This window comes from Anas acuta, chromosome 14 (assembly GCF_963932015.1).
Source record: "Anas acuta chromosome 14, bAnaAcu1.1, whole genome shotgun sequence".
NCBI lineage: Eukaryota > Metazoa > Chordata > Aves > Anseriformes > Anatidae > Anas > Anas acuta.
The window spans coordinates 3,036,206-3,145,128 of record NC_088992.1 but is presented as its reverse complement, the minus strand read 5'-3'; the positions used below and the strand labels follow the sequence as shown (position 1 = coordinate 3,145,128).

Here is a 108,923-nt window from a genome sequence, read left to right as displayed (position 1 = left end):
TGCTTATTTATAACTAAAGTCATCGCAGAAAAATGATGTTGTTGTTCTCTAGTCCCAGTGAATTCACAGGTCTACTTTAAGTAGAATTGGTCTCTCTTGTTCTCTCTTGTTTGTACTGTCAGCATATTTGGTTGTTACCAACCAAAGTCCAATATTTCTTTCGACTACAACATGCTCGGAGTTAGTGTAAATAATGTAATCAATAGTTATGGACTTAAAAGCCGTATTTAAAACAGCCTAATCCACTGGCTGTCAGTGGGGACGTGTCATTTATTTGCACTTAGATAAACCACTTTTGCACTAGTATTTCAGTGTGGAACTAAACATTTTCTGTTTTGAAATGTGAGTGCTCTAAATGTTCAAAAGCATAATTTATATAATAAACTGCAGAAGAAAAGCTAAAGAAGAAAGTGGTCTTCAACATGTTCTTAATGTGGTGTTTATTGTTATTATGTTATCACATGCCATGCTTGAAATGTAAGTATCAGGAATAGAAAATAAAATTCTGAGTTGGAATTTTAAGAAAAAGAGTTTTAAACAAGTAGTTCTTGACAAATTACATAAATCATAACCAGGAAGAAGTGTTCTGACACAGTGCACGTTCTAGTGCTGCGTTTGGGTTTCTTCAGCTGGGTGTAATAACCATTCAGCCTCTTCTTTGCTAGGATTTCTGTTTGGGTGTGCATGGAATCAAGTCCTCAACTCAGAAAACAGCATAAAAGGATGATGATTCCTCTCTTGCAGTTTTAAAATGAAATAGAAAGATGCAATTTTATGGGCAAATGGTATCTGCTTTAGAATTGGGCAAACCTCTAGGATTTGCACTGTTGGTTGGATGGTATTGAGTGGAGATTGCCCCTGAGCTTAGGTGCTTATCACCCTGTTTGCTTACATGCCTCTCATGTTTGACACAGCCCATGGGAGAGCATATTGTGTTCTGTCACAGAGAACTGTTCTCCAGTCCTAAGTGTGTGTTCTCCTTAGTTTACATTTTCCAAATTATTTCATACTTGTCTGCTTCTGAGCTAGAATTAGAAAATTGTGGTGATGAGCGGTTATGGTAAAATAATGATAAAAATGTGTCCCTTGCTTTTCTTGTGACCCCATTTCTTACGGCAGGTGTACCATCTGAGTAAGAAATTTGTAACGTTTTACACCCTTTGATGCATTTTTCATTCCAGGATCTCAAAACTTTCTACATGCTAATGCTGCATCACCATTCTGGTGATGCAGAGAGCTCTTGTCCTTGTTTAACCTGTGAAGAAAATCAGGTCCAGGGGGATTAATTCACACTTGGTCACGGTCTGCATAGAGAGCCCTCAGCCACCACCACCAGCAACCTGCAATGGAGCGATGCCTCAGCTAGTCCACACACCTTGTCCGAGAGAGAAGACAAAATACTTGATTCATGCTTGATCTTAGCAATTTCACTGTGCTCGAGTGCCCAAATGTAGTCCTGCTAACCACGGGTGTGCTGTGACAGGCTGCTGGTCAGGGAAGGAATCAGGCTGGTGCTTGAACTACTACATCCCAGCACGGAAGCTGAGCTATTGAGGAGAACCTCATCTTAGCACACCAAGAGGATCTGAAGCCGTTCAGATTTTGTAACGTGGGGGGGCTCTGAACAAAGGGAGTCAAAGGCTGACCCGGGCTGCCCGTGGGGTTGTGTGAGGATCTCTAAAAAAAAACACTCGGCAAAGCTCCACCCTGGCAACTAATGGCTGGGGACAGCTGTGCGATGAAGGAAGGGAAAAATTAGCTGAGTTGAAAGATGTCCTCTGGTCGGTGAGGAAAGAGGGAAAACAATTCTCTGGAGTGGGATTCCTGATGCTGCTCTGCCACAGCTTGTTTGTGGGCTGGTCCCAAGGCTCTATTTGGAAACGCTGGTGCTTATGAAAGCAAGGGGAGAAATCAGCGACTGGTGGGAGCTGTGTTTCCAATCAGCCCATGCATGCTGGCGGTAATGCTGGGGTTTCTCAGGATTATTTCTGAAATCCTTCCGGTATCCTGCAATTCAGCTTAGACACCATACAGGGTTTTGCAGAATAACTTCAAGTTGCTGATCCCTGGTGGGTGCGTTCCCCAAGGACCAGGCTGGGGGCACTTGCTTCGTGCACATGACTTCTGACCAGAGATAAGCAAAAGCGGCAAAATTTAGGACCAGATTGTAAGCTCTCTCGTGGCTGTTGGCATCTAGAGCTGGATTCTGAGTTCAGCCGAGATTGTTGGTTGCAGCCCAATGCCTGAACGCCATTTTCTCACTGCTTTCCTAGAGCAGGATCTTGGTTTAGGTTCAACTAAATTGGAACAGTAAAAGGAAGGCTCCTACATGTGCCAAGTAACTCTTCTATTCCTTGCTCTGTGTGTAGTATACAGAGATACAAAATATGTAAATATATGTGTATACATATATATACACATAAGGGATTTAAAATAAATCATTTCAAAATATTGTTAGTGAGATGCATTAGCATGAAATTGCAGAGGACTTTTAGTGAAGGCCTGTGCTAAGTAAAAAAAAAAAAAAAAAAAAAAATCAAAGGGAATTTTCAGTAGAGAAAATAAAAGCTTTTACTGGTGAATAAATAATTACAGGAGATAACTGTGGGAGAAGTTCAGACGTGCAGTTACAGCCGGGAAAGCAGCTGGAGATCTAGGTGCTGCCTGGTGAAACTGTATTTAGGCAGAACAGAAGGAGGCAGAGCTAATAGCACAGTTTGGCTTTTTTCAGAATTTATGCTTTGCTACTGGCATCTGAGAGGCTTTTAGAATTGGTGGAAAGGGGTATGGGTGTTTCTACCAAATGAGATGTTTACTTGAGTATTTTTCAGAAAATGTGTCCTATCTGCTGGCTCCCACTCAGGGCTCTGTCTGACAGCTGGCTCTCTGCTCAGCTCAGACAAACATCCCCAAAAGAAGGTACATTGAGTTGATGTCTGCACCTGAAAATTTGTCTGTGAAGAGAACTTGGTTTTGATGTATAGTTCTTTTATTTTACTCCTCCTCTAGTCCTGCCATCTGCTGTTACCACTTCTGCAATATCTTTTAGTTTCCTAATCTGTAGTTTGAATCGCCTCCTAAATTTAAAAAGGAATATGATTTTTTTTTTTCTTCCCCCAGGCTGCTGTGGGGAGAGTTTTCCTTTGTTAAGAATTTGATATTTTAAATCCCAGGGAAGAAATCTGTAAAGGGTACCTCTGCCAGCGAATAAATTCTGCTTTTATTTTTGTAGCTATTGTTAGACAGACTGCAAGAGAGAAACATGAAAGGATTTACTCATTTTATTTGCTGGTATTTTGGGAAAAACAAAAAGCTCCAGTCATCATGGCTGAAGTTCACTGAGGTCCTGCAAGTTTGTTTGACAGCGAGGAATGCGTAACAGATCCGCACGCATGTGACTGCTGGATGAATGCTATTTATGTCTCCGTAAACACGAAATCATGAAATAAGCTCCACAGCAGCCGTGCTCGTGAAGTCCCTGTCTGACCCGGTCAGCTATCGCTTTGGACTTACGCATCTTGGGGAGTACAAAGTGGACTGGAACTTCTTGCAGAACACCGTGCTGCTGCAAGGGGTTTGCTGAAGGGAAGTAGGTCAAGCAGGAAGGCACAGAAAGCACCCGGCGTGTTGCTGGATAAGACGGAAGGCGCTGTGAGATCCTGTAACAATTCCTTACGCACCGTGTGGACAGAAGAGCGTTTCACAAAAAGAGCAGCCGAAAATAAATAAATAAATAACTCACCACGTACATGCTTAATTTTTGTACGGCCCTGCTTTGAAACAGACTCTGTGGAACAGATGTGCAGCTGAGACTTCAGCCCTTGCTGCAAAATAATAATAAAAAGCGTGTGCATCTCCAGATTGCAAAAGAAGAGGGAAAAAAGGTGTGGGAGAAATCTCAGAATCACAGGAGGGGTTGGGTTGGAGCGGACCCCAAAGCCCCTCTGGTTCCAACCCCCTGGGCACTGCCAGGGCTGGGGCACCCACAGCTTCCCTGGGCAGCCTGTTCAGTGCCTCGTAGTAAAGAATTCTTTCTGTGTAACACTCTTTTGGTTTAACACGGTCACTCCTCGTCCTGTGGCCAGGCTCCCTGGTGTCACCACATCTCCTGGGGCCGCAGACCCATGGGGCAGGGCCGGGCCTGTGGCTGGGTGCACCCATGGCCTTCAGGGCCGGGCCAGGCCCAGCAAGTGCAGGCAGGTGGCAGGACACCAGCACCAGCCCTTGGGACGGGGTGAAAAAGTTCACAAAAAGGGAGAGCAAAAACACAGAGGAAAAAGGACCAGAAAGGTCCTGGATTAATGTCGTTCCTGGTTTTCTCACTTTGCAGAAGAGGCAGTTGAACTCTGGGCCTTCTGCACTCCAGGAGAGGTCAGCAGCAGAAAGCTGTGCCTGGCAAGGAGGTCTCAGTGTGAGCACACACAAAAAAACAACCCAAAGACACACACAAAGACAGCCCTGCAAAGCCCAAATCCAGGACCAAAATTCATCTCACCCCCAAAAAAAAAACGCAGCCATGCCAGCTGTACATAGCAGGGCAGCTGCCAGTCAGCAGGGAAGGCTTAGGGACTGCTGTGGAAATTTTGGCTAGAGCTGACTTTCAAAAGGCAGCACAGAAGAGTAGAAAGGCATGAAAAACTGAACTATGTAAAATTTCCCATCAACAGACTACTTGCTGTTAGAGAAAACCAGGAATTTAGGCCCTATTTTAAGCTCCTCATGGTGTGCAACCCAATTTTGGAGGCAATTAACTGAAATCATCATAGTCGTAGGGTTTGACATTCTTTTTATCCTTTGCACAGGTTTTCAAGTGATGTTCTTGTGCTTTTCTCTGCTGCAGACGTTACTGTTGGCGTCATGGTCTGCTCTCTGTGCCTTGTGCAATCCTCCTGCCCTTCAGATGGATCTCAGCCCAGCTGAATAATGGTGAGGGTTTGCTGGCAGTGCGCTGCCCGAGCTTGCAGCAACCTCTCCAAACGCCTCTCCTTCTGCCTTCAGTTGGCATTGCGGCTGAGAAGATCTGAGCCATGATTTATGCCCCATAGGAAACGTGCTGCGTGATATATTTAGGGTAAGGTGCTCAGTATTTTTCAGTCTTGACAATGTGGATTTAGAGCAAATAGTGCATCCAAACATTCAATTTTGCAAGGCCATTCCATACTTTCTTGTTTTATTGACGCTTATTCAGTAGCATAGGTACACAAAGAAAAGTGCAGAGGTCTCAGAAGAGCAGGATCCAGCCTTTCATTCCCACTTTTAGACTCTAAGGGTTTTGTTCTGCTCATGCTGAATTTGTCCATCCCTCCCATGCTGTTGCTGGCACCACATTTCCCAAGCAGGGGAAAATCATCTCAGGCCTCATCCACTGGGGCATCTTTCTGCTAAGCCTAGCTCCCGAGGGGAGTTCAGCCTGAACAGCTGCCAAATTATTTTGACTTGGATTTCAAAAAGTCGAGGGATGAAGCTATGATCTGTGTAAGAGCTTCAGCAAAGGGGGTAATTCAGATAACGTCCTCTTTTCCCCCAGAAATTCCAGTGAATTAGGTATGTCTTAGTAACAAGCAGTGGAGCTTTCTACTCAATGGAAGGCTGATTTCTGGAAGCTCGATAGTCCCGGGTATTTCAGGAGTAGCTTTCAGTTACTTGTCTCACCTTACCAGTTTTTGTATTTGTATTTAACCAGCAGACAGGCTGTCAATCAGGTGTTCTTTCTTCATAAAAGAAGATTACAAAAGCAAACAGAATGATCACCCCAGGTTCACCATTGGGAAGTGTGAACAAAACCAGGCTTAAACAGGGATGAGTCAACGCAGCGCTGAAGTGCCTACTTATTGGTAAATACAGCCTGGCTGCTGTTGGCTGCTTCGAAGCCCGCGTACCCTCCAGGGGGCTTGGGAACTGGTGATGCAAACTGATGAGTCACATTTTAGAACAATAGTTTCTTCATGCAAAATGACTCAGGATAAAAGAAAAACAGGTTTTTCAATGAGCCGAAGCCTGTGAAATTACAAAAAGGAATGGAATAGGGGGATATCTTGAGCCCCGTGTTGAAAGTATTAAACCTTTTCCTAAAGAGTAATACAGTGCTTACGGTGGGTGCCTCAGCCCACGGGTCAGACTATGCCTGCTTTGTGTTGGCTTTCTGCCTTCAGAGCTCACATGCAGGTAACCAGAGCAAAAATTGCTGAACACCAGTGTGCACGAGCATCACAATGTATGTAGCAGCACCTCATGCACCATTGGGCTGGGTTATTTCTTCTGTACCATGCTCCCTCTGCTCTGCTGCTTGCCCAGTTTAACGTGCAAGGTTGGTGTGGGGCTGTGTGTGTGGCTATGTCCCCAGCCTTCTTCCTCTGTCTTGATGGCCATACAGAGCAAATCCCCTCTTCCACGAACCAACAACACTACGAGGTGTGACACTGTAAAATAACAAGCTCTCTATATAACAGAAACCCCACTTCTTCTTGCAAGGGTGGAATATACTGACTCTGTGGGTTATGTGGCCCTACAAATGCCTCTTTTAGGTACTTTGTAGAGTTTTGTTACAGAAATGACCGCTTTTGCATTTGGAATGTAAATATATACAACTTTTAAAGGACTTAATTAAATCAGAAAAATTAGGTAATGGGGAAAATAAGCTGTGGTCTGTCGATAAAAGCACTGTAATCAGATTAATCAAGCAATTCTCCCCAGAAGGTTCATTGCCTTTCTTGTACTGCGTGCATTTACTTCCTGATAGCCTCCCTCAACCTCCTCCTTGCAAAGCACCTTGTTGTGCTGCTCCGAGCCAGGACAAAGCTCGGGTCTTCACTGGCAGAGCTGGCATTTCTCCAGTGTCACGGCCTTTTTTAAGTTAAAAATCTGGCATTTCAGCCCTGCGTGCTCACCTCTCCCTTTTTGGGCTGTTCTCATTGCTTTCCATCCATAGGTGGCAGCAGTCCTTAAAATCTTTAACCTTACAGCGTTTGTGGTTTGGTTTTTTTTTTTTTTTTTTTTGGATCTCGCTGAGAGAGTTGTGCAACGATTTCCTGAACTTTGGTGCGTGAAGCTGGTGCAAGAGGAACCATTTTCAAGGAACAAAACATCCTTCGCAGCCCGTCATTTAACTGCGCCATGGAGACAAACAGCTGAAAGTCAAACTTCAGCCTCTGGGCTGAATTCCCCTCCAAATTATTCCACTTCAGCTGCAGGAAGGTGTTTTAACTGTGCTTTAACTGCACCAGGTATTGTGCTCTGCCTGCCCGTTAGCTGATGGGCGTTGCTGGAGCAACGGTAATGGTTCTGAAACCAGTTAACATTCTTAATAATGTGCTTAAAAACCTATGTTTTACACAGTTTGCTTGCAGAAGGCAAAAAGATAATTTCCCATGATCTGTGGGAAGGGTGCCTGTGGAACTGCTGGGCAGGGGCAACCTGAGCCTGGGCTGGGGTCCCAGTCCCTGCAGTGCTCTGAGCAGCTTCATCCCAATATTCTGACCTCCGCACCTTGACATTCCCCAAGAGCAGAGCTCAGAAGTGACACACAACCACTCGTTTAGGGCGTTGAGCTTGCACTGCAGGCAGAATTACCCGTGCTTTGACACCTCTCCGAACCCAGCAGTGCCGAGCGGCGGCTTTTACAGAGGAACAGCTCCGATCAGCCTGCCCTTGACAGCTGCAGATGACAGGAAGATGAGGGCTTAATTATGATGTGATTAAGTTGACGTTATCATCTTATGTCTGCTTAGTGTCTAACACAAAATGAGCTGGTGATCTCGGTCTTGTTTGCGGCGACCTTTTATCAGGAGCCAGCAGCCAGGGGGACACGGACCAATGCTGGGGGCTGGGGAGGGAAGGGGATGGGAGCGGGGTCCTGCCCCACCAGGCTGGAGGCTTCTGCCACGTTCTGCTGCAATTTGTGATCTGAGATCTGTGTGCCGTGGGCTTTTGCCCTTTCACCACTCTGGGAGATTCACAGGGAGCAATTTTCATGTCAGAGGCACTGCAGAGCACTGCGCGAGCAGCAGTTTGTCACTGTCACAGCACAAAATGCTGCCGGTGAGGGACGCAGCAGCTCTGACATGCAGAGGCCACCCCCAGGTCCCCGGGGCTGCTCCTGCCAGGCCAGAGGCAGGGAGGTGCGGGAGCCCTCAGCCGTCCCCGCAGGAGGTTCCCAGCACCCATGAGCGCCAGCAAAAAGCAAAAAGAATTGCAAAACGTGACTGTTCAAACCACTGATGTAACCCCAGCTCCTTGGTAGCTCTCCAAAACCAGATTTCCCTGGAAGCAGAGCTCCGAGGGTGGTCCCTGCCTGTCAGCTTGGCCAGGAGGATGTTCAGGGACCCCACTGCCATGGCTGGGAAGGATGGGAGCCGCAGCCCACTGCGCTCCCCAGGTGCAATTGAATTTCTCAGCCTTAAATACTCTGAATACAAGTTGTGCCTAGAAGATCTAAGGCACAAAATTCCTTTCAGGTAAATGCAGATGCTGGCGCTGGTGGGATGCTCTGCCGTAAAGCCTGAAATGCTTCTACCCCTGCTGGTGGGGGCTGCCTACCCAGATGCTCTTTAACCCGCCAGCTTCACCACCGCTCAGCTTTTTGGTGGCCGTTGGTGCCGTTCTGCCTTCTTGTACTCTTTTTCTCTTAGCAAGAGAGGAGTAGGAAGCGTTATAACAGGTGTTAGGCTGTGTTTACGTTTTAAAGGCATTTCACAGTTCACATCTGCATTAGGAAAGCCTAAGTGGGGTGTCGCAGGCTATTGTGGTAAATTTACAGTTAAAGCACAGCACTCAGCATGAAACCCTTCTGCTCGGGTTCGGGCTGCGACTGCGTTATTCCCAGGCTCCATCTGTGCCTGGTGCCACAGCATGCTGAGTGCCTGCAATTACTTCCAGAAGGCGCTCAGCCTCCTTTCAAAGCACCCATTTCCTTCTGCCTGGGGCTGGCTGTGGCTTTCATCCAAAGAAAGCTGCTGGTGTGCTTCTGGAGGCGCGTGGCGTGGGGACACCGGGGTGAGCAGCCCCATGGGGCACGGCAGGGCCCGGCACAGGGCATCCCAGTGCTCCCAGCCCCGTGATGGTGACAGCAGTGGGGTTCCTGGAGCCCCGGTCCATCCGCTGGGTTACACCAGGTGAGGACAGGACCTGGCAGGCAGTGGGTGTGTGGACGTGCTGAGCGTGGCACCGCCATCACTCCAAAGCATTAACCTGAGCTGGTGCTCCAGTGCCTGGGGACTGAAGGGCAGAAAATCGCTTTGGGAAGCTGAGGGAGGGTGACTCCCTCTGAGATATTGGCTGGTCCCCTTTCATGGCTTGCAGCCGCCCAGCCCCTGGTGGGGACGGTGAGCTTGGGAGCCCTGAAGCAGCTTTTTTAGTCTATGGTCTCTGTTACCCTGAAGAACTGCGATTCCCTTGCGATCCCTGTCCTGAGGCCTCTGAGGAGGGCTCTGCCGGCGGCTCCCGCTTTGGTCCCGGCCTCTCCAGGGCCTTTTGGAGGAGCGTGGCTGAGCGGTGAGCACCCGCAGCCCTCAGCCTCCTGCCGCGTGTCCCTCGGCCGCTTTTCGCCTTCCAGAAGATGGCACCTGAGGACGGGAGTTGTGCACAGCGGGGCTGCGGCCTGCGGGGACGGGCAGCCAGCCCTCCGCCACCCAGCCCCGTGTCCCCCTCAGGCACTGACTGGGGACAAAACTGTGCTCTGAGCCCCGAGAGAACACTTTGGTCTCCCTGTAAACCCGAGTCTCATCTTTCTGACTGAAAAAACAGGGGATTTGACAACTCCCCAGGTGTTCAGCTGCCCCGCCTGTAGGCCTGGGGTGCCGCTGTGCCACCGACTGGACTTGAGAAGTCATAAAATAAATCAGTAACATCCTCACGCTGTTTTCATCTTTAAATTAAAGAGCACTGAGCATGAAGAGCAGGGGGAAACTGGTGGTCCTCAGCCCACAGCGATGCTGAGCAGCCTGGTGTGCCCTGGGGGTCCCTGCCCCTGTCCCATCCTAATCCCCAGCCCTGTCCCCATCCCTGTCCCTGTCCCTGTCCCCGTTCCCGCTGTCAGGACACAGGCAGAAGCTCAGCAGGGCCGTGCTGCCAGCCCAAAATCTGTGCAGGGAAGCTCTCCGGGAGCACAGCTCCTCTCCACAGCACCAGACCCAACACAAACCTCTTGGCGAGCTGCGTGTGGCTCGGGTGGAGGGGGGGAGATAAGCCCCGCTTTCCTTCCGAAGCCAGCTGGCCCAGATCAACCACAAAAAATAATAAAAAAAAATAATAAAAAAAAACAGCCTTCTGTACAGCAGCATCCTCTCGAGCAGGGCCGATGGCTGTCGAAAGCAGGGGGGGGAGGAAGGAAGCAGGGGGCCGGGCGCTGGCGGGGAGCTGAGCGCAGGGTTTGGCTCTCGGCAGCGTGTGGGCAGAGCGAGGGGATGCTGCGTCTGCGGAGATGACTCACGGCTGCGCGGGGAGGATGATGATGAGGATGCCATGGTTGCACGAGGAGGATGATGATGATGATGAGGATGCTCACGGTGCCGCCGAGCCATGCCTGCCCCTCCCGGCACCCCCCAGGAGAAGATGCTGAAAGTGGGGAGGTGGCAGCAGGGGGAGCAGCAAGGCACAGCACCACGGGGCTCCTGTCTCGGTTAGGAAGGGGAGGCCACGTTTCCTGCCTTGATAATTTGGGGACGTAATTGTGCATGCTGGAGCTGGGCACAGCATGTCCCTGGGGTGCTGAGCTGCACTGAGCTGCCACGGGGAATTTGGGCTAGGTTTCAGGAGCACAGCCAGGCATGAGTCCAGCTGGGTGCTGGCCTCGGAGGTGCTGCACTCTGGGGTTTTCCTCTGTCTTTAAATCTGATGGCGTCCCAAAACAAAAAGCAAATCCCCCCTGTGGAAGAGGCGAGCCCGGCAAGCCCAGGCTCAGGTCAGGCTCAGGAGCATCCCAAGAGGAGCCCAATGCACCATCACAAACCCCCGGGAGGCTCGGGGGGAGCTGGGCAGTGCCACCCCCAGCACGGGTGCCCCAGGTGTGGGGTTTCGGGTCCCCCCCCCCCAGTTTCGCTCTGACTGTCGGCTCGGGATGAGTCAAAAGCTCAGAGCGAAACCGAGAGGAAGGCGCTGCCTGCAGCGAGAGGGGAGCGCCCGGGGACAGCGTGGGGACAGCCCTGCTGCTGGTGCTGTGCCCCCGGGACACCGTCCTGGCTCCCCATGTCCCCTAGGGATGGCACAGAGGCACGAAGCAGAGGGAAGGTCTTGCCACAACCCAGTAGGAGCAGACAGGAGGCCGAGGTTTGGGTAATATCGGCCGAGTCCTGAGCCCGATGACACGGGGAATGCCACACGCGGTCACGCCGGAGCTGCGGTAACGATGCCTCATAGAAAACCACCCTCGGCCTCCGAGGACAGCGGCTTTCGGTTCAGAGCGAGCTCCGGCTCATGAGGAAATGAGAGCACAAGGTGCAAGGGCACGGCATGCAAATGTTTCCCACATCTCTCACTTCTGGGGCAGATTTCGGATGAATGCTTTTGGGCACACGGCAAAACCTCGCAGGCGCCCAGCCCCACACTCCCTAAGTTGCCAATCCCAGCAGGATCAGGACAGGGGGTGTTTGGGGGGGGGACACAGCACCCCCAGGGCAGATGGCAGCTTTTACATCCCTGCTCTGCCCCACACTGGGTCTGGAGTGTAGAAAACCCTGAGGAACAGGCACTCAGAGCCACCAGCGGGATCCTCCTGGATCAGAGACATTCCCATAGCTGCAGGCTTTCTCCTGGCTCTTCCTGGCTGCTCAACGATCAGCGAATTCCTCGCCTGTTCATCCCAGCTTTACGGCCCCTCAGATCCACGCAGGACCCAGCAGGCAAACCGCCCTCCCTGTGCACCGCTTCTCTCCGATCTGAGGAGGCCCTCCCGTCGCCACACACACAACCTGAAAATGCTTGATGAATTCACAAATGCAGAATGAATTCGCTGCCGCCAGCCCCGCTGTCTCATGGTGCCGTACTCCAGCAGACAGAAAACCCCAGATTCAGCCCTGGAAATCATCCAACACCTGATTTGTGAGGCTCCAAGCAGGGCGCAGGGGTTTGTGTTCCTCCAAGGGCCCAGCTGTGCCCGCTGGAGCATCCCCTGGGGCAGGGCCACTGAAGGACACCGACCTGCCCCCGTTAGGAAGCAGAGCGTTAGGCTGAGGTTTGGGTTTCATTCAGGAAATAAGCCAGCTCTTACACAGCCCATAAAAGCAGCAGAGCCCAAAATACTCCCTGCAGATGAGCCATCCCCTCCTGGTGGGAGTTTGGGATCAAAATCACCCAGAGCCGACCTTTTATTTTTTCTCCTAGTGACTGCTGTACTCATCACACGGGAAACGATCCCTTATCTTTTTTTTTTTTTTTTCCCCGTGTAAAACAATCCCAAACGCTCAGTGAATATTTGCCTGGTGCGAATCCCGTACGCCTGTTGACATTTTTCATCCTTCTGTTATTACAGATGCTGCAAAGGCAATAACCCTGAAATGTCACAGCTGCAGATTTGTATCACCCAGACGAGATGGTGTGCTTAAAGAAGGAGCCGCTCAACATCTAAATATTAGGCAAAAGACAACAAAATCTGCAGGCAGGGGAGCAATTCGGTGTATGGTGTCTGTGCATTTCACATCCCTGCTCGATTTGGGGAACTTTGAGGGCCCTGAGACAGACAAACTGACCTGACTTCACGGCAGGGTTTTGGGAAGTAGCAGGGCTCCACCTGGTCCACCTGGGCGAGGAAATCGTCCCTGCGGAGTTCAACCCTGGGCAAATACCAAATGCTCCGAAGAGATTGTCAGTTTACCCAAACCCACTCATGGATGGTGATGATAACCCCTCTCTGCCCTTCAGCTCTGTCCTGCCCGAGCTGAGGGTGTCTCCCCCAGGTAATTGATTGGGATGGGAAATATCACACCCAGCTCGGCTGGTGGGCTGCCGGGCTGCGTTTGCTGCCAGTCTGAGGGAGGCACGGCCACTTTTGGCATCCCCTCTGCTCCCAGAGCTTGCCTATTTTTAGTGCTTCTTCCTGCTGGTGTATTTATATGGGCCAGCTTTACAGCTGCAGGGCTCTGGGGAGACACCTGCGAGCTTCGGGCTGGAGAAGTGACCAAAGCCCTCCCGGCTCAGCACTCCCCGTGGTTCCCCTCGCACCCAGCCACGTCCCTCTGTGTCCCCACACCCTGCGATGGGCCAGAGAGGAGCAGCCCCCCTGGCTGCTTCCAGGCTTGATCTGTCTCTGGGAATGTGTGGCACGGGGCCCAGCATCCTCCCTGCTCTGCCTTATCCCCCAAACTCCGTCATCGTGAAGCCGGAGCCGCAGAATTTGCTGACTTCCCTCTTTCAGAAGTGCTTTATTGATCCTGCTGGCTTATTAAGGGCAGGAATTCATCCCCCGCCTGCTCGTCCCTGGGCGCAGCACGAGTGTTATTTGTGGTATCCCCTCCAACAAACACCTATTTTTAGCAGAGCATTCCTGGCAGGGCTGCGGGCACCTTGCTTTCTGCACGGCGAGCGCCCGGCTGGCTGGCAGCCTGAGGAGGGGACGGCTCTGTGGGGACCTGCCCTGGTGGCACTGCCACCCCTGCAGGCACAGCACCCCCCTGCTAATCACACTCCCAGGGGTTACCGCTCCAGATCTCACTTTTTGACCCGCCTGCCTCCCAGGAAAAACTCCACTTTATTGACCCAAGGATTTCAACCAGCTGCGGATGCCCGAGCTGCACCGGCAATATTTTAACCTCTGCGTTTTCTCCTGGAGCTCAGGATCAGCATGATAAAGTACCACTTAAAATAGAAGCACGCCCAGCCAGTTATTCTAATCTTTATTGCATCTGAACACACAGCAGCGACTCCTGTACAGGACCACCTCGGAGCCGCTGTGCTGGGCCAGATGTCCCGGCACTCGCGGGGCACAGCAGCACCGGCTGCCCCCCGGGACACATCCTGAGGGCAGCCGCAGCTCCTGAGCCCCGTTCTGGGGTCTGGGGTCCTCTTCTGAACCCCCCGTGCCTTGGTTGCCATTCGCTTTGTGCCCTGTGTGGCTGAGGTCTGGGAGCAGCCCCTCCTGGGAGCCCCCCGCTCCCTCCTGTGGGTGGGTGAGGGCACAGAGAAGCCGTGCTTAAACCGACCCCATCCTGGAGATTTGGGGCTTTTGCCTTGCAGGAGCAAGGAACGAGTTTGGGGAGCAGGGATTGGGATGAGCAAGAAGTCAGCCACCTCTGGGAGCTGCCGCAGCGGCGCGGAGAGCTTCTGAAACAGCAAATTCAGCCAGGGTCCTCCTTGGCTGCGATGGGATTTTTCCCTTGTTATGTGGCTTAGTCATAGGTTTGTTTATTTTTTTAGATTTTTTTTTTTATTATTATTATTATTCATCTGTTGCAATCACAGCAGACGCATAATTTCACAGCCGTACATGGAAATCCAAGACCAAGAAACTATTTTTAGAGCACAAAATGCCTCCCCTAAATGTATTAACTTCGGAAGAGTAAATATTAAACGCGCTCCTGTCACATGTGAGGCGTTTATGCTGGAGTACAGCACCAGCGGTTTTAATGGTTAGGGAAAATTATGTTATGCCACTAGCACTTAATCAAACACAATAAAAAGCGATCCTGCTGCAATTCTTTCAGGATAAGTCGAGGGGAAATTAATTCACTTTCCCATCCATTGCTGCTGATTTACTGACACTGGGGCATGTTCGCCCCATCAGTATTTACAGCAGCACTTGCAATCTTTAGGCAAAACATATAGGGGGTGGCCTCACATTTATTTTGTGGTTACACCGAGGTGGTTCTTGGCTTGCTCCCTGCTGGTCGCAGCACCCAGCCCTGGGGGGGGGTGAGGGTGCTGCAGCAGCCCTGGGATGCAGCAGGGGAAGGTGCCACGCTGAGGGGCACACACATGGGGGTGTTCATGGTGAAAGCAGGGCTTGGGGTGACATCCCCTTAACCCTGTAAGGCTGGGCAGCAGAAGGATGGTGTCCCTGCCCCGCTGGGTGCCTGGGTTTGGTGGTGGTGCCCTCAGGCTGGGCGTTTGCCCAAGGGAGGTGAGGGAGGGAATGAACGCAGGTGATGGTTTTATGGCCCTTAAAACTCCATGAGTCACGTTCATGCAGGATAGATAATAAATAAATAAATAAATAAATAAATAAATAAATAAATAAATAAATAAAATTGAAAACTGTGGAGTCATAAGCTCCACCATATGTGCCTGGGGGTTTTGGTGGGGGCCCAGGGCTCGGCGCAAGCCCCTCTTGGCATCTTGCAGGGCCACAGCACGGCTCAGCTGGCACCCAGCACCGCCGCTCCAGCTCCAAACCCTCCTGGTGATGAAGGGGACACGGACACCGGTCCTCAGGGAGGGAAACGGAGCTGAGTTGTCCCAATACGATTCCAGCAATCTGCCACTCAACGCCTGCAGCACCCACCCCAAGGCCCTGAAGGTGCTGTGCCACCACCGGCACCATCGGGTGGCTCTCAAAGAGCGGGGCCGTTGCGCACAGCAGAGCAGCGGGCTGGCCCCCGCCTCGCTTTATGAAATCGAGCTCTTTAATATCTCCTTGTGCAGAGCAGGTGAAAACTTATTACAGAAAGAGGATCCGGAACAGGAGCAGGGTTCACGCTGGTGCCTCGGGTGTGCGTCGCGGGTGCCGTGGCCGGCCGGCAGCTGGAGCTGGTGACTGGGAGCCTGGGGCAGCGCGAGCAAAGCAATCAAACCCTGCCTTGGCAATAAAGAGCTCTCGCAATAAACCCCTCTCTCGTCATTTCATTTAGGAGCGAAATACGAGGGCTCGGTAGTTGAAAGGCAGATTTCTCTTCCTCCTCCCCACACCCACCAGAAGACCCACCGTGGATTTAACGTTTCAGCACCGTCCCCATGCACCACAATCACTTTGACTGACCATTTCGGTAATAAACTGACCACAGGGCATCCTGTTAAGCTGGCCTCCTTCCCCTCAGCAGCCTGGGCGCTCAGTTTCAGGGACAATAACGTGCAGGACAGGGGCAGCAGCACCGAGCCAGCACTCTCGGACTCTGCTGGATCTGCCTGGCTTGATCGCGCTCGCTACAGACCACGCCGACACGCAGGCACACATAAAACACTGCTTTATTGACTGCATTTGCCAACACATTGAGGAATGCAAAGGTTTTTTGTTTTCTTTTTGTTTTTTGTTTGCTTTTTTTTTTTTCTCTTTCATAAGCAATGGGCCATGGTCCCAATGTGTATTAAAGCATACACTGTCTCTAAACAGGATGAAAATAATGGCAGACAGAGCTAGTCCAAGGCAACACAAATAGCATGCATAATACAGTCTCACACAGAACAAGTTTGATAACATTATATTGCTTTAAGGATTAACTAACATGGAAAATGTACAAAAAGGAGAAATAGGTTTTTGCATTAATGAAAAATACATTTTTTCTCTACAAAGGAATTTCTAATACAAGAAAATAAATATTGCAACATAAGCCAAAAATAATTTAAAATTGCTCTTTTCAATATATTTTCAATATTTCTCTTTTATATTAACAAATGGCACATCACGTTCTTTGAAACAAAGAAAACAGAAGGGTTTCTCCTCCTGCGACATTCATATCGTTTCCTGTAACTGATGTGGAGTGGGTCTGGTCTGTGTGGAATGGAGCAAACCGCGGGCATCTCCCTACCGAACAACCAGCGCCCGCCTGCCCTGGGGCGGCGAAAACCATGGAAGAGGTGCAAAAACCCAAGGGCTGTGGGGAAAGTCGGTGCGTGAGACGAGGACTGCCCTCAGCACCGTCCCCGGGGCGCTGGGTTTGGGTCGCTGAGGGGCTGCTCTCCGTGGCGGGGCTCGTGGTGCCGATGCTTTTAGCATCGCCCTCGGAGCCGCCTCGCCGAGGGGACGGGTGCTCTTACAGTGCAAATGTCGATTCCTGCAGTTTATACATCTTAAAAGACATTTCTCTAACAAAATAAACCATTATATTTTTTTTTTCTTTCTATTCATTTCAAAATACATTTACAGTATCATCAAAAATATCATCCTTGTGCATCGTCTCCCCCAGACGCTCAGCCCTGCGGCCCCCCCCGTCCCCCAGCCCCTCACCACGGCCCCTCTCCTGCCCCGGGTTTCTCCTGCCGAGCTCTCCCCACTCAGCTTTCCCCCCCTGACCTGATGGCAGACTATCCCACCTGCCCTTTTGGGATCATTTTGCGCAAACCGCTTTATTTTGGGGCACTGGGGCGGGTGCACAGCCCCGGCGGTGCCAGCCTGGTTGTTCTTTAGGGTCTCGCCCTTTTTGCTTTCCTGTACTGAGAAGACAAGGTAGTGCGGAAGCCGATGAGTGAAGCTGTGTACAGTGAAAGTTGTGGATTGCTTTTTTTTTTTTTTTAACCATAACTGAGTGAAGCACACGGAAGCAAGATTCATTAAAAGGCAGCATATTGATTATTGTTATGACTCTTATACTAGGATACTGTAGCTAAAGCTAGCAAGCCTGATAAGATAAACTAAGTCCTATTTACTGTATTTAACATTATCTGAACATACTGAGCCTTAATTAATGAGCAGATTTTCACTTCCAACCTCAATGGATTACGCTAATTTATAACAAAGGTGGTTCCTGTTCCGCTGATTTATTTTTTTATTTTTATTTTTATTTTTTTCCTGCTAATAGCTCGTGTGACGCTGTTCCCACGAGGAAGATGCTCTCCCAGGCACGTCCAGTCTCAGTTCCTCGAGTGCTGGGGTTACCCGGGGCTGGGTGCAGGCGCTCGGCACCCGCTGCCGTCCCCCCCGGCCGGGATTAGCTAGGCTGCACTTGGTTTACTTTGCTGCAATTTTACCGATAATAAGGACTTTTGAAGGCGGATAAAAGATGATCTACTCTAAAACACCAGGACAGTCGATTAGAGGAGTCTCAGAGTTTCAAAAGAAAGCTCACAGTGAAATGAGCAAAAAGCATTGGAAATCAAAACGGCAGGATGCGGTCTCAGGAGCAGCAGCATCCCTTCGAGCAAGCTTGGAACCTAATGCCGCAGCAGTGTGTTATGAGTGTGTCTTTAGTCCTTGGTTGCTAAATAACTTCCAATTTTCCATAGTGACAAGTTTCCGGTTTCTGGCTGTGCTGCTTGACTGTCAGAGTATTCTTTGGCATCCACAAAATTGTTTGACTGATCTGTTTGACAATTGTAAGGTTTCCTGTTTAAAGTGATGGGTTTAACCGGTTGCAGAAGTGTCCCAGGTTTGTGTGTTTTTTTTTTTTTTTAGTCTTTTTTTTTTTTAACATTTTTTTATTTTTAAAAAACAACAACAACAAAAGTTTCAGTGAATTCCTTTTTTTTTTTTGTTCCCTGAGCTCACACTGGGGTCACTCCAATAAAACACGTAGCACGACTTAACTGTGACCTTTGAAGCCAAAACCGAAGTAATGGTGCAATTAAGTGCAAACATGGAAATTCGCCTGACTTATAGGTAACATGGGCTTTTAAACAACATTTAAGGCTTATTGGGGACATTTTTATGCATTAAATTATTGTAATATTTATAATGTCAGCTTCTGTGAATCACCCTCCCACAAGGAGTCAACAGCTTGTAACCAGGATTTAAGGAATTAAAAAAAAAAAAAAAAAAAGAGGGGATGGGGAGGAATAAATTCACCATTTCCATTGTAGCGTTTCGTAGGAAAACCAAACGGTCAAGGCAAACACTCTCGTTCCCTCTCGCTGATGGTAGGTTTAGCCTCGGGGCCGAAGGCTTTGCTGTGTGCAGGGGGGGCTCGGCTGTGCAGCCCCAGCAGGGTGGGACCGCGCCAGCCCTCGGAGATCAGCGCTGGCAGAAAAACTTCGCCCGACCTCGCGGGGCTGCGGCAATCCCAGCCCCCCCCCCGGGATTTTTAAACGATTTTATTATTATTTTTTTCTCCTCCGTCCTTCCCCACACCTCCGTTTCGGCTTGCTAAACCAGAATCAATTAATTAACCTGAGTGAATCACTTCAGTTTTTCCAATGACCTCAGCGTGGCCGAGCAAGCCCCGGGATTTACAGCTGCTCCCGAGGGGCTGGGGAGAGGCGGGCACCTCCCGCCAGCCCCCTCCAGGGACAAATCCTGCTCCGCGGCCCCTGGACGGCTTCAGAGCAGAGGGGAAAAACCAATGACCGAGGTTTCTCTAAAAACAGAAACGTAACGTCGCTCTCGCCCACCCCGAGCGCTTTCCTCCAACAAGCTTTTTGTGCTTTTGTCGTGATTTATTTTAGCATCACTCGCTTTCCTCCCTCGTCGGTGCGCGCGCGCAGGGGTATTTCCTTCCCCGCTCAGCTCTGCGCACGCTCTCGGCCCCTGCCCTCGCCCCCTGATCCGGCCCAAGGGGAGATCTCTCTGCCCCTCTGGAATAATGCCCGATGCGCGCTCACCCCTGCAGAGCCCGGGGCCGCCGCAGCCCCCGGTGCCGCCGGACCCCTGCCCGCGCGCTGGCGTCCCCGGGAGCGGGGCGCGCCGGGAAGGGACAACTACTGTCACGGCAATCTACGTCGGTGAAGCTGAAGCTGTATCTCAGGCATAAAGAGAAGAGAAAAGACAACGGTGCCGAATTTCCAACTATATATACAGATTAAAAATCCCCCTTTCGCTGCGATACCAGGCGGAAATCGGACATGGCAGTTGTGACTGACTGGGTCGAGTCGGGCGGCGTTAGGATGCCAGGATGCTCATCCGCACGATCTCCTCGCCGCCCGCCTCCAGCTGGCCCCGCTGCGCCCTGCCGCCCCGCGGCTCCCCGTCCGAGTCGCTCATCTCGGCGTCGGAGAAGTAGCCGTCCGTCTCGGCCTCGAAACGGCGCAGGGGGGGCCCGCCAGCACCGTCGGGCTTGGGGGGCTGCGACCGCCGAGTCCCTCGGCTCTCCTTTGGTAATTTGAACCGCACGACGGTTTTCGGGCTACCTACGGGGTCAGGCACTTGAGCCGCGGGGCTGGGCTCGGGCTGAGCGCCATTCGCCGCCGCCTCCTCCTTGCTGACGCAGCCTCTCGCGCCCGACGGGACCTGCGGGTCATTCGTTTTGGGGACAGACCCCTTCTTCGCCGCCTTTTTTGTCTCGCCCGATCCCCTGCGGTCCGTGGGCAGCTTCGCCGCCCCTTTCTCTGACTTGCCAGGTCTGGAGTCGTGGGCGAAGGGCTTGGCGGCGTCATCCGACAGGTCGCTGGCGTGGTTAGTCCACCTCTCCGAGCCCTCTTGCTGGCTCCTGAAGACAGCACTCAGGCCGCTCTTGGGCAGCTTTTTCTTAGTGTTCGTTCTCGTTTTGCTTTTCACCTTCTTCGCAGCCTCGCTCTGCTTGAACGGGGACCTCAGGGAGTGGTCCATCATGAAGCTGAGCAAGGTCTCCTCGTCCTGCAGGAGCTCCTCGGAGAGGCCGGGGGTGCTGTCCTCGTGGTGGGCGTTGTTCAGGGACCACTCGCTCATGGCCATGTTCTCGGCAGTGATCTGCACCGACTGCGCCAGCCAGCTGTTGAAGAAGGTCCCGTCGATGGGGAAGGAAGTTGACAGGCCTGGGAAAACAAAAGTGGAGAACTGGCTGAGAAATCAGCAAGGGCCTCTCTTCCCTTTGACCGTGCGACCGGAGAGGTACAGACCTCAGCCAAACTCCCTGGCACTGGAGAAACTCAAAATGCCAAGCGTGAAGTGCCACGTGGGGAGCCAGGAGGGGTTTGGCTAATTTGAGACTCAGTGGGGTCACACCACACACAGCCACGTACCCTGGGGGCACACCACAGACCCTGTGATGCTCGCTGCTGTGCTCCACGGATCTGACCAGAGCATCTTTCTGCAGAGAAGCCCTGCCCAGAACCCAACCCAGTATGGTGGGACTGCACGCAGAGGCAGCAGGACAGACAGACACCAGTGTCCCCTCCCGAGGAGCCAGCAGAGGGTCCTGCACAGGGACAGGTCCCATCAGTCACCCATATATGTGCGAAGGGGGTGCGGAGGGAATGAAGCTCTGAGATCCCTCTCCAAACACCTGAAAGGTGTGAGAGCTGAAAGGGAGGAGCAGGCTGGGATTGAAAAAGCTGAAAAATGCCCTGGTCATTTTGTCTGAGAGCAACAACGAGCACTGTGGGCTGGGACGTGCCAAATAAGCAGAGCGAGGAGCAACACCAAAGGCACGGACCCACGTAAGCACGAGCAGTTTGGTCCCTGTGACAGGGACCCAGCACTACAGCTGGCTTTGAGGAGGGAGGAAGAACACGACTGGATTTTGATGCAAGGTGAGCACCAGCCCGGCAGCAGCACAGGACCGAGCAGCAGCAGGGGGACTGATGGCAGGCGTTTGCTGTTTGGTCACAGCTTTGCATCACCTCCCTTCCCTGGTTTAGCAGGCTGACAGAAGGGCAGTTTCTCTCAGAGACCCCATAGCCCCCCACCCATTTTGACAGAATTTGTCCCCCAAATTTCCCCCCTCCTCTGCTGGTGAGGTTGCAGCTGTAGGGGAAGAGCCACAGGCGGCAGAAGCACCCGCTGGAGCACGCAGGAGCGGAGCAGGGCAGCAGGGCCAGGCCACGTCTCCTCGCCCCGCAAAGAAATTCAAGAAATCCCTGCCTTGCAGCCACCCCCTGGGCTGACCCGCACACATCCAGCGGGGCTGACGGTGCTGGAGGTGCACATGAGCATCATGCACGGCCCCGTGCCCGAGTCACCATCAGCGCTGGGAAGGCGGCACAGAGACGCATGGGATTCGCCCTGCTCCACAGTGGGTAAGTCTGATTTTATCACCAGCAAGTGCAACCACAGCTTTTCTCCCAATTCTCCCAATCCGGGTGCAACCCCGAGGCTGTTTTGCACCCCTGCCCCTTCGGGTGTGTTTTACAGCCCTGCCACAGGCCGGGGCAGGGGCTGGGACTGCTGCGCACCGCGCTCAACGCCGCTCAAGGGCAGCCCTGCGCCCATAAAATCAGACTTACCCAGTTGTCCCAACACAGTTTCGTTGACTGATTTCCTTTTCTCGTTCTTCTCGGGACTATTTTTTCTACCATCTCTTCCTTTCCTTCTCGGGTCACTTTTCTTACCCTTTGTCTTCTTCCCAGTTTGTTCTGGCAATTTTTTAGAAAAAAAGGAAAACGCCGTGTGAGACGAGGCACCAGGGACCCTGCGGCGAGCAAGCTCCCCGCGGCACACCCCTGCAGGGATGAAGGCTGGGCTGTGTTTTGGCCAAACGCAGGTTAAAAATCTTTACAGGTTAAGAAAATGTGAATCCTGAAGCCTATATAAAAAAAAAAAAGGAGGCTTGGGCTGTGGATGTGCACTTGGCATGGCCAGGGGAGCAGGGCCACTGGAGGCAGAGGACTCGCTGGAAACTGCACCGAGACACCCTCCCGGACCAAATAACCCCAAACCCTGCTCAGAAACCTTCCAGGACTCAAGGAATAACCCCAAATCCTGCTCAGAAAGCCTCCAGGAGGACACTCCAAACCTGAGTGTCACAGAGCACCTGTGTACACCCCAGCCCGCTGCGGGAGGGATCGAGCTGCAAGGAGCTGGGTGGCAGCAACGGCACCGGCAGCATTTTGAGGCAGACCTTGATGTGATTTTACCTTTCACACTCGTACCATATAAAAACCAAAGATATAAAATTTAAGCGGTATATTGAACATAGCTAAACGCAGAAGGAAAGCTGAGCACTGCTGCCTGCGGAAGGCCAGGAATATAACTCCCAGCTATGCAGACGTTCAGCTGAAGATCAATATTTCCGAAATGGCCTCGAATTTCTACTGGATTTATTCCTCTTGGGTAAACAGGACAAATACATACCCTATAAAAGTACAGCTTGTATTGCCAAGCGAAATACTCCGAAGGTTTTTACTTACTCTGCTGGGCCATTCTCCCCCAGCAGTCCAGCTATTAATTTCTGGAGAGGAAAGGACGCTGCCCTCAAAGCAGAATTTGGGCAGCTGGTGGGACTGGCGCTGAGACGCGCAGGCTTTCACAGCCCGGCCAACAGCTTGAGCCCGCACAAGCTGTGCAACTACAGAGCGATGATTTTACGAATTTGATGCTGGTCCTGATGGAGAAAAGAAGGCGCGGGGCGAGCCGGGGAGGGCACCTGCACTGCACCTGCCTGCGCTGGATGCTCGGGGATTTGCAGCCCAGGAGCCCCGCAGGAGCAGAGGGCTCACCAGCAGAAGGAAAAGCAAAAGCCAAGCTGGTGTTTGCTCCTTTCCTGCCAAGTAACGGGAGAAACGCAGGCACATTTTTCACTTTGCTTGCAAAATAAAAATAACACTTTGTTTAGACAGCACAATGGGGCTAAAGAGAAGCACGACCATTACTTTCTGAGGAGGAACCTGTCAAAATCGCAGCCATGTTTCAAAGCCAGTGTTTACTTTCCACTTCATGCAAGAAAAACACGGGAGAGGGCGGTGGGTTCATTTTACATGAGCAGTTCTCACTGATTTGACTAAAAATCTCCTGCTGAAATCCTCATTTATCAGTGGGGAAAAATAAACCCCTCAGGTTTGGAGCTTTATGTGGGAGCCATTCCAGAAACAGCTGTGCCAAAACCACCTCTAGAGTAACCCCAACAGATTTTGGTCAGTCACTACCACTAATAGCAGCTGAAAACTGGCCTCACCCGGGCAAACTAACGCAGACTTCCCCCTTTCTCCAAGAAATTACAGGTGTGCACGGCAAGCCAGTGAGGAGCAGCGCAGAGGGATTGCTGCAGGGACCATTCCCCATTGAATTCAAACCACTGAGAGCTTTGTGATGATGCAGAGCCAGGCAGAGAGGTATCCAGAGGTTTGGTCCTGCGGGCTGCTCAGTATCTTTAGGTCTGAGTATTGCCACCTGGAATAAGGCTTAGCCAACATGGGGAGGCTGAGAGTACCCTGAGGGATGAGGGTCTGCAGTGCCGGGTGCTGCCCTGTGCCAGGAGGGGGGGATGTGCCACCCCACAGTGGGGCCAACAGAAAATAATCACCAAAATGCTCTTTTATCCATGGAAGGAGCAACCCCTGGGGGCCAAGGGATCAAGCTCCTGCACTTCCCACACCAGGGATGCTTCAGAGCATACAGCTAGTGGGCTAACGCGAACCTTTTGGGGTTACAAGAAAATACCATTCGCATCAAAACGCACAAAACAAAGCCTGCACACCAACCTGCCGCACAAACCACCCCGTAACCACAGCTCTGTCTCTGAAAAGTCACCTCCAGGCAGGACAAACTCCACGTAACCAGCACAGACATCCCCGTGTGCCAGGGGATGGTTTCAGGACACAGCATGTGGGCTCTCCAGCTAGTGACAAAAGCCAGGAATGCAATTTTCCATATTCCCAGGCTGTGCCCGTGATGCAGGTTCATTGTGGGAGCTGGTGGGTGAGCTGGGACCCAGCGGCCCCGGGGGATTTGGGCTCCTCACAGCACGCCTCGGGCCCCTGCGCCGCCCAGCTCCGGCCACGGAGAGGGATCTGCACAGGATCCAAGCCCCACACGTCTCAACACGCACACGTCTCGGCCTCCAGAACTTTAGTCAAAGGAAACTTTTGTAAAGGAAAGCTCAGCCCAGACAGTTCCTGAAGAAACCCCAAACATGTGATGGCTTCAAATGCAACTCCAAAGCCACAAACACAACAAGCGTCGGCAGAGCCTGCCAAAGCGCCAGATGCTGCTTCTGGAAAAACTGTTCTGCAGCCACGGTGCTTGGGTCCTGCCCTGCCACTGAAAAAAAGGAGGAGGGACGAGGAGCTGCGGGTTTGGGCACTGCTCGTTAAAGCAAAAAGAAAAAAAAAAAGGACAGAAGGAAAGTGACTTTATTTCGGTTCCTAAATAAAGAGGTGCCAGAGGCTGTGCATGAAGTTTGTGTGATGCACCCTGCAGGGAGAAAGAACTACAGGCCACCAGGGTTCGAGGAGGTAAAAACCATCCCGTCAGCAGCTTAACTTCAAAAAGGAGAGGGCAGAACAAAGCTCTGCTTGGCAGCACCCCCACGACACTGCCCAGGCTGTTTTAGCATCAGCATCTAGCCAAACGATTCCTCCGAGGGCTGCCCGTGGAGAGGGGGATCGGGACGGGGGTGAGGTGTGGGCATCAGAGGGCACTGACGGTGCCGGTGAGAACAAGGTCTTGCAGGTGGCACTGACCTGGGTAAAGGTCTTTCTCGATGAGCTTCATCTGGAGATGGAAGATCTGCTCCTGGAGTTTACAAATGGTGTGTTTCATTTTCTCCCGTCTCGTCACCATGTAGCAGAGGTTTCGAACCTACAGAAACACAAGGAACGGCGTTCGTTTAGGCAGGGCTTGAAGGAGGTGCCCCAAAGCTGTGCGGCTGCTTCTGCTCCCGGGGTTTCCATCCTCTCATCTCGGCCTCACCGGGGCTGCACCAGCTCCTGCCGGGGCTCCCCGGTTACAGCAGGGCCGTGGGAGAGGGCAGAAAGCACAGCAGCTGTGGCAGCAAATCTCTCAGATTTGAGATCAAATCTCTCAGACAGAGCCCTGCCAGTATTTGGGGGGCAGGAGGAGGTCTGGGGGCACCAGCCCCCAAGCTGCACCCATCTGTGGGGTGGGCACTACGAGTCCCCCGTGCAGGGGGTGCTCAGCAGGACCCCTGCCCCTCTGCTGCTGGCTTCTCCACAAGCTGGGGCTCCGGCCACCCTCCTGCAGGCCCCTTGGGGTGAGCTGTGCCCTGCGTGCGCCATCCCAGCACCCGGAGCACCCACACGTAGGGAGAGAAAAGCTCTTTTGTCGTTTTGTTTTGTTTTGTTTGTTTTTTTTCCCCAATCCCCTAGCTGTAAATACCGAGAAGCGAGCTACACGCTGTATATTTTACTACGTTCTCTTTTTCTTGTTGTTGTTCTGGATGGAAGAAAACATCCAACCGAAATTTCTTTAGGAGGAAAACAACTGCCTCTGGCAACCGGCGGATCAAAGCGTTCGGCGGTATTGCTTCCCTGCGATTTTATATTCCTGGAAGAAAACATCACTTGTGCTCTGCTTGGAGACTGCTGGTATTTACACACACTTAGACAGCTAAACACCACCCCGCGCTGCTTCCCCAAGCCAAGCTGAGATGCTGGTAGGAAAGCCTGGAAACCATAGAGCCGTTTGGTACAGCTCATTTGAACAACCAGCTACTGGGAAAAAAAAAAAAAAGAAAAAAAAGCTTTAAAAAAATACAGAAGAATCAAAGAGGGCCAAAGAGAAAAGTTGGAGGGACTGTGCTGGGATTCCCAGGGAACCGGGAGTTCCTATAGATTTAATTTGTGGGGTTTGGGATTAAGGGGTGGGTTAGGGATGGCAGAGGGCAGCGCAATCGCCCCGCATTCCTCCAAGCTGCTGCTATGGATCCTCCCTTGGAAGAAAAGCAAGTGAACAGATCTGCCAGGGAGGTGCTGGGCAGAGGCTGGACGCTGATGGGGAATAACCCTGCGAAGCCTGAAGGCAGCTCTGGAAAACTCGGGGACAGACGGGCAGAGCGATGGCAGTGATGTGTTCAGGGATGAAGGTCGATACTGCTGCAGAGGAGAGACTGAGAGCTTGAAATCCGGCTGCTTTCAAACAGAAGGCTCTCAGGTGAGGTAAAAATGGGCAGAGAGAAAGGAGACGGGATGGTGTCAGGATGGGATGAGCCGGAGCTGAGCTGGGGCGTGCTGTGAGCATCCCCCGAAGCTTCCCAGTGGGTTAAATTGTGTCACAAACCCACTGCAGCCTGGAGAGGGCTCAGGGAAAGCAGGGGGAGCATCTCTGCCCCGTTCGCTTCCCAGAGAGCTGCAAGTACCCTGCAGACCCTCATCCCTGCAGCATCCTGAGCCCCCCAGCAGCCCCCTTGTCCCTTCAGCACCCAGTCCTGCCCTGCAGCCTCCCGTCCCCCAGCTCAGGGCAGGCAGCACCTCCCTGCACAGCAGCAGTTTCCCTGCTTTCCTCCTCCCCTGCCCGCTCCCAACAACCTCCTGAGCCCTTCAGTAGCTTCTGCTCCCCTTTTTTTTGTCAGCTGGGTAGCACGGATTCACCCCACCAGCAGTAGCAGAAGGGGGAACAGGGCAGGGCTTGGGTTTTAAGCAGAGGAGGAAAGAAAACTCAGCCCCAGTGCCCCAGCTCTGCCCCCTAACAAAAGCACCACGCACCCCCATCCTCTCCCGGGCTCCTTTCTGCTGTCTCACTGCTCGCTGCACTTCTTCCCCTTGCTGCTTCTCGCCTCCTTCTCGCTCCTCCTCTTCTCCAGGCCGCCTCTGCCCCATCCCTGCTCCCTCCCCGTGCGCAGCCATGTCGGCAGGACCTCCCTCCAGCAGCGAGGGGACGCGATGCCGCCAGCAGCGCTCAGCCCCGTGGCTCCGGCACCCAGCCACTGCTGCTGCTGCTTCTTGTGCTGCTGCTGCTGCTTCTTGTGCTGCTGCTGCTGTTCCCCCTGCAAACCCTGCTGCTCCCTCCCCTGCAGCAGGATGCTGCAGCCCCAGCACAGCTCTGCCACCACCGGCATCTCCCCGCGGAGCTGCCCCAATTTTGGCCGCGCAGGGCAGGGTTTGCCCGGTCCTGCTGGCCCCGCTGTTTGCTCCTACCGTGCTCCTGTCTTTGTGGAGATGTGCTGCGCTCCCGTGCCTGGCTGCTGGGAAGCATCTGAGGGTGGTTTTGTGCTCTGAGGGCACTGACTCCTTGCTGAGGCTACAAAGAGCACGCTGAGCCCCTGCTCAGTGCATCCTCCCCGTCCTCCCGGCCCCTCCAATTGATGCTCCTCTCCCTGCACAGGCACCGGGCGAGCTCAGACCCCACAGACAATTGCTCCTTTTGATCTGGCAGCCGACTGCCACAGGCTGATTTCACCCGTGGCAGGGTTTCAGCAGCGCTGATCCGTGTGTGCTGAGCACAGCAGCGGACTGGCTGCTCCGTGCTTGTGCCATTTCATCCCGTTTCAAAGGGCGAGCCCAGGGACAAGCAGCGGGGAGAGGAGCAGAGCTCCAGATGAAGGGAAGCAATTGTTAGGGCAAGCCTGGGGCAGCAGGGAATGGGGCTCAGCCTGTCTATAGGCTCCAGGGCACATCAGAGCAGCCCTGACGGGGTGTATGGGCACGGCGTTAGGGGGAAAGCTGTACTCACCCTCTCCAGGTCTTGCCTGAGGTGCGTGAAGAGCTTCAAGCGTCGGTAGAGAACGTCCTGCTCCTGCTGAGCCAAGTTGTCCACCTCATCCGTTTTTGGTGTCAGCAGCGGTTTGTTGGAGTTGGCTTTCCTCTTCAGCTTCCAGTACTGATAGACGAAATCCACCAGCGATTCGCTCAGGTCGAGGTTCTCCGCCACCTCCGAAGGCTTCACCAGCTCGTAGAAGTCCTCCTCCAGCTGCTGGAGCTTCTGTTTCCGCAGCGTCACCTTCTCCAAGTCCAGCTGGGCCTGGTCGGGCTCTGTCCGTGCCTCCTCGGGCAGTTTGGTGGCCCCGGCGCTGTGCTCCAGGCAGAAGGACTTGAACTTCACTTCGTCGTTGTCCGCTAAAATAGTCCGCATGTCGAGGTTGTGGTCGAAGGCGCAGGTGACGTGGAACGCGGTGACGCAGGCGGGCATGGAGCACTGCGGGGACAGGGACAGGGCTGAGGGACAGGCACCCGCGGGGTGCCCCAAAACATTTACTGCTCGTGGCAGACTGGAGGTGCCACCCAGAGCATGCACACCCATGAAGCTGGACACCAAAAAGCCAAGCAGAAGAAGCCCAGGGCTCAGCAGACATCACCGGGCCCCTTCCCACCCTACCTGCGGCACCGTTCTGGGCCCGGTTATCTTCCCCCGACCCCAACAGGAGCTTCCAGCAGTTCTTCCACCAGCACACATCAGCAGCCCCAGGCAGCGGGCGGCTCAAAGCCTGCCAGCTGATTTATTTTGAGAGATCCCCACCCGTACTTCACCTGATCCCTTAACCTGCTCCACTCCTTTACCGCACCCGAAGCCAAAAGGCCATTTTTAATGAGCACAGGGGTGTCAAGGTGTGCTAGTGAATGTGCTTTGTCAGAAGCAGGCAATGCTCCTGGAGCACGGTGCCTTTTTCTTCTGGAAATTACACAGATCCTAATTAGCCCCATTAAAAATAAAAAAAAAAAGGAAAAGAAAAGGAGGGAGTTCACCATATACAGCACAGATACACTCTGTATGGTCACAAAATTAACTTTTAGGATGGCAGGACTGTTGTCAAACCTGCATCAGATGACACTTTTGACAATTTCCCTGACTTACCTGATGCTCCAGAGTTACCCAGACCCCACAGACGGCAGAACCCAGCCCGGTCTCCTACAGACAAAAGCCGCCTACAGCCAGCGGTGCCCGTACCCACCTCAGCATGTTCCCCTCCGTTCATTCACTGCTTTTTAATGGCTCAGTGTCAGGTAATTATTTCAGCCATAACCCATCCGAAATCAGTCTGTTCCAGCTCCTAACGTGCAGTTAAAGTGCCATAAAGAGACATTTTAAGGGGCCGATTGCTGCAGGCACCACATTTTGGTGATTGCTCTTGTGGGGCAGCAGGGCACAGCCCTGGCCCGGCCGAGCACGCCGAGGCTCCACCGCACTTCAATCCTCCAAAATAAAAAAACAAATGGTGGTAGCTGGGGAAAAGTTTGACCGCTTTTTGTTTGGTCCCGGCAGCCCCGAATCCGTTCTGCTGCGCCCTCACCGAGCGCCTGAACTTTTGACACGGCCGCTTTGCGAGATTTTCCCTCAACTTTGTTTACGAAGCCGCTGCTGCTGCTTATGAAAGCAGGAGCCTCGCGCTTGCTGCCGGGGCCAAGAAAAGCATTGGCAAGCGGTGTCCGAGTCCTCCGCTTCCACCGCCTGCTCCAAAGCCTCCGAAAGCAGCGGGGAGAGCGGGGCCAGCCCCCGAGCGGCACCAGCACAGCCCCAGGTGCTGGGCACCAAATCCCCCGGGCTGCTGGAGCCAGGGATGGGGCTCAGCATCCCCTGGACTGTCCTGCAAGCACCGCCTGCTCCAGCCCTGTCCAGCCACGCAGGCACGAAATGCAGGTGGTTTATTAACCCCTCTCCCTATTTAAACACACCCCGTTCGCTCCTAACTCCAGCCTGGAGCTGCTTGTGAAGGCACCGAGGGCTTTCAGAGCCCATATATCACGTGCTGGCTTTTAGCTAGGGGTGCTCTAAATCATCGGGGAGATCCCTTCGTGCTGCTGCGTGCATAAACACCTCCGAGGAAGGGGACAGCACCTCCAAGCTGCGGGGAGCCGAGCTGGGGACAGCCACGGGCCCTGCCCGAGCCACGGCAGCAGCAGCAGCGAGGATCAGAGCACCTCAGGAATAAAAGCAAAGTGAGCGCCACCCGGCCTGCATTCCTCCTCCGACAGATGGCAAGCAGCAGTTGTCAGAAACCGTGCCCGAAATGCAAATGGAAAATATCGAGGCAGCTCGGCTGATGGGAGCACCTGGTCAGAGGCAGCCACCCCAGGGCCTCGCAGGAGCCCACAGGAGAACCGAGGGCCCCATCCAGCCCCGATGGGCACAGCACAGCCCCGGTGTCCGCAGGGGGCAGGCAGGGCTCTGCCACACACCACAGAATGCTTCAAAAACGGGCGCACGAACCGCTGCAGGCCCCGAATCTGCTCCGCCATCGATGGTGCCACCTTGTCTCGCGGTGCCGTCCGCTCGAGGCCTTCAAAACGCGCTGCTCATCGGCCAGGCAGAGGCAAATCCATGCCCAAACCCGGTCCTGAGATGGCGAAAACTGCACCAGAGCTTGATGTGGGCTGCTAATGAGTCCTAAATGAGCGGGGAGAAGTGGCGGGATGGTTTTATTTGCCAGTGAAATTTGCACGCTGCTGCCCGTGAAGCCCAGCAGCTGTTTCAGCAGCTCACAGCGGTGCCGTGCAGCAGGCCGGGGGCTGAAGTGGAAGGAAGTGGCTACTCCAACAGAACGGCAAGGGAAATTTAGGAAGGAAAAACTAATTACCCGTGCTGAACCCCGGCCAAGCCATCATCCATGACACTTCTGCACCCGCACAAGAACTACCGGATGATTTTTAGTGACCGCAGCTGGTCTGGATCCCGGTGGTGCCTTTCAGCTGAGAGACGCAGCTCCAGCATCGCAAACGCCCTGGGAGGAAGCTCCTGTAGCAGGAGCCCATTGCTTTTCCCAGCGAGGAGGGCGCCGGGTCCTCCTCACCACGGGCACGTCGGGACTTGGGCTGCGCAGGAGCCGGCTCCTGGCACTCTCTGTTTCAGTTCAGCAATGCAAACAAGCAAATTCCTGCTGGATACTGAACGCTCTTTGGCACCTCCCGATGTCTGACCACAAGAACCACCATGAAGTCATTATTTCCCCTCGGAGGAGAAGGGAGAAGTGCACGTTCGGGGCTGTATCGCTGCTGCCCAGCACAAGGGAGCTCTGCCTTGATCACGGCGGCACCGGGTGACCACGGGTTCACAAAGACACAGGGGAAGCAGTGATGTGCAAGCAGCAATGCCAGGGACTTGGGGAGATGCAGGGAGCCCTTCATGGGTTTGCTTTGGTGGTCAAATCCGAATGGGGACAGATACCCTGACGCACAAAACCTTGGTGCCTGTGCAGAAACGCTTCGTATTTGTCTCTGCCCAAGTGACAGCTCCTCTGAAGCTCTGCTTGGTCCGTCAGCCAAGCCCGGCCACTGGGAAAAACCCGTCCTGGGAGCAGCAGCCGACCTTCCCCTGCCTGCGGGCACCTGGAGCATCAGCTCCTGCTGCCAAGAGCTAAGTGCTCTACCAGAAAACAACCCTCTCCTTTCAGAGCTGTGTCACGAACCTAAAACGCTGACAAAGGTGGTTAGATTACACCTGTATAAACAGGCACTAATCAGAACTATGCTCCATAAACATAAGCTCTCAAAACAGAGCTCTCTGCCTCCGATGGGGATGGAGCCTGTTTATTTATCTACGGGTGAGCTCGCTGATGCACTCCTTAAATCCTCAAACAAAGGCACTGCCTGCTTTTTTTTTTTTTTTTTTTTTCCTTTTCCCTTGAAGCAAAACCATCCTGAGAGCACTGGTGTGACAGTGGGGACATCCTCACGAAGGCTTACAAACTGCTAGCTGCTGGCACGCTGGACAATAAAGCTCCTGTTCCGTTTCAGGTGACCTTTAATGCAAATCCATTCAGTCCCAGGCACTGCACCGCTAACGTGTGATGCTGCTGCTGCGAGGATGAAGCCTTGGAGAAGCTGAATTCTCCTTGATGCTGCCAAGCCTGTTTGCCTCCTCTCCTTGCCCTTCCGTTCTTTGAAAGCAGTTGCTGCTATGACACAGTATCTCCATCTGGCAGGGTGAATAAGCAGATCCACCCAGAACCATCAAAAAAGAAGTGAGTCAACGCTGGGGATTTAAAGAAGTATTGCGAGGCTTCATTTCGAGCTAGGGGGATTGCTTTTAAAGAGCTCTCTTTAAAGCATGAAACCTGAGGCAGGCACATCAACAGCAGAGCCTTCAGCCCTGCTCCCGTCACCCTCCTGCCACCAGCCAGCTGCTCTGGTCCCAAATTTGCTGCCCCAAGCCCCCACCCCTGCAGCGCAGCTCCCAGCGCCGTGCAGGAGCTGCTTAGCTGGGATTGGTACCCGTCCAAAACTTTCTCCCAATTTTTCAAAGCTTAATGGCTATTCCATGCCCCCTCTGCATGCCAAGACTGCTTCCACGTCGGGGCTGCCAACGAAAGCAGAGGCACCGGCACCGCACAGCTGCAGATCCCCGTCTGGTCCCCAGGGACTGCCCAGGGCAGGGCGCAGCAGGGAATTTGCTGAGTGACCCAGCAAAGCTCCCCACGTGTTCCCTCACCACGTGTGCTGCGTTTTGACCCGGAGCTTCTGCTCCTGCTCCTTTTCATAGCCCCAAAAGCTCTCCCCTGCTTTGTCGCAGGCGAGTGCGCAGCGCCTTGCTTGTAGTCTCACATGCGAAAGCCTCGCCCCCTCGCCAGCAGGCTGCTGCCGGGGGAAGAGCAGGAAATCAGATGTCTGCGGTGGTTTGCTTAGGTGTGGCCAAACAGGAGAACATGTGGGAATGTAATATGCACTAAACGCTCTATTTTGCAAGCTGGTAGGCTTGGGGGGGCCGCCTGAACCTGGGGCTTCCTGATGGCCCCCTCACATCCAACCCCACCGGCTTGGGAAATGCTGGGGCTTTAAAATCTCCTGAGTGTTGCAGGTTCCTGGCAGCTATGCCAAGCCCTTCCACTGCAAGTTCCTGCCTTCAAACCAAGGTCGCCTGTAGTCCCGGTAATTAGTGTCACTACAGCAACATCGCTGTGTTATGCAAAGAAAGTTCATCTGGATTCCTGGCGCTCAGTGTGCGAAATGACTGCAAACACCACCTGATGTCTGACCGGGGCTCACGCTCCCTGTTAGGTCTGTTCCTGGGACTCAGAGCTGGAACACACCTCGGCTGGATCTCGTCCACCAACAGCTCGTGAATCTCTGGCGGCCACTGAAGGCACAGCCGCGGGGTCTGGGTTTCCTCGGGGCCGATTCACGTACCTGAATACAGGTCCCGGTGCACTCCTTGCAGAGGCTGCAGGACAGAGCCCATCTGTTTGCTGGGATGTGGGAGATCTTCGTAATGGGTTCCATTTTTTCAGGACATCCAATGCTAACCTGGGCACGAAAGAGAAGACAGAGTCAATACCTGTTACTGTCCCAAATCTGCTCCAGGAGATACTCCTGGCAGTCAGAATGAGGGCTGGGTTTGTATCTGTTGTTTTTCAGGTCACTTGCTATTTGGGAGAAAAACAAAAACACAAATATGGAGGAAATGGAAGGAAACGTTTATGCTGGTGTTTCCTCTGAACTGATGTTGCTGTGTATCTCAGACAGGCAGAGGCAATCTGCATTATCCTACCCAGGGACCCGTCGGTCCCATGGGTGCCCCTGAGCCCTGGCTGGGTGCTGAGGCCCCTCAGCACTGGGCTCTGAGGACGCTGGGGAACAGCACAATGCTCTGGCCTTTCTCTTGTACCCACCCGCCTGCCAATCTGAGCTTGTGTTTTCTCTTTCCTGCCCTTCTGGATGCTGGTAAGTCCTCACCTCCCCACTGTTCCTCTTTGCACTTCACACCACCGGAGGACAAGGCGACACCTGACAAATTGTTCCAACGTCACCTCTCCTTGGGGAGCACGGGCGCTCCCTGCGAGCAGGGCACCCTGCAGTCTCCTCCCTTAATGGGATGCAGCTTGGCTGCTAATTAAACCCACAGCCTGGTGGCCGACGGGCAGCGTGCCTCTGACCCCAGCAGGGCTCGGTGAGCCAAACTGCGACTGCAATTCAGATCACCCACGGATATTCCGGGCTCAGACCTGGCAGACGGCTCCGTGCCCGGTGTTTTTTCAAGAGGAGGCTGGAAAACACCTTACTTACTTCAGGTATCCATAAGGCACAGCTAACGTGGACCCATTTTGTCCCGCTGCGAGTGGGCTTCAGCGCTCCCCCTCTCTTGGGGCACAGCAGACACTTGGGCTGGACGCCGAGGGCGCAGGTGCGGCACAGCCAGCTGCCGATGGGGACCTTCAGGATGCCGTAGCACGCCTGCACAGACGGAGGGAAGTTGGTTAGTATGATCATCCCGGGCCGAGCATCCTCCTCCTGCAGCACAGAGGGACCTGCTCCTTCCCCTGGCCATTTTTAACTACCGCTGGCTTATTGCCGCGGCAGCTGGGCGTCTACTAACAGAAAGCAGACATGAAGCAGCTCTGCAATCAAAGCAGCCAGTTTAAATTCTTCCTTCCTTGCTACCTTCCTTATTGTCCCGCGGATACTCATGCCGTATCAATATGTCCTGGGCTTTAATTAAATGCTAAGTACACAAACGTGCTTCGTATCCTGCCAAGCAGCAGCAGCAGCGCCGGCACACGGGGGGAGCAAACGGGCAGCAATTAGCTGCAGAGAGGATTTAAGAGCAGCCCAAATGGGAGCAGCCTTGCCTCTTAAATGACCCATCATGTGTGGCACAGGGGGATGAATGCGCTGAGAAAACCTCGTGGGGAGATGAGGGCTGCGAAGCCGCAGCCCCACGATTGAGAAAGATGGCCACGCTGGTTAAAAACCCAGCACGGCCCAAAGGGGAAGCGAAAATAACTGCGTAAAGGTAAAAAGGGGAAACTGGGCAGTAATGAATATAAATCAGAAGGGAGGAGCATTAACGGATGGGTAAAGCCAAAGGACACGAGGACAGATCGATGGCCAAGAGAGTGGGAGGCAGAAGGGAACAAAAGGACTCTGACAATGCCCTGCTTGCCTGCGGAGCCACCAGACCTGCTGCGATAACGCAGAGCACAGACCAGCCACAGGGCTTAATAAAAACTTCTCTTCCCTACTTGGGGAAGAGCCAAATGATAAGCTGTGTCGTGTAGTGACGATGATAAAATACCTTCCACTTCAGCAGTAACTTACAACTGTATTAAACAGCTACCACTAAAACTAGACAGCCTGTAGCCGGCAGGTCCCCATAACTTTCACTTAAAGAGTTTTAAAAGAGCGGCAGACAACTGCTGCCTTGGCCACGAAACAGGGCTGCTGGAAGTCTCACAGCACCGAGTGTTGCTGAGAGCAGAGGAGAAGCTCGTGCCTGTGTCACTATTTTAGGAGGGGATGTAATTAGTTCTGCCTGTGGCGGCTCTGATGCCCGTCCAGAAGGCAGCACGCAGGCAGTGCCGATAGGGACCCTCACCACTCCACTGCGCTGGCTGCGAGCTCCTTCCCACACTTGTCAGCTCCACTTTTGGAAGTTTACTCTAAAAAAGAACAGCTTTTGGTCCCGCTGCTGCACTGTCACAGTGTTCCTGCCCGTGCTGGCAGGGATGGAGCAGAGGGGCACTGGGAGGTGTGTGAGCATGGGAAAAGTGCCTGCTCGGTCACCATGGCAAAAAAAAAGACTTCATAACATGACTTTAGCTTTCCCCGAACATAAACGGACTCCAAAAGCAGTGATTTCCAAGGGGAAAAGTCACTTTGTGAACAGATTACGGGGAAAATCAAGAATTAAAGGAGGTACTACGATTGCTGCAGGTCTACACGGTTGACAGAGGCTTAACTGTGTGATTCACAGCACCTCCAATCGGACAGATAAATCCTCCCTGCAACAGATTTCTACAAAACACCTGACCTGGTACCAGCCAAAACCAGCCTGCTGAGTATTCCTAGGAGAATAACACAGCAGACAGATCCCAAAACACAAGGGCCAGCAGGAACCATCCCCCGGTATGTATCCCTAGCAGAGTCTTGGCTCTGTTATTTACCCATGCTCTCTGTTATTTAACCCATTCAAATAAATAATATTTATTTATTATTTTTTTACTCTGGGCGGGATGCCCAAAGGCCGGGGAGGATGCAGAGCAGAGCTGTCGGGTCGGGACCTGTCGCGGGGAGGGCGCAGCCGTGGCCCCATACCAGGGAAGGGGAATTTGGGGAGGGCTGCGGGGCCGGGCTGGAGCTGGATCACTTCCACGCTCGACACAAGTGCGACATTTCCACCCTGAGAGCAATGAACCAGAGCAATTTAGCGGCGGGGGGGAGGATTCCTCCTCCCTGAAAATTTTTAAATGAAGGTTGCCCGTGTTTTCTACAAGATGCGCTTCGCCGGAATTAATTAATTGCAAGTCTCAGGGCTGGTGTTATGCAGATGAGATGATCGCGGCGATCCCTTCCAGCACCGTAACCCCAGCACGTGTGTCTGAGCGCAGCCCTTCTCATCTGAGGCTCTGAATTTGTGGCTTTGAGAGTAAAGAGATGGGATCCCTGACAGCTTACGGGCAGACAGTGGGCTTTGGACCTGACCGTGCTGCCCAAACCCAGGGGAAAATCTCCCGTTTCTTTCAGCAGCTGTTAAATCTAGAAACAAACACCCCAACCCCCCAAAAAACCATCCCCAAATCGCCCTGGTATTTTGTGGAATCTGATTCACTGATGGAAACCATTCAAAACACCCACCTCTCCCAACTATACATATCTCCAGCGCTCTCCCACCTCCAGGAAATGCTGATGGAAAAGCTGCCCAAAGGATGAGCAAATAGAGGAAAAAAAGGAAAGGAAAAAAAAAACTACCATAAAAAAACAAAGACTTTTCACAGAGAGGAGATGGAAGAGGAGCTCTGCTCCGGGCTCCCCAAGCCCTGGGGCTGATGCTGGCACCCGAGGGCCCTGTTCCTGCGCTCCCCACGGGAGCACACCCAGCAAAACCTCTCCATGGGACCCCACAGACAGGGATGCTCTGCACCGCCTGCCCAGCTCCTCCCGGTGAATGCTTCCCCTCTCGCAGTGCACACGGAGCCCACAGACACTGCTCCCTACTGCTGCTCTTCCCCATTCCCTCCAGCTCGAAGCGTTTACGCTCAGTTCTAAAAATAAAATATTTTCCTCCAGGCAGCGAAGTGAAATGAAACCCTGCGCTCACACGGCAGGGAGGCTGGGACAGGAGCCCTGTGATGTGGAGCTGGAAGGTCCTCCTGCCTGACATCATGCTGCAGTCAGTGCCGTGGAGGAGAGCCAGCGTGGCTCTGCGCCCGTGCTGCTCACCCCTGGGTGCTGAAGAGCCCACGGGCACAGCTTGGTGCAGGCAGGGAAAAAAAAAGCGCACGGATGGAAGGGGAGGCGTAAAGAAATCACAGGGATGAGGGGATAAGGAGCAGGGGGCACGCCGAGCTCGCAGGAAGCCCCGGGAGGTGTTTCTCAGCGTGCTGCTCACCTGGTGCACGCAGACGTTGCACTTGTCGCAGAACACCATCTCGTTGCCGTCCTCCCCCTCCGGCGAGCGGCACACGTCGCACACCACGTCCTCGTCGTACTCGATGCCCAGCCCCTCCTCCGTCTCGATGGCGATGTTCATGTTCTCGTAGCACATGGTCTCCAGCTCCTCCAGCACTCTCTCCAGGGTGATCTCGTCCAGCTCGGGCTTTTCTGCAAGGCACAAGGCAGAGAAGGACGGGGATGCATCGGAGCCTTCAGCTCGAACCAAAGCTCCGAATCCACGGCAGCGATAAGATTTGCGATTCGGAAAAGGTCCGCTCCTAACGCGGGCTACAGTTTATGTTTCATAGACAGTAACGAAATATCGCTGCTGGCTGAGAGGAACGAAAGCCATTCAGCTGAACCAATGCGGATAATTAGGTCTGACAGCTTAAATGTTCGAGGAGACAAGTTTTGCAGAGATGCTTTCCGCAGCGAGGGCTCAGACAAGCTCTGGTAACGCCAAGTCAATGCTTTAATTGTGGAGACTGTGAAAATTGACCCTTACAAGGCCAATTGAATGGAACTGTAAAACTGAAGCCAAAGGCTGGAGCTGAGGACAAACAAGAGGTTTTTCACCGCCTGGATCCGGCGGCACCAGGTCAGACCCGGGGCAGGGGCTCAGACCTGCTGTGCTGTGTTTTATTGCCCCCGTACCGGGACCTTTAGTGGAAACAAGTGAAAGCCGTGCAGCCCTCACACTTTGTGAATATTTATAACAAGGGCAGGGTGCTCCAGGCCCCCACAGGCAGCAAGGACGCCCTCGGCAGGGTTTGTGGCATCCTGTACCCAGCACAACGCCAGCACAGCGTCCAGCAGGGTCACACTGTGCCACCGCCACACATCACCGTCCTGTGACCTGCTACCCGTCTTCTTGTAAAGCTACAGGAGGCAATGTCTTGGTTACAGAGCAGGAAAGCAAGGCTTGAGGACGTAGTGGTGCCAGCAGGTATTAAGGGAGTGTTGGAGGAGCCTCGCTGGGCTCAGGGGCAGGCTCCTCTGTGGGATGAGGCCACGGAGCTGCTCCTTTCCCTGCTGGCCACCAACCCGCCAAAAAATCTCTGTCAAGGGGGAAAGAGACCCGCAGGCGAGAGCGGCAAGCAAGCACACCATTGTCTGCCTCTTTCAGATCTTCCCCAGTGTTTCGCCTTGGCAGGGTTTCCCTTGGCTTGACAAGTCTGTGCAGACATCTAGCCTGGCATTTCACGTGTCTGTGTCGGGGCTGAGATCCCATCTCGGGCAGGCAGCGCTGCTCCCTATCGCAGCCCTTTCAAGCGCCGGGGCTGCCGTGCTGCAACACGCCGAGCGGCCCGGCCGGGCCTGTTTTGGGAGCCACGAGGCCCAGCAGTGAGCGTGGAGCCCTGCGGAGCCCCCGACCCGCACACGGTGCCCTGGGCTCCTGGAGGAGCTGGAGAGGAGCGTGGAGCTGCACGCTCAGCCAGCGTTTCAAACCCTGTTCAAATCCCATCAAATCTACTATTTCATATCCCATTCCTTCCACATTTCAGGCTCTGGTGGAAAGCACAAACCCCACAGACACCAACCTGCCTCCTGCACAGCCCCCATCCCGCATCAGGTGCAGAGAAGCGGCCTTCAAGCGCATCGGACGCAGGGCAACGTTCGCCCCGCCGCTGCACGGAGGAGGATAGATCCCTGCCTCCTCCCGCTCACACGCTCTCACACTCCGTTTAGATGTAATTACATTAGGAATTCGTTTGCCAAGCGCCATTCAGGGTACCTCGGAGCTTATTGAATTGACAATTGCACTTGATGGGGATGAAGCGATTAATCGCTTATGAAACACTGAACAATGGGGCCTGAGGGTGAAGTTCTTTTTCCATCCGAGCTCCATTTATCTCCTTCTGCATCATATAAAGTTACCGCTATTAAACTCCATTCATAAAATTGTCATTTTTTTGGCTGAGAAAACACTGTCCGTATTGATTGTGGCTGGCCAAATGGCAAAAACAAGAAACACTTCACCAAAACATCACCCGTGCTGTACCCAACTGTGCCACCGTTACCTGCCCTGGGAGCGACGGGCAAAGACCCAGACTCAGACCTTGGCTACACCGATAACTCCAGCTGAAGAAGACCAAAGAACAAGCCCCAGGTCACAACCGTGTCCTTGAGACCAAACCCAGGGCTGTGGACTTGAAGGGCTGAGCAAGAGAAAGGCGTCTGCACTTGGCTAAGGTATGGCAGCGTCTTGTATAAAAGGGGGAGAGAAAACAAAGCTTTTTGGGGCTTCCACAGAAGAAGGGCAATGTCACTGCTGATTTCTCACAGTTTCTGATCAGGAGGGATGTGGCTGGAGGTGAGGATTTCACCTCTCACCGCTGTCGTGACGTGGAGCCATGCTCCCAGCAACAGCACAACAGAAGGCTCCGCGTCCCAGCGCCCCTTCCAGGAGCCTCCCAGGCCCTCCTGCCACCAACACTGACCCAGTAACCGTGACTGGTTTCTGTGTGGATCCCTGCAGAGCCCCTCTGTGCCCACCACAGGCCTCGTTTCATAGGAACAACTATAATGTGGGGACATGGCCGTGAAGCTCACCGAACCCAGCCCATAGGGGTTCAGTGCGGGTGGCAGGGGACACAGCAGGCTGCTGAAACGCACCCAACAGAGGTGGCACCTGGGGTGACAGAGGAAGACAAAACTCTTGGAAGGTATTTATGAAGCTGGGGCTCTCAGGCTATTGGCTATGAGGCCCAGAAGTGGGAATTGGCTCGTTATCCCCTTCCAAACCTCGGGGATGAGCCTCTTTTCATCCTCTCCCCCAGCAAGTGATGCTCCCTCCTGGCTCCTGCTGCCTCCTAGCTCCCTGGGGATCAGCATCAACCCCGGGAAGACACCAACCACCCTGGGACCACCTCCCCAAAGCCCACGGGGTGGCCCAGCACCCAGAGGAGCCTCCCTGGGATCCCTCCCTCGCCCCCGAGCAGGGCGCAGCCCGGCCCAGCCGAGCATCCCCAGGCACACTCCTGCACACGACGCCGTCCTCCGGTGTAATTATTCCTGCAGCACTGTAATTTATGTGGCATGAAGGAGCAATATTCTCCCGCTAAATGAATTCTCAGCTACTCTTTATCCCGGTTTGAGCCTACTCAGTGCAGGGAGAAAAAATAGCTGGAGAGCCACCTTTCACAAAACAGAGACCTATTTCTGACTAAACTGCACTCCACTGAAATCAATTTACTGAAACAATAAATCCTTTTAGCCTGTGGAGTATACCTGGAGATAAAACAGCTCATGAACAAACAATCATCAGGGCTGCAGGCTGGGCCATTAGTTGATTCACAAGCTATAAACCTCGGAGTCTATTTTTCTGGGGAAAAAAAAAAAAAAGAAAAAGTACAGGAGCAAAATTACCATTCCTTTTTAAAGAAAAATGAAGGGGAAAAAAGCACTTGTGAGGTGATGCTGGTCCGTCTCTTTGAAAAACTGAGAGCAAAAGGCTGCCAGGTCCTGCTCACCCAGGGACAGCCAGCGCCTTGCTGTCCTGAGCCCGCAGCCCCTGTCCACGGCACGTCAGGGAGATGTGGCAACCACGTTCATCTTTTATCAGTGTTATTTATAAACGGAGCCTTACCAGAAACTGGGACCAGCGAACCCAACAGCGGCATACAGCCTGCAGGAGCTGAACACAGGCAGTGAAACTTGCAGCTATTCTGTTACAAACCCAGCCTGCTAATGCGCTGAGATTTACAGGAACCAATTATCACCCTTTGTGCCACCCACCGCCATCAATTATTTCTCGAATTTCAGATGATGACAAAATGTTTTAGAAGCCACTTTCTGATCTGCCGTCTCCCTCCAGTGATGCTCCGCGCTGACAGCGCCGTCCTGGAGCGCTCCTGCTGAAAGCCTCCTCGCTGCAGCCAGCAGCGAACCCGCAGGAGCTCTGGGAGCTGCTGCAATCGCTGCCAGGGGCTGAGGGAGGCTGGCAGGGCTGGAAAAGGTGGCAGCAACACGCCTGGAGCTCGCCGTGCTGCTGCTGATCTCCAGCCCTGCTCCTCCGCCCCTCAGCGCTGCTGTGCTTCGAGCAGGAGTTAAATAACGTCAGGTTTCTTTCCAGAGGCTTGGGGGTGTTTTCACCTCTGCCCCACGGCCTGTGGAGCTGCTACCTGAAAATGTTTCTGGTTTTCCTTGCTTTATGATAACGTAAAGGCCAGGGCTGTTATCATATCTGGACCGTTGTGTGAGCCTGGGTTACAATTTGGTTGTCTTACCCCAAATGGTCCCCCCAGGAGCGCCCAAGGACAGCAGCAGCCAGGCGAATCCTTGTCCCTGACACCACCGGGGTGGCTGAGAACAGCCCCAAATCCACCCCCCGGGCACTGCTTTACCTCAGAGAGGTGCCTCTGGTGCACCCTGAACACCATCGGGAGCGATGTGTTGGTTTGGGGCAGCCTCCGGCCTCCTGGCTCCCCAGCCCATATATTTGGCTCTGCTCGGAGGAGCGGCGGCTTCCCCGGGGTTCCTGCACTGCCTCGGGTTTCTTCCGTGCCTACTTGACCAAGCTCACCTCCGCCGAGGGAGGTATGATCTAATTAGCACACAGACAGATCTCAAGTATGCGGTGATGAATTCCCCCTGGAGCTTCAAAAGCAATAAATGTGACCTTTGCATGTTCCTGCCATAAAATAACAGGAACACCTCCAGCTCCCAAGATAGAAACTGTGGTGGGCATATGTGAGCAGCATACACCATATGGATTAAGTCAAGGGAAGACTGAGAAGCTCGTATTCTGCCTTCAGCAAAATTGATTCCGGCACCGTTTTTAGCAATTTCTTTAGGATTTTCCGTGTGTTTTTATGAAGTGCCGATCACTGCAAAGGGATCGTTCAGCCCAGGCCTTTGAAGTCTGTCTAGCCCCACTCTTACAAGAGCTTTGGGTTTAGTGGAGATCGCCGAATACAGCATAAAATCTTAATTTAAAAAAAATGAAGACTTAATGGCACGGCTTCCCTCTGTGCTGCCGGGGGTGACATGTGCATAAATCTGCTCCGGGGTTTCGCTCAGACAACTTCAAGACCCACTCCTTTCACCGTCTCCTATCGCAGCAGCAACAGATAAAACATTTAGGCTTGCTTAAACATTGATTTCATCTCCAGCACTCGGAAGCCCTTCCAGCAGTGCCTCTCTCCCAGGCACAGCCCCCAGCTACTGCAACACGGCAGTGGGCAGGGGTGAAAGCCACTGCAAGCTTCACGCGGAGCAGCTCCTGCTTTTGGGAACGGGAGAGGCTGCCCACCTCACCCGGGGAGCAGCAGCAGGCTGCGGATCACCAGAGCTATCTGGAGCTTTATCTGATCCCGGTGATAAAATTCCGTCTCGGGGGTGACCTAAAAAGGACTGGAAAAGGCATGTGCTGTGTGCTAGGAGCCACGCGGAGCAGCACGGCTCGGGGTGAGCTAATAGGTGTTTTCCAGCTCTCCTCCCCACCGCCCCTCCAGAGCCAGTCAGAGATCACGCTCCTTCCCTGTCACCGAATATTTGGGGGATGACACACTGTGCCCAGGCACTGCCCAATGACAGCGGCTCAGCCCAACGCCCAGGAGGAATGTAAACTCCTGCTCCACGCCGGGAGATAACTTCGGACTGCTCCAGGAGGCCAGGCAGCCGTTCTCCAGTTAAGTCACGTTAATGATCTCGGAGATTAGCAGAGCTCGTTTGGAAATCTCAGCGTGTCGTTAACGGCGAGGGCTTCCGGGAGAAAGCGCTATTTATGGAGCACCTCCAGGCCAACCTGTGCGCGCTCGGGCTTCTGGATTATGTGCTGAAGGGCACAAGCCCCACGTCCCCGCCCTGTTGTGGACCAGAAGCACAGATCCGTCCCTGTACGATGCCGAGGAGGCTGAGGCTCCAGCCCAGCAAGGCCCAGGAGGTGCCCAGTGATGGATTTGCTGTTCTGACCGAGGGAGCTCAGTACAGAGCCCCGGCAGACCCACCTCCAACACCTCTCCTCTACGCACACCAAAACCCAGCAGCTATATTGACAGAAAAACGTGTCGCCTGGGCAAAAAAAAAAAAAAAAAATCAAAACCCACCAATACCTGTGTGAAACTGGTGAAAACCTGCAGAAAGTGCTCCGGAGCCAGCCCTGGTGGAGAGGTGGGGACACCAGGGGATGGGGAGAGCTCACTCGCTGCTGCGGGCTGCGGCGTTCGCAGTGGATTTCACACAGCCAACAGTTTTCCCAAGCTGCCAGCATATTTAAGGCTCAGACAGCAATTACAGCACTCTTTCAGCAACAGAAATGGACTGGAGAATCTGCTGATGGACAGCGAGCCTCCTTGCTGCAGTCCCCCGGGGTTTGTTCTTGCCATCTGCGGTGGGTTATTACAGAGGACTCGGGGGCTTCATCGGACACCGTGGTCCCATCCAGCCCGGTGCTGTACACCCCCCCCCAAAGGAAAGCTTACAGCCTGGTAAATGGCAGGGAGCTGCAGGAACTAAAATGCAGCTTGCTCAAAATCACAGAGGGCATCGGTGGCTGCTGCACGCCCCCAGGCACACGGTGCCGCCCTGCACCGAGCTGGGCACTGGTGGCTGGGATGGTGCTCAGGCTCCCCCCATAAATCCACCCTAAATCCAGCGCTGCTGCTGGCAGAGCCAAGAGCCTCTTGGTGCCACGGCTCGGTACCTGTGAGCAGGGGAAGGATGCGGCCGGCACACATCTGGCCCCCCGAGCATCGCCGCCTGCTTCCCCCCCATGCGGCGGCACCGGGCTCGGCTCAGCCTTCGAGCGATCAATCAGCGCGGAGGCTCCCCATCTGAAAACCATTTAAGGCCCTGCGTCTGTAAGTGAATACTTTGAAGAAATAATAAAGCGAGCCAAATTTAACCCGCCGGAGCCGGAGGAGCCAAATCTCTGCCCGCTTGCCTTTCTGGAGATGTATGAAGTTCGTGCAGGGGGGAAGTGGCTAGAAGTGAGGATTTCATCTCCGCAACCCCGAGCTCCATCCCCTCCAGCAGTGCACGATCCTGTCTGCTCCAGCACTCGCTGACGTGCTCTGTGCCACCCTCGAAGACCTTTGCAGCCAGGAGTAAGGCTCCGTGCAGGCACGTTTCAGCTTTCACTGCGCTCAAAATGCGAATGTTTTATCGCTCTGTCACTCGTACCTGTGCAGCAGCAACCCCACGGCAGCAGCCCTCCCCTACCAAGGACTGGAAAATCCCTCCACGGTCTGGCAGCACTGCACGCCCAAGTGCCTGTGCCAAGCTATCTGCCCAACAGACCATGCTAAGCAAAGCGCTGGGGGCCAAATTCCCAGCCCAGTTACCTGCACCCAGCACTAATGGATTTAAAAATGTGCGGTCATATAAGAGCTGGCAACATTATGCTGTGGTATTTAAAGACAGCCGGGAAGGGAGAGAAAACCCAGGAGCAGCACTTAAGAGAATCTGAGGTTTGGAGTGGGAAACCTCTCTTCTCTGGCTCCCCCTGTCCAGTTGCAGATCTGGCCAGCCCAAGGGGGACAAGCTGGGGTCGTGGTGCCCACCCTGACCAAACTGCTCTGTCCTACAGGGAGCACAAAGGTGACCACGGTCACCAACAGCCCAGCTGTGAGTGCCCTGGATCTGCAGGACCCTGTGCCACCTGCATGCTGCTCTGTCTGTTTTGCTCTGCTCTTCTCACCACGTCCCAAAGCCCCGAGGCAAGCAAGAGGCAATTCAACGCGCTCAAGACCCCGTGCAATCCGCGTAACCTCTTCTGGAGAGCCGGAACAGAGGTTGCTTCCTCAAGGCCTTTTCTGCCACACGATCACTTAAAAGTCCTCGTGCCCGCTCTGCAGGCAGCCCAGGCAGGAGGAGAAATGGCCGTGGTGCTTACCCATCTCCTTGAGCTCCATGTTGACCAGCTCCAACCAGCAGGCATCGAGCTCGTCCAGGTCGTAGCGGCTCACTCCCTGCAAGTACGTCCTCGTGGCTTCCGAAATCTCCGAGCCGGGCAGGCTGCTCGGTGAAACCGGCGAAGGCGAGTTCTCCAGCTGGGGAATGATCCTGGAAGGAAAGGAGAGGTTGAGAAAGAGCCACAGCTCCCAAAAGCCTCCCAAAAGCCTGGGGGTCTGTTTCGGCACTGACAGCCCGACTCGGGCAATGCGAGCGCCGCTCGAGGCAGGGGGGAGGCGAGGAGCTGCTGAAAATGGGAAGGGAAACAGCGGCGAGTGCCTGCAGAGCATCCACTGCTGGGTCTTAGAGAAGAGGAGGGGACCTCTGGGGTGTGTGAGGGGTCAGGGGCTGCTTCCCCCAGAGGGAAAATATTTCTCGCCGCTGGTAGTGGGGCTGTGCGGCTGCCGCGCACGAGAAGGGGAAGGGCTCGCTGCGTGCCAGGGTAAACAGGACACGGCACCAAAACAAACGGCTCGGGCTCAGCTTTTCGGGAACAGTTCTGATGCTGTCCAAGAGAAAAAAACATGTAAAAGCAGACAAATATCCACTCCTGACTTTGATAAATGCCTGTGGGTTCCCATGGGCTAGGAGTTTTCTGTCTGCTCCAGCTGCACAGCACCGCGATGGCGATGGCCACGAGGTCGGCACGGCCCCCAGCACCTCAAGGAGTGCCTCCACCTGCCTCAGCCTATTCCTCTCCCCAAATTGGTCCCCTACCACTAATCACTGCCGAAATCCAACAGGCAGGCTGTGAGGCCGTGGCTCGTTCTTTTCGGATGCCTTTCACTGCGAACGAGCAGGTTCCTGCTCCCCCGTGCTCGGCACAACCCTGCGGATCAAAGGCGCCCCCGGGACGCAGCAGCCGGGAGGCTTTGTGCCGGGCTCTCTGCGGGAACTCTCCGGCTTTTCAGGCCTTTCCCTTCACGCTGGGTGAAATTAAGCCATTTGTACACTTCACACAGCTCCTTTCTGCCATCCCACCCCGCACACATCGCCACCCGCCCGCTGGCAGCAGCCGCCCTCCCACGAGCTCCTGAGCCCACCGTGCCCGGCCTCTCCGACACCAGGATCTGCTTCCAGTCCCCTGCCCGCGATGGTGCAAGGAGCCGTGGCCGGGCTGGATGTTTCCAGCCTGGTTTCACCACCGGGAGCCACACGGAGAGCCTGTCCCTGCTCACACACCACAACAGCACCTGAACAACGAGGCTGTGGGACCGCCACTTGGCAAACCATAATAAAAATCCCCCTGAAGGGTCATCCCCCTTCTCCATCCATCATCCTTCCGAATTATTTCAATTATGAGTAACTTCCCTTTCCCCACAGCAGTTTTCCCACTACCGCTGACTGGCTGGGACACAACCAGGACACCTGGCAAGGAGAGCATCCCCCGACAGCCAGAGTGATGGCTTGGGGTGCTGCAACAGCACACGTGGGGACACAGGAAAATGTTGCAAAGGAACAAGCAGGAAAACAGGAGCACAGCAACGTGCTGCTCCACCTCGTCCCTTCCCGGTGGCTTCTGTGCCTGGAAACCCGGCTGGGCAAAGCCTGAGGGTCCGGCCCTCCTCCTGCACCCGCACAGCTTTTGGGGCTGGGGTCGTGGAGCTTTTCTGGCTGCTTGCTGCCTGACCCTCGGCAAAGCCATCAACCTCTTTTGCTTTACATTCCCCACCAGCAAATTGGAAATAAAGATATGCCTCAAGGCCCCGGGGACATCTCCAAACCTCAGCTCAGGATCTGAAAATAAGGCCGGGAAAACACATCTCTGAGTCCCCAGATTTTAAAATGAGCTGACTGTAATCTAGGACAGGGCTTGGGGATTCGGGAAAGCCTGTATTTAATGCAGACAGCAGTAATAACACTGAAACCAGGCGTGCTGCTATCGAGCTTCAGGACTCTCCTCCAAGGAGCTCCCAGCCCCCGAAAATACTCCAGGGCCCTTGGTGCCAGCAGAACTGAAACCCTCCCTCCGTGAGCCAGCTCCAGGTCAGTTTTGCAAAGCGCCAGGCCCTGGGCACACCAGGCACTGGCCTTACAGCCACCCTTGGGGCCAGCCCCACAGAGATTTCCACAGCGCAAAGGGAACTTTGGGCATCTCTGGGGGATTTTTCCAGTTCTTACGGAGTTTTGCTGCTTTGGCTTTTCATCTCCAGGCTCAGTTCAAAGAGGCTACCAGGCAAGAGTGCGCCCCAAGGTGCCCCAAACCACCTCTCACCCTAAATGAGAGGGTGGTGGCACAGAGAAACGGCTTCGTGTAGCAAGATGTGGCAGGAAACACCCCGACAAGGCAGGATCCTGAGGCTCAGAGAGGCTCGGCAGTGCGCAGGGGGTGTCGAGAGAAGAGAAAGCACCGAGCGTGACCCCTGGCTGGGAACGGGAAGCATCACGAGGCCGGGGTGACTCATAGCAGGCCCCAGGAATGCTCCACGCGCTCCAAAGTGGGAAGGTGGGCAGAGGACACACCATGCTGAAGCAGGAAACGAAAATGCTGGAGGAGCGAGGAGCACAGCCGCAGAGCTGACCGGCGCTGCACCGGCACCACGGCAGCTTTCAAACACCCCGAGCGGACAGCTCTGCGCTGGGCCCGGGGGTGTACCCAGGCAAAAAGCCCCCTTTACCGAGGTGAGATGGCAGAGATGAGAGTGGGACCCTTGCAGACCCCGCACAGCACCACCACGGGGACGCAGCTGCAGGAGAAGCCTCTTCTCGCCCGGCCAGAGCTGGTGTCCCAGGGTCACCCCCATTCAGCCAGCCAGAGGCATGGCTTTTCCGAAGGATCGGCATCAATCCGGAGCTTGTTTCAATGAGGGGTGAAAATTGGGATCGGGCTGAACAGCACAACAAGCCCGAGGCCACGAGGCTGCAAGCGAGCCTCAAGGGCACTCGAGGGAAAGGAGTAAGAGGACCCCAGCACTCCCGGGGAGCGCATCCATCCCAGGAGATGATGCGGTAATAAAACACACTCGGCGAATTCCCATGGCTCATCATCTCTGTAAACTGAATGCTTCAGCTGGCTGAAGGGAGAATGCTTTTTTTTTTTTTCCTACATTCTCCCTTTTAATATGCCAGATAGAAATAATAAACAATCCCGAGCAGCGTTGCGCTCTCGGAGCGCTCCGTTTTATCACAACGAAGGCTTTAGTCAGTCCTCTTCTTGCTACCTACATTCCAGTCTAAATTAGTCTGGTCCAGTGGCCATAAATAAATCAGCTTAGGAAAGTCAGTGGAAAGATAATTCTGCCAGCAACCTTCAGAGGATGCTGATACCGCTCTTACTGCCAGCTCTGCTCGCGGGGGAATTCTCCTGCGGCACACTCCAACTTCCAAAAGGCGCTCTGCGATTTAAAGGGACAATTTTCCTTCGCTGTTTATTAAAACAGCATCTCGCGGGCTCCTCAGGCCAGATGCCCAATCTTCTTACGGACTTAAGCTCACAGATTTTGTAAGCGCTGGCGCTGCTGAACGGCGGAGCGGGGCGTGAGAGGTTGGGGAAGGAGCCTGCTGGTGTCGGGGAGAGGGGCACAAGGGGTGAACAGCTCGTGGCAATGAGGGCTGGCACCACACACAGGGCTTTGGGATCCTCGGAGTACCCAGGACCGGTTTTTGCCCCTCTTTTCACCTGAAAATGGCACGGACCGGCTGGGAGAGCGGCTTCCCAGCATCTCCAGGAAGGAGGTGCTGGTGCCCACGGGTGGCTGTGCCCTCAGGAGATGATGCTGCAGGCACCACAGGCAATGGGATGGGAGGAAACCCAAAACCAGAGGGTAAAAGTGAAACCTGGGGCATGGAGCTGAAGCCCTGGAGGTGGCCAGTCCCATGGAGGAGCCGCTGTCCCCAGAACTTGTTGTTCCCAACCCACCACAGAATGTGTGCCCTGTTCTCAGCCGGCCCCACTGTGCCCAGAAAAATAAGGATTTGCAGGATTTCCTGCCTGGCTGCTGGAGCCAAAACCCCTCAAGAATTGGCAACCACCGCTGCAAACCCAAAATTGTGCCCGTGTACCAAACAGGGGCTGCGGGCACAGGATCAGCCCCGGGGGGCAGAGGTGGGGAGTGGGAACCCTCGGCTGCCACGGGCAGGCTCTGCTGGTGTCAGCTCCTGTAACAAGCATGGTCCTAGCAAAAAAAACTTGCTGCAGGTAACAACCCTTGCCTTGCACATCCACACTCAAGCACACAGCCCCATATAACCCCACAATTTGTCTCTGCTGCTGCTGCTGCGTGTGGTGGACCCACGGAGGTCCCAGCCCTGGGGTCCCCAGCTCACCGAATTTCCACCGCAGTGCAGGACTGCAACATTTTCCCTTTTCACTTGTCACCTCCCCTAAAAAGCTTATCCTTCCTTCTGCCTCGAGCAAACAGCTTGCTCCAACCCCCTCGGCACGGCAAAACGCTTGATGCAGCTCTGAATCTGGATTTGGCCCCGGGAAGACGTGCCAAGCTCCTCTACCACAACCCCCCACACCCAGAAGTCCCCCCCCGGCTGCACAAACACCGCTGTGGCCATCGCTCGGTGCCACCAAGGTCCCTTTGTGCTACCCTGGGTGCTCGGGAAGGGTTAATGCTGCTCGCAGCATCGTCCTGCCTCCGGGTACCAGCAGCCAGTGAGGGTGGCTGCAGCTGACGTAATGTGGCTGCGCACCATGCGCATCGCATGGGGTCCTGCACCAGGGCTGCCAGGGACCCCCCCGAGGTGCCAGGGACCCCCCTGATGTGCCAGGGACCCCCCCGAGGTGCCAGGGACGCCCCCGAGGTGCCAGGGACCCCGGTGTCCCCTGGCAGGGAGGTACCAGCCCGGCACGGTGCGGCTGCCCCCCCGCCATCCCTCCGGCTGCTGCTTTTCCCAGCTGAACTCCGGGCTCGCGGCGCTTTCCAGGCAGAGCCGATTCCAAACATCAGCCCTGAGAGCATTTGCAAGGGAAAATCCTCCGTTTTGGCTCCCTGGCCCCATCTGGGTCTGGCTGCCTGGGTTTGCAAATCCTCCCCCCAAGAACTCCATTTCATTACGAAGCACAAGGGGAGGGGTGGGGTGGGGTGGCCCCTCGCAGGCTGCGGGCAGGTTCGGAGGCTCGCAGAGAAATTTAGCTGGGGCTCCGAGCTGCAATTAACAGGTGCAATTAGAAAAACACCCCCTTGCCCCTTCTTCAGCTAAAGCCTCCTCCAGCAACAGCCTGTGAGCAGAGTGGGTCCTGCCAGGCCCCTGGAATAAAGCAGTCCTCTAAGGGGAAAGTGATTCACTCCTCTTTGATGTGTTAAAGAGAGGAAAACAAGTGAACGGGAGGCACTAAACAGCCATCTTGGTAAACCCGGGCAGCTTTTCCAATTTCCTTCCTGAGCTGTTTATCACCGTGTAAGAAGCCCGAAACCCCGCAGACCGGGCAGAGAGCAGCGTGGTGATGCTCCTGCCTTCCTCACGTTCATATTCCAGGCTGAACCTCGCCGAGACTCAGCTCAACAGATGAATTATTTAGGTCTCGGCTCCGAGTCGGTGCCCAGAAAATAATTCCTAAGCAGAGAGGCGGAGAGTGGCAGTAAACAAGTGCTGGGATGCAGCAGGAGAGCTGCAGAGCCCCGCACAGAGCTGTGGGACCCCCCAAAAAGCCCAGAGGTGGCATCTGGGCTGCGAGGAGAAGGTGCACGCTGCTTCTGGTTCACCTGGAGCATCCCTGCACCTCTTCCTCCTTCTCCTCCCCATCAGAGCCCAGGGCTGTGTGCCAGACGCAGCCACAGGTCACCGATGCTCTGCTCCATCCCATCCAGGTCCTGGAAGTCTTGGAATCACTGCTAGCAAAGGCAGGGACACTTGAGCGTGCGTCTTCTCGAGATAAAAAGGACCAAACCCGGTGCTTCTTCACGCAACTCCAGCCAAACTGCTAACGTTAAAGCATCTGGAGTTAATTAGCCTGGCCAGATAATGCTTCCACAATTATTTCAGCAATGCAAACAGCCCCACTTTGCTTTGGATCCACCTACTGCCGGAGAGCAGAGCCCTGCACCTGCCGTGGCTCCGAGCCCTGCAGGGCCACCAGCCCGGGGATCCTCGTGGCCACCCCTGCTCCTGCCGAGGGAGCTGAGCACCGGGGGCTCGCAGGGAAGGTGAGGGCACGGGGCTGAGCAGCACAGCGCCAGGAGGGATCCGTCTGCCGGCCCTTCCACCATCCACGCTGCTACCAAGCCACCCGTGCCCTGCTGCCTTTCCCAGAGCCTCTCCAAATGCACTGAAAAAACCCCAAAGCTCCCAGCTCCTCTCCAGTAGGACACCGGGGGCACGCTGCCTCCACTGCCTCAGCTCGCCTCAGAATTGCAAATTTCACCTAAATCCCATCCTGCAGCTCCCGACACAAACCCAGCTCAGCAGGACCTGACGGGGCGTTAGCAGCCCCCTGTGGGGCTGTGCGAGCTGACCAGCACTCAACCCTCTCCTTCCCAGCAGCAGCGTCACACAGGCAGCCCGCTGAGGTTTCATTACTGGGGAATTTGGGGCTTCTGTTTTGCTCTTCTCCACCAAGCAAGCGCCGCGGGCCAGCTCCTGAGCCCTGGGTCAGCCTGGCTGTCTCCATCCCCACCACGGCCACGGAGCCAGCCGGCCTTCCTCTCCCCACTCACATCCCCCAGGGCTTGTGGCCTCCACGTTCGGGCCCGGCGCAGATGGGGTTTGTGTTCCTTTTGATCAGACCCAAGCCTCAGATCTTGAAAGGGAAGCGTGCCTGGACTTCTGGAGCGGAGCACAGCCTCCAGACGGTCAGCCGCAGAGCGGGGCCGGGGGACCCGAGAAGGAGCCCTTTGTAAAATCGCCACCGGGCCGGCTGCGAGCCCTGAGCTCACACGATTTTCACCACGAGCCGGAGGGGATGAAAAAAAAAAAAAAAAGAGAAGGAAAAAAAAAAAGAGAAGGCAGCTGATGTTAAAACAACAGCGCTGCTCCAAGAGCTACACAAACCGCTGCAGCATCCCGCCTGCCCCTTCTGCAGCAAAGCCCAAGGGAAGCTGCCGATGAGTCAACAGCCAGCCCGCCTCGGCGGCCGAGGGAAGGAGGGAAGGAGGGAAGGAGGGAAGGAGGGAAGGAGGGAAGGAAGCCTGGCCTCAGCCCGGCCTGGAGCTGCAGAACACCGTGTGCTGGTTGCTGCAGCGCCGGGAGCAACGCTGCCGCCGCCACGAGTCCTCCCCGTGCTGGGCAGCCACAGGGGGAGATGTCCAGGAGGCACCCATGGGGCTGCACTGCCAGGGTCGGGTTAATCAATCCCTTTGCTGGAGTCGCTCCCTTTATCCCCTGGGGTTTCTGGAAGGTGCCCACAGCCCCGTTGGGATCAGCGGGGGCTGAGGGGAGCGGAGGGCAGGGTTGTGCCCCCATCCCACAGGCGCTGCCGGGCACCGCTTGGCTTTGCGCCCCGCAGTGCGCTCCGGCTCAGCAGCACCAATATTTTGGCACAAGCTCGCAGCAGCCCGCTCGTCTCTGGGATGCTCCCTGCGAGCTGACCCTTTGGGTGCCTCCTGCTCCCTTCTGCCGTGGAGCAGCACCGTCCTTGGAGCCGTCACGGAGCCAGGACACGAAGGGCACCGCACGACGCCAGCAGCCCTGCAGTTCCTCCTGGAGATGCTGGGGCAGCTCCGTGGGGCCAACAGGCAGCAGCTCCACGCACAGCCAGCCGTGCCCCTACACCACGCAGCGCTGCCAGGGCTTGCTGGGGTCCTGGGGGAGCAGAGGGGACGCAGGGGGACATTGGAGAGGCGAAGGGGACTGTGCCGAGTGCTCCTCTGATGTGGCAGCCGCTCCCCAGCAGGGCTCTGCCCTCGCCCCGCTCGTGTGCGCACAGGTTGCGCCTTCCTGTTGCCCCAGCACTCCCTGTTTTCTGTTCAAACAGGGCCACAGCGATGACACAAGTACGGCTCCGCGACGCCAAGAATATCTGGGAGCCCTGCCAGCGAGAAGCAGCCTTCCTGCTCGTCCTCCTGCTGTGTGCACATTCACAGGAAACAGAAACCTACGGCACAGACCGAGGGGGCTTAACGCGAGCTCCAAGAGCCACCTCGAGATGCTGCCTGCATCCCCGTCAGCTCGGGGGAGGAACCGCCTGCCAAAAACGTTAAATCATTAAATAAGGAAGGAATTAGGGGCTGTACAGGTGCATCACATCAGAGGTCGGTGCCAGGGCTGCACGGAGGGATGCTCTCTGCTGTGTGAGCTCGCCACGTGCTGCTGTGCCTGGCTCCGGTGGGGAGGGATGAGCCCCCCTCAGGCTCCCAAGACCTGCTCTGACAGAAGGGGCTCCCCGTTGCCGTTTGGAAAGGGGCAGTATCCGCACCCCAACGCTCCCAGAAATTGGGGTACCTCTGCAGTCGGTGCCACCTTGCTCAGCCCTCAGCCTCGAGCCCAGCTGAGCTGCTCCTGTTGGCAGGAGGTACCCGCGGTACCTCCGTGTTTCCCCTGCTCTCACTCGACTCTAGACGGGTTTTATATCCCCACCACAGCCCGCCAAGCTTTGGGCAACACTCAGGCTGTACAAAATAACCCCCTTTTTAAGCACTGATGAGCCAGAAATGATTGTGGAGAGGAAACACCTGATGTCCTGCACCGCCCGGTGACCCTGCTGTGTGGGTGGCCACCGGCAGCAGCCACGCATCCGGCGGCACCCGGCCCTGGGCACCAAACCAGGGGGACAGCGAGCCCAAGGATGCTCCTCTCACCTCATCGCCCTCCACACAACTGCAGGGCGATCTGTGCTAGCCTACAAAGCACCCCCTGTGTTAAGGTGGCTCTTGGCGGAGGCATTTTTCAGGCGGCTGCTTCCCGGGAGAAGCGCTCCTTAAAGCACGGCGCTCTCCCTCCCGCCTCACCCCCGAGCTTTGACATTTGTCGAGCTCCAGCAAAACGAAACGTTTCAAAATCTAATTTTCAGCTTTGGATCCGCAAAACCTAGAGGCAACGGGCGGGTAGGAAGAGCTCGTTTCCAAGCGCCCAGGCGGGAGATGAAAAGAGCAGCAGCAGCGGCGGCGGCGGCGGCAGCTGCACACAGCAACACACCTTGGGGAGGGGGAGACGCAGTTCTGGAGCGCGAAACAGCTCTCAAACCCTCTGCTAAAAAAACTGCCGGGGGCTCCAGCACCTCGGGGTCATGGGAGATGGGTTTGGGATGTGTTTCCCAGGCACGGCTTGCCTGCTCCCCATGGGCAGCACGCTGTTACACCGCTGTTTTACCCCTCTGAGAGGTGGCAGAAAGCAAAACATGGCCCCAGGGCTGCGCCAGCTCTTGCCTTGGCACAGAAGAGCTGCTGGGCTCCAGGCTTTGGCCTGTAAAAAAACAGGGGCTGTGCATTTTGCTCAGCAGGGAAAGAACTCAAGGAGGCACCTCGCGCAGCCGTGATCTCCATCTCCCCTCCGATGCAGGACGTGGCTCTGGGCACGGACCCAGGCAGGTGAGCAGCAGGAGCAGAGACCCTGCGTGGAAAATGGGGATGGGGCTGCGCAACTTGAGCCTGCAGCAGCCCAGAAGGAGCCGCCAGGATCAGCAGGGCACATCACAAACCTGCTGCAGGGATTCACTGAACTGGCTGCGAGCACTGGAGCCACTACCAAGCGTCTTTGGGGAGGCACAGAACGTGGGTCCCATCTCAGCAGACCCAAAGAAGCCACGCACCACCTGCCTCTGAGCAGAAAATTCTGGGAAAAAACACCGAAACCCACACAGAGGCGAGCTGCACGAACACCTGCAGAAAATGAGAAGGGAGCAGGAAGCATCCGAGAGGGCCGGTGACCTTTGTGGTGTGCGGACAGAAGGTGGGACACGTCCTGACTTAGCAGGGCTCCGGCCCTGCCTACAGGGAGACGCTTCCAGGTACCCGTGGGCAGAGCCTTTTCCACACGCACGGGGTGTTCTCCATCCCTTTAGGGGCATCCCTGCGTGGGAACAGCAGGAACTGTGCCAGGACAACCCAAAAACGAGGGCGTGGGGCAGAGCAGAGGAGCACATCTGCCAGGAGGGGCTCGAAGCAGGGCAGCCGGCCCCAGGAGCTGGCACGGAGCTCCTGGATGCCCAACGCCGCCCGACGCACGCTGCTCTCCGGGCTGGCTTTAAAAAGGCCCCTCCAGCCCCGGCGGTGCCAAGCTATCACTTTTCAGCTGGAAATAGCACCAGCGCGAGCCCTCAGCTGGGGAGCAGAGCATTTACGAGTCCAGCCTGCGGTTAGCTATCAAAGACGACTAAAAAAAGATATTCCACACGCAGTTTTTTTTCTTTTTTTTTCCTAAGGATTAAATCAACTCAACAGCCCCCTTTACAACTTCCCTTTTGATGTGTTCGGACTCATTAAAGTTTCATTTCTTTCTCTCTTTTCCCCTGGGGAGGAGGGCAGCAGGGGGGGGGGGCGGGGAGGGAAGCGTACACAAAAGTTTGCTTCATAACCGGGGGCCGGCAGCTGCGGGAGCAGCTGCTGCCGCCGTGGACAAACGGTGCCTGCGTCGGGGCCAGCGCCTGGCCCAAACCCCCCGTTATCTGGGGAGCAGCACGGACCCTAGAGCATGGCCCCGTCCCTAGCAGCACAGAACCACAGCAGCATCACCTTTTTGCCACCCGTGCTTTGCCAAGCGCTCGGAACAGGGGCAGCGGCGCACCCCCGGCTCTGTGCCGCCTCGGCAGCTGCTGCAGGGTCTATTTTAAACCCGGTTCCCCATTTTAAAATAGCGAGCCGGGCTCCCTTCTAGGCCAATCGGCATCATCTCTGCAAAGTCTCGTGGATGCCTGCCCGCTCGCCGGGCTCCTTTTCCCAGCCCTCGAATGTTTGTGCTCCCATCCCATTTCCAGCACCCCCACCGCGACGTACGGCCACCACGGTGCTGCTAGATGGAGGTGCATCCATCAGCAGACAGATGCTGACGTTCTGGCTGGCTTTCTGCTGTGTTTTTTATTTTAAACACTCCTCTGATTTTATCAGATCTTCTCAAAATTCCCCAACCACAAGCAGGCGAGGAGCTGGCCTGCCTGGCACGGCTCCTCTCCGCCTCCCGGCAGCGGCGCAATCGCTCGGCACCGTGCCCATCCGGGGGGACAAGGGACAAGGCAGCACACCAGGGGACAGGGAAGGTGACAGCACCTCCCCAGTGGCACGGAGGGGACCCGCTGGCTTACCTGACCACGGGCTGGGGGATGGCCTCGGCGCTGGCGGGGACCTGGACGCCCTTCTCCCACTCCTGGCGCCAGGGGTCGGCCAGGACATAGTACTCCTCTGGGCTGAGCTGGAAGGAGTCGGGGATCTTCATGGCTGTGATCAGATCTGTGCGGAAAACCTGCACCAGGACACAAAAAGCGGGGAGGGTGAGGGGCTCTGACAACTCTCTGTGCATGCACCCGGGGCAGGAGCTGGGGATAACCACAGGTGCCAGCGTGGCAGGCTCACTGTGTCAGCCTGGGCTACCTTCTCCTAGGGGATCGATGCTCACAACCACTGCCTTTTAACCATCTCCAGCCCTACTGGGGTAGATGCTGCTCTCTTTTCTCTTGGCAGGAATGAAGCTGCTGGCAGGAGAGGCACTGCACTGCCCCGAGCACCTCTGTGTCCCCACAGCCACCTCACTGTGCTGGGCACCCTCCTGTCCCCACGGGGTAGAAATCCACCCAACTTCCATCCCCGCCTCCAGAAGCCCCTCCACGCGGGCCATTCTCATACAAAACGCATTCATCTGGCTTTGGTGGTGTGTTGTTGGTTTTTTTTTCTTCTAAAAATCCCCTATGAATCATCGTTGTTAAAATGCAGGCAGAGCAGCTTTCGCACAGCCACGGGCACGGCAGCGCCGCCCACCTCGGAGGGTGACCCTGTCCCGGTTTTGGCCCCGGCACGGTGCTGCCGGCGAGCTCCCTGCCCGCAGCTCCCACCTGGCTCCCTGCTCTGCTGTTTCTGAGCAAAACTACCCCAAAGCAAGCCCACGGCTCCAGCAGCACCCTCCCTGAACCATTCACTGCCCTAAAGCCCTGAGGCTTGGTGCCGGTGGCTCTCAGGGCCACGGAGCAGGGCTGGATGCTCAGCTCCAAGCCCCTCGGCTGCTGTGGTCCCCTCTGCCACCACCTCAGCTTGCCTTGTTTTGAAGAAATCACCTTCCTGCTTCACAAAAACCACCCCACTAGCAGCAGAGAGAAATATCCATGAGTCAAGGGCTTGAAGAGGCTCCTGGTTACACCTCAAAACCCAGACGTGCTGCGCCGGGACCGGTGGAAGGCCCCTTGGTGGCTGACTTTTGAGCTGTGCTCATGACGAGAGCACCAGGAGCAGAGCCTGGTTTTCCAGGGCATGGCTTTGCCTCAAAAAGCTCCAGCTGCCTTCGGGAGAGCAGCCACGCTCCCAGCAGGGACCCAGCTGCCACCGCTGGCTGCCGTCACGGCGGGTTTTTGGGTGGACACGGCGTTGGGAGCAGCAGCTGGAGCATCCTGGTGGGCTCTCCGGCCGCCTGACGGGTGAGTGGAAGCACGAAGCATCGCTGCATTACAGCACCGCTTCCCCTTCTCATTGTCTGTCTCGTTCCCGAGGGCAAAGCTCGAGTTTAGTCCACAGTTTGTTTAGTGAGCAGGAAAATATCCGGCTAAGTGGTGATAGAGATGCCTGCGCACGTGGTCCCAGCCTGCAGCGAAACGCACGGGGATTTCTCCTCACCCCATAAACCTCCTCTGAGGCTGACACCAGAGCCCTCCTCTACCAAAATCCGCCAGGTGTTTTCTGCAGCGCTGCTTCATCTGTTGGCAGTGTTTGTCCTCAAAACGAGTACTGCATTGTGAGGAACACAGTAAATGATACAGCACAGGCTCACGCTCCTGATCCAACACCAACACGCTTTGGGGAGTATTTCAGAAACCCAGCCGGCTGCGATGCAGGGAACTAGACATTAACCAAGACCACTGGGACCAGGATTTAGGTCAGTTTGTTTAATCCTCGGAGCCTCAGCGGATAACCCAATTAGAGCCAAACACAGCAAACAACCTCCTCTGTGTTGGGACCTCTCTGAATCACACCGTTACCTTCCTCCTCGTGCATCTGCTCGGAGTCGTTGCTGACTGCAGCTACATAAAGCCCACCTGAGCTGCCCAGAGCCAGCCTTGGAGCATCCTCCAGCCACCACAATTCACAGCCTACACGCTGCCGTCGGAATTAGGCTCGGTGTGAGGAAGATCAAGTTCCTTTAAGTCTACGTGCTACAAATTCCTCCTTAGGAACGCCACAGTAGCGTTTTACTACGCTGCTGGTGCGAGAAATTAAAAAAAGAAAAAGATTAAGATAAACGCTAATTAAGCATGAGAAGGAGCACGCACGATGTCATAATCCTCCCCGTGCCACGTGTCTGCGTCTCAAGCAGTGAGAAATAAACAGAGGAAGCCCGCTGCAGCTCGTCTGCTAACGGAGCGTGCAAACACACCCCGTGCCCGATGTGTCTGCAGTGCCAGGACCCCAGCTCAGGCAAGGGGACTATTTCCACTCCCAGTTTTTTTTTGGAGAGAGCAGGGAGCCGGCGGTGCAGGCAGGGCATCAACCTGCAGTGATGGGGACACTGGTGCAGTGATGGGGACACTGTCACAGTGCCATGGGCAGGCAGTGATGTAGGACTTAGTGCAGAGCCCGTCCCGTTGCCTTCCTCTTGCAGACGGAGACCTGCGCTGGCATGCCCCGAGTCGCCCAGTGAGCCCTGGGAGGAGCTGGGAGCACTGGGAACCCGGCGAACTGGCTGTGATGTGCTGGACCTGAGAGTGCCATGGATAATGGGAGAGCTCCCCTCTTCCCTGTGCACATCACAGGCTCGCCTCTTCCTGCATCGTCTTCCCCAAATTCATCCCTTCCGGCTTTTCAGCTCGCGTCGGCGTGGAAGCTTAGTTTTAATTTTAAGCCAAATAAGCACGATTGTATCTATTTCCCCGAAGATGATAAGGCACATCGCAGGCTGGATTTGCAATCTTACTACTTCATTTATTTAGGCCTTCTTGGAAAACAGATAAGCTCGCACATCCAAAGGCAGCGAGCACGCCAGCACTTTATCACAATGATGCCTCTGTCTTTTCATGAAGAACTGGAAATGCTCAAATTATTAACTATCAAAGCAGAACACTTTAGAAATGATAGAATGCCACAGAAATTGTAAAGGAAAGCAGATCAGTTGTCTGGAAATCTCCCAACAGCTAATACGCTCAAATTGTAATCTAAATGTCTTTTTGTTTTGAATTGTCTGGGATTAGGGTTGGGAAAAGACTCAATTATTCTACTCAAACTCTTCTGAATTATTTATGAAAACTAAATAAAGGATAAATTGGGCACTGATGAACTGAGGACCTGGCGGTGAAGAGAAAGTTGTGTACCAGAAAACAAGCAATTTTCCCTCAATAGCACTGTTTACTGTTTCTTCCCCTTCTGCAGGAACTGACAATTTGTCTCGGGGGCTGCTGCCACCCGCCCCGTGCCGGGGACAGGCCACACGGTCACATCGGTGCCTCGGGCACCTGAGCTGCCGCAGCCTTTCCCAGGGCCGGACCTGCTCTGCTTCAGCTCCATTGCCAAGGCTTGTCCGTGTCCCTACAAGCCTCCAAATGATCCGTGGTGCTCACTTTTCCCTGGCAGGACAAGCCCACATCACCTGCCTCGGTTATTTCCCCGTCCCCTCAGCCCAGCAGGGCACGGTGCCGGGCCGGCAGCCAGGCCCGGAGGTGCAGGACCACGAGAAGTCACCGTGGCGCAGAAGCCATCACGTTTCCCATGGGTATGTTCATATTTGTTGTTACTTCTGAAGTCTGCTGTAGTGAAGCAACAATAATATTGATCTTCCTCCTCAAAAAAAAAAACACAAACCCTAACTTAATTGGAAATAACAGATCCTCTGATTTCAGCATCCTTGCTTTTCACTTCACATCAGACTGAAGGGTGGTCCTCCGGTTGTGGCAGAGACCTGGAAGGCAGGAGTGGGACTTGGATCCTCCCTCAGCACAGCATCCCATGCACGGCCACCAAACCCCACAGAGGACCTGGGTCTCCATCCACCACAAGCCTTGATCCAACGGTGCCTGCGCCCCAAAACATCAGGACAGCACAGGGCGACGAGCACCACGCCACGCACCAGGAACCACTGTGCTGCCATCCCGGCCTCACCAACGGAGCCTCCTCCTGCCTGGAGCCCTGGAAGCCACCACCACGGGTCACCCCGTGACAAATTGGTGTCCCCAGACACCCCCTTTCAGCCCAGGACTGGGCTCGCCGTGCTGAGCACCCCGCTGCTGCGCTGCTCCCAGGCGGCTCCATGACCGCGAGTGCATTCCTCCCGCGGCTCCTGCCACTTCACAGCCTCCTCTGCCCATCAGCCCCATCTCCGCGCCTCTTCACTACCTTTCTGCGAAATGCCTGCATCGATTTCAAGGTTCTCTGACTCACTCACAAACCCCTCTAATAAAGTGGGCCACCACTCTCGCCGCTCTTCAGCTCCCACTTCCCGCGCTCTCCCGAGGGCTGTGCTTTCACAGCGACTGCTCGGCGGGGCTGAGGCTGCCAATTATCCCGTTAGCCCCAAATACCAACCCCAAAACATCGGATTCAGATCCTTTAGTAACTGCTTTCCACTTGTATGAAATCAGCTTCTGGGCGAGAGCCAAGAAGCTGAATCTGTTTTGGTCTTTAAATCTAAACTAAAGAAACACTCGTCTAGCGCTGCTTTTAATTAGCTTTGAGAACTGCAATGAGCCCGGGGACAGCGCAGGGTCCTGCGCGAACTATGGCAGCCCTTGCACGGGTTGTGTTTAGGCACACAAACGTTTGTATCCCCAGAAAGTTTCTGTAATAATAGAATCTCTCCGAAGTGCTTCACACTGCAGAGCAGGGGTAGGAAATGAAGAGAAATTAAGCCCATCCCTCAAAATCGGGTGCATGTGGAAAAGCACAACGCGTGCTGGCGAGACAGTGGGCTGGAGAGGTGGGAATCGCACGGCCCCAGCCTGTCTGAAATCACACGTTTGATATCTCTTCCCTTTTACAAACTCAATTATCTGAGATCCTCCCCGACACCCTTGCATCTGCACAGCCCGCCGGGCTCTCCAAGCGCTGCTCTGAACAGAATTTCTTCTGCGGTTGTGCAGTGATGGTTTGCAGCATGAAGGACAGGGGAGTGGCTTCCAAAAAGCCCAGATGACAGATCTTCTGCAGGTTTTGGTCCAACAACTTTCCTTCTTCCTGGCCAACGTTCCCCCCAGCCACCGTCCCCTTCTCCAGCACCTTTCTGCCCCAGGGAAGGCTGCGCAGGTCCCTCCCGCTGCCTTGCAGGGTTTTTCTCCTCCTTCCCAGCCAGCTCTATTAGCCCTTCATTCTTTCAAGCATAAAATTGTTTGTTGTAGCTCATGAGTCACAAGGATTTTTAGAGAAAGAGAAAACAATGAGAACAATGGGAGCCCTGGGAATATTTTTTGGTTGGACAAACTGTCTTCGTATCAGCTGGAGCCAGCACCTACGTGGGACCAGCCCGTGGCAGCCCACCCAGCTCACCCAAGGCTCATCTCCCAGGCATTTTGTCACATTTTTCTAGCCCATTTCAGAATAAGCCAAGCAGCAATATGCAGTAGCAGGGCTAAGGAACATGGCAATGCCTGGTGTGTGTTTGTAAGCAGCGATACTATCTGCCTGTGGGGAGAAAAATACTCACTCTCGTGTTCATTTGGGAGCCAGTCTGCTATCTCTTAATCTAGTCTTGTTTCCTCTTGAAATGCTGAATGTTAAAGATTCAATGAACAACAGAATTTAAAATAGGAACAAGAAGCATTTTTGTCCTGCCCTTCTCAGCATTCAGAAGACAATGGTATTAATCTGCTATAACCATGTTGGCTTGGGAAAAGTGACAAAGACACTGCAGTCAAACCTTTCAACAGAGACCTATTTTCTCTTAATCCAGCGCAGTAAAAGTATGTCCGGTCTTACTTGGCCATATGGTCCCTTATAAAAGCCTTTCTCAAAGCATGGAGGGCCCAGGGACTAAATTCACATTGGCCTGTAGCAGCACATACCTATTGCAGTGGGGAAAAAATAAATAAAACAAACACAAAAAGAACTAGTGCGATGACAATTACTTTCTAGAAGGGAAACAGTATCAAGCTGAGGATGCTTTAAAAGGGTTAAATCCTTGGAAAGAGATATAAAAAACATCCTTCAAAACACGGAAGTAATATCTAAACAAGGAAAGCAGAAAATAACGTAAATTGTATAAATTTGTGGTTTGCCCCTCATCTTGAACAGGGCGTGCAGCTGCGGTCCCATAACCTCGAAAAGGACCAGACAGAAGCGGAGGTGAGGAGCCCAGCACCTGCACGAGGAGGGCTGGGATGGGGCTGAGGGGCTGTGAGGCAGAGGGTTACACCACGACGCAGGTACTTCTTCCCCCACAAAATATTCTGGCCATGCAGCCCGGTGCAGGGCAGCGTTTTGGATCCCGAGCAGTTCAGAAGCTCATGACTAACCTCCTGGCTAACGCCCTGGCTCAGATGGAGCATCCAAAGGAGGCCCTGGGCCGCAGATGGCTGGGAGCTGGAGGATGCAACCAGCCAGCATCACTGCACACTTGCCTTGTCCCTGTGTCCCCTCCTCAGACACCAACAACCGCTCCCTGACTGACAACAACTGCAGGTGCCAGGAGCTGCCTGTGTCCGTCCCCATCCTGTGGGCCTCCTGACCCAAAATGTCCTCCACCAGCAGCCCCTCAGGCCCAGGGCTGTCACCTCGGCACGGCCTCGCAGAGCCCGGTGTCTGGGCCCCGTCAGAGGCCTGTGACACACACAGATAAATATAATCACCCTCCCTGGCACCGGCCCCCAGCGCGGATGTTTACAAACAGCTCAGTACTTTTCCACGTTAAGAAGCTTGTTTTTCCAGATGCCTCGTATCGGGTGGTTTTTAATGTGCATAGTTAATCCCTTCTCGCCGAGTCTTTCATAATAAACATCACCCCCTGACCCGGCTAATAACTATGTAACATTAATGCTTTTGAGTTTTTTATCTCCTGCGCATGTTGGCAGGGGAATGCAGATGGCAGCTCGGCGCCAGCCCGCTCGCAGGGACCAAGGACACGACTTTGTGAGGGACAGGAGAGGCTGGAGATGACCCCGCTCCCTCCCCAGCCTGTCCCACGGCATCACTGCCCCCTCGACTGCCTGCACTTGGGAGCTGGCAGCATGCAGAAGTGCCATTGGTCATTATAAAGCTACCAGCCAGGTGTACCCGAGTCTGAGTTACTGCTTGAAAAGGCCGCACCATCCCCAAAATGTCCAGGGCAGACTCCCTGACAGGCTCTGATGCCCAACAGTGTGTTCAGCACGCTTTCCACGTTACCCTCTTGTGCTTTCCATCCTCAGTGTGATAATGAAGTGGTTCACGTGAAGCAGGTTTGGCAGTGGTGTGCTTTCTGTTTTGCACTTCTCCATACTTGCCATACATGATGGCTCCATGCCGAACCCCGCCAAGCTGCTGTATCCAGATGTGTTTCCCCACAGAAGGAGCCCAGGCATGGCTGTGGACCCGTGGCTGTGGGCCCATGGGTCACGGCAGGACTTGGGGCAGACGTGGAAGGGTTTGGGAGAAGCTGTCCCAGAAGAAATCCACAAAGCCACGCTCACTGTGGAGACCTCCAAGCTGCACACAGCGACGTGCCTCATCCCTGTCGTGCAGGGCAGGCGATGCTGTGCCAAACCCTCGGCTCTCCGGCCTGGCTTTTGGGTCTCACCTGGAGCTGAACCCAAGCAGCACCAGGCCCCATGGCCTCAGGGAAGATGCAGGAGACGGGACTGGAGCTGAGATCTGTGTGGCTCACATCTGCTTGGGGTCCCACCATGATTTTGTAGAAGATGGCTTGTCAGCTTCAGCCTCCTTGCCAAAGCCCAGCCTGAGGCACCGCACACCGTGCCCCAAAGTCCCCTGTGGTTTCCATTCCGAAATGCCACCGTGGCTCGCTCTGCCCCGCTGTCAGGCAGCCTCCTGCAGGTGCCAGGCTGAGCTTGGCTCCACGGCTGAGGTTCACCAAGACGTGTGTCCCCGTGTAGGCCCCTGACCTGACATCGTCCTGAGCAAAACTGCAGAGCAGCAAAAATTGGGTCTGAATGCCTCCCGCCAGGCCCAGGAGCATTTCAGATTTATATCCAGCAACTTCAGCAGCGGCCGGGTGAGCTCCTCGCCAGCTGGTAGGCACAATTCATACACCCATCACTCATTTCAGGAGGCACATCTACAACCAAAAATTTACATTCCTAACCCTCACGTGCGACTGTCCAACAGCCTGTCAGCAGGCAGTGTCATCTGTATCTCCGGCTCTTTGTTATCTGGAGTGTTTCCAATTACCTCAGCTGGTAATAACAGCTCCTCAGCCCTCCTCCTTACTCAAGGCACAAGCAACCTGGACTTTTTAAAGTCTCTGTCCAATGCCAACAACACACGAGATACATCAATGTAAATCTGCCACAGCGATAAGAACTAAGTGCAGCTATAACTCAGGCGGTGACCACAGGAAAACCTCAAAATCTCTGCTCAGCTTGATGCAAACTGAGGATGTTATAGAGGTTTGTGCTCACCGGGCCACAGTCCCAGGAGATGAGCAGCGTGGGGGCTCGAGAAGAGATCTGCAGCCTGTGCTATGGGAGTATGCAAGAAGGTACCAGACAAGCCCGCTTCACCCTCATCTAAACTTAGCTCTGTTTGGACACGGGTCCAGACGACGGGGAATGCACCAACATCACTCTGGCTTTGCTCACACTGCTCTAGGAACGACGATGACCACCGCCAAACAGTGCAGTTGCTACAACAGCAGCTCGTGCTTGGTATAGTTTCCACGTCTATTGGAGACGTATCCCAAAGCCACGCGAGGGAAAGCAGGGCACAGCTGGAACGGGATCCAGGTGGGTACCCAAAGCTGGGAAGCTCAGCACATGGCCACTCCGACCCTGCAGGGCCTCCCAGTCCCTCCAAACCTCCCCTCTCCCCACCTGCATCAGCAGGAATCCCCCTGGGGACCACGGTCCTGACGGGCTGGGCACAGGGACCCCCACCCTCCACCTGAGCATCCTCCAGGTACCTCCGACTGCTCCCTCCAGTGCCCAGCCCGAGTGCCGCAGCACGGTCAGAGGATGCTCTGAGCAGCCAAAACCCCTGCGTACCTCAGAGGGCTTCTTCTCCTTCTGCCGGGACCAGTTGGATTTGGTATTCGGAAGTTTGGAGCATCTGGACGCAGATGTGGTGTGACCTGCAAGGAGGCAAAGGAGACATTACCTCAAAAACAGAGCAAGTTTTATCGGTATCTTTGCCACTGCCACTACTACAGCCTCAGCCAATGCTTTGGGTCAATGCTAAGAGGGGTAACACCTTGACATGGCATTATTCTTGTGCACAGCTCAGGGTACTTCACCAAAACAGATTGACATCACTTTTCTGCTGTTACAGGTGATGAAATAAAGGCCCCTGAGATTTAAGAAAGCTGTGGTCAAAGGCAGACATCAGGCAAAGTCCTAAGAATGAATGGCTTCCCCGAGGGAATGAGCCCGGGCTTAACCCTCCTGAAATCACATATCTACAGGAATCAGAAATTAAGGAAGTAAGAATAAAATGCTCAAAGTGAAGCAGCTGAACTGCTCGAGGACTTCAGGCTCCATGGTAAAAATACACTGACCACATGGGTGAAACTTCCCTGCCAGTGCCAGCACTAATAACTTCCACGCCTGCGTGCGGTTCAGCAGCCCCCTCTGCACCTCGTGGAAGCCACACAACAGTACGCACTTCAGTAGTAAGAGAGTATTTGCTTTGGGATTTGGGATTACTTTACTCTGGGATTATTATGAATGGCCTCTCATTATCCTGACTCGAGCAGTGTTACCACCACCGCTGCCACCTCCACAAGGCAAACGCTGCTGAAGCTGAAACGCGACGGGAGCACTGTGTTATTAATTTGTGTTTCCAACTCATAGGTGTTACTATCACTACTACTACCAGCAAAAAAGGAAAAAGCTATCTGTGTTTGGTAATACTAAATAACAAACCAACGACTGAAAGATTTTGTGTCCACCCCCGACCCCCGCTTTCTTGTATATGTGTGATAAAACCAAGACCTGAGCTCATGGTGTCAATTGTTCCCAAAGGACAACTGGTTTTTGGCCGTGGGGTCAGGCTAGATGCCACTGAGGAGGGCTCCACATAAACGCAGGCTGTTTTATGCCAGTATGCCAGGGGACTGGGTAGGCAAAGGACAGAGCAGAAAGCCCTAAGCTGTAACCGCTGGGAAAGCTGCTTTGCTCATCGAGTTGCTCCAAGCATTGCAGAGGCAAACTCTGAGTTTACACTGACAGATCGAGGCACTAATTCCCACTTTGCCCCCTCTTTTCAAGCTAGATGTGGCTACAACTATGCAGACTTAGATAACGTGTCACCTCCATCCTCTCCTGGCAGAGGCACAGAGAAGGAGGTCGTCATTTTGCTGACAATTATCCTGCAGGAGAGCATTCACCAACAGCTTAGCCCTCACCTGCAGCACGAACATCCAGCCCCAGTGGAGGTAAGGCCACGCTGCTCAATACCACACTGAACCATGCCTTAACCCTAAACAGCACAGAAGCGAAGGCAGCTCCGTTTGGTAAGCTGCTGAGCTCCTGGGGATTAGGGGATGGCAAGTTTGGAGCGGGGCTTCCAAAGGGAGCCCCCTGAGCTGAAGATGTTTCGTGTCACAGGAGGGAGGACTGCTGCTGGCGTGCACCCGGAGCCTGAAGCATTTCCCATCCCAGCCCCACCACCACGTCGGTGGCAGCAGCTCCCATCCCGCGGCCCCAGCTGGTGCTGGCAGCACAAGCTGGGCTCACTCAGACCGTGGTTTTTGGCTAAAGCTGTGGGAAGCAGAGCCAAACCCAGCAAGATCAGCCTTTCCGTAACCCCCTGTAATCTCCCCATCATCCTGTTAGGAGCAGGCCCGGGAGTTGGGTGTCTTTAGCACAGTCTCTTTGGCTCGCGGATGCTCCTGCAGCCAGATCCTGTAAAGTGTGGAGAGCAAATTCCCAGCACGGCCCGGATGAAATTACTGTGACATTCGCGAGAAACCAAGAACAACGAGCAGGGAACTACAGCGACTAGACAAGGGATTATACTCGTGTCTCGAGGGTGCTGCACAGCCGAGGCACTGCGGTATTTCTGCAGTGGGTGAAACCCTGAAATAAGTGGGAGAGGAAAGCGCTCTATTTATAGCCAAAATTCAGCACATTTGCACATGTTTATTGTTGAGCACATGCTTCTGCACTCCCTGAATGAGGATGAAGTGAGGTATATGTTTAAAAGCAAGCGTGGGCTTGCAAGCTCTGCTGGCTTGAGCCCTATCCCTTTTCCCACATCACTCCTCAGCTCACCAGGGAAGAAGAAAGCTCCGGTTTCACCCTGACCCTAGCAAAAACTTCCCTTTCCCCCAGTTCAGCTCAGCCAGGAGCTGACTGTGCTCGGGATGCAGCACACACGCAAGGACAACTTGTCTACGGAGGGCTTTTGCTCCGTCTGCAGATCTGCGCTCAGCAGCGTCTGCAGCTCTCCCTCACCCAAACTCCTCGCACGAGGGAGACACTTCCATCAGCTCGGAGGAGCCCACAGCCAGACATTTAAATTGGTATCAGCTTGTCGTACATCAGGGCTGCATTTCTGACAAACCCAACCCCGCGCACAATTCATTGCGCGGCGACTTCCCAGCAAATGCAGTTTCCTCGACTCCTCGCCAAGTAATTATTCCGCCGCTCTCCCTGCTGGAGGTGAATCACTTAGTTAGCTCGTTCAAAGCCTTGAATTAAAGGTCTTACTGTCAGTGGTGTCGGAGTTATCACTGCTGATCGAGTACTTTCGGCGTTTTTCTTCCATCTGCAACAGAAAGAAATGGCACGTTACGCTTCGTGGCCAGGACCCTCACCGATACCCGCTCACCGCCGCTCCTGACACCCACACGCCGCGCTGTCCCGACACCTACCCCCACGACAGAGCACCCGGGGGCTTAAGGAAGGAAGCAAGCAGCCCTCAGAGGGCTTTTATTGTTAAACATCGAGGGCGTGAGCGTTTCTGCACCAGCCCTCCCTGCTTCCAGGAGGCAGAAGGGGCCTGGCGCCGTCCCGCCAGCAGATCCGGGCTGCGCATTTCAGAAGCGCACCGACGCTAGAATGGAAACTCTGCGCACTCTGAGTATGTCTGCAGGGGAAAGTCCGAGCATCACTGAATTCTAGAGGACCCCTGTGCGCAATGAGGCCGGGGTTTTACCCTCTGAGTCATCTTCCCACTCGGGCGGTATCAGCTTTTCAGACGGCTGGTGCATCCGCCGCGCAGCCAGCACGCTAGCGCAGCCCAAAGCGCGCTTCCCACAGCTCAGACCGCCTCTGCCTCCTCCAGCACCGTGGGGCAAGCCCCAGCTCCAGCCACAACTTTGCTGTCCTAGAGACAAAGCCACAGCATCCGGCACTGCCGCAGGAGGAGGAGGAGGAGGAGAAGGGACCCGCTTGAAGCTCGGCCACCGGTTGGCTTTGTGGCTTTGAGAAGTGCCTGAAATCAGCAGAGTCCCCCGAGCTCATCCCTTGGGAATCGGGCAGAACCGAAAGGCAAGGACCTGTTCTAGCAGGTGCTTGAAAAAAAAAGAGGGAAAAATAAAGAAAGAAAAAAGAGGTTGAAAACTTTTGAAGGCTTTTACTAGGGTTGACCAGGTGGGGGGCGGTGCGACCCCAGCTCTCCAGCAGGGCTGTGAGCGCTGCGGGTGGAAGCACTACGCACGGACAGAGCCGCTGAGCAACAGGCTGGAAGCTAAAATCCACCTGCACTACACAACGTTAATCCCACAAAAATCATCCCGATACTTTCTGAGATGTTCTGCAAGAATCTGAGGCACATACACCGCCACTTCCCAAATATTAAGAGGGAACAACAACAAATGGGGTTCAGCAGCAGTAGAAATTAGCAGCAGGGCAGCTGGAGCACGCCATGCCCCCGAACAAGTGGAAAAGTCCCACTGCCTTAGAGCTCCCAGGTAGTTAAGCACATAAAACTCTCCCAGCGCCTGCATTTGACAACATGCGTGCTGTGTTTTATCACACCATTAGAAGGGATAATACTACGAAATATCATAAACATTTTAACCATCGGAGTTGTTGTAAGGCATTGCCCTGTCAAAACATGATTAAAAACGTTCCCTGAGACTATGGCAATACCAATACTTTCCTCCAGCGATTCCAGGGGAAGCAGATGTTATTAAACCAGCCTCCTTCCAAGTAGCCGGTAGATTTTTGCTTGGGGAAAATTAGACTGAAGGCAGATTTAACTGCAGGTTGCTTGCTTGTAGTGGAAATTCTACCTGAGCACTTGAGACTGGTTCCCACTGGTTTGATGGAGCCGTGCGCTCATCGGCTGAAGGTGCTGGTCACTGAGATCACACACACCAAAGCCAGCGGGGAAAAAAGGATCAACCTGAGCCATTCCCAGGGTTTTCCACCTTTGGCTTTATAGTAACAGTGCCATCGGCATCACTGTCTGTCCCCAGAAAGAAAAAGGGGCACGGTCAATTCCCAGCGGGGTGGCGGGGTGCTGGGGTCGCTTTGGGCGCTGTGGCATTTCTGGGAAGATGCACTGATCACCCCTTTAATTGAACTTGGTCCCTGTGTCCTGCTCCTGCCCTACTCCTACCTCCCCAGCACCCTTGTACAAACTGCTGTAGGGCATCACAAGTTTGTATCCACATGCAGAAGTGGTTCGCGTTGCAAGCAAACAGCGGCTCCTCTGCAGTAAATCATTTTGCCCCCGCTTGAGAGCCTCCAAGGCAGCACCCTCTTGAAACTGCATTTCAATTGCTCCGACTGAAATCCTGGCTTGAGCAAAGTATGGGCATCGCCGAAACTCAGCCACAGCCTGGGTAGGGGCCGGCACAGGGTGGCACAGCAGGGACACGGGGGCACAGCAGGGGCTCCCTCGGTGCCTGCAGGAAGGTGAATTTGTGCCCCAAGCCACAGGGCTCCACCAGACCTCGCCAGAAAATGGTTAACTCCCAGGCAGCGCTAAGGAGATGCTGTTTCCTGAAGGACTCATCTTCTTGAGCCCGCCAAACAGTAGTAAACTGCACGGTACTTAACGGAGGAATTTACTGTAGAAGAAGGGGAATTGGGCAATTTCCCCAGCTGGAGCTCGGGGCTATGCAGCAGGGGGGGCGGCTGGGTGCCCGCCCTGCCCTCGCAGCACCCCCTTGGCCATTCAAAGTCTCCACCAAATGTACTCTCTGGGCCAAAACGCATCCTCCGTTTACGTTAGAGGCCATCACTTCACCTTTAACTGACCCATTCCCCACATGGCATCATTATTAAAGCCATAAACAAATTCCAAAAAAATTTGTAATACTTCGAAAAGGTCGCAGTTAGGTCAAACTTGGCCCAAAATCCAGCTTTTACGCAGCCAGAAACCAAGAGAAAGGTTTCTATGTATGCTCGCTTAAAAAAAAATTCAAATAGAAACAGATGTGGGTTTCTTTTATAAACAAATGAACATCCCCCTGAAGTGTCTGCAACTCCGACTGCGTCCGCCTAATGCCTGGAAACCCGAAAATGGAATTGATTGCGAACTAACACATGCTCAGCACCGCCTTTGTTCAAGCTGAAAAAGGCAGATAAATGCTAAACCCAGCAACAGGATGGCCTTCCATCAGCCCAAACAAATTTAAATCACCGGGGCCTTGCACAGATTGGCCTCAGGATGGGCTGCAGGATCGGGCAGCCCTAAGGGTCGGGCAGGGCCAGCCTCAACCACAGCCTCCAACTTCCCCAGAGGATGCCCAAACTTCCCTCATCCCCTTCCCCTTTCCTCCAAGCACAGGCAGGGATGAGGAGAGCTTTTGGGGATGCAATTTTGCCCAGCGTATGTAAGCAGGGAGAAGCGGAGGCAGACCTGGAGAAGCACCTGCCCCAAAACCCCAAGCTCCCGGCCATCGCTGCATGGGGCAGCCCTGTGCTGGTACCAGTACCAGCGTGCATCCCAAATGGTTTGGGTGGGCTCCTCGCCTCCTACAAGCCTCTTCCACTGTCCTCATGCTCAGGGGAACCCGCTGGTGTTTCCCAGCTCGCTGCCAAGCTTTAGCCCACGTGGGGCTGGGAGCTGCTGGTGGCACCGTGGGTCAGCGGGGGGACGGCTCTGAAGCGGGGAAACGAGCAAGGGAAATCCACACACACCCACAACCACTGCTCCCACGGGGACCACGGCACGGAAATCTGCACAAGCTGCAGTAAAAGGAGCGTTTGCTCAGCAGCCCATCCTCGTGCTGAGGGATGCGGCGCGCTCCGTGCCCCCCGCCCCGCGACCTCTCGCTCGGTGCCAGTTGAGCAACGCCGGCTGAATTCTGCGCGCTGTTTGTGAGCTGCAATGAGACTGCAGAAAACCACTTCCCTGTTTGTTCTTCCAGCACAGAAATAGGAACACAAACAGAAAATAGTGCCCCCAGCGGCACGCGCGCCCTCCGTCCAGCCCCGGACCGCCGCGTCCCAGTGCGTCCCAGTGCGTCCCAGCGCAGGGCGCGGGTGCCGGGTGGGTGCCGTGGGGCGCTGGGGCCGCTCGGTGACGCTTCCCCTGCGCGTTAACCATTTACTGGCTCTGTCTAGGAAAGGCAGCGGGTTGTTCGAAAGTGCAAGAAGGGAGGAAGAGCAGGAAGGTCCCAGCGGCACGCCGCAGCAGGGCTGTCCTCGCAGCCTGCTCCCAGCAGCAGCTCCTGGCGCCGAGGGCGGCTGCGGGGGGCTGGGGGTGAGCAGCAGCAGCAGCCCCTCGCTGGGGGAGCAGCCCCGCTCTCACGACAGCAGCAGCCGAAACTTTTCAGCCCGAGGATGCGCGCCGGCTGTGCCAGCAGCCCGCCAGCACATTTTGGCGCATAGCCCCCATGTCTCGGGGGAAGTGGAGCTGCTCTTTTCTGAACCTCCCCGGGGTAACCCCGGGGAGAGCAGAAGCGGAAAGCCACGACCCCGGCGGGCAGAAGACGCGCGCTCACGGCAGCGTTCGGGTCGGGGCAGCCTGGCGGGGTGGGAGGCAATTGGGGTGCCCCCAGGGCTCGCCTCCCCATAGCTGCCCCCAAATAAGCGATGCCCCCGTGCCCGCTGCCCGCTGCCCCACGCAGCCCAGGTGGAGCGGGGCCGCTCCTCCCCAGCTGCCAGCTCCGTTGGCTGTCTTGGCTCCTGGGGGCACAATTTAACCTCATTTAAATTTAAAACAAAACAAGCCCTCGTTTACTTCCTGTGCTTTGCCTTTTTCCAAATCTAGCAGGGGATTTTTTTTTCTTTTCTTTTCTTTTTCTTTATTGCTCACATTTATAACTTTCCTTTCCTTTTCTGACTTGTTACCCTCTAATTACCCATCCTCTCTGCAGCAAGCCCGGACGCATCGCAGGTAACCGGGGAGGTTACGGCGGGCACCCAGGGCCACCCCTGCCTTCGTGCAGGACCGCGTGGGGCACGGCGTGCAGCCGGAGCCCCCTCCTGCAGCTCTCGGGGCATCCACAGCCCCGAGCAGCATCAACAGGAGCCACGGGCGCTCAGCTTCGCAGGAGACACCCGGAGGAAGCCGAAGACCTGTCCTCTGTAAGCGGCTCCGTTGGAGGATCACCCGTCCACCGACTTTCGGAACTTGGGTGTCAACCACTGCCAGCAGCCACCGATACTCCAACTGAATTTCATCTCCCTGCCTAGAAATCTAGCGCGTCCCCTTCCAATTCTGCGCTGCAAGCCTTCATCTTTAGCGATCAGCCTCAATTTTCCTAGGAAAAACAAATTTAACCTTTGATTTAACCTTTCGGCGAGCTATTTTTACTCCTATCTCCAGCTTATTTTAACCTCGGGAGCCAATAAACGCTTAAAGGTCAAACCCCATTCCTAAGAGCCCGGCTTCACCCCGGGGAGGAAGGCTGAGATCGCTGATTTTTCCGGGGCAGAATCCCCTCTTCCGACCGTCCCAGCGGCAGGAGGGGCCGGGCACGGAACCGGAGGAGGGAAACACCGCTGGGGAGAAGCAGGGGGGGTGTTAAAATACCTCCTGCCTTCCTCGGGATGCTGGGGGATGCTCGGGGATGCCCCCCGGACACAGATGCGCTGCCCCCCGAGCTGGGCATCCCGGTAGCTCCCCCACCTTGGCATCACTGCCCAACTTCAGCGTTGGGGTGAGCGGGGATGGTGGCACGGTTTGGCACGGTATGGCACGGTATGGCACGGCACGGCATGGTATAGCATGGCATGGCACGGCTCAGCATGGTTTGGCACGGCATGGCACGGCTTGGCACGGCATAGCATGGCATAGCATGGTTCAGCACAGCTTGGCATGGTTCAGCACAGCTCAGCACGGCTCGGCACGGCTCGGCGGGCCGGAGGCAGGTGGGGAAAGCTCCGGGGCTGCAGCGGGGCGGCCCCGGGCCCCGTGCGGGATGGAGCCGGCCCCGCCACGCCCCCGGGGCCCCGGCCCCACCGGGCACGGCCCCCGCCGCTGCCGCCCGCACCCGGGGATGAAGCTGGGAGGTGGAGGAGGAGGAGGAGGAGGAGGAGAAGGAGGAGGGGGGGGGGGGGACCCGGGATGATGCCGGGGGGGGGGTGTGGGGTTTGTGGGGGGGTCTGGTCGGGGCCGCGCAGCGCCCTCCCGGAGCCGCGGTGCGCGGGCACGGCGCGGGGCAGGCAGTGCCGCAGTCATTAATTCGGGGAGCGGAGCGGGGCGAGCGGCTGCAAAAGTTGTGTGCGCGCCCCCCCCCCTCCCAAAAAAAAAAAAAAAAAAAACCACAAAAAAAATAAACCAAAAAAAAAAAAAAAAACACCCCACACCCCCCCCCGGACCGGGCGTGCGCAACGCGCAAGGGGGGCGGGGGGGGGGTGGGGGGGGAGGAAAATAATAAAAATTTGTTAAAATTGAAAATAAATAAATAAAAAGGGGAGGGGGTGGGAGAAGCGCCCCCCCCCCCCCCCCCCTCCCTCCCAGCAGTGCCCCCTTACCTTTGCCGGCGGCGCCTCCTCCGCCGGGCTCGCCGGGCTCCGGGGGGCTGCGGGCGGGGAGGGGCCGGGGGGGGGGCGGCGGCCGGGGCCGGGGCCGTTCCCGCAGCCCGGGGCCGGGGGAGCCCCCGCGGCCGCTTCACGCCGCTGCCATCGGCGGGGCCGCGCCGTCCGGGGCCCTCCTCGGGAGCGGGCGGCCCCCCCCCCGTTACACACTCACTCACACTCACACACACGCCCCCCCCCAACCCACCCACCCCCCCCCCCGGCCCCAACACCGCCGCCGCCGCCGCGATGGCCGCCCCGCCGCCGCCGCCGGGCCCTGCCCGCCCCCTTTCTGTTTCTTTTTCTCGCCCCGGCGGGCGGGGAAGCGACTTTGGGAGCCGGGCACGGGGAGGAGCGGCGGGGCTGCTGCTGCTGCTGCTGCTGCTGCTGCTGCTAACGCTGCCGGTGCTGCTGCTGCTGCTGCTGCTGGTGGTGGTGGTGCTGCTGGTGGTGGCGCCCCCCCCACCCTCCCCAACCCCCTTTCTCCCCTTCCCCTGCCCACCCTCGCCCCCCTCCCGCACCCCTCAATTCCCCCCCGGCTCCGGCTCCGGCTCCAGGTGCGGGCAGCTCCGCTCCCATCCCGGGCCGGGCCGCCCCGCTCCTCACCCCCCCGCCGGCCGCGGGGGCCCCATGGCGCTGCCCGGAGCCCCGCACGCGTCCCGCGGGCACGGCTCGGCTCGGCCCGGCCCCCCCCGCACTCTTTTTTACCTCCTCTTTTTTTTTTTTTTTTCTCCCCCCCCTTTCCCCTTTTCCCACTTCCCCCCCCCCCCTCCTCGCTTCTTTTCCCCTCTCTCCACTCCCCCTCTCTCCCGGCTGTGTGCACAGGCGTACACGGGGCCGAGCTGCTGCGAGGTTTTTTTTTTAAAAAAAAAAAAAAAAATCGGCTTATACTTAAAAAAAAAAAAAAAAAAGCCTTTTGGCGCCATATTAATGACGTACTTAAAATTTGCCATTTCTCCTGCGTCAAAAAGACGGGTTCTGGCCCGGCGCGGAGAGGAGCCGCCCCCGCCGGGCAGCCCCACGAGCAGCGCCGCGGACACGCGTGGCCGAGCCCCGAGGGGTGCGGGGCTACCGGGGCCCTGCTGCAAAGCCCCGGGTGAGCCAGCACGGCTCGGCACGGCACGGCTCGGCATGGCACAGCCCGCCCCAAGTTGGCCGAGTTGCCCGGGAGCAGCGCCGAGCCCCCCCCGGTGCCGTGTCCCCCCCCCCGGTGCCGGGACGCCCCCCGGGTGCTGCCCCCACGGGTGCGGCGTGGGCTCGGTGCCCGCTCGGGGCTGCCCCCGCTGAGGGATTTTCCCCCGGTTTAGCCCAGGCAGGAGCGGTTCCTTCAATTAAAGCGGTGTTAATGGGACCGAGGGGTCCCTGCGATGCGTGGGGCCGAGTTGCTGAAGTTGGAGGGCTCTGGTTTAAACCACTGCTGGGGGGGGGGGATGAAAATTCAGCTTAAAGACGGTCCCTCAGTCACAACCCGTTACCATCCCTTGGGTCCCATAAACCTCTAAAATGTCCCCAAAGTCACTCACTGACCATTCACAGGACCACCAGCACAAGCAGGGCTCTGGGATGCTCCCCCATGGGGATCCCCCTCCCAGACATTATCGTTTGCTTTAATGAATGAGGCTGCAACGTGCTATTTTAGGAGCCTCTCCTGGACATTTTCTGAAAACTTAAAGCCCTTTGGCTCCTCCAAGGATGAAGGCAAGAGGAGAAGAGCAATGCTTTGGTTGTAGTTGGGTTTGCTGGACTTCTTTAATAATTATTTTTATGTAACCCTGGAAATAGTCTTGAAATTTGCCATAAGGCAGCCTTTTTGGGTCTTTGTAGGTAAGCCCGCCCAAGTTCATCACCTTCTTGGTCTTTCAAGCAGAGCAGCTCACAACACATGGCAAAATAATGTCAGTTCACATGAAGGAGGAGATTTGGGGGAGCAAGGGAGATTGCCCGGATCCCCATAGCTAAGAGCAGCACTCCCTTTATGTCTGCTTTGGAAATAAGATGTCATCTTCTCCGGGGAGCCTCTTTGCTGGGAAGCAGCCCCAGAGAAGAATGGGAAACGTCAGCCACCGGTTAAAAAAAGCCTCTCCTGGTAGCACAAGAGCGGGGGCCTCGTGGCACGGCCTCCTGCCAGACACCTCGAGGGGCATCGGCCCCACTGCGCTGAAGGTCACCATGTTACGTGGCCGAAACTCTGGAAACATCCAAACCAAGGCGTTCTGTACTAATTCATAGAGCTTTTTTTATTTTCTTTTCTTTTTTCCATGTAATTTTGTTACAGTTCTTAATTATATGATCACAATCTGCTTTCCACGCAACAGCCGTGTGCATAGGACCTGCTCTGTAGGTAAGTCAAAAAGGAAACATTTCCCCCAGATCCCCCCATTTTATCTGTGGAACCATAAAATTTGGGATGGAATGGTCCCAAAGACCAGGATTCTCCCCTTTTCTCTGTAAGGCTAACAAGGTCCTTGTGCAAAGTTTAGGGCACTGATGTTGGTGCTGCCCATACTGCGGGTGCTCAGCCTGGAAATGTTGGCTTGAATTGGGGACATCCAGCTCCGTACAGCTGGGCACAGTGGGTGCAAGTATGAAGTGCTCGGTAAATGCTCTGTGAAAGCTGACATTATGCTTCTCGGATGGAGTACCCTAAATTAGTCAAAACTGGCCTTAATCCATCCATGTGTCATCCTGACCCATCTTCCTAATGGGTGTTGGGGACAATTAATGAAGGTGCTGGAGCACGGATGTAGCGCAGTGGAAAGTACCATAGAAAAATGGTGCTATGTAGTTGGGCTTGCTGGACTTTTTAATTATTAGTTTTATGTAACCCTGGAAATACTCTTGAAATTTGCCATAAGGCGGCCTCCTATGGTCTTGTAGATAAGCCCATCCAAATTCATCATAGAAAAAAAAAAAAAAACCACGGGAAAATTAATAATTGTGGCAGGGAACCTGCCTGCTTCCCTGCTTTGGACCTGTACAGCATCACAGCCCTATCGTCCTCTGGGCCATTTCTTGGGGATTTCTGGACACAGCCACCACCGGAGGTCACAGCATGCCCAATTCCAGACACGCAGCTCGGGTCCCCAGCGCAGACCAGTAGTGCACAGCCCCAGTGCACTTCTGCCACCCCAAAGATGAGCACCCCGTTCTGGTTTGAGCACCACACACCACAATGTTGGAACTGTGTTTTCCATTGCTGTGAAATCCAGAAGTGGCCAGATATGTGAGCAATGTGCTGAGCTAAGGCCTAGGATCAGCCAGGGAACAATGGGAGCGCGCCAGCACTGCTGAGCCCCTCGCCGACCATCTTGTGCGCCGCACGGCCCGGCGGTACGGGAGAAAACCAACATCTGAGCCCGTAATTAAAATCTTGCTCTGCTTCCACAACAGGGCTTCGATTAAGGTGGCAAGGAGAATTCTGACATCTCTGGATGCTGAGCACTTGATCACATGCTTAACAGATTTTTGGCTACCATCTATGCACATCTATACAAAATGTGTCTGCACACACACAGGTACCACAGATACAACGTGCACAGAGATAACAGCTGGTGGGTGGTTCCACAGAAAGGTCGTGTGTTGGTTTACATAGCATGACATGTATGTAACAGTTATGAAGAGCTCTGACAGGGTGTTGTCAGCTGGATTTTGCTAAGAGAAGAAATAAATCTAATAATGAAAACAACAAAAAAAGCATTTTGGAAGAAATAATACTGCACAAATCCTCTAAAAGGACAGAATTGTCTACACAACAAAGGCTCAGCTGATTGATGCTAAAATAAGCAGTTATGCAACAAGTAAGAAATATGATCTCCAGAGAAGGAGCCAGCAACATTTCCCTTTCATCTTCATTCACCAGGGCTTGTTTTTGCATACCTAGGAGAAGAATATAGGCAACTTTTTGACAGTAAGTGCCTAAGTTGAATTAACTGGTGTTCAAACGAAGGATTTAGTATGGAGCTAAATCCCCTCGCCATAAGAGTCCCCCGAAGTGGTATTGCTTCCATTGCCCATGCTCCAGGGCTGCGATCGTGCTTCGGAGGAGCGCTCTGCTGGCATAACTGGGTGAAAATACGCTGATTTTAGGGGTAAATCGGCTCACCAAATAGCCATGATTACAAAACTTAACACAACTTCAGAAGAAGCAGCATATAAAATAGTTGGTCTCAAAACAACTGCATATAGTACTACTTGTCAGCAAGGCTTGAGACCCTCAAAATCTCAGTGTGACAGACCTCACAGAGAGGAAAAGGAAAAGCTGGGTGCCTCGATGTCCCCACGCCTGGCTGCTAGCACCCAGCACAGGGCTGAGACAGGAGGGAGTGTGACTGATACAAGGAAAATTCAATGCTATTTCAAAGACCTTTAGAAACCAACTATTTACTAATGCTACCTAGTGAGAAGCTGCAGGGAAAGCTCAGCTCCCCGTCAGCCGGGTGCCTGTTCCTGCTGTGATGTCCTCACGTCCCTGCGGCTGGGCACTCGAGGACCAACACAGGGCAGAGAGATGCTCTGGTTACAAGAGCTGGTGGAGACCCTCACAACCTGAAAAGGGCACAGGAGACGTGTGGCTGCTAATTTACTGCCCACATACCCTCTTCCAAGGCCTCTGGTAGCCAGAAGAACACAAGATAACCTCCTGACTACTTTAATTTCTGCCAAGGTCCAGATCAGCACAGAGCCATTCCAGGAGGGGAGCACAAAGATGATGGAAAGCTTGGTGCATCCGTATCCCAGACAGGGTTGTCCAACATCCCAGCTGTGATCGGGATATTTACTTGTTATTAAAATGCGTGTTAACTTGGAGAATATTAACCAGATGCAGTAGAGGGAAAAAGAACAAGCTCTGCTCTAAATTATAATAATAATCACTCCCATCTTCGAGAATGAACTACTACAGAAAGATCAAGGGCGAGATGGCTGCTATGGTCATTATATAAACTAATCCTTTTCCTTTGTCAGTCATTCTGCATAATTCTTTCCCTCTCTGAAGCTAAGGAGAAATACTATACTTACAGGAGAAGAAAATTTGATTTGGCAGATCAGTGGATAGAGAGATTTTGTTTGCAGTCTCAATTACCTCCAGTAGCTAGAAATTCGGTATCAAAATAAACTGTAAACAAAAAAAATAGATACAACATTACAAACATCCATCCCTTGATGGATAGCTCAACAATTCTCTGTTCCAGCAACAGCTGCTTTAATATCTTCCAGGGAAATGGCAGTCTCTCTCTGTCTGAAGGGATTACCTTTAAGGAGTGCCTCCTTAAGTGGTTTTGCGTAAAGATGCTCATGTTCTTGTGCACTGAATTTCTTCTGCCAAATTTCCAGATTCTTTTGTGGTTGGTTTCTCTGTCTCCTGTAGGTTCTGTGAGCCTTCTCATCCCCAGGCTGAACGTGCCCAGCTCTCAGCCTGTATATATGGCCCCACGGCCACTCCTTTGCTCCCTTGTTAGGGACACTTCAGACTTGCCAGGCTAAGCAGGGTGTCGGACAAGCGCGGCTCCTTGGGATGCCTGGGGTCTCAGCATGAAGACATGACCACAACACCATCATTCACCCTGTCTGGGCAATGGGTGATGAGAACAGATGCATGTCCCCGTGATGGGGTACCCCAAAGGCAGGGCACATCACCACAACCCCTCCTGCTGCCCTTCCCCACTGCACGGCCGGGGCTGGTGAACAACCCGCTGCCAGCAGGCTCCTTCCTACCTGCAGGTCCCTCCATGTTATGGAGCATGCAATTACTGTCCCAATTAAAAAAAAAAAAAAAAAGAAAAGATTAAAGATATGAGTCACAATTCAATGCGCCATTTGAGTGAATGGTACATATGCTAAACAATACATGCATCAAGACTGCATTAATCCTCGTTTTATGTGGATTCCCTCTAGACATTCAGTTTATAACCAAGTTGGCTATTTCACTATATTTCTCTGGAGTTTGAGGGTGTGAAAAAGACATTTCCATTTCATTGACTAAGTTCCCAAGGGGAGACTTTATGAAAGTGCAAGTGCATAATTTACTGCCTGACAGGATAAAGATGGTATCTGATTTTTAAAAAAATAGTGTACCCTGAAAAACAAAATTGCTAGAACAGACATTTGTTTTCCGTAAGTACCATATTTTAGAAGCATTTAATTTAGCTTAGAAGCGCTGTTAAAAATATATGCATTGTAAATTGCAGCTGCATAACACGATATTTATCAGATAATGTCACTGAATAGTCTCCTGTTGCAATATAAATGCCAAGGCATTTATAGAAAAATAAATGTTGAAGTAGAGAGCTTTCCTTTCAAAGTGGAAAACCATTATCTCATCCAAAGTTCATAAATAAAATGATGAGGGCTTGCTTTCGGGGTTAGTTTTAACCGTGCAGGGGCTGAAGTGGGCGCTTCACTGCCCGAGCACTGCTCCCCAAAGCCTGGTGGCAGTGACAGCAGAGGGGACACACCGTACGTGTGGCAGCCCTCAGCGGGACCTCCGAAGGGCAATCAGCTACTGACGTACTTGAGGATCAGAAGCAGAAGGATGGAACATGAGAGATTTCTCGGAATTTACCACTTCATGCAATATTTATTGCAAGAAAACTCCTCGGGTCTGGCTACAGCCAGGGCCTGATGCAGTATGCTAGGACACCAGCTTTCAGAAGCCGTGCCTGCATGTTGGCTCTCGAAACCACATTTAGTCACATAAATGCAGGATCTGATTTTCAATGGATGGAGCACCTGGCAGTCCCTATTGATTTCTTCAGGGTTTTGGATCGAGTTGTGCATGCGCAGCACTATTTATTAGCATAAGGTACAAAGGGCTGTTGGAGAGGGATGGTAAATAAGGTTTGGGATCCAAGAGCTCCACCTTGGGCTCCTCTGAAATTTGAGGACATTGATCTGGTCTGTTCGCCTCCTGTTAGGCTGGGTTTAAAATTAGGCTCGTGCTGCCATTCACGCAGATCGACGAAGGGCTGTACTGAGCAAGCTGCACGCCACGTGGCAGCTGGGCCCTAGCTCATTGCTTTTTGCACCACAGGTCCATTTGCTGGCCTTGCTGAGACTGGAAAATGCTGCTCAAATGCAGCAGGACCCATCGTGCAAACTGCCTGCAGCTGCTGCTGGACCGCAGCCGCTGGAAGCGCGATGCTCAGAGCATCCCAGGGGAGGAGTGGATGAGGAGCATGGATGGCACCAAACCACTCTGAAGTCATCCTGATAACTTAATTTCAATTATTCTGGGTTTGACATATCCAGATAATCCACATTTCATGGGATTTGTAATTTTCAAATCATTTTTAGCCTGCACAGTTAGGAACAAAGTCTGCCTGGAAATTAAAGGAAGCTGCAGCCACATTTATTTAGCTGTGCCTATGGAGCCAGAATGCCCACCCTACAGCCCATGGACATGCAGCTATCAGTACCAGACTGGGGAGATGAGGGTATTTGAATTTTGGCCACAAGTCAGACACTTCTCTTGTTAAAGCAGAAGTCAGGGGGGGTTGCCCCCCTTACCACCCCAAAATGCCTCCAAGAGCGGTCACTGCATCTGCCTTAACTGGAAGCATGTGCACTGCTCTTCCAAGGGAAGGAATGAGATTCCTGCATCTTGCTCCTGGCTTCATGAATTTACCCTTCCGTGGTTCTGTTCTGCTTTTAGCTACGACTTTTCTGCACGACTCACATGGTGTATTGTCTGCTTGCTTCTTTCCCTTCTCTATTTCCTCCCTCTGCTCCTCACTGCATTTTCCTTTGGACAATCTAACCCACTGCTCCTCTGCAGCAACCATATTCATACCAAATTGCAGTTTATCTGCCTTGCCACTCTCTGCTCACCTCTCTCCATTGAAAAGCACACTTCAGCCTGCCCCTGTCACATCGCATCCTGGGCAACACGTTGGGAACCTAGCCTGGATGTGCCAGGCTGAGCTGAATTACTCATTCTTCTCCTCAAACTCCTCTCTGTCCACTCTGGCTGTCAGAGCAGCACTGCACTCCAGGCACTACTCAACTGATATTTTGCCAAAAGCACTTTATATGATGAATGTCAGCCACATTGAGAATACGTTATTCTGTAGGTGCAGCGACTAAAATAAATTTTACATTTAAGAAACGGCTGGCTGGATGAACGGAGGGACAGCCAGGTCGCTGGCTGGTCAGCCATTGAGGGGCACAAAAACACACAGCAGGACACCTTGCTGGGCCATGTTCAGAAGAAAATACCTCAGCACTGCTAGCTCCTGGCGGAGAGGATCTCACCCTGGGCACCAGCAAGCGGGGAGGACCTCAAAGTTGCACACCACATCCATAAAATATCACAGCAACAAGAGGATGAAGAATCAAGTCCTCTGTCTCTTTATATAGGATTACAGCCCCTTTGCAGAGGACATACCAGCCATTTGTTTGAATTTACCTTTGCTCTTTGAAATTAGGCCACCAGCTAGTGCTGCTGAGCAAGGCCACGTCCCTCTGAGCCCCTTCCTGGTGAGCTCCAGGGCTGACAGAGCCACTGAAGCAACAATTCCTCCCTGCCACGACTTCAGCACATTGTCTGTGCAACACGTAGCCCTTTTACAGTGCTTATAATCTTCAAACCAATTGTACCTGGCAGGGGAAGTTTAACATTAATGACTTTCTTATTATGGATGGAAAAACGTCTCGGAGCTAACGAGCAGCAACAAGGCCGAGGAGGTGACTCCACGGTCACGACCAGCGCCTGGAGCAGGCCTGAAGTCAGCCTGCCTTTGGGCCTGGGGTCAGGAAGGGCTTTAAGGATCTCGGTTTAGGACCACTGAAGGGCAGGGGGAAAGCAGAGCCTGTGGTGCCCATCCCATGGCCACCTGCAGTGCCCTGCCCTGCGATGAAGGCCGGGATGGTGTGCCCAGGAGGAGCCTTGCTCTCCGCCACCCCCAGACAGGGACAGCTGCTGAGGTGTGAAAGGGGGGGCAATTTAATTTTAATCCTGACAGCCACGAGCAAACAAGACCCAGCGAGTTCCACGTTTAATTTCCACGCAGGTCCCACAGGGCATGCAGAAGGAGGCTGTGGGCCTGGAGGTGGCACGGTGCCTCGGGGTGGTGGCATCTGCCGGGGTACAGCCCCGAGCCCATTGCCTCCAGCCTCGCTGCCCTGACAGAAATAAACAAATAGAGGCACCAGAAAGGAGAGAGCATCTGACGGGGCCCAGGTACTTATGCAAATAGAGCCTTAACACCCAGCCAGACAGAGCTGATAAGCCTCCCAGGCCAGCTGGAGGCTTCTCCAGCCTGCTGAGGGGGGGAGGAGGAGGAGGACAGCTTTAGGATGACAATAGGAAACCTAAAAGCAAGAGCAAGGCAGCGCTGGGAAGGCTGCACGGAGCTGCCTTGCTTTGCTAGGCATGCCGCTGCTTGGCCATCGTCGGCCTGCTCCACTTCCAGAAGCATCCCCGTGCCCACACGTGCAGCAAGGTGAGAATCCTCTTTTTTTGCCAAGTTGCAGCATGAGGAGAGCAGGGGGCATCTCCCAAGGTGTGCATTGCCCCCACAGAGCTCCCCCTCCTTTTTCAGCCCCTTCCAGCAGCAAGTTGTTCTCCTGCGGGGGATCCCCCAGGAAGCCGCATCTCTGCCCCGGCTGGGCTGCTGGTAATCAGATAGAAGGGGTTTAAAATAAGTCTAAGCAGCTGAAATCCACATTGAAGTAGGTAATGGGGTCAGGAGACACGCTGCAGCCGGAGGACCTGGGGGCCACCAGGCAGGGTACGGTGTATGGTCAGAGCTGGGCCAACAAGCCAGGAGCCACAATGCTTTCCAAGCACTGGGTGCGTAGAAATCTGCACGAATCTCACATGTCTCAGGGTCTTTCTCTTGGAAAGACCCAAAAGGAAAGAGGTGTTAGGGGAAGACAACGTATACCACAGCCAGAGAGCCCCCAGAGCCAGGTGGTCTCTTTCCTCCCCATCGCATCCATCACCACCAGCCTGAGTTATGGATGGATTGTGCTGCCCCAGAGCCCTATTAGCCTCACAGCTCTGGTCCTGGGACCCAGAGCTGCAGCTCAAGGGATGCAGAAAACCTCCTGCTCCTCGAGCATCACCACGTACAGGCTCCTGGTCCCCACCCCATGCTGGCTCTCTGTGGTCACCTTCATGCACAGGCAGAGGGAAGAAGGGAAAAGAGCATCAGATAGAAGAGGGGACTGCTTTTAGGGACTGTTTGTTCTGCCCACCACGCAGATTTCCAGCTCAGTTTAGCGATACAACGCTCTGATGCTGAGAAGTTGCAGTTTGGCCTTCCTGTGGTATTCCCCTTGGAAAAAAAAATCTTACTGCAATGTAAAACTGAAAATTGAAACAGCCTGGTGATTCACCAGAGAAAATGCCTCTCTCTTTTCCCTATTCAGTGAGGCGGAGATTAATGTTGTGAGGTTTGAAAGAAAAACTGAAAAAGCCTTTAATTAATCCCTAAAGGCTAAACGGTGCCAGAGATGGACAGGATTTCTCCTCTGCCTCCTTTCCGGAGCAAGGACTCGATGCTGTGTTCCTACCACAGCCTTTTCCAGGGATTCTCCAGCACTGAGGGAGGACCCGAAGCCATCTCTGGGGACAGGCGCCAGGCAGCGAGGAGACACAGGCACCCCCCCCAGCACCTCCCTGGTCTGGGGAGGCAGCACAGACTTTTGGAAGCTTTTACCTGCTGCGAGGAAACTTTCCAAGTTCAAGGTCAGGTTTGTTTGTCTTCCATCCCGACAGACACAAAATGTTATGCAATATTCAGGAAGTCACTTCTATCAGCCTCAATTCAATTTATAAGATTAAGAGCACGGAAAAACAAATACTCCTGGATGGAAAGCGCTGGCACTGGCCAGGCCAACGCTCTGTTTGCACAAGGATTGTTAACAGGGTCTCTCTTATTTCCACCAGTCAGTAGGGGCGGGATGCAAAGTGTGCTGCTTCTTACGGGGGGGCGGTTGTTACGAGAAACTCTAACCCCTGCAGAGAGCAGAAGCTGTAGCAGAGTCTTTTGGAGGGAGACTTCTGTGGTTGCAGCAGGAACAGCTCTGCTGACACCGTCGCCAGCCCTGGAGCACCCCATGAGGTAAAGGCAGGGCTCGCCTGGTTCAGGGCACGGCACGGCAGCACCTCTGCTGGCTGGATTCACCCGGGTGCAGCCACCGGGGTGCCAGGCTGGAGCGGGGCTGTGGTGGGAACAGAGGCTTCGCTCGCTAGAAACGTGAGGTGCGAAATGATGAGTAAAATATAGAGCATGTGCAGCTCATGTGCAGCTCTCACAGGAGTCTGAAGCCAGACCTCCCTTGCTCAGAAAATGCACTAGAAAAAAAAAAAAAAAAGAGCTTGCAGAGAGAAAACAGTACAGGGTAAGAGCGAGGTCAGCCCTATGCCTGATCTGGAAGTCCTGAAGTCTTCAGGGAAGACAAACATCAGCACTGCAGGGCAGGAGCATCGACATTTGTCTTGCAGAGAGGAGGCCCCTGCCAGAGATCGCATTAGGCACCGTCCAGGAGATGCATTGCCTTCTGACACCATTTCTCTCCCAACGAGGCCCTTACGAAGTTTCAATATTCACCACTATTACGACGAGCTCAGACCAGTGCTTTCTGCTGATACAGGGAATAAAGGAAAAGCAATCTTCAGCACTGCAAGCTCCTTTAATTCGGTGCCACGCTCACATGTAGGAGCTACAGACAAAGTTAAAACATGGTAACGAGGAGCTCTGGAGTTTGACAGCAGCTAAGGGAGAACCTGACGACTGAAAGGAAGCTCGGCGATAGCAGAGTTGCAAGTTCAGCTATGGAGAGGACCACAAAAGCTGAGTGCATGCTGTAGATCTTCCTTTCCTTGACTGTTTCGAGGAGAGCTGCATTTCTTGTTGAAGTTCAGAGCTGCAGACCGCACTCTGTCTTGATTCTGATTACAGAGCGGTGGTAATTAAACCTCTGGAGCATTAAGTTAACATTTTAACAAAATGCCTGGATTTTGTCTTGATGTGAAATTGGGAGTGAGATGCAGATCTTCACAGTAAATAAAAACTGTTGGCTGTTTCACAGATAATCTGTTTCCTCAGCTTGCGTATGAGAAAATCCTGCCATGCAGTTTCTTTTTCCCTTGTGCAAACACACGCGGTCCTTGAGGAAGTTCAGCAGAAGCACTGCCAGCCCCTGCACGCTGCTCAGCCTGCAAAATAACCATTATAAGCATGGTGTGGCTCTTTAATAGCACCTTTCATTCAAGAACCAGTATCATTATCTCCATGACAGACAACAGAAGCACACAAAAATTCACTCCAGTGTTACAAGCGGCCAGAGTCAGGAATAATCCAGCCCCCAGGGCCGGAGTCCATCCATCAGCTACATCCCCACGTGGCCCTGAAGTGATGGCCTCATCCACAGACAGAAGTGTAAGGTGCAAACCCGCTTTATTCTTAGCCCCAGAGCTGCGGTGACAACCGCAGCTCTGCGTCACTGCAGACCTCTGGGTTAGGAATTGGGCAAATGCAGCCATTTTGGGTCATGTAGCTACAGGCTAGCCATCTAATGGCAATTTTCAGCCTGAGTCCACTCGAACCAGTGACCAGTATAGGGGAATCCCTTAAAGGCAGCATTTTATTGCAATTAGCAGCAATACATTGATGGAGCAAGGCTCGGATTCTCAGCAGCACCAGCAAAAGGCAGCACGACGGCACTTTGCATTGGCTCCGTTTCTTGCAGGCAGTGGTGTTAAGTGCTCTGGTAGATCAGTTATTCTGATAATAAAACAGTTGCTTGTGCAGGCAATTGGGCTCAGTCACTTTCAAAGGACAGATGTTGCCACAAAGGCTTTCATCGTTGGCTTTCTGAGCAAAGCATATCCTCCCTGCCCAGAGCAGCAACAGGTTTACCACAAAATACTTCTCGCATTTGATGTCTGCAGAGGCAGGTGTTACTCACCCAGCTGCCGCATGCAAACGTGCTCCTGATGGGATAGCAGGGAGAAAAACCTGAAGCCACTGCTGCTGGAGATGCCCATCCTCGTGTGGCACTTGTGTGTCCAAAGCAGAGAGCAGCCCTGGGGCTTTTTTTGCGCTCTGCTTCTCAGCAGACAGACTTGCTGCAGGTCTGGGGTCAGCTTGCCTTGTCGTGAGACCAGGAGCTGTGTGTTTTGGTGGGTGCTGGGGTCCAAGGCTGCATCACTTCACCTTCATCAGCATCACCTCACCTCCAGCCATCTGCTGAGAGGAATTGAGAGCTGTCACACACCTACACGGCGACTTCTGCAAAGTGTCAGAGCTCCTGGCATGCACACGCAGCTGCCTTGGAGAGAAGTGTCAGGAGGAGATGCCTCAAGCTCACAGACCTGCTCCCTCCCCAGCAGGCATCAGCAGTCCACCGGTTACACCAGGAGAACTGAGCTGAGATCCAGTGTCACCTCCCAGAGATACCCCTGATCGCTGCCCACCAATCTCCCCAAACCTGAGCTGAGGATGCACTTCTGCACCACACCACCCTTGCCTCCCGTGGTGGGCGCTTCCCCTCCAGGTGGAGGGCAGCAGCAGCAGAGCCTCTCTCCTTGTTATCCACCCTGCCTGCAGCTTAGGAGCTCATGGAAACACACACAAACTCAAAGCTGGGGTAAGGTTTCTCTGCAGATAGAAATGCAGCTGCTGCTGGTGTGGTTGGGAGTCAAAATAGAGCACGATGATGGCTCTCGGTTTGAAGAGAAACACAAAGAAGGGACTGTTTTGTAGAAATCCATGTTTACTCTTGATCAAATCTGGATTATTCTGTTATTCATGCCCAGTAAAGGAAATGCAACCTGAAGCATTGCTACAGCTTTCTCTGGCTGCAGGATCTCACACCTTCACATCACACCACCCTGGGATATGATGCTCCCCAAGTCTAACCGGCTGGATACACAGATCCAAACCCCACATCCATATCAACTTCTCTACATCCAGTCTTCGAAGTATAACATGAAAAAAAATGATACAAAAAGATCTTCTCCAACCAAGCAAATAACTGCAGGCAAACAAGCATTCTACTTAACGTTTCTAGACGTAATGCATTTGGGGTAGCAGAAAGGAACAGTTGATTATCGTCTGTCTTTGACAGGAAAACCATACCAATCTTTGGAAAACTGATGTAGGCATTATCCTGCATTCTGACATGAAGGAAAGCATTACGTGATTGCGTCTTTTCTCAGGAATGGGTAAACTGGCTTGGTGGTTTGGAAAAATACAAGCAAGCATATATTTTTTAATTATTACTTTTTTTTCCGCAGACCACTGCCATTTTTGATTTGAGTGATGGCCAGAGCTAGAAAGGATAAACCACCACAAGACAAAATTTTCTCATAGCTTTTTTTTCTGCTCTGAAGCTCTGGAACTATCAAGAGAAACCTCATTTGTATGAAGTTGGTGTCAGATGATGAAGAACAAGGCTGACTGCAAAGCCAGGGTGCCACCCACATTTTGTGATGCTAAGTGACCGTGATCGGTAATGAGATAAAAGTGAACATCCACTAGTCAAAAAAGAAATTGGAAAAATACTCAAATATCTCAAGAAGACTGCCACAGAGCTACAGAATGGATCCAATTCATGCTTTCCAACCCTCCCTGCAAACCCGCAGGGTGTGCTACTCAGCTGTGCCACTTCAGGGACCTGAAGCAGGGCCTCGGGTCCCTCTTATGGGGAGGGTCCTGCAATTACACAATTTACAAGCTTTTCCCTGTGTCTTTATTCCTAACACCTTTACAGATCTCCTCTCACTGTGCTGAGCCCGTAACCTCCTCGCCGTGCAGCCAGCCATCACCTCTGCCCTGCCAGCCCGCACCATCCCTCTGCCAGCTTTGTCCCCCAGCACAGACTTGACTCCTCCCAAGCTTTTCTGTAAGGCTGGGAACACCTTCCAGACAAATCTCAGCAGCCACCCCTTTCACCTCATTCCAAACTCTCCTTTTATTGCACTCCTGCCCAGAAAACTACCAACACAGCCAACAATGAACTGACATTCTCCTTCCTCCTCTCCTCATTCCCCACTTCTGCTCTCAGGGAAGCATCACTGTCCTGCTGGACAGGTAGGGCAGAGAAACGGTGCAAAATACGAGCACAAAGCACTGACACCACTGCTGCTGTGCATGGAAGCGAGTGACCAGCAGCACCTCCAGAAGCTCTGGTATCACAACGTGTCTGGACAGTCAGAAACCTCCCTCCCTATACTTAAAGCAAACTGTTTTCAGCAGAACCCGGTGCTTTCAGCCTTCGCCTCGAAAACAAACCCGTAGTATGAGAGCTGAAATGTCAGCACTAGTTAGGAGGAGGAAGCTGTGCATAAACCAGCACCGACGTACATCTGCTGCCGAGGAGAAAGTGGCTATTTTCTGCCGGCCTCGCCAGGAGCCGGAGCGCACAGCACATCGTCCCCCTCCAAGCAGATAGCTAGCTGGCAATTCGGTCAACCCTGAATTACATGCTGGAGTGCTAACTTCCCTTGTGGTCACAAAAAAAAAAAAAAGAAAGGCTTTAGAAACACCATTTTAAATTATGCCCAGGGGTATATTTAAAGAATAGCCAGCCAAATTCCACACTGCCTTCGAGCCTGCTGGAACGCCGCTGGGCTGCAGCAGGGCTGCGCGGCAGATAAGAGCGCGCGGCGCTCAGCCGATTAGTCTTAACCATCATTATATAATATTGATGTCACATTGAATATACATATATATCCTGGCACGGCGGCTGAAATTAAATTGATTTATTAAGCTGATACCGCGCACCAATGCCAAGTTACCAGGTAATTGATCAGCTGCCGAGAACGAACTCCAACATGTAATTTCCAGCGCAATTTGACTGATCAGCAATACCGTAATTGGTTGCAAATGTCCTTCCTTGTATTTGTTTTGTTAAGTGGCTTTTTCATTAACGCAGTGGAGCCAAGTAAATAAATACGACTTCACTATTGGGCTGAAGGCAGGCAACAGTTGAGAAATGGATACAGCCTGGGACGGGACCGGGCGATGTTGTGCAGCCAGCACTTGTTATTTACACTTTCTCAATTTTGCTGCATTTTGGGCCTCCCTTGCTTTAGATTTCCTTTTAGCAAAAGGGACGTGGCCAGCACTAGGCTCAACAAAAATGCAGGTCTATTGCATTTATGCCCTCAAATGCCTTAAGCGAATAGGTTTATTATTAAGCCTTTACATCTCTGCTTAGACTATGGTCCTCAGTTGTCCCTGCTAGGAGAAGAAACCAAGCAAAGTCTCAAGGAATGGGTTCCTTGCTCAGGCAGGCAGCACCCATGTGCCTGACCAAGCTGCCAAGCTCAGAACCAAACAGAAAGGGCTATCAGGAGGTGGCACCTTCCTCCTGCAACCCGTGCTGATGCCTTTGCCTACAGGATCCTTCAGTCAGAGCTACTACTGTGCACTTGCAGTCCCCAGCTCCACATGGACTGAGCCCTGTAGTTGTAAAGACCAGGCAGTGCCAGCAGTGGTTAGAGGCTAAGTCACAAAACACCTGAAAATATTGATTCAACATTGCAGCTGTGAGCACATACAGTTATTTGAACAGGAGAAAGGTAAAGGAACGCCGCTGTGGCAGCAGCTACCCCATGAAATAGCCACGTGCAGCACTGGATTATCATATGTCATTCCCATTTTCCAGAATGTGCACAGAACATTGTTTTCTGGGTGTGTAATTCCTCAGTGCACGCCTTTCAGTGTCCCTTCCAGCTCTCATTTTATCCCAGCCTATCGATTACAGCCCATTTCTGGCTATATTCTAAACATTTGTAACCGTGCGAGACTGGACGATGAATAGTGGTTATCTGGTGACTTCCAGCACTGAAGCATTATTTCAGACCTTTCACTGTGAGTCACCACAACACGTTATAGGAGCAAAGGCAGTAAGAAAATCACGTCAGAAAGAATAAAGGCGTTGAGTCAGGAGAGAAGAACTAATCCGTTATTTCCAAGTGTTTTCAGCAGTTTAGGTCTTTATACCTTTGACACTTTTTGTCCACTAGACTCTGCCAAGTGGAATCATCGTTTTTCTTCTGGTAGCTCCTTGAAAACATTTGACAATGGTTTATACCAGTGTGGAAGAAATTAAAGGCTAAGCTACTTAAGCGATGGATGGTCTTTGAACTATCCCATTTAAATCTTTGAGATAGCAGCATGTTGCAAATTGGCACACTTCATTAGTGAGCCTTAAACCTATCCACAAAAGAAATCAGGATGAAGCTGGTCTGGATCTTTTTTTTTTTCCCCTCTCCTTTCCTTGTCATGTGCACAACTGCGAGGTCTGATCAAGGAGAAGGTGAAGACATCACCCTGACCCACATGGGACCCAAGCAGCACGGGGCTGAGTTTTGCATATGCTTTATGAAGAGCTCAGCACAGCCATTGCTCAGCAAATAACAAAAAGAAACAGGTTTGTAATTGGGATGTTCAAACAGCAGTAAGTTACTAGCATTTACCGTGCCCTGATGCTCGTAAAACCCAGGAACAGCACCCTTCGTGTAAGGGCCTGTCCCGTAGCCTCTGCCCCAGGTGCGTGCCCGGGTGTGCCGGGTCACAGCGAGCAGCGTGGGCAGCGTCTGGGTTGGCAAAGCCCAACTCTGCAGCTCACAGCCACGTGGGGTGCAGAGAGAGCACTCCAAGGGACACACCAGGACACCCCTGCAGTGCCCCAGGACACAGAGGGAGGTTCCTATAACACACGGCCCCAGAGCAGCATTTATTGCTTCTCTCACTGGAGCTGCTTTTCAAAAACTCAGATCCCAGCTTCACCAGCACACAGCTCCCCAGCTCCTCGGGCAGAGCTCATCGAGGTGAGCAGCGAAACCAACGATCCCTTTCCATGCAAAGCAACAAATGCCAGCTGACTGATAGGAAGGGATTCGTTAAGGAGGCTTTGAATGTTTTCAGCCCGAGCTTTCATGGAGAAGCAGGTTTGTTCTAACAGCCACGGTGGGCTGAGGAAGGCTCACCAGCCTCCAGTGATCCATCAGGGCGCCGGCTGCTGCTTGGCAGGAGCCTCTGCTGGAGCACCGCAGAGCATCCATCCCTCCCTCGCAGCGCAGCAGCAGCGCCAGTGACTAAGCAGATTCTATAAATCAAGCTGCAGCAGAGTTCAGAAGCCTAATAATAATCCGAAGATGTAAAAATAATAATAATGCGGTGGTTTTAGTGTTCAGGAGGTCACAGATAAGTGTAATAGGCCTTCTGATGTTGAGACTTGCAGCTTGGTTTCGAGCAATTTTAACACTCTATTTGATGTCTCGTCTTAGAGCGCTAGAAACTGGAATTAAACAACGCAATTAAAACGCAGCAAAGATGTAATCTGAGCTTATTTCTACTTCTATCCTTGCAGCTTCACCTTTCCCTCCAAACCCTTGGTCTCCTGCACATCAGGAGCACTCACAGTAGCCCCCTGGGCTCTGGGATAGGTTTGCTCCCCTGCAGGAGGGTGGCACCAGGGCACCCAGCACGCCTGAATCGCTGCCACCAACTCCGCAGCCATCACCAAACAGTGCTGCGTACTCCACTTACTGTAACTGTCTCATTACTACTTTGTTTATATTGGTACAACTTAATCCAACTAAATACCATCACGAACCACAGCACATGAAGGCCCTGGCTATAAAGAGCTGCACTAAACATAATCCTTCTCAAAGCGTCCTGCCTTCATACCTACCAATTTTCCATGATTACATCTGCGCAGCACATCTACACCGAAGGCTTTAGGGCCCTTTGATGTACATACACTGAGGCAAAATGCTGTGAAGCAGGCATGGCTTTAGACCGCAGGCTGTCCCGGAGCAGAAGAGTTTGTTACGTGTGTGCTCAGTGCTGAGCAGGATGAGATGCTGTGGCTGGAAGCAGCAGGCATTCCTAGGGCAGGATTAACGAGAATGGAGAAATATGGAGGGGGCCTCGTGCCACGGTTTCAGCTGCATCAGGGGAACCCATTTTACCAGAGCTTGAGGCCCAGCCTCCCTGAGGGGTGCTGGGGACAAGGCAAACAGGGCAATAATTCAGCTTTATGCCACTTCAGTGTGATGGTTAACTTATTACACTGCACAATTTGTGGATGGGGAAACTGAGGCACGGAGCTAAGGCTCTGTGGGTGCAGCTGGGGTACCCCACAGCTCCACGAGGCCAAAGGAGAGGCCTGTGCTCCACCTGGGCCTTATAGCCATGGCACTGTGCTGGGTTGTGGGGAATGCTGCAGAAATCGCTGCCTTTGTGTGCCCTATTTCCACACCTGTGAAAGGGGGATAACAATATTGTGAGGTGCTGAGCTGCCGTGAGTTATTACGGGAGCTGTGTAAGCTGCTATAAATACCTGAAGAATGAGGACATTCGGCGTTACACTAATAGAATATAAAGCCTACGAAGCCTTCGCATTTTAGAGATGAAGGCTTGAGATAACGACAGGAAGCTGCAAGAAGCCCTCGCAGGCCTTTTGCAGGCACTGTGCTCTCCTCAGGCCTGAAGCACACTCATGGGGATGGCAGCACCCGTCCCACAGACACGGACCTCGGGAGCCTTGGGGCTGCTGCTGGCTGAACCTCGCTTTCACAGGGAGGTTACAGCTTGCGGAGGGAGCAGCAGAGCTCTGGGGCTCACTTTTAAGTTCAAATCCAGCCAGTTTGGAGAGCCTTTGGGCAGCAAATGGGGAAGGAGCAGAGCTGGGGAGCAGCAGGACACTGCATCCTACCAGGCCCCTGCTGCCAGTGCTGTGGTCCTCAGCCCCCAGCCTGAGCCCTGGCCACATCCCTGGGGATGCAGGAGTTCACTTTCCTCTCCAGAGCCTCAAAAGGAGCCCACCAACACCTCTCCACACACCACATGTGAAGAAGGCCTCCAGAGGAGGCTCAGGACTCCCGCAGGATCAAAGGGATGTAAGGGCTAATCCCCTTTCTCCTCGGGGCAATCCCCATCCCTGTGGAGGTTAATTTAGCGAAGAGACAGCAAAGGAACTTCATGTACTGTCTATTCCCATGCTGTGCCGGTGGCTGTGATGAGAGGGAAGGAATAAAGAAGCAGGGAAGCTGTCAATAATCCCATTCCACTGCTATTACTGCCAGACAGATGATATATTATGTTGACAGCAAAAGGGAGGCACCTCAGGCAAAAAAAAAAAAAAAAAAAAAAAAAATACCACGAAGACTATTTCACCACCCCTGACCTTGTCAGGCAATCCTTGTTCCTGGTGAGATGTTTCAGTTTTGATTCGTCTGTTTTCGGCAAACAGACCCACATCTTTTCAAGCTGAGGGGCTGCAGCAGCTCTGCCAGAGCTGCCATCGAGTGCACCTGAGCCATGTGGGGGGGAGATTAAGAGGAACTGTAAATCTCTGCCACTAATTGCAGCCTGCCTGATTGACCAGCATGGTCTTCTGCACAGGTCAGTCAGTGGAGCTGGAGGACAGAATATCCCAGACTGGGCTCCCAGCACAAGGGAGGATAAAATACACTGGGGAAAGAATCGGTATGCTCCTGCCTTCACTGCTGGCATTCCAGCTGAGCTTCATTGACCTCAAATTATTCCAGATTTATCAGTTTAGGTACCCAAAGAACTTAAGCTGTATTCTGAAAAAGTGGAATAGTAAACTCTTGGCTGGGCTGCTTGCTTTGCCTGACACCCACCAACACCATGGCCAGGGCATGAGCAGTCCGAACACACTGGGACCATCACTGGTGTCACTTCAGTAGAATCTGTACATTCCCACCTCTCTGTGCACAGACATAGCCAGATGGAAGCACTGTCCTAGCAAAGATGCTGTCCAGCTCCCATTTATCATTTCAAAGTTCCCAATAAACTGATTTTTCAAACACCAGTTCTATTTTCAGAGGAAGGCAATGAAAACTCAAGCCCCTGGGCAGAGCTGTCCTTAGACTGGCAAAAGAGTGCCTTGGAGGATGGAAATGGTGTATGCAATAAGGCACCTAGAAACAGGGAAACCTCCAAATTATAATTGCCAACACTCAACTGTCAATGAAAAGGGATCAATTTAATTATCATCTTTTAAAATGTGTTCATACATATCCACAGAAACAGGAGAAACCTGCATTGAACGTATTAGGACATGATGAAACCCCATTCTCCAGCAATAGACTCTGTAAGACCACGCTCACAAACATGTTACAAAACAGGGCATTTACCTTTGAGTGTCCCACTTAGGTAAGTTAAGAAATTATTTGATTGGCATTCTGTAATTGAGTTATTTACAGGCAAGACATAAATACCAGCATCAACTAAGTAGTTTGTACTTACTCCAAAACGTAATTTGTTAGCTAGGAACAGATTATTATTTATTTATTTTAAAGTGCTTGGACATTATAGAAGTTCTGGCAGTATTTTCCTAAGTGTCTCAGCTCCCCAGCCAGTGACACCAGCCCTCAGGTTCCCCAGCTGTACTGCTTTGCACCTGACAGTTTATCTAGAACCACAACAGTTTCCACTCTGGCACATACTCCAAGTCTCTTTTTTTGGCCACATCCTCAGCCTTTCTGGGAACACGCTGCCTTTTTCCACTTACTGTTTGTCCCAGATCATGACAACAGAAGAGGAACATTTAGGCAATGCAGACCCACGTGTGCACACATGACTTTTGTTGTGTTTGTGCCACTCCTGTGGACAATCTTCAAGCCTAAGCCTGACTTGTGCATATTAAACACAATGTGCCTTGCAGATGACATCTAGCAACTATAAACACAAATAACAAAGGGTGATTTCTAGAGTGTTTTCACATACAGAGCAGGATCTCTCAAATTTTCCTCAAAATAAGTAGTCTTAGTTTCATAAGAGTTTCTTCCATCAGCTTTTGCCATCCAGAACTGCTGCACAGTTGATTTAACTGCACCGCATCTTCCTGAGGCTTCATCTGCTGGAACTACTGGAAAAATATGCTAAAGATTTTCCTGTCATTCCTCTGGGCTTAATTCTTATTAATTTGAGTGTACTGCTATAAAAAGGATAATTTCACTGTAATATTGATTAATTAATGGTCAATTAGCGCTCATTAAGGTGAAGTGGCAAACTCAGAACTGATAAAAAGTGCTGCGAGATTTACTAGAAGAGGTCACTGATGCTCATAAATCAGAAACAGCCAAGGAGAGACTGGAGTCCTGTGCAGACAAGTACACCCAGAGCCACCTGCTAGGCACTGATTAAGATTTAGACAGGTCCCTAAGTATTTGTGAGGCCGAATGTATTTCACTAACACCAATCTCAATCACAGGCCTTCAGTTAGGAAAGCAGCAGCTTTTGGAGACGCTGATGGCAGAGCTGTTCGGTTGCATCAGGACTCACCTGACCCCTGCACAGAGCCAGTTTCAGCCTTTTCCCCCTGGGGAAGAACTCAGAGCAGGGAGGGCACAAGGGGCAGCCACAGACAAATGCAGTAAGCAAAGTGTTCGGATCTAAAAGCACCTGGCCTCTGGGGAGCCCAGGCCCAAAGCAGCACTTCCCAGCTCCCCGCTGCACCCTTGCTCGTGGTACCTTGTTCCTTGGCACTGCTGTCATGGTTTTCATGAAGCAGACACATAAACCTGTTGGCTTGGGGTTTATCTAACCTTCTGGGCAACTGTTCACAGAAACCTGGTATTTTCCCAAGGCTTACCTCTAATCACCGAGCTACTACAGCTCCACAGCCCTCCTGGCCAGCTGCAGGACCCTGACCCCAGATCACTTTGGTGCCCACCCAGCCGTTTCTCAGGCACCTTCAGTACAGCTCCAGCCATGCTCAATCCTACCCCACCTCCTGAAACACATTTTCAAGCTTCCAGCATGCACTTGTTTCCTTTTATTTCATCAAAGACTTGAATTTCTTTTCAGCAACGTAATTTGTCAACACATTCAGTTTATAAGAAGGAAAAATGTTGATCAAAGAAGAGCAGGTAACTCTTATTTACCATGTGATAGCAAACCAAACTGCTGCTCTAGCTTCATGTTAGCAGCTCCACATTTAGTGCTTTTTCAGCTGCAGTGCACTCTCCAGCTTAGGACGGACAATTTAACAGCCAGAGGGAGGGCTCCCCCCCAGACAAAGCGCAACAGCAATGCCACGATGCACAAAACTGACTTGCAGCTGGTGATTAATCCCAGACAAAATACAGACTTGTACCTGATGCAGGAAGACCAGGGAGCAATGCATAGCTCTGCACGAGCTTCCAGTGTGTTCCTCTGCCTGTTAAGGGAGAAAAGGAGGAAGAAAGGGTGGTAAACACAAACTAAAGCAGCAAATAGCAGGGACCGTTGAAATTTAGATTCAAATTTCAGCTCAGATGAAGCAATGAGTCTGAATAACATAGGGCTTGTCACAAATTGAAGCCTGAACTTAATTGTTTCCACCTCCCTTTGGGCATTGCTCCCCCAGCACAGCTCCAGGCAGCTGTAGCAGCACCAGACCCCAAACCAGGAGCTCCCACACACCCCAAAGCCCCCGTGAGGTCCTTGGGGAGCTCCTCTGTGCCCACAGCCCCACACTTTGCATTCACTGCTCTCTGCAACAGGGGACAGCCAAGGCAGGGTGTGCACAGGCACCTGGCCAGGCCCAGCTCCCATAGGCCCACCACAGCAGATCTGAACATAAAGTGACCAACTCTGCCTCCTCTACAAAGGTATCAGGCCTTAAAAGACTGCTCTGGAGACATCTCATCCTCTTGTAACACTGACATCCCTGGGTTTCATCAGGGATTTCTGGGCCAGTTGGTCAGAAGGCATCTCTCACATTTATTTAATTTTTTTTCCTAGACTTCCCAACCACCTCATGTACAGAGCTCCCACATCAGCTGGAGCCTGCAGCTCCTCCAAGCACCCCACATCCCACTACAGGACCCTGGGGCTGAGCTTAAATGGGCTCCTGGGCGCTGCTGGGGGTGTGGGTGATGCCCCAGGTGAGGCTGCTCAGGGCCACCGATGCTGGGAGAGCCCTCACCTGATGCCTGAGTCCCTTACGGTGCTGAGTCTCCCATTCCTCAGCAGCAAAGTACCTGTGGCAGCACTCATACTGTGCTCCAGGCTGCAATAAACCCAGCCCGGCTGGGTTAGCAGTGCGCCGTAGGAATCTGCTTCCCATTTTCTATACGAGCTGTAAATAATGCCCAACAGTCAAGGTACCCGTGAAGGAGGCAGAGGCACTGCACTGTCACGAGGCGAGGCCACCTCGTTGCTTACGGCTACATCAAAGGCAGAGTCGCTTCCTTCAAAGGCAGACAGAAGACTTTTTTTTTCTTTTTTTCTTTTTTTTTTTCTGCAGAAATCCACACCCTGACTCCTAAGCACATGTGAAAGGGAGGCTTTTTCAACTTGTGACTTAAGTGACTTGAAACAAATCAGATGTTGAACCATATGGGTTTAGGGCTTTTTTAGACTGTAAACTTTTTTCATTACAGATAAAGCTAATGGTCCAGCTGATGACTCAACTGCGTGCTCACGAGCTGCAGATGGGCAGAGCCAGGCAGACGCATACGAATTGCTGATTAAATTGCAAAAGGCAATTCTGTGATATTTCTGCTCTGCCCAGCGTTGCTCCCCCATACTACTGCATCAACCCTATTTTAAAAAACAGACGATCATTCATTCTCCACAGTCCCACTTGTTTGCCATTCAGAGCTGTGATTTCCAGGGGTTTCCATTGGGTAGGTCTGTAACAGAGCAGGCAAGAACCACAAATTTCAAATTACATCCATGCATAAATACGTACACACATAGGGATGTGTGCCTGTACCTAACCTGGCAGCATCCAACGGAGCACTGGTAACTTAAGGGAGAAACTCGAGGAATTAAATGCAAAGGGAGGTTTGAAGGGGGAAATGTTGCGTATCACAAAACAAACTGTGGCGCACCAGAAGAACAAAACTGTTCGTACCAAGAAACTGCTCAAAGAGGCAGAGGGAGATGGAACTGTGCAGCTTTCATTCCATCTGGAATTAAGGCAAAGAGTCTTTTTTCACTGTAAAATAATGTTCCTATTTTGATGAGGAACTACCTCTCTAATAACTGTAGAGACATTTTACAATATCAAATCATCATAAAGCAGAATAAAAAGTGATTGCTGTAATTAAGCATGACCAGAAGTTTGCTGTTAAGGAAAAAAAATGTCCATGATGAGTGTTCCAACAGTGCTGACGTGCATCTGTGATGAGGCAGGAGCTGGACTTTGCAGGTTTCTTGCAAACATAAAGGTGTGCAATCCGCCAGTCCTGTACCCTGGTTCCCCTAAATACAACTGCACGTACATCACACCCAAACGCAAAGATACTACATTATATATATCTGGTTCAAAATATCACACATCTGGCCAGTTTAAGCAGAAAATGAGGCAAATAAAAAATGACCTTTAAATTTCAGTCTTCTGCTGCATTTTGCATTGCTTCTTTTCACTGCTTTTCCAGCATAGTAGAAATCTGCACGTTAATCCCCATTAGCTCTGCAAGCTTTACTGAGTCGGAGTGAATGTTTAAATTGCGTGTTACACTGAAACTACCACTCCAGTATGTTCAACAAAGAAATCAGACATAAGAAAGCTGTACTGTAAATATTTGAAGAAGTACAAGGTGCAAGTATAGTTAATAGCATACTTTCGTAATATATCATCCTATGGTTACATTATTTTGGCAACAGAATAATGTTTTATAACCGAGACAAATAAACCTGACCCTTTTTAAAAAGGGCCATATATTACAAACTGAATAGGTTTAAAATTCAGTGCGGAAATTGCCAAAATTTGGATAACTGCTTGCAGCGTATGACAGAGAGGAGATATCAGTGTGGATCTGTACACAGGGCTTTGACTTAAATCACTGTCCCCATCAATTAACACCACATTATGAGCCTTGTGAAGAAATTAAGTCATTTTAACATCCTGACCTAAGCTGAGCCTGGCAAGAACCACTGGGCCTGGCTCTGTTTTACCTGCAGCAAAGCCACCTACCTTACAGCCTCTGCAACCATCTCACCAGATGATAAACTGAGGTCCTGGCTTTTCATTTAGAACAGGATCTGTCTTGCTTTATACTTTATCTGTCCGGGCATTATTTGGCCAACAGGCCGAAGGGGCTGAGACACTGATCTTCGGAGGGGGGGAATTGCCCTCTGGATGTGTCCGCAGCAGACCTGCCATCGCTGCATGAGATGACCTCCACCTGGGAATTTTCTGAGACCACCCGAAGGTAAAAGGTTCCTGGGATGTCCGTCCTCCAAGCAAACAACTCCTGCGGGCCAGCCAGCTGCTGTCCTCCACAGCAGAGGGCACAGCATCTCCCGAGCACATCGAGATGAAAATTACTGATCAGCTGTGAAATATTATTACATGGGTAACATCTTCATTTCTTTCCCCGAGCTCCTTTCTTCCAGACTGATGAATTGCTGCAGAGGAAGGTGGCGATCTCTGAGGGTGGCCAGCTTTTTCAGCCGGTGAGGAGCAGCAAGAACCTCTGTGGCTGTACATGTGCCTTTGATCCCAGATATACCTTGTAGAGGATCCAAGGCTGAGCTGGAAGGGAAAAGCAAAACCTTAGCACCACTAGGAAACCTTTCCCCTTTCCATGCATTCACTGGCAGCAAGGACATGAGGACCTTTCCATCTAAGAGGTGATCCAAGCCCCCCAAATTAGTTTTTGAGAGGTACAAAGAAGCTTACCCTGGTGCCCTTCACCAATTCTGGTGTTTGCCTTGTGTTTTTAACATTACATTGGATCGTTAAACTTGAAAGGGTGCTTTAAAATGGGTAATGTTAGATTTTAATTTTCCTCTAGATTATCTTTCAAAGGAATTATAAAAGAAAGGAAAATGCTACAAGGGGAGAAAAAGCAAAATATCACCAGTGTCAAAAGCCTGACAGAAGTCAATATATTTGACATCTAATGTTTTCCTTCTACCCACATGGTCTGTTAGTCTTTAAAATGAAATTAGAGTACTTTGACATGATTTGTTCTTGGCAAATCTGTATTGGCTGTTGCTCATCTTCTTATTTTCCAGGTTTGTGATTATTTGTTCCAGCATTTTCCTGGATTTTGAGGGTAAGCTGCCTGCTGTACAATTCTCCTGCTCCTTCTCCTCTCACCTCTCCCACCCGTTAAAGATAAGCAATACATCAGTCTCCTGGTATCACCCCGGTCCTCCATGAATTCAGAGACACCATCAGTACTCCTGAGATTACTAAAGCCAATTCTTCCTGTACTCTAGGATTAAATCAGTCCCAGCCAATTTAAAAAACTCCAATTTATCCAAGAACTCTTTAACCTGTTTTTCCCCTAATCTAGGCTGAAATGTTTTTGTTTGTTTGTTAGTATTGCGGTAGCTGCTTATTCACTGTTTACTTTTTGTTGAAGACTGGAGAAAAAGACTTTAAGTCCTCTTGTTTTCACTGATGAGGAGCTTTTCCTCTTTATGAGGTACCTGACAAATCTTTAATTTGTGCTTCCGTCTGTTATTAACGGGTTTAAGAATCATTTCTTGTTATCCCTGATGCCTCTTGCTAGCTGCATTTGATTTTCTACCTTTTCCTTTTATACTTTGCCCTTGGATGGACGAGCAGCCCATTCACTCTTGTTTCTTCATTACTAATAACCCTTTTCCCTGTAGGTTTTAGGCTCTTGTCCAGGTCACTGTGGGTCACCTAGTCCATTGTGCCCTCAAATTTGTTTTCTGATATTGGCAAGTCTGAACCAAAAGATACGTGGATTTTTTTGTTCAGTATCAGTGTCATTTGTACGAGACAACTCAGGGAACAGCCCCTGGCCCCATGTGAGTCAAAGCTCTCTCGGCAACACCCCCAAAAGCCGGGTGGTTTTATGGCCGTGCTGTGTGGCTCACGAAGCTGCAGAGGCAGGCAGAGGTGTCCCACAGCCTTCTGCATTGCTCTGCAGCTGCGGCTGCTGGGACAGCCCACGGTACAAGGTAAGGGTTTCAGACAGGGCTCTCTCTTGCTGGCTACGACTTCTCAAGCATTCACGCTGCCAGAGCTCTGTCTGAGTTTGCAGTTCTCTGGCTATTCATCATTTTTTCCAAGGGTCATGAAGAAGATATCGTTGAGCTGGCAGTGCTGATCCTAGGACACACCAGGGATTTCACTGTACCAGGAACTCAGCTATAAGTCTGCTTTACACATCTGGAGCAATGGAAATAGCCTTAATTGAGGCTATAAACTAGCTCACGATGACACTTTCTGCCAGTTCTGTGTATCACAGAGGATATGCATGCACTGAAAAGTCCTAAATCATTTCTAGGCTGGGGCATAAAATCAATCTATTTAAAGACGTTGTTTAAGAGAAAGGGTTCATTTACTACTGCCTTCCACTTCCACTAGTAGAGGCTCAATGGTGTGTATAGACATACCCTCCGTGGAGGTTTTTTTTTCCCACAGGTTTTGTTTCAGCTGCTCCTGTATCAAAGCTCGGAGTGGTCAGCTCCCCTTGCTGCATGATTTTCCAGAGGCTTGTGTCAGCAGCGAGTTTTAGTCAGGGTAAAGATCAAAGGCTTTGATCTGCATTCATCTCTACTTGACTAAAAGGAAGCCACATCTGGAGAATTTATCTAATTCTGCAAGCTATAAATATGTATGTTTTTGGTACTATGTAATTAATCAAACGGCTTAAACAGAGTACATGTGCTAACCTGCAAAGATGCCAGATCGCAAACTGTAGGAACTGATGAAATATCTTCTTATGCATATTTCTGTGTACCTCTAAACCACTCGGAGTTTCGGCGCTTTATCTTTGTTTCAAGTGAACTCAGTACCAAGGGCACATGACTTTGTGGGTCCTTAAGAATTAAGTCATTTATTTCTACATAAAGGGCAGCACCACGCAGTCGTTTCCTACCCAGGAACACCACAGAGCTGTGACTTGCAGAAGTGTGAATCCGAATGCTGTGCAGGCAGGGGCCTCAGTATAAAACATGGATCTGGTCTGCTTTTGAGTCCTGAATTTTTCATTCTCAAAATCTGGACCAGCTCACGTGTCTGGGACCCAGCTCTGATTTTTCCCATTTACTCCAAATCAGCCGTAAATTGCACCAAGTTTAATCTAATCAGGCAGCACTCTTAAAAAACGTAATCAGGCTCCAGTGGTGACTACCTGCTTTATTCTACTAAATACGCCTGATTTGATACCTAGACAATCGGAACTCCTGATTAGCTGAATACGCCACTCATGATTATTTTTAAGCTTGTGTACTCGTGCTGCAGGTCTTTCAAGAGGATGCAGTCGTGTTATTTCAAGGCCATACCTTGAAGCTGTGGAATACGTGCAGCTGCTGGAATGGACGAGGCATGCGTTTGCAGACTGATGGCCAAGGTCTATGCTGGGAAACGGACGGGTTGGCAGATGCGTCGTCTGGTTGGGAACCGCTCCCAAAAATTCTGAAGACAAGAGCGGAAAAATGAGTAATGAGGAGCGCTCAAAGATGCTCCCAAAACAAACAAGCAAACAAACAGGCAACGTGCTCTGCACCAGCCGGGACAGCCTGCCAGTTTTGACTCTTTAGCGGACTATTGCTAACAAATCTCTGTGTGGCCTTCAGCTGGCAGGCTTAAGACCAAATTCTCCCAAGAAATAAAGCTCAGAAAAAAATAATTTTCTATGTAGTCATGACTGTCAATGGAATAATTTCTCTCTTTTAAAACTCCTTTCCCACAAGGTGGGGGGAAATGACTGTAATGAAACGCAAGTACCAGGGAGCAGAGCAGGACAGCTCTCAGTATCCAAGCAACACAGACACTCTGATCATTATTATTATGATTTCACCTTTTAAAGAATCCCCTGTATATAGCTAACTTTCGATAATGTGCCTCGTTAATATTAATTAAATCTCACAACTCCTGTGCGATGCAGCTAAGCCAGACAGTTTTGAGCTGAAAACCAGGAAAGTTGCGTGACTGAAAAAGGCACGATGGCTGTAACAAAGTCGGGGTGGATCGAGCACTACTTCTCCCGATTACCTGGTCTTCTGGGTCAGGAGAACATGAAGCTGCCTCCTCCCCGGCACCAGGAGCTGCTGCTCCTCATGTTTTCGCAATGAGGGGTTAAGGTTTCAGCCGGCACCAACAACCACCTGTAACTGCACCCTGCATCCAGAACAGGAGGAAATGGAGGAAACATACCACAGATCCAGCACTTATTGTACTTCTAAGCTTTTCCGTGACTTTAGAGCAATTTTAGAGCAAGATCAACTAGGCCAATCTACAAAGCAAAACCCTTTTCCTCCTGTCTTCAGAGGACACTTGGGAAAAGTTTTGTTTGCTATGTCTGCCTGTGCCAAATCCTTGCTACAGGCTCTGACCAGACACCTTTGGGTTATCTGCTGGCACACCCCGAAGCAGAGGATGATGCTGAGGAGGAGGAAAAATAAAAGGACTTTTTTCGTGCTTAGTCATTAGAAGGTCAGCCTCCTGGGGACATATCTCCTTACCTCTTTGCCGTATTTACAGCAGGATACTCGCAGATCTCTAATTGGTATTCTGTTGACTCAGTATTTTCCTTGTCTGTTCACACCCATCACTGGGTAATGGAAATTTGATTACCGACAGTTTGCTCCACAAGAAAATAAATGTAATGCTTTTAAAGGGTATGCTTTCGTGGAGTCCATCCATTCCACTTTTTTCATTACCTGGCTTAGAGTAATTAATCATTATGAAGCCGTGTGTGCTGAGTTTGGGCAGAAGAGAAGTCTGGACAGTGAAAGGCACATTTCAGACCGGGTCTCTGGGGTTTATTTCACCAGATTTTGCATGCTTGACTGGCCAAGTCTGCAGTATGAAAACCTAGGGGCAACACAAAAACTATAGGTCTATGCTAGTTGGGAAAAATAAATCTGATGTTCTCAAATTTATCCCCAGGGTTGCAAAGAAAGAATTACTTAATTTGTACGGGGTGATTAATAATTAGCAATGAACAGTAACTGTGGAATCATCCCGGGAGTCAGAAACATCCTGCACAAGGAAAGCAAACATGATGAGAAGTGTGCTACTACATAGGTACTTTGGCAGATAGACTTCCTTTACAGCACGGAGCTGCCAGACCGAAGACAAAAACAAAACCCCCAAATGACGAGGCAGCCAAAAATAAAGGAAGAAAACTGCTCGATCTGCATGGACGTACCGGTGAACGCAGTCTCACCAGCAGTAATTCTTCAGGCTAGGAGTGTAAATCTGCACTAACCCCCCAGATGGAAAAGGAAAGCCATCCTTTGCACTGAATACAACCCGAGAGCCAGCTTTGGTAGATGCACTGAGATCGTACTGATGTCTGACGGGGCTAACCTGAGGCATAATCCCATCCATACTTGGCTTCCCTGGCCTCCTGCACGAAGTAGCAGGGCTGTGCACGGCTTTTAACAATGCCTGCAGGAGTTGTACACAGGGCTGTAGGGAAGAGCTGTCTTCATCTCCCATCTCAAGATCATTTTGGCATTTCACAGGAGACCTGAGGCTGCCGATAATGTGCCTTCACCCTGCTCACAAGGAGCCCCGTCTGGGACTAATCCCCCAGGAACAAGGCAGCTTGTCCTGCCCCGGGTGGAGGCGAGAAGTCACAAAACCATCCGAGCCTTGTGGGGCCACAGCCACCTGCCCTGGGCAGGGCTTAGGGGAGGGACCGCTGTGTACAAAACCACCAGAGGGGTGACAGCATGCGAGGAAGGTTTCAGGAGGTCTGGCCACGCTCCTCTGCACCAGGTGCAAAATACAGCTGCTGAATTATGCCGTGTTCAGCAGCTGGAAATGGCCAGCGGGGACCTCTGCTCCCCCTGTCTTTGTAGGGTCACTTCTCACACCCATCTCTGCCTACCAGGAACTCCCAGCCAGAGCCAGATTCAGGCACGGTGATTTTGGTAGAATTTAGAAGCTGTGAACTTGCAGGCTGTATTTTACCTGCACATGCTCATACATAGGAAAAAACATAAGAATTGTCCAAGCAGTGTGGGAGCCAGACACTGTATTATTATTCATCCCTGGAGCAGCCCTACAGCCCACGAGGGCTGAGACGCTGTCCCCAAAAGCGGAAAATCCAAGCAGCGGAGGCACTCTGAGTGGCTTTTTGGTTTAATATGTAAAGAGCACTTGTTATTTCAGGCAGGTGGCTGTCCTCAGGCCGCCTCTGGTCGATCTGGGAGGGATTGGGGCCGACAGAGGCCGAGGTGCTGCTGCGGACGGGCTCTGCAGGCACCCACCACAGCCCCGCGCAGGGGCTCGGTTACAGCTCCTGCATTCCAGCCGCTGTCAGACTGCCGGGTACTCGAAAACCACCCTCACTTCAGCTCCGCACTTAAGGGTACTTCAGTTTATAGTTTAACCCTTCAGGAATAATGACTGAACAAGCACGCTATGCACAGGGCTCTCAGAGGAGCGTCTGAAAGAACCACAGGGCATTTACTCCTCCGTAGCCCAGGCAGATACACAGATTGAAGCAGAGCATTAAACGTCTCCAGGCCCTTCAGATCCCACACCATCGCTCAGCCTCTGCTCTCAGGCTGCGGGATGCTCTCTGGGCTCCCCGTTAAGGGTGTTCCCCCGGCCCCGCAGCGTGTCTGCCCCCAGCACTCGCGGCTCCCTGCACCACCAGACACGTCCCCTCTGAGCAGCACTTACACATCTGGCTTCACTCCCTCCTGCTGCAGATTTTCCACTCCTTACAGAGAACAGATCTCCCCCGCCTGTCACCAGGTCAGCATCCTCGCCTGCTCCCAGGACAGAGGATTTTTACAATTAATGACACCCAGGTGCTCCTCGCCAACCCTTCAAGCCCAGGCCCAAAGCAGCCCACGTGCATTTGGACTTCTAGTGACTCGCTGTGACCATTCCTCCCGTTTGTTTTGAGTCTCTGCAGTGCAATTAATAATTAATTAAGTACTTCATGGCACTTCTCTGAAGCTTTCGGCAGCTTTCAGACGGAGCAAGTCACCAAATTATTATTGTAATCACGCCTGTGCACACCAGTGAGCCTTTATTAATTGAGTACCCAGCCAGGAAGATTTCAGGCCTGATTTAAGCAAGGTGTGAACTAAGAATAACTTGGAAACATCTCACAAAGGTGCTGTCACCCAGTGTCTACACCTGCAGAGAAGACGTTTGTGTGACGTGGGGGAACCAGAGGATGGATCTGTCGAGGGGAGACAGGAGGAAACCCTGCCCCTGAGGATGAGAGAGACGGGGAGCAAATCATTTTTCTGGGGAGTAAATAACCACAGTTCCTGTCAGAAGGGCTGCTCTAGCCATAAGCTAGTGAGGAGATGAAAAACTGCCATCAGAATGAAAAGTGCTAGAAGCAGCAGAAATGCATGCAACTGAAAGGTTAGCAATTGGGTAGGAAAAAGGAGGAAAAAAAAAATGCTGCAGAATCTTCGCTCTCAGCAGAAATGTAGGGAAAAACCTAGCAGACTGTTTAAAGAAATCGTTTAGAGCGATTTTCTCTCCTCCTAAGTTATAGCGCACGTCCTCCTGCCAGCTGAATGAGGCAGCCTTTTTGCTGATGCAGAACACATCCCGCCCGTTCATTTCCAGTACAATGCCCGGAGAATTAGGTGCACGATTCCTGTGAGCGAGAATGGAGATTGCACACGTTTCCCTCCCTGCTGCACATCCCGGCATATATAACGGGAAGCGTGGGGCAGAGGACGCCGGACACATCGCTCCTGCTCTGGGTTATCGGGTGTTGGAGGGCTACAGCTGGAATCTGCTAAAACAGGGGAAATATTTCTCTGCTGTAGCTGTTCCTCCTATCTACCATTTACAAGACTGATGACCAGCCTCAATATGCAGCAGTTGAATACAAATCAGCCTGCTAGCTTTGTGTTGTGTGAAAACAGGGAAAATAAACGCCTGAATTTTACCTTCTCGGGGAATAACGCAAACAGCAACACGGTCACATGCCTGGCTCCCAGCGTAATCTCAATCAGGGCACAATTCAGCTCTGATGGGCTTTTGTAAATATGTAACTGACCTTTCTAAGCGTGTGACATGGGCTTCAGAGCGACTCCGCTGCCTTCAATACCTGCCTGATCCTCCGAGGTGATGAGCTCCTTCAGCGCTCGGAGAACTCATCAGGATTTAAGGCCAGGCAGACTCGCAGAGCCGGGCCCTAAGTCCTCAATTCAGAATCCATGAAACAAGCATGACATTGATCCCGGCCTTTGATGGACACACGGCTCTAGCCGGAGGCAGAGCGAGATTCATTGACTTGAGGGATAGAAATGTGTTTTTTATTTTTTTTTTTCTTCTGACAGAAAGATGGGAAATGTCTTAGGAGAAAATGTTTCATGAGAAAATATTTCATGACAAGACTTCCAACCTGGAAGCAGGATTATAATGTCTGTTTATAGCTTCTTTTAACTGGATTTTTTCCCTTCTATCAGGAAAATTGGACTTATGGCTC

At 52.9% G+C, this 108,923-nt stretch overlaps 1 protein-coding gene and 2 long non-coding RNA genes across 5 annotated transcripts; 1 reads left to right on the top strand and 2 right to left on the bottom strand.

Moving 5' to 3' along the window:
* Positions 1-16,089: 16,089 nt before the first annotated feature.
* Positions 16,090-74,680, bottom strand: JADE2 (jade family PHD finger 2). Of its 2 annotated transcripts, XM_068698728.1 has the most exons (12): positions 74,546-74,680; positions 68,375-68,432; positions 65,711-65,796; positions 56,696-56,853; positions 45,515-45,684; positions 37,634-37,845; positions 34,312-34,479; positions 33,436-33,552; positions 28,052-28,513; positions 25,105-25,222; positions 21,931-22,059; positions 16,090-20,520 (listed from the first exon to the last, which is right to left on the bottom strand). In XM_068698728.1, exons 2-12 carry the CDS (start codon positions 68,430-68,432, stop codon positions 19,670-19,672), a joined length of 2,529 nt encoding a protein of 842 aa, XP_068554829.1. In that variant the 5' UTR covers positions 74,546-74,680; the 3' UTR covers positions 16,090-19,669. The 2 variants fall into 2 exon arrangements, with proteins under 2 accessions (XP_068554829.1, XP_068554830.1); XM_068698729.1 differs by lacking the exon at positions 21,931-22,059.
* Positions 74,681-91,968: 17,288 nt separating this feature from the next.
* LOC137864551 (uncharacterized) lies at positions 91,969-98,372 on the bottom strand. Its single transcript, XR_011101538.1, has 3 exons — positions 97,676-98,372; positions 93,239-93,435; positions 91,969-92,842 (listed from the first exon to the last, which is right to left on the bottom strand). It is a non-coding gene; the product is annotated as an uncharacterized lncRNA (long non-coding RNA).
* A 2,300-nt stretch (positions 98,373-100,672) lies between these two features.
* LOC137864550 (uncharacterized) lies at positions 100,673-105,314 on the top strand. 2 transcript variants are annotated; one of them, XR_011101536.1, is made up of 3 exons: positions 100,673-100,868; positions 101,533-101,573; positions 103,742-105,314. It is a non-coding gene; the product is annotated as an uncharacterized lncRNA (long non-coding RNA). The 2 variants fall into 2 exon arrangements; XR_011101537.1 differs by having other exon boundaries at positions 102,920-105,314.
* Positions 105,315-108,923: the final 3,609 nt, after the last annotated feature.

Bases quoted from the DNA above. Each gene is read 5' to 3' on its own strand.
- JADE2 (XM_068698728.1), bottom strand. From the start codon at position 68,432: ATGGAAGAAAAACGCCGAAAGTACTCGATCAGCAGTGATAACTCCGAC. The intron at 37,846-45,514 runs GTAAGCACCACG...TGTGCCTTGCAG, and splicing joins CATGGAGCTCAAGGAGATGG to AAAAGCCCGAGCTGGACGAG. The intron at 33,553-34,311 runs GTAAGTAAGGTG...TTTCGTGCCCAG, and splicing joins GTGCCTTATGGATACCTGAA to GTTAGCATTGGATGTCCTGA.